We start from the raw sequence: 144,179 nt of genomic DNA, 5'->3' as shown, positions 1-144,179 counted from the left end.
ATGTCAAAAATAAAACTAATAGTAAGTTTCCCAATTGAATTAGAGTATAAAAGAACTTAATTGAAACTAAATTTTAAATGTTGCTTGAAGGGTTATACAAATTGACATTTTAAGAAAGATTTCCAGGAAGAAATTTCTAAATATTTAGATTCCTAATGGATATTTCTAGAGTCTTCTGAATACTTAAAATTGAAACATGCATAAAGACTCCTGTAATCTATATCTAGAATTACGTTTGAGATTCTACCTATCTATCTACCTATCTATCTATCTATTTATCTATCTACTTATCCTTCTATTCATCTATCCATTGGTATGTCATATCCAACTCTATCCATCTATCATATCTACCTATTTAGCCATCATCAATCTATCATCTATCCATCTTCTTATCTGCCTCTCCATCCACACTACCTACACAGACACTCATGAGTAAGTAACATCAAAAGCTGTTCTTTTTACACTTTATCTTTCATAGAGAAGAGCTGTTTTTATATAAAAAGCATGTGTATTCACATTCATAGCTCCTCCTCTTCTTCCCTCCTTTTCAGCAAAAAATTTGGTTTATAAACTTGGTGCATATCTTCTCCAAGAAATCTAAAAATATTACTTTAAGTACAAAGTATTATGTATTTCAAATATAAAGTTTATCAGACAAAAGGTTAATTATCTTTTTGTCAACCATACTCTCCATTTTTCTCCATCACTTCTTTTTTGTGCTGTTTGGTATCTGGGAAAGACATGGGAAGTAATTCACTGTATCATTAAAATATGCTTACATGGTATTTACTACAAAGACAAAAATGCTTACTTTCAAACCTGTAGCATTAAATGTGATTTGATGACGAATTCTTAGCTTGTATTTTCTCTTTGTGACCTCCAGAGGGCAGCATCCATTCTTTCAATACTGCGGAAGGTTAATAATTATCTCTCCCCTTGAGTTTAATATTGTTGTTTTATGGTGGGGACTAGTAGATCTCCACTAACAAAGAAGAGTTATAAGGTAAATAAATATATTCTCTTTCCGAAATATCTTAAAATATTTTCTTTGCATTTCTGAAAGGACAAATGAGGCCGATTAAACAGAATACTTCTGAAACTTTTAATAATGCTAAATATCAAATAAAATGTTTTTGTTTTCATAATAAATATATTTTAATAAGTATTTTAAATAGATGCTGGAAATTATCTACAGAACCAAAAATTTAACTAGAAAATGCATTTTCTGGCTTAGATTTTTAAATAAATTTTCACCAATTAGTTACTTTTTATAAGCTGATGATATTACTCAAAATGTAGAGGGAGAGTGTGATAAGTAATACTAGAGATATGGGGAGATACACTTGTGTTATTTAACTAACAAAATATTTTATCACCACCACACTGTCTCCAAAAGTATTCAATGAAGAGAGCTTCATTTTAATTTGTTGCCTCTTAATTCCATTTTGTGGTTTGTCTTTAATCAAGGAAAAAAGATGGATCAAAATGATCATTTCAAAGAGACAATTTCAGTTAATGGTAGAGGAAAGAGCATCATACTTGATTTTAGCATTGAGAATTTGACACAAACAGGCAAGATTGTGGTTACAAAGAGAACCCTGACAATGAATGAGAAACATAAAGAGGTGAAAATGGCATGTTATTAATTACACATAAAATGACAGTGACTGAATTTCTTCCCACAAATTAAAATAAAACAAAATTGTGACTAATTTTTTTAAATGCAGGAAATGGGGAAATACATTATTTTGATACAATATTTCTGCTCGCTCATATTTGTCTCTGATTATTTTCAGGACCTTTGTCACACAAACTTTCACAACTGCATTTTTTTTCTATACTGTGGTAGCCCAAGTTCCTAAAATCTACTTGCAAGAAATTAAAACTTGGAGGAAAGCACAGCATTATTGAACGATGTCCTTGACAAATCATGACATGTTTCTTTTCACCCTTAACAAGTAGGAATGAAGTTACATCTATCAGATATTCTTTAACATGAGCACTGTAATTTGCATGCAAAATAAATTCAGGTGGAGCTATTTGGGGAGCCTAGGTGTAACAGGATCACCATTTGTCAGAGATTATTACTCTAGGAGTCTCCCTGGGAGAGACATAAATTTGCCCTGAAATAACACACTGCACAATAGCAGCAAGGAGCTTGTCTCTGCACGCCTCACAGGCTGCGCACCTGCTCGGAGGGACCTCCCCACTGAGCCTATCAAGCCAATCTGTTCATTCAGGTGGCAATCCTGGCCCTTAGTGAGGAACTACTGGAGTGATCACAGAACCATCAAATCACCTGGTAGCCCGGAGAGGCTAGATGTCTTTGTTTGAAACCCAAAATATTTTAAGAAGGACAACATGGGTTCATAATGGTAGAGATAGGAGACAGTTAGAAGAGAGCTGACATGTATAATCAGGGACCCAAAGGGCCAATTCCCTAAGACACCACTGGAACAAAATGCCACTCTACTCCAAAACAAGATAGAGGAGCTGGAGACAAAATAGAATGCAGTTAGTTACAGGTGGACCTGTTCAGGTGCAGATTCCGACTCCCCAGCAGTGAGAAGGTATTTGTGAATAAACAACGTATTTGTCAAACCCTGTATGAACTTCCTTAGAATGGCATCAAATATAAGCCACTAGCCAACTCTTTCTAATGGCAACCCTCCTCTGGTTAATCTATGTTATGTGATTTCTTTCTCTTCAATAAACGTTGCTTCTCTGCTCACCCTTCCTTGGCCATGCTTCTCATTCTTTGTGGACATGAGACATGAACCTAAGCAATTAGAATCACAGATTCCTGCAACATCTCTTGGGGGCTTGTCCAGGAGAATTGGAAGAGTGTGTAAAATGGACTGCTTTTGCCTTTTTTTCCAGAGATTCTAAATTCCACCATAGTCTACTACCAATTAAAAACACTGGGCCTCTGTCAGCCAGTTAAAAGCGACTAGTAAGGCTACCCATCCTGAGACTCAGAGGACAGGTTTAATGTGCTGGAGTCGATCAATCCCTCTTCACCTTTTGATGTTGGGAATATTGGTCTTGGCCTATCCCAGTTTCCTTGCACAGAAATTTATCCAGTTTGTCAGATTGGTGTAAGGTCTTGGAGTAATTGAAGATTTTTTTCTGGGGAGGCTTCCCAGTGTTACCCAAAAGTTCCCTGACTAAACCCGGACTCCCACTGCTCATTAGAATATTTGGTTGGATCTGCACTGTTCTCTATCAAGACTCTCTTTTAGATCTATCTTGTACTCTGCTTGCCAACTTTCCCTGGCTTTTCCCAAAAGATTTTGTCACAAATTTCTCCGGGTTATCATGCTGCTCACTTTGGGTTAATTCTACCCAGTTGCTCCCCTTCTCAGTCACTAAGATCTGATCCCAGAAGATTACCTTGCTTCGCCTGTGCCCTGGCTCAATACTTACCAGTGTATGCTGGTACATACCTTTTCCACTTGCACAGTCCAGATCCCTGGAGAGACTTTGTGACATTCTATATTGTAATACTGTGGTTAAACTTGCCTCTGATTTCTTGTATACAAAATCAGACTACAATTGTCCCTCTTTATGGCACATAGTCTAATAGTATCCACTTTTACTGGCATTTTTAGTGAGTTTGATTAATTCATTAATCCTCATATTTTTCCTTATGGATTGGGGGTCATGTCCTCCATCCCTACTTATGGTCCTTGGCCCTTAAAACTCTAATCCAAATGTCTTTTAGGAAGCTCACCTCCAGCTACAAGCATATGGGAGATGGTTGGATCCTAGTTTGACAGAAGGGGGTTAAGATATGGGTCTCAGGGACACATGGAAGGGGTGGAGGCACAGGTAAGAGCCTTTACTCCTGTTCTCTGACCTGTCCGTGCTTTATTCTACAGAACACTGGGCTCCCAGAGCCAAGGAACTTGAGGGATGTTTCAAGTGGTCAGAGGCAGAAACTAAGGGATGTCTTCGTTTCTCATCCTCTCATTTCAGATGGGTAATAAGCCATCTTTGGCACCCAATTCTCAGGCACTTGTATTTGTTTACTCTCCATAACTTGAAGAAAAAAATCATTTAGTCCTTTTCTGCTTTACAACATGGCCAGGATACAAACTGGAGGTTGGAGAAACCTGGTGCCAGGAGAGAAGTATCAGTTAGGGCACTATGCAACAGTTAGACGTGTTCAGTTGCAGAGCCGGAAAATGGCCCATGTTCCCTTATGTCCTGGCATTTTTTTACAAGATAACCCTGAGCTCTGTCAACTGTGCAAGGTAGATCCAGCTCTCTGGACACTGTCATGACCAGAGCTCCCATCACTTCTTCCTCTCCTCCTGCTCCAGAGGCTAAAAACTGCCCCACCCTGAGGTTTCTTCCACCCATCTCCTAATTCCCCTACTTGTCCTCCCTATCCAGTGTCCTGTCTTAGTCAACAAGACACCTGTCATCCAAACTCCATTTTACCCGCCCCCCTCCCCAGGAGGTTTCGGTGGTCTGAATGCTGTCCAGATTCCCTTTTCCCTGCAAGATCTTACCAGATAAAGGGAGATTTAGGATGATTTTCAGATGACCCTATTGAGGCCTTCCAGAATTTGTCCCCGGTCATTGACATCACTTGGAAGGATGAAATGCTACTCCTAAAACAGACCGTAACAGGGATTGAAAACGAAACTGTTTTCCAAGCAGTAGAAAATTTTAGGGATGAACTCTGTATGGCATTCACATTTTTGTCTGATCACAGTGGCCAAGGACCATTATATCCTATAGGAAAACAAGCTGCTCTTCAAGTCATCTTCAAGATGACTCTATAGATAAGTGGAAATAAAAGCATTTTGTTGCTTGTGTCCTAGAAGCATTGAGGAGGACCAGGACCAAGCCCCTAAACTACTCCAAGCTGTCCACAACAGATGAGAATTCCTACACCTTTCTAGAGAGGCCAAGAGAGTCCGTAGCTATCTCTTGATTCTGTATAAGGACAGGCAATCTTAAAGAATACGTTTATTATTCTGTCAGCTCCAGATATTAGATGAAAGTTTCAAAAACAGGCCACAGAGTACCTTAGAGAAGCTCCTGAAGATTTTCATTTTAGTATTTTGTACTTAGGAACAGGAGAAGTTCCAATAATGTGAGAGAAGAGGTAAGAAAAATATTGTGTCTCTGGTAGTGGTTTTATGGTCACATCAACGTGAGAGCCCTCAGGGCACTCTGAAATGGTATGACTCTTGTTAGAGAAAACCCATGGCCCTATGCTGCATAGAATGGGGGTCACTAGAGGGTATACTGCCCCCCAAGACCAAGGCCCTTGGGGTTAGACACCTTTCCAAAGATGAGTCAGCAGACTGAAAGGGTGCAGGGCTTTTCTACAGGTTCCTATCACCCAGACCATTAGCACTTTAGAGTGTCAGGCATCCTAACAACAGAAGGGAAGGAAACGGACTTCCTTTTGCACAAAAGCTGCCTTTTCTGTCCTTCTCTCCAACCCAGGTCTCCCCTCTTCTCTTAGTATGACTGAGAGAGGCATCTCAGGAAAGCCCATAGTCAGATATTCCACCCAGCCCCCAGGCCATAGCTGGGATAACTTATTTTTATACCCGCCTTCCAGATCAAACCAGATAGCACGACTATCCTTCTCGGGAGAGATCTCAGCCCAGATGGGAGCCACCATCTTTATGGTCCAAGGGCATATTCCATGCCTTTCCCTGGTTGAGATGGAAATTACTACAGATGTTTTGGGAAGCCAGAGAAAGATCAGTCAATCTATAGCTGTAATGCCAGTCTACATTCATCCGGACAGGCCTTGTTGAAAGAACTCTTGGAATTCACCCTTTCTTAGGCCATTGTTCTATAATATGTGGATAATATTCTCCTCTGTGGTCCTTTGAGGAGATGCTGCAAGAAGGTTGTAAGGCTCTTCTCAACATCCTAGTGGAGAGAGGCTACAAAATTTCAAAGTCTAAGGTCCAAATATGTCAGCCCTCAGTGAATAATCTAGTGCTGATTGTTTCTGAAGGAAGTAGTAGGTAAGACAGTTGTGTAGGAAGTTATTATTACCATGAGAAAGTATTCTTGGTGATGGAAGACTAAAGAGGATTTTGATGTAAAGAACAGTTTTTGAATAGAAGGAGAAAATGAAGGAATACATATGTTGTATGAGGTTTGTGGAAGTTCAATACTGTGTAAGATGAGGATGGATAATAATAGAAGGATGAGGGGAGAATTGCAGAACCCATGGAGCCTGAAATGCAATAGTCACCTTAGAATGGATCATTGCAAGTTTTCCTCTTCCCCCAGGTACAAGTGCCCAACTGACAGAGCTGATAACTCTGATGAAAGCCCCAAGGCTGAGCAAGGATAAGAGAGCTCACATCTGCAGAGATGTAAGGATGCATGTTTGGCCCTCCATGCAGAGCTGGAGAGCTGTTCCCGTGCCATTCTCACCCCTTGGCGAGGACTTACATCTTGTGAGGGCGCTCTTCAAGCCCTGATCCAGTCACCACAATGGACTTTCCAAAGCACTGGAGACACCCTCCCTGGGATATCTCTGTAAACTGGCCATCTGACTACATAATCTCAACAAGAAAATGAACAGAATCTCCTGGCCCCTATAGAGTGTAGGCTTTCCTTGCTTTCCCCCTCTTAGAACCACTTGCCATCATCTTCGTACTTCTGCTGTTTGCTGTCATAATCAACTGGCTCTTCCATTTTATTTCCTCTCACATACAGACAATTCAGCTGACTCATGGGAAAACGGTTTCTTCTACTGAGCGTGCTTAGACCACTCTGAAGAGGATCTCTCTGCCAAACTCCCTTACAGCCACTTGCCAGCAAGAAGCAACTAGAGCAGCCATTGATCCTGTTTCATAATAACAGTCAGAATTACTTCTTCAGAGTGCGGGTTGATAGAGACAGGAGACATTTGCAGAGACCTGAAGTAGATAGGGACACAAGAGGGTCTATTCCCTCGAGTCTGACGTACAGAGGAACATCCCAAGAGCAAAAATGCCTCACTTCTCCAAAACAAGATAAAGGAACTTGAGACAAAACCGGATGAGATCACAGCTGGACCCATCCAAGCGCAGGTACGGATTCCCCAGCAATAAGAAGGTCACTGGTGACTAAATGACACGCTTGCAAATCTCTCATAGTCCCAGAGAATTTAAACCCATAAACAACTTCCCCTTATCAGCAACTCCTCAAAGGGTCCCCTCCCTTATGTGGGAGCTTTCTCTTGATTCAATTAACTTTGCTTTTCTGCTCACCCTTCCTTGTCCATGCTCTTCATTCTTTGTGATTATGAGATATGAGCCCAAGCAATTAGAACCACAGACTCCTGCAAAAATAGGAAGAAAGTTTGACTGACTGAAGTAGGGAGATCTGTGGCCTCACTTCTATTTTGGGAATAATAAAACTAAATAGTGTTATTCTAAGTATTCTAATTGCTTTAAGCAAAGTGTCTAATGTAATACCTGGTATATAGTACATATAGAATTGTAGACATTACCCGCATATAATGTGAGAGAGAACCCACCAGCAATGTAAACCCATGCTCTGAGCATTACCAGTGTTCACTCTTCTTACATCTCATTGCCCACATTTAAGTAGTTATCAGGGGCTGGGCAGAATACCAGGCAGTTCTTGCCATGAAACTGCAAAGAGCATGTGGCCACCAAAGAAGTTACTCCTGGTGCTCATTCGGCATCAAGTTCTCCAATGTACCTTTCTATCTAGCTAGTTCTTGAGCCACTTCCAGGGAAAATTTTGCCGAGATATCCCTTTGAAGGTTGGCGCTCACTCTGATTATTGAGTGCTGCTTTAGTTAACTGCATTATTAAACCTTTACACCTTCATCCATTTATAGCTCTACTGTCATTTTGTCATTTTGGAAGAGTGATAGAAGGAAGCACACTCATTTACCAAGCCCACACTAATAGTTGGTAAATGTAGTATTGCTAAAACTTAAATGAAAACCTAAACTCAGCAATTTAATCCAAATAATGAGATACCAATTATTTTAAGGATTTTGAGCCCCTTTTGGTTATAAATTGCTGTTTGCAGACAGCAACTAGTCAATCACTTTTACCATAAAGTCTCTTATTATGTAAAATGGCTTTAATCATTAAAATTGTTTGGAGTTTCAGAAATTCAGACAGCATAAAAATACCTAATAGTATATGCTAAACCAGCCATAATGAATTTCAACTTTATCTCATCCTAAAGAGAAAACTGACTGAAGTATTTTTGGTGGATGAGTATCAGTGAGTTTCCACTGAATATATGATTTCCAGTTGGGATATGTATGTGGTGAAGCAGAAAAGGAACTGACTGATTTGAACAAGGAGCAGGCTCTTATCCTACAGGTTAGATAAGACCTGTTCAGGACACCAATATTGCATTTTGGAGTACTTGAGTTTGATACTGGTCTCCAACTCCTGACTTCACATTCCTGCTACTGCAGACCCTAGGAGGCAGCAGGTTAATAGCTCCAGGAACTGAGTTCTTGTTATCCACATGGAAGATCTGGACTGAGTTCTTGGCTCTTGGCTGTGGCATACAAGTCTATGGAAGCAGGAAGACAATGTAGGGGAATCAACACATCAAGAAACTGAAAATCCATTAGTTGAACTGATGACTGATGTGGCTGTGGAGTTACTCAGAATGAGAGCTAGAAAAATGGTCGGGATTCACGCGGTGGGCCAGATTCTAAAGTCTTCAAAGCAAAAGGAGTAATGTCAGGGAAAAATTAGATTATTACCCCAGGATTGAGAAGTACATGAAGTTATATTTCATAGGCCTCCAGGGAGCCAGCTGTTTATATAATGATTTAGAAATAACAATGAGAAGGCCCCATGCAGTCCTTCATACACGGTATATGTGAGAGGAAATTGCTGTCATTTGAGAGGCCTGCCAGAACTACCACATCCCTAGAAAAAAAAGTAGCTGGAAATTGTAGCAAGAACTTTGTCAAGGAGATTGAAGAAATGAGGTGTCTGTTGCAAAGTCTGTACTAGATGAGTTTGAACGTGCCAGCAAGAGGTGATGTAGGAAGAGAAGATCGTGGTAGGCCTAGCATCCTGGAGCTTAGGTAGGCAAAGGGGGAATAGCTAAGCTGCACACAGTTCTTACTGAGTAAAGGCAGACGAAAGGACATGGTGTGATTGTTACACTACTGGAAGTGCACTGTCATTTCTCATGTGCCCTTCCTCCCTTAGAAACGATGGGCTGTAATTTTCTTTTCTTGTCAGCTTTGTCCAGTTTTCATGTCAGAGCAACAAGGGCTAATGGTAACATTGGGACATTTGCACAGGTAGGTGCAGCCTCATCAGAAGCACATAAGCCCTATGGATCTACCTTTTAAACTAGGTTCTGTGAGGACCTCTATGAAACAGATTTGTCAGAGAACTAAGGATCAAAACATATGAACATTTTTAAAAGTATAACCTTTTCTGTAAAAAAGTGTTTCTCTTTAAAAAGCATGCAATACATAAGATAAAACTGGAGAAAAAACCCAAATATCACCATTAAGAAAGTAAGAATCTTAAATAATACATAGTATCTTAAAAATTAGGTCTATGTATATGTAGATAGGAAAAACACTTGATAATGTAAGTTTTGTGATAATTCTTTACAACTTACATTTTAGTTTTTAAGTGCTGAACTCCACTTTATCAAATTTAAAATGAAGGAATCATGAAATAAAACCAAAAAAAGCTAGAGCTTTTGGTAAATGTATTTAATTATTTCCTAGAAGAGTGCACAAAAGTAATGAAGCATGATTGAAGCAAACGTTGCAAAGTTGAACTTACTATTTTTAAGAACATGTTTGAATTTTGGATTTTATTTAACCTCCACCAAGAATAAGGTTTAAATGAAAAGGGCCTACCGATGATGTTATTTTGAATAATTTCACAGCACTGCAGAATATATGGTCCCACCCAGAATCTCTGAGGTCATACAAATCATTGCTTTTATGATATGTTCTACTCATCCTTTTGCCCTGACCAGTCTGGGTTGACCCCCCTGTAAGGTTTTTGATATCTTACTTCTTATGTTGAGGATTGAGAAAATGATCTAGAACATCAGTCTTACTCTTGTTCTCAGTCTTTCCCATAGCATTATATTTCGAAAAGAACTTGCACTCTGGAATGCATGGGTCTGAGTTCAAATGCCAGTTCTTCTGCAATGTACTTAATCTTCCAAAGGCTGGAAGGGTAAAACAGTAATAACAGTAGTCAGTTCAGGAGCTTATTCTGTAAATAAAATGGGTGATGCAGGTAGAACGTTTAGCCCAGTATTTCATCATTAATGTTACTGGCTACTATTATTATCTCATGGATTAAAATAAGTAACACAAAGTGTAGTGAGAACATATCTTTGAAGAACTATGGCAAATGATCACAAAATTTGTTCAATAGACAATTTAGTAGTAAGAGGAAGCCAAACAAACAAGGGAAATGTAAGAGGTATGTAGAAAGGTGGATATACAATGAAAAACAATGTAGGGGAGCAATAACGAAAAAAAGAGATTTTCTAAATTTGATTACTTAGCTCTCTGCTTTTAAACTGAAGAATAAATTGCTTAATCTGCCTAAATCATAAATATTGAGCTCAGTGAAGTTTTTATGTGCTTATACTTTATCACTACCATGAAATTTGGAATGTAAGACATTTACAGCCCTCCGGAAGGGGTGGCCATGCTTCATCTCAGCCAACAACCACCCTCCAAAGACAATCACAGTTTTGCTCCCTATCTTGTACTCTATATAAATAATAGGATACCTAATGCATTCTTTTATGTTTGCTTCTTTCATTCAACATAGCACCTGCGATAATCATTCATGTTTTTATGTGTCTTTTTTTTAAAGCTATAAAGTATTCTGATGAATATCCCACAGGTTTTTTTTTTTTATCGTTATTGTCATGGACTTCTAGATTGCTTCCATTTGGGGGCTGCTATAAAATTTGTGTTCATTTCTTTTAATAGAAATAAATACTTTTTTTTACTATATACTTAGAGGTGGAGTTGCTGTATTATGGAGGGTAGGTATGTTTAGAATTACTTAGATGTCAAAAGTTTTGTATGTAGTTCAAACCATATAAATTTCTACATAGCAATACCAGAGCTCCCATTGTGTTTCCCTATTGCCAGCACTTGATACTGGCCATTGTTTGATTTTAACCCACCTCTTAGAAATTTAGTAATATGTTATAATGCTTTTTTTTTAAAGGTCTTCCTTTTCCATTGGTTCACCCCTCAAATGGCTGCTGCGGCTGGCGTGTTGCGGCTGGTGCACCGCGCCGATCTGAAGCCAGGAGCCAGGTGCTTCCTCCTGGTCTCCCATGCGGGTGCAGGGCCCAAGCACTTGGGCCATCCTCCACTGCTTTCCCAGGCCACAGCAGAGAGCTGGACTGGAAGATGAACAACCGGGACAGAACCGGCGCCCCAACCAGGACTAGAACCCATGGTGCTGGCGCCCCAGGTGGAGGATTAGCCAAGTGAGCCCTGGCGCCAGCCTATAATGCTTTTTAATTTGCGTTTTGGCTTAATGAATTTGCCCACCATTTTATATGCATCCTTACTATTCGGATTTTTGAGACATTTGTGCTCATTTAAAAACTTGGATTATCTATTTATTTGTATATTTATTTGAGTTCTGAATTAACAATCTATCATCCAGCTCTAATTTTGTGTGTGATATATAGGTTAGGATTAAAATTAACATTTCTATAATTTCTAAACAAATTTTATGTATTTATTTCATATAAGGGGAACAAATTTCCTACATTTAATATACACAGATTTAAGAGCATAATAATATAAATGTCCTTTAGATGTACTGTCAGTTAGTGAATTACATTGGTGATTTTGCGTACATCAAGTGTGTAAGTCTGTTTCTAGACTCCTTTTGGTAAGCCACTTGAACACTTTTCTGCTCTTGTGCAATATTTCACTGTCTTTATTTCCATATCTTTTCAAAATTATTTTATTTTTCTTGAAAGGCAGAGTGACAGAGAGATAGAGAGAGAATCTTTCATCTGCTGGTTCACTCCCCATATGGCTGCAATAGCCCGAGCTGGGCCAGGCTGAATCAAGAACCTGGAAATCCATCTGGCTCTCCCACATCAGTGGAAGGGACCCAACTTTTGCCAACTTCCACTGTTTTCCCAGGCACATTAGCAGGGGACGATATTGGAAGCAGAGCAACTGGGACTCACACTAACACTCAAGAATGGGATGCCTGCATTGCAGGAGGGTCACATAACCCACTTCACCACAATACTGACCACTTATTTCCATAATCTCAAAATTTTTCTTCTTCAAGATGACCTTGGGTATTCTAAACCTTTTTGGATTTGGATGCAGGTTTTAGAACCAACCATAAACATTTCCCTAATCATTCTGTCCCCTTGGTCACACTGACAAAAGGTAGTTCATTAAGAAATGTAAGCTATAATACATATTTCCTAGGTTATTTAAGTTCCCTAAAATAGGTTTCGAGCCAATTTTAAAGCCTTATTTTCCAACTACTTCTTTTCATTAACCTCTCAGTGTCCCTGACGTGTATATTTAAATTTCCTACATCTGTCATTTGACAGCTGTTTCCCCAGCTGGAAAGCTCTCAACTCTTCTTGCACACTATGTCTGACTTCTGTTTCTCAAGTTTATGTTTCTGGGTTCAAATTTCACTTCCCCAGATAAGCTTTTTCTTCCCCTTCAGCCCATGCTGAATTCTGCATTCGATCTCCCACCGTAGTCATTTCTGGAACCAAAGTATTTTTGGAATAATCACATTTAGACATATTTTTAGTTATTCTTTCATGGGACAACTTTTGGCAGGAATCTTACTTCAAATCATCTTCACCTTCACATCCCCTTGCTTATTGCTTGTATGTAGAAGGTGCTACTGAATAACCACAGGTTGTTTGGACTGCAAACCTGTTAAATGAGAATAGCAAAGTCATGGAAACACTAGCACCACATTATAAAATTAACATATGTGTAGCCATTTGAGATTTTGACTTTCACTCCTCACTGCCTGCTGGGGCCTGGGATGGACTCTATCTGTCCATCACCATCGTGGTAGAACTTATCTTCTCATGTTAGTGTGGCTGGAAAGAAGTTACATGTAGTACCAGAGAAAAAGACCTTTTACATTATCAACTATTCTAATGTGAAGTAGCACATTCGAACCTTTAAACATTAGAAACATTGTGTGAAAGGGATATATCAGGGATTTTTGTTTAAATGTGCTATAGCTCCTTTTATTTAAAAAAATGGATTGTGAGGCTCGGAAAACTCCCTTGAAAATCAATGAGATTTTTTGAAAAAAGAAATTCTAAGCAGCTTTATTTAAAGAGCTAGAAACACAGTAGAATCATCCTTTATGTATTGCTCGTCCACAGTCCTCATTTTTCACCAGGCTAAATTCTAGCTCTAATATTATCCTTGAATTAATAAGGATTTCTTTAAATTTACTTAAATTAAAACCAAAACATAGAGTTAGTACTATGCATTTGAAACAAATAATATAGCTTTAAAGTAAGCAAAATCTATTGCTCTATGAAGAAACAGAAGATTGAGTAAGCATGATCTGCTATTGCCAAATAATCCAAAATAAATATTTGTATTAAAACTATTATATTCAAATACATAAATAAATCTTTAAAAAGGGTGGAGGCAGCATTGAAGCATAGCTGATAAAGACACTACCTGCAATGCCCATACCCCTTATGGATGCCAGTATCCAGCCTTGTATCTGCAATGCCCATACCCCTTATGGATGCCAGTTTGTGTCATGGCTGATCCACTTCCAGTCCAGCTCCCAGCTAATGGCCTGGAAAGGCAGCAGAGGATTGCCCAAGTGTCTGGCCCCTGCTATACATATGAGAGACCAGGTTAAGCTCCTGGCCCCTGGCTTCAGCCTGTGCCACCCCTGGATGTTGTGGCCATCTGGGTAGTGAACCAGTGGATAGAAGATCTCTCCCTTTCTGTCTCTCCATCCATCTTTGAAACTCTGACTTTCAAATACATAAATAAATAAATAAATATGTGAAAAATAGAATTGTTGTAAAGTTTTGAATCTATGAGTAAGTGATATTCACTAGGATCAAAGAATTATACATGCATTATATTTTTTTTCTTGAATCTGCTTATTGGAAAGAAAACTCCTGAGAAATAGATACATTTTTATTTAAAGTTGCTTTAACTAAAGTCTGGAAATGTATATCTTAATATGACTTTTAACAAAGTAAAAATTTTACAATTAAAAATAAACATCATAATTTTATTCATAAAATCTTGGACAGTGACATGACCTAAGAACTTGCTTAAGAAGAAATCAGTGAGAAAGTAAACCGTACTCCTGAAAACAAAATATTTATACTAAATAAAATATTTCAATAAGAATTTTTTCTAAAACATGAGGAATTGAAAACACATGTAAAAACAAATAACTGAAGAAAGTATGGACTAAGTTTCCTGAGCAAAAATAAGAATACGCAGAATCATTATAGATATTTTATGTGCATAATTAACTCACACGGTCATATATTTATCTATCTATCTATCTATCTATCTAATACTCAAAAAACTTGCAGACATCCTGAGTTTTGCTTTTACTGAAATTATCTCTTCACCATGATTGTTAAAGAACATATTTGATTGCAGCCTCTTATGAAAAAAATTCTCTTCCAACTAAAGGTGTACTCTGATAGTGCAGTTGAATCTCTTCATTTTTTGTAGTCATGCTTCAGGTCAACTGAGGCTTAATATGACTCTAATTCAGAACATTTCTTCTAGTCCTTTATACACAATTTATAGTGTTAGTATGTAAGAGATAAGGGATGATTAAATTTGTTTATTGAACATCTATTGTTTCATATTGTTTCAGGTATTTCAGAGGGTAAAGCACATGAAACTATGCATAATTGAAGAAAATGTGCTGTTGAAGACTAATAGAAGAATAAATTAAAGCATGATATTACACTTAGAATAGGTGCCATAATAGAGAGGCAAGTCCAATGTGAGAGAGCTGAATCAAGAGAGCATCCTGAGTGAAGGAGAGTGAGTGATCAAAGAGAGTTAGGGAAGGGGATACAAAAAGAGTGTTTAATCAGGGTGGGATAAGACTTGGTGCTGGGCAGGAAAGCATACTGTTGCTTTAGATACATGACAATGGGGATTTGACTCTGACTTTTGTGTGCATACACAGTCCAATGCTAGTTAGTATTAATTACTAATGAGAAAATAAAAGTATGCTATGAGGTATTTGACAAAATGATTATTTGATTTTATTTTCCTAACCTACTCATTGATTTTGATGCCAACCTATTTATTGTTCAAGCAAGATAGCTTGGAAGCCTACACCGAGATTTTTGGTCATGTGTTGAGTTCTATGACACATGAGCTATTCAATCTCTACAAAAATTGACAATTGGGGATTTAGATGATCCTTCAATCTCTACAAAAATTGACAATTGGGGATTTAGACGAGCTTGCTGTTTTCTTTCTTTTCATTTTAAAAACATGTCTAGGATAGAGCTAAGGAATTTATGAAAGTGGCATGCCTAGCAAAACTTAATGCCTGCAGTAAACACCTGAGGGGTTCTGAGAATTACTGAAGTCAGGAAGAGATTTTGTTTTACCTTTCTCTTGGCATTATGGATGTTTCTCATTATCAGTAATTACTGCATTTAAGTCAACAAATGTGGATATTTGAAGAGGTGTAGTTGCCATAAATAAATCTGGTAAAGGTTATTTATTTTTATCATAAAGCAAAATTTCTTCTCTAGTGTACATTCTTTTTCTGAAAAGTACTTTTCCTCCCTCATGTGGGTGATGACAAGATTTCTTGCCTTCAATATGATGAATGAAAGGACTAATGAAATACCTACTCTAAGTCAATATTGTTCTGGGCACAATAGATGACAAGTCCTCAAAACAGGCTGTGCTATCTTTTGGTTCACTGTGGCTGTGATTTTATTTCAAGTTTCCTCTAGATTGATTATTGCCCTAATAACTAGAAGGGAACTGTATATTCTGTTATAATATCTTCTGAGGGAAGAGTCCAGGATCCACTCAGCAAAATAATTAGCTATTATGTTTACTGAGTTGTACATATAACACTGTGCTACATAAATAAGATGAGTTTCCTACCACCTTGATATGACCTAAATCAAGACCTGGAGTATTTCACCATGTAATGTAATTTGTTCCCCCTTAATTATGGGCAGTATTAAGTGGATGAGTTGATACAAACAAAGGAAATGGGTTTAACCATCATTCAAGGTGCTCATTTTGGCACATAGAAAAATCTGTTTTGCAGAACAGTTGTAAATGAGCAGTTGTGCATAAAATTGTGAGTTTTAGGTCTATATCTGTCCTACCGAAATAAAGGCCTAACAGCCTTGTATCTGGTCTGGCAAATAGGGTCACAAACAATGATGCCAGGTAAGAAGTATACATTGAATACGTATATTTAAACATAATGTGAAGAGTTCATGGAAATGTAATTAACAAATTTATTTTAATGCAATAAAATATGAACTCCACACACTTAAGAGGAATCAATCCTAGAAAATGTATAATATGAGGAAACTATAGGTGGATTCCAAGACATTTTCCACAAAATAAACACACTTATTGATTTTTGTTTCCTATGAACTTTTTGAGGTACCTTGGTAAATATCATTTTTGCATGCTAATCAAAACTTTTTAAAAATTAAGGAGCTGGAACTACTAACTATTCTTATTTGCTCATTATACATTATAAACGTGTACAGAATTATCTAACTGTACCCCAAAATATGTGTAATAAAATAATAGAAACAAAGAGGAATAAAAAGATCTTGATAGAAATTGAAAGGGCTATGTTTTCAAAATAAATTTTTTATTTTTTATAATCTTCAAGAAAAAAGGTGACAGCCTGCCACTTAGAAAACCTTTCTTTTAATGATTACTTATTTGCATGAAATCTTAACATACTGAATTTTTTAAAGATTTATTTATTTATTTAAAAGTCAGAGTTACACAGAGAGAGGAGAGGCAGAGAGAGAGAGAATTCACTCCCCAGTTGCCTGCAATGGCCAGAGCTGTGCTGATCTGAAGCCATGAGCCATGAGCTTCCTCCAGGTCTCCCATGTGTGTTCAGGAGCTCAGGTCATCCTCTACTGCTTTCCCAGGCCAAACCAGAGAGCTGGATTGGAAGTGGAGAGGCCGGGACTCGTACCAGTGCCCTCATGGGATGCCGGCACTGCAGGCAGCATCTTTACCCACTATGCCACAGTGCTGGCCCCAACATATTGAATTTTATGACTGCTCAACTTTCTCACAAAAATCACCTTACTCCATGTCTGCAAAAATACAATATGCTTATGGTTTTGAAAAAAATACTCTAATAATATCACTAATTACAGACTATTACAATCTTACCTGCCACGATAATGAAGGAAATTGTATCATTTTTAAATTACATATTGGTGAACAATAAATTTCTTTCCTATCAATCATAATTTTCCCAGTGCATTATGTGATTTATGGTTCCATTCATTCCTCTGGTTCATTTTTGCTATCACCAGTATATTAAAATTTGCCGGCAAGAGTTATATAGACTTTGCTAAGTGAGAACAAATAGCTTTCACATATTTAATGTGTGCTGATGGAAAGACGCATTGAGAAAGTCATTATTAGTTTACTTATTGAGCTTCTTGAAGGGCATAAAGAATAAATGTGGTCAGTCAAAAGGATAGGCATTATTTCTGTTTACACACCGAGATCATAATGAAAGATAGTGAGAATATTGAATGAAAACAAAATACAATAAGTAATTCCCATTATGAGAGAATTTCTATAACTCTTTAATTCAGGCAACTAAAGCATGAAGCCATCATGTGGGATAATCTTCTTGGTTCATATTTCATGCCTTGCACAGAGCAGGCAGAGAGAGAGAGAGAATCTTCCCTCTGCTGGTTCACTCCCCAAATGGCAGCAACAGGCAAAGCTGAGCAATCCAAAGCCAGGAGCCAAGAGCTTCCTCCAGGTCTCCCATGTGGACACAGGGGCCCAAGTGCCTGGGCCATCTTCTACTGCTTTCCCAGGTCATACCAGAGTGCTGGATAGGAAGTGGAGCAGCCGGGACTAGAATGGGTGCCCATATGGGATGCTGACACACAGGCGGCAACTTTACCCACTGTGCCACAGTGCCAGCCCCCGAACTTGATTATTAAGAGGTGGGGATCTGATCCTGAGGGACCTTTTAGGTACTGCTTATCACAGAGTATGGAATTCATTCTAGTGGGAATGCCAGTAAAGGCAGGAGCGCTATTCAGCATCCAGATGCAAATACAGGAGTTATAGCAGCAGTGATAATGGCAATTTTACCCAGAGAAATCACATCTATGATATGATTTTGGAGACTTGTAGCCTCCAGAACCGTGAGAGAACACATTTATAGTATTTAGCTACATAATTTGGAGTAACTTTCTTTTACCAAAGCATTGGGGAACTCATGCAGTGTATTGTACACTGAATTATGTCCCCTTCATAATTCACACTTAGTTCCTAACCCTAGTACCTTGGAGGGTAACTATGTTTGGACATAAGACTTTAAAAGAGATAAATAAACTAGAACAAGATCACATGTGTGGGTCCTTATCCAATGTGACTGATGTCTTTATGAGAAGAGTTGAGATCACAAGCGCAGAGGCCAGCGGACAGTCATGTGAGGACACAGTGACAAGGCAGTGATCTGCATGCCCAGGAGGCAGTCCTCAGGAGCACCTAAATCTTCTGTCACCTCCAGAACTGCAAGAAAATAATTTTTAAAAAATATTTTAATGAATTTATTTGAAAGGCAGAGATACAGAGAGTCAGAGAGACAGACAAAGAAGTCTTCCATTTGCTGGCCCATTACTCAATTGGCTGCAGTGGCTGGATCTGGGTCAATCCAAAGCCAGGAGCCAGGAGCATCCACCGGGTCTCCCACATGGGTGCAGGGACCCAAAGACTTGGGGCATCATCTGCTGCTTTCCCAGGCACATTAGCAGGGAGATGGATAAGGAGTGGAGCAGCCAGGACTGGAACCGGTGCACCCATGGGATGCTGGAGCCACAGAGGTGGCTTTATCCTCTACAGCCACGAGAAAATAAATTCTTTTACTGAAACCACCCAATCTGTATTGTGATTTGGAAGAGGTAGCAAAATAGTGCCAAGGGTGCAGTGTGGAGTGAGGAAAAAAGAAAAGATACTTTCACTTTCATCCTTATTGTCACCTTAGCTTGCCTTTACCCTAGCTGTCTACTGCAGGACAGGAAATGAGTGTGCCGAGGAAGCCCCTGAAGGAAGGAGGTTGGGCCTGGAACAGGAGGAGTTCGAAGGGCAGTGAGTAGGAACTGTGCGTTGGCAGCTCTGTGCTGGGACTGGAAGAACTTTGAGAGTGTAGTGCTTGTTGATTTTTTTGTAGGTTTTATGTGACAATCTTTGGACAAAGATCTTTTTTATTTGTCGAGAATGCTTTTTGCATAGGATATAACTGTGATTTTAGAGAGGAAAAAGAGCAGTGATGGAATCAGAGGAAATAAATAATAAAGGACTGATGGTACCTAGTAGTTTAAATGTGGAATTCCATGGCATTCTTCTTTCACAGTCCACTGTAATTTTAAATAAGATAGACATGCTAGAAAAACACTCAGTCTAAGCATAAACAGGGTGCTTTTGATTTATACTTCCTTTGTAATATAACCTGCAAGTATTTGAACCTTACTTATGAAATACAAGATTTAAAGAAGACCAATAACCTGGAATTCCTATCTAAAATGAAGTTATTTTCAATTCAGGCAGTCATTGTAGCAAAGATGTGGAGACAGAAATTATTGCGCAGATTCTGAATACATTTTTTTAGAAAGGGCAACCCAGCCCATAAAGAGAAGATAGTGCTATTAAAGAATATTCCAATTCTTGACATAGTATATATTTTTAAAATTAAATGTGTTGACATTTTTATGATGAAAGAAGCAAGGTTACCACATGATGTTTAAGTTGGGATAAAAGCACATTCCTATTTCAGGCACTACATAACGTCTCCATACTTTTGTACATAGTTGAATTTTATTTGTAACATGAAAAGGATCCAAATTGGAGAAGAAAAGTGACATTTCTCAAAGTTTTCATAATGAGAGACACATATTAGAGTGTCTTTACACAACACCAATTTCATTAAGGAAAAGAAAATTTCAGTTTTGAAGGAAGCACCCAAACATTTTTAATTATTTGAAAAGGAGCACATCCAAATGGAAGAGTTAAACATTTTTAGTGTAGGTAAACTGTTTAGTTATTTGGGTTTTAAAAATTCTTTAGCAGAGCAACGCTTCCATTATTGTTATTTCTCCTAGGTAATGCCTTCCTTCTATGAGGATAAAATCTGAGTAAAGGTAATTTATTGTCCACTAAAATTTTCATCTTCTGTCAGCATCCAAAATATGAGATCATATATATAAGCGCAAATACAAATTATGAAGATTAATTTTATTAAAATGCAGCAACAAGCAGAATTTTCCTCCAATATAATAAATCTTTCAGATGGATCAGAGACCTTGACTTTAAACCTGTGATGTTATGTTGCCCTCTTCAATCTGGTTATAAAAGCTGGTGGACTTCTTCACAGCCCTTCCCACTCCTCCCTTCCAAATCAGAGCATCATGCATTTTCTCCATATTCTCGAGAATTAAATGAGCAAAAATCAACAACTGAGAAAAGCACATGATTAGAAATGACTTACATTTATAAATAAATCTTTGTTTTTCAAATTGTGTTGACAAAATTCTGTATCAGAATTTTCTAAGTAAAATCCTAAAAACCTTAGTTCTAAACAATTAAGTTGGAGATGAAATCATGACCTGCTGTGTCTCTGCATAATCACCATCCTTCAGAGTCTACAACAAAAATTCTGTCCCTGCAGGAGCAATCACTGGGGCAGCTGCTTCCTGTCAGCCTGGACCTTTGTTCTTTCCTCAGAGACAAGACCTTGCAAGTGTCTGTTCACGTCATTATTTCCAGGATGTCTCAGCCATCAGGAGACTTTCAGGGTGCACCAACCACCTGTAAGGGAGGTGTTGTGAGCTAAGCTCTGGTCCTGTTGGGTTTGTGACAGCACACTAATTGCAGGGACCTGAGTTTATTTGCCTTTTAGCCCAGTTAATGTTAAGAATAAATTCTCACGGACTAGACAGCATGAGCTCATTGGTTTCCAACACTGCTTCTTGCAACTGAGATAAAGACTTTCTTTCTTTTGTCTGCCCAAAGTCAGTGCTCACCATTATTTACATTTTTGAATATTTGAGTTTCCTAGAGCTCTACTTTTTATCTTTATTTCTTGATGACCTTTACCCAGTGAACCTCTGAAGACATTTTGAGAGAATTTCAGAGTCACCTCAGTGTTTATGTTACCTATTCAGAAACAAGCTGCTTGACTTTATTGCTGAGTCATCCATTTATAGGAAATACAAGAAATGGTTGAACCATTTCTCATAACAAGCACTACATTTTGGCCATGTTATCTGGCACACTATCTCCAGTTGTTTCAAAGTTCTGAAATGTCTCATGTAATCATAATCAAGTTGTATAAAATAGTCAGGGTGTGGAGCTACCTAGGGATCTAGGTGTGCCTGGAAATGGGTGTGGCTTCAAACTTTTTAGCCATATTTTTTTGCTCTGCAAAATAAGAATATAAATGGTAATGCCTTTCACAAACTGAGACAGAGTTCTACAGAATCTGGTGGTAGCTAATACAGGCGTGCAGCCTTGTCAATCCCTCCAGCAGGAGTCCTGGGACACTGCAGAGACCATGCAGCTTCCCATGCCTTAAGAGCCTCTCGGGCTCCACCCACTTTCTTTTCTCCCACTGACTCCTTGAGGACTCTACAGCATATCAATCAGATGCAACATTTCTTTAACAATTCAATCCCTCCATTGCTTCTTTCTGGGGATCTAGGGAAAAATATAGCACATTAATTATGCTAATAATATTACTTTATTTTCAACATCCCCTCAAATGCCAGAATTCTACCAGGCCCATGGCCATAAATATAAACTGTTTTATAGAAAATGGTATTTCAGCTCTTCCGGGACGGTGCTTAGAGGCAGCCACAGTGGTCCAGCGTTTGACGTACCGCCGGAGGCTCTCCTGCAATACAGCCTCCAACAAAACCAGACTGTCCCAAACTCCTGGTAACGGAATTGTTTACCTTTATACTAAGAAGGTTGGGAAGGCACCAAAATCTGCATGTGGTGTGTGCCCAGGCAGACTTCGTGGGGTTCGTGCTGTGAGACCTAAAGTCCTGATGAGATTGTCTAAAACCAAAAAACACGTCAGCAGGGCTTATGGTGGTTCCATGTGTGCTAAATGTGTCCGTGACAGGATCAAGCGTGCTTTCCTTATCGAGGAGCAGAAAATTGTTGTGAAAGTGTTGAAGGCACAAGCACAGAGTCAGTAAGCTAAATAAAAACATGAAACTTTCAAGTAATTAAAAATCCAAAAAAAAAAAAAAAAAAGAAAAAGAAAAAGAAAATGGTATTTCAGCCGGTGCTGCGGCTCACTAGGCTAATCCTCCGCCTTGCGGCGCTGGCACACCGGATTCTAGTCCCAGTCGGGGCACCGGATTCTGTCCCGGTTGCCCCTCTTCCATGCCAGCTCTCTGCTGTGGCCCGGGAGTGCAGTGGAGGATGGCCCAAGTGCTTGGGTCCTGCATCCGCATGGGAGACCAAGATAAACACTTGGCTCCTGCCTTCGGATCAGCGCGGTGCGCCGGCAGCAGCGGCCATTGGAGGGTGAACCAACGGCAAAGGAAGACCTTTCTCTCTGTCTCTCTCTCTCACTGTCTACTCTGCCTGTCAAAAAAAAAAAAAAAAAAAAGAAAGAAAAAGAAAAAGAAAATGGTATTTCCATATCATGGTGATTGAAATAAAATATAGACCCATATTGGACTGTATGCACAAATTGGAACAGACGTTCTGAGTTAGGCTACATCTCATCCACTGAGAGCTGAGAATAAGATCAGATTTTCATTGGGAAAATGATACACTTTTTCTTCACTTGTGAAACCTTATTTTTATAACCTCTACAGTGATTGCCTCTTTAGTATATGAATAACAAAAATTTAATATTTTATTGGCTTCAGGGTGTAGGTAGAGCTTACCTCTTAATATGTAGAGACTGTATATATTAGCTCTTTATATATATATATACACACTATATATATTATCTCTTAATATATATAGGCTATATATTAACACTCTGACCCAATCCTAAAGTTTCCTTCAGCTTCAGTAGAATTTGGGCAGGTTTTTCTTTCTGAGTAAAAGGCCCTGGCTTCCTTTTTCTTGGAGCGTTTATTTTAGAATAAAGTTGTAATTGTAGATGTTCTCTTTCCCTTTGACATGTAAATCTTCTACAACCCAGAAATGTCTTTCTCAATGACCTGGGAACCATTGTTTTGAAATTTAACCAGCAAGAAAGATAGGGTTTCTAGTTCCCAGTCTCTGTGGGAAGGTAGGAGCCTAACCTAGATAAGTGGCAATTAGCAAACACAGATGGCCCAATCACCCTGACCAACATTGCCACTTATGTCTTCTAGTACTTTTCTACCAGCTCATTTGCAAACTCTCCTGCCTTCAGCTTTGAGTTCACTGCTCTCCTCTATCTAAAAGTCTTGACTTCTGCAGTAGATTTGAATAAAGTTTTTTGCCTGTTTAGTTCCTTCTGGTACAACTTTTCTTTCACACATCAAAAAGAAAATTGTGAAAACACAGGCCCTGAACCTCTAGGCCTGAAGAAACTGGGTGCAGGTGGATAATGTAAAGGCTGCTGGAATATTTATTGCTCCAGAAAGCCCTGTACCTGGGGACTTTCTAAACCGCTATGATAATGCACTATAGGAGCCTTTCTGTCCACGCCCCAACACACCTGATTAGGACCCATCTGGTGCTCTGCACCTCCCCCAACAAGCAGAGTAAGAAGGGACTGCCTGCTGCTCAAATGGAATGAAGCCTGGCCTCAAATCCCCTGCCCTCTCTCTGGACTGGCTCAACTCCCATGCTGTCTCCCCTGTCCCTATTCTGTCCCCTAAAATAAAGTCTCCTCTAATTTAGCTAAATCTTCTCCTTCTTCAAACCCTAACTCCTAAAACCTAAGAAAAATAATATGAGAAGTGGATACCATGGCTTTATTTCTTTCACAGCAGCACATTGTCAGTGGATCAGCACCATGGACAACGACAAGGATGACTGGGTTAGCATAGAGGTGCATATTGAGGAAAGATGAGGCCGAACTAATGGAACTTGTATGGCTTGACAAGTTTGCACTGGATTAAATGAACACTCAGGAAGTCCTCACAGCAATAAGAGTAAATTTTGCAATAAGTCACTGAGCGAAGGAAAACCCAGATGCAATGCAGTGAGTGATTGGCTCGCCTCTGCAGAACTTCCCTCTCCAATAAGAGTGTGCTTAAAGAAGTCATCTTTTGGTGGGGAGAAAGAGGGTTAGGAAAAGATTGCTTTAGGATTGCACATGATTATCTTTACTTATATACAATTTTCACTATCTTTATGTGCATTTGTAAAACTGAATGAAAATACTGTAGATTTGTGATAACATGACCACAAATCTTTGATGATTGAGTTACTTTGAACTCCACTTAGCAAATTGTGGAAGGCTATTTCTGTTTCCCTGTGGGCATTATGTTAGAGTTTCTAGACTTTTATTTGGGACTCGTCTGATGTCATCAGACATATTTATCTAAATAAACCATTTGTAATAGTATATAGGGGCTTTGTACCTTTATAGCAGGATTACCTTTAAACTTCCAGAAACCACAAAGAGAGAAGGATCAAAAATCACGTCTTCACAGGATTGTCAACCTGTTTGTAATACTTCTCTTTGCTCAGAAACACCAGGAAGTGGAGGCACAAAGAGACAGCTAACTTGAGTTCCTTCCTTTAAAAACAATGAAAGTTAAACCTTTTAAAGACAAGTTTTATGTCAAATACTAACTGATATTATCCACGATTATACCAGTGAACTCTTAATTTCATATAAGAGTACTTTAGGGAAGCTTATCTTAGGAACTCTCATTACTGTATTTGTTTTTCTTTAAATATGCAGATGCAGTGTGAGGCCATGCATGGAGTTTATTAGGCCTAGCTAATTTTCTATCAAGTCTAGGGATCCAAGATTAGCCATGTGCACTTCATAGCTGGCATTGCCAAAAGACAAAATTTCACTTACAAAAAGTGAGAAGCACTTTGTTCCTTGGAAATTAAAGTAATATGTGATGTAAAATATCACAGTACAGTTGAGAAAAAAAACTAGCAAAACTTCCAGAACCTACAACCAAAGATAATTGTGTTATTAAGAACCCATTTGACTATGTATGGATGAAAAGTCCTATTTTGTGCAATCTACAATAGATTTAAAATATATCTGAAACATCTAAATTACTTTTATTAATAGATATAAAATGTATAATTTTTGGGAGTATGCTGGATTAATTGCCTAACGAAGTCAGTGAGTCCCATGAGCATGCTATGCAAATCGTTTTATAAAAGGTCATTTTTATTAGCAACTGTAGTCAAATCTAAAATGCAATTTCTGAAATAATGTGGCACATAATGTGCTGATACTTTCAAATACTATGGCTATTAAGCCCAAGAATGCCTATTTTAGGAGCCTAAGTTTAAATTAAATGAATCTGAGTTGTGATTTACTCTGCATTCACTTACTTCACAAATGCTCATTGATGATTTACTGAGTGCTCAGTGCTGGAGAGGCCACAGTCACCTCCCTTGATTATTCTGGCGCAGCCATAGAGTGCTTTATCTGCAGACTATCTAACACTCAGACACACAGGAAGTCTTCAATAAGTAGCTATTACTCCGCTTGAAGAAACTTTTGTGCAACTTGTGCTAGGCACAAGGCATTGCTCTAAGTCTTGAGGATATGATGGGTGACCAAGACAGATTTGCTACACTCATGGAAATCTTCCTTCTGTGAGAAACACAAACCATAAATAAGCAGCCAAAGAAATAAATAGGACCACTTCATTGCTTTAAAGTCCAGTGGAAAAGAATGACCTTTATTTCAGTAGAGTTGAGTTTGGTTTCTCTCTCCTGTTGCAGTAGTCTTGACCTCTATCACAACGCCTTGAATAATGACTTCTTTGCCTATTTGTGGGCGACATATAATATAAGGATCAAGGAAGATTCCTTTGAACTGAAAACTGACCAAGCAGAAAGAGTCAACAAACAAAAATTCAGACAAAGGGCAATAGAGGCAGAAAGACTTGAGGAAAATACCCTGTTCTCTGAGGTCATTTTTAAAAAGTTTATTTATTTATTAATTTTTTTAATGGTAAGTTTTTTTTGTTTTTTGTTTTTTTTATTTTTATTTTTTTTAACTTTTATTTAATGAATATAAATTTCCAAAGTACGGCTTATGGATTACAATGGCTTCCCCCACATATCGTCTCTCCCACCCGCATCCCTCCCCTTTCCCACTCCCTCTCCGCTTCCATTCACATCAAGATTCATTTTCGATTCTCTTTATATACAGAAGATCAGTTTAGCATACATTAAGTAAAGATTTCAACAGTTTGCTTCCACACAAACATAAAGTGAAAAATAATAGATGATTTTTTAAATGATGATGAAATCAGATCAGACCTATTGTCATGTTTAATCCCAGTGAGACTCAAGTTGGGAATTGATAATTTCTTCTTCTTCTTTTTTTTTTTACAGATCAGTTTAGTATACATTAAGTAAAGATTTCAACCGTTTGCACCCCCATAGAAACACAAAGCGAAATATACTGTTTGAGTACTCATTATAGCATTAAGTCTCAATGTACAGCACATTAAGGACAGAGATCCTACATGAGGAGTAAGTGCACAGTGACTCCTGCTGTTGACTTTACAAATTGACACTCCTGTTTATGGCATCAGTAATCTCCCTATGCACCAGTCATGAGTTTCCAAGGCTATGGAAGCCTTTTGAGTTCACCGACTCTTATCTTGTTTAGACACGGTCATAGTCAAAGTGGAGGTTCTCTCCTCCCTTCAGAGAAAGGTACCTCCTTCTTTGAAGACCTGTTCTTTCCACTGGGATCTCACTCACAGAGATCTTTCATTTAGGTTTTTTTTTTTTTTTTTTTTTTTTTTTTTTTTTTTTTTGCCAGAGTGTCTTGGCTTTCCATGCCTGAAATACTCTCATGGGCTTTTCAGCCAGATCGGAATGCCTTTAGGGCTGATTCTGAGGCCAGAGTGCTGTTTAGGACATCCACCATTCTATGAGTCTGCTGAGTATCTCGCTTCCCATGTTGGATCACTCTCCCCTTTATTTATTCTATCAGTTAGTATTAGCATGTATTAGACTTGTTTATGTGCTTCCTTTGACTCTTAGTCCTTTCATTATGATCAATTGTGAACTGAAATTGATAACTTGGACTGGTGAGATGGCATTGGTACATGCCACCTTGATGGGATTAAATTGGAGTCCCCTGGTATGTTTCTAACTCTACCATTTGGGGCAAGTCAGCTTGAGCATGTCCCAAATTGTACATCTCTTCCCTCTCTTATTCCTACTCTTATGTTTAACAGGGATCACATTTCAGTTAAATTTCAACACTTAAGAATAACTGTGTATTAATTACAGAATTAAACCAGTCATATTAAGTAGAACAGACAAAAAAACTACTAAGAGGGATAATGTATTAAGTTGTTCATTAACAGTCAGGGCTATGCTGATCAAGTCACCGTTTCCCATAGTGTCCATTTCACTTCAGGAGGTTTCCTTTTTGGTGTTGAGTCAGTTGTCACCGATCAGGGCGAACATATGGTATTTGTCCCTTTGGGACTGGCTTATTTCACTCAGCATGATGTGTTCCAGATTCCTCCATTTTGTTGCAAATGACTGGATTTCATTGTTTCTTACTGTGGTATAGTATTCTAAAGAGTACATATCCCATAATTTCTTTATCCAGTCTACCGTTGATGGGCATTTAGGTTGGTTCCAGGTCTTAGCTATTGTGAATTGAGCTGCAATAAACATTAGGGTTCAGACCGATTTTTGTTTGCCAATTTAAATTCCTTTGGGTAAATTCCAAGGAGTGGAATGGCTGGGTCGAACGGTAGGGTTATATTCAGGTTTCTGAGGAATCTCCAGACTGACTTCCATAGTGGCTTGACCAGTTTGCATTCCCACCAACAGTGGGTTAGTGTCCCTTTTTCCCCACATCCTCGCCAGCATCTGTTGTTGGCAGATTTCTGGATGTGAGCCATTCTAACCGGGGTGAGGTGAAACCTCGTTGTGGTTTGGATTTGCATTTCCCTGATTGCTAGTGATCTTGAACATTTTTTCATGTGCCTGTTGGCCATTTGGATTTCCTCTTTTGAAAAATGTCTATTGAGGTCCTTGGCCCATCTCTTAAGTGGGTTGTTGGTTTTGTTTTTGTGGAGTTTCTTGATCTCTTTGTAGATTCTGGTTATTAACCCTTTATCTGTTGCATAGTTTGCAAATATTTTTTCCCATTCTGTCGGTTGTCTCTTCACTCTCCTGACTGTTTCTTTTGCAGTACAGAAACTTCTCAATTTGATGCAATCCCAATAGTTGATTTTGGCTTTGACTGCCTGTGCCTCCCAGGTCTTTTCCAGAAATTCTTTGCCTGTGCCAATATCTTGCAGGGTTTCTCCAATGTTCTCTAGTAACTTGATGGTGTCAGGTCGTAGATTTAGGTCTTTAATCCATGTTGAGTGGATTTTTGTGTAAGGTGTAAGGTAGGGGTCTTGCTTCATGCTGCTGCATGTGGAAATCCAGTTTTCCCAGCACCATTTATTGAATAGACTGTCCTTGCTCCAGGAATTAGTTTTAGATCCTTGATCAAATATAAGTTGGCTGTAGATGTTTGGGTTGATTTCTGGTGTTTCAATTCTGTTCCATTGGTCTATCCATCTGTTTCTGTACCAGTACCATGCTGTTTTGATTACAACTGCCCTGTAGTATGTCCTGAAATCTGGTATTGTGATGCCTCCGGCTTTGTTTTTGTTGTACAAGATTGCTTTAGCTATTCGAGGTCTCTTGTGCCTCCATATAAATTTCAGCACCATTTTTTCCAGATCTGAGAAGAAGGTCTTCGGTATCTTGATTGGTATTGCATTGAATCTATAAATTGCTTTTGGGAGAATGGACATTTTGATGATATTGATTCTTCCAATCCATGAGCATGGAAGATTTTTCCATTTCTTGGTATCCTCTTCTATTTCTTTCTTTAAGGTTTTGTAATTCTCATCATAGAGATCTTTAACGTCCTTGGTTAAGTTTATTCCAAGGTATTTGATTGTTTTTGTAGCTATTGTGAATGGGATTGATCTTAGAAGTTCTTCCTCAGCCATGGCATTTATTTATTAATTTTATTAATTGATTTATAAAGCAGAGTGACAGAAAGAATGAGAGACAGAGGGAGAGAGAGAGAGAAAGACACACACACACACACACACACAAACACACTGAGAGAGAGAGAGAGAAAATCTCTTTCATGTGCTGGTTCATTCTCCAAATGACCTCAACAGCAAGAGTTGGGCCAGACTAAAGCCATGAGCCAGGAAGCCAGGTCTTCCAAGTGGGTAGGAGAGACTCAAGTACTTGAACCATTATCTGATGTTTTCCCAGGTTGGATTGGAAGCAACGGCAGGATTCAATCCCAGACAAACCAGTAAGGGAAGAAGGTATTCCAAGAGATAGCTGAACCCTCTGTGCCACAACACTACACCAATTTTTAATATGAGTATTTTTCATAAATAAGAATCTGCAAACCTCCTTTGGTGGCCAGCAGAATGTTTGATTGCTATTTTCTTTTATTGTTCTAGCCCCCCCCCCAAAAAAAAAAAAGTTGTCAGGGTTTGAATTAAAATCTGTATTTCTGATTTCCGCCTGACTTTCCCATAGAACCCAGAAGACATGGAGTCTCAGTTTCAGAAGATCTGAACCTGAACTTCAGCACAGCATTGTCAGCTGGAGGAGGCAGTCTACGCTTCAGGTAACAGGTGAGGTTTGTTATCACTTTTGCTTGTCTTGTCTCTTTCTTCTTTTGTCCCACTGCTGAGGCCAAAGTTCAGTTGCTTTTTCTCTTCATGCTCATGCAACTGTGTTTTTCAATACTTTTATGTAGATCAGAAGGAGGGAAAGAAAGGTTAGGTACCAAGAATAATGTGTTTTAAGATATGTGGGAAAATACATAAACTGTCTTAGTATGAGTTGAATACATTCCAGCCTTTCCTCTATTTATATTTTCTTCCTACTCTTATTAGGCATGTGAGTTTGAGATATTTCAGTTATGGTTTTAAAAATAAACAGGATGCCATGTTAATGAAATTGATTATCACAACTATTTCACAATATATGGATATATCAAGTTATGTTGCACATCTTAGATGTGCATGATTTTAAATGATAAATTATACCTCAATAAACATTTAAAATCAAGAGAAGAATCAAAAAATATTTTTTGGAAAAACAAAATAAAAATAGAATAATTACATGTACTAGACTGCTGCTGTAAGACAAGTTTGGGTATCCAGACTACCTGAATTTGAATCAACATATTAACACAATAAGCCTGTTAAACACTCCTCTTCCTCATCTATAAATCTACTGATTTGTACATATAGTATTCAGACTTTCACATTATTCTAAAAATTAAGAGTTATGCTATGAAAGGACATAGTACATGCTAGACACGCAATAAATGTAAAATTCTCCTAGTTGCATGTACAATTAATTTGTGGTTTGGTACAAAAACAATCAGAATAATTTACAAGTCTGTTAAACAGAAGAAACTAGAGAAATAGGTCAAAAGGGAGGGAAGCAGTGACTTTGTAATGGAGACAGGTGACATCTGAGGCACATATGGGCACAAAACGCTCACAAGATGAGACTCCAGCTTGATGTGCAAGGGGATACACATGGAACAAAACACCTCCACTACTCAAAAATAAGACAGAGAAACTGAAACAAAACAGGATAGTTACAGCTGGACCTATCCAGGTCCAGACACCAACTCCCCAGCAATGAAAATATCGTTGATGACTAACTGACATGCTTGCAAATCCCTGCACATACTGCCTCAAAGCCCACAGGGTTTTAACCCCTAGACATCTTAGCCTCAATGGTATTCCTACTGAGAAAACCTTCCCACTGCGGGAGCTTTGCTCTGCTTCAATACATCCATGCCTCTCAACTCACTCTTCTTTGTCCATGTTCCCTAGTCTTCATGATCACGAGGTACAAACCTGAAAGGCTAGAACCACAGATCCCTGCATCATTTCCTCAACCCACAGTGTGTGCCAGGTTCCTCACACATGTCATAAACAACCTTTGAATAACAGGATAACTGCATTTTACAAACAAGAGCAGGGACAAAGGTGATAGGTAACATGTCAAAGACACACAGGCAAAGAGAAAGACGATTGTATGAAAACCTTTCACAGTACTTATATCACTCCCAGCTAGAAGTGGAGCTACTGTGTAACCTCCTTGAGGTATTGAAATGAGAGCATTTCCAGATTGCTGGTTTTGTCAAATTTTGACATGCATAAGAATCACCTGCAGAACTCATTAAAAATGTCCTGCTCCCAGCAACTCTGATTTACAAGGTGGTCCATCCATTTACATTGAGAAGCATGAATGGATGTCTCTCTCATCTCAGAAATTAATTTTTAAATGAAAAATGGTAGCACACATTGAAGACTTCCAAATGGTATCTGAAGAGGAGGATGCATGAAACTGGATAAAATACAAGCTCCTAATGTCACAGAAATCTTTAAAGTTGTTTCAGGTAGTCTTTTAATTAGGGTAAAATTGAGGGGACACACAAGACTTGACAGTGAAATTTAACTAAAATGATTAAATTTCAGTTAAATTATATGGCTCATGATTTGTTTTATATGCATAGTCAGGAATATTTTAGGTAGTTTGCTCACTCAAATACAGAATATAGGGATATTTAATTGCATACTAAAATATTAATGCTTAGTACCCTTCTTAATTACATCATACAAACAAGCCATGCACATTTAAACACCAGTAATTTCCACTGCATTCCAGCCTGAAGTGGGAGACTTTCCTTCATCCCCTCCAAGTTCTAGGATATGTTTGCTGGTGAAAACCCTGAGAACACTCCTTATAGCAAACAGTAGACACTGCTGGAAATGCCCATCACCAGGATGTAAGTGTGGGCACTACGAATGCAAATGATGTAAAATTAGAACTGTCTTCTTCCTTATTTTTGGTAAAGCAGATCAGATTCTAAGGCCTACATTTTTAAGTGCCATCCTGATATCTTTGAGGTTCACAGGGCCCAAAAAGCCCAACCATGAACTTTCCATATGTTTCCTTCTTCCTACAGGAAAGACTCCAGCCCTACCCAGCTGGTTCCCCTATCAGCTGGAGCAGCCACACCCCATGGTGTTCTCAGCCTTATGTCACTGCTCGTCCTCAGTATCACTCAAACAAGCCAGTTGCATACTCCTATGAAAGTCAGCGAGCACACCAGCTTCCATTTACTGGCACACATGCCTCCCACAGCCTCCATCCCTCTGGTCCTGAGTGTGGACCCGGAGTGGCCCTGTGTGAAATGAGGAGTCCTCCACACCTGGGATGTGAGTATATGTGGTGGATAACTTGCTGCCGATCTCAGATGCGTGGGGCTGGGTGTTGTAAGCTTGACCATCCATCCTACCCATCCGATACTAATTAGGGAAGAGATGCCTCCCTCACCAACAGAATGAATAGGAGGCAATAAAGGTGTAGAATATCTACAAGCCTTTAAGTCTTGAACTATTCACTTCCTGTTTATATTTTTTTCTGTGTGATTACCCTGATGAGAAACCTTATTTTCACCTCATGTAGAATACAGTAAATAAAGACCTCTCTCTGAAGTTAAAAAAGACATGGACTTGAATTTCATCTGCTAGTTTCTCATGCTATGGAAAAGTTACTTAAACTTCCCGAGTGTCAGCTTTCTCGTGTATAAAATGAAAAAAAAAATACTGCTTCCTTCCTAGTGCTGCGGAAAAGATTACAAAGTACACTACACAATAAATATTAAACACACATCCTCCGTTGAAAGGATTAGGAGTGTGTAATAAATACAAGTATCAAACACTTACCACGTAAGCTGTGATCAGTAAGAGGTGGAAATCAGTTTGTGTCTGCTCAAGTCAGATAGGAAAATGTAACCACTAGGAAATGGGAAAATGTGACCACTAAGGAAATGAGTGCCAGTCATTGCACAGCTGTAGCACAGCCCAGACAGGACTGAGCGTTCTTAGGGATCTCTAAAGCTCAGGGCCATGAGACCTGGCAGAGGAATTCACCACCAAGCAGAGGGTCAACACCTAGGAAGGCTTGAGTTTACTCCTAGGAGAGCAGATGGATGGTACTGGTCAGAAAACAAGGGTCCTGCACCAGTTTCAGAAGAGCCCGGTGTCAATCTGTCCAACTAGACCGGAATCCATAGCAGCACAGAACAGTGGGGCGTGGAGTTCCTGTGCAGGGCTATAAGGAGGACACGTCAGATCAACCTCAGCAGATGTACCCAAGATTCCCCAATAATAAACTGACTCACGGGTCCATTGCTGCTGTTCATATTTGATGTATTAAATGTTTTTAAGTATTTTTTCTTCATTTTTGCTCTTGTATAGTTATAAATGAATAAAATATTTTACAGGTGGAGTATCTCTCATCCAAAATGTTTGGGAAAATAAATATTTTGAATTTCATATTTTTGAATTTTTAAATAAATACATATGCATAATTATAATAAGGTATGTTGAGAATGAGACCCAAATTTTCTGTTTCCTAAGATTTATTTTTTTTTATTTATTTGAAATGTAGAGTTGCAGAGAGACGGGGAAAGACAGAGAGAGAGTGACAGAGAGAGAAAGAAGAGAGACCATCCACCTACTGGTTCACTCCCCAAATGGCTGCAATGGTTGGGGAGTTTGGGCCAGACCAAAGCCAGGAATCTGAAACTCCATATGGGTCTCCCATGTGTGTAGCAGGGGTCCAAGCACTAGGGCCATCTGCTGCTGCTTTCTTGGTCACATTAGCAGGGAGCTGAATAAAAAATGGAGCAGCCAAGACTTGAAGGGGCGCTGACATTGGATGCTGGTGTTACAGACAGTGGCTTAACCCAGTACACCACAACTGCTGCCCTGAAACCCAAGTATCTTATATACATAGCCTGACGGTACTTTAACATAATATTTTCAGTGCACCTGCATGACTGAAACCTCTCTCATAAGATCAGATATGGAATTTTCCACTTACAATATCATGTTGGTACTGAAAACTTCAGATTTTGAAGACTTTTTTGATTTTTGGTTTTCATATTAGGAATGCTTACATAAGATAAAATAAAGACCTGGGAGAATATTTTCAATTTTGTACCATGGTGATTGATATTCAACTGTAGCAATTATAAAAGTGTTTGTCTCTATGTTTAGAATAGTTCCTTAAATTCTGAGAAGTACATGACTAGGTCAATAATTAGGAAGGCTTTCAAGTTTTTTAATTTGATTATTTCCATTCACAATTTCTAAGTTTACATTCCCATGACTACTACATCATATTATTTGTTTAATTAAATTTGGAGTGGATTGCTTAATATTAAACATTTTTGTTAATTTTATTCCCTTGGTTTTATTAAGCAGATGAATATTTTTAGGGACTTTGGTATGAATTTCATTCCTCATTTGTGAATTGGCAGTTCATGTTGCTCATTGCTTTATCAGCTGAAGTGGTTGTAATGTTTTGATATCTACAAAACTGGGCAAATTTTATAGTAAAATATATAGTCTCGCCAATCTATTGTTCATCAACTTTTTTCAACTAAAGAGCTTTAATTGTTGATATTTCTATAAATGCCTAGACAAAATGTTTTATGAGATATTTTCCTACATTTTAGATATATGTATATATAAACAGATTTTTTTATTTTTGGGAAAAATAGATTTTATGCAATGCATAGGTACAGTTCCAAGAAGACACCACACTTCCCTCACTCCCCTGCTTTCTCCTAATCTCCTAATCCCCCTCCTCCCTCCACTCTGTTCATCAGTTTCTGCAAAGCCATAAATTTAATCCATTCTATATTCACAGGTTTAGTTTGCCACTAATCAGAATATTCAACAATTAAAATTAGCAGGACCACACAGTTCCACAGGAGTACAAACAAGGGCTAAAAATAACAATCATGGTACCTGCATTGTGGTGTAATCGGTTGAGCTTCCACCTGCAATGCTGACATCCCATATAGTCACTGGTTCTGGTCTCATCTGCCCAATTCCAATCCAACTCCCTGCTAATGTACCTGGGAAAGCAGCAAGGATTGGTTCAAGTAGCTGTGACCCTGCGCTCATGTGGGAGACCCAGAAGAAGTTCTTGACTCTTGGCTTTGGACCTGCACAACTCTGGCCTTTGTGGCCATTTGGGGAGTGAATCAGTAGATGGAAGATTTCTCTCTCTCTCTCTGTTTCTCCCAGTCTTTCTGTAACTCTGCCTTTCAAATAAATAAATACAAAATATTTAAAATAAAACAACAATCATATCTCCAAATGACCATTTCATTACTATACATATTTTGGTATTCTATATTAAGTGTCACATATCAGAGAAAAGATATGATATTTGTCTTTTTGAGATTAGTTTACAAATATTTTCTCCCATTCTATTGGTTACCTCTTCACTTCGTTGAGTGTTTCGTTTGCAGGGCAGAAGTGTCTTAGCTTGATGTAATCCCATTTGTCTCTATTGCCAGTGTTTCTGGGGTCTTTTCCAAGAAGTCTTTGCCTATGTCAATGTTGGCAGAGTTTCCTTGATGTTTACCTATGGTAATTTGATGAGATGAGGTCATAGACTTAGATTCTTGATTCATTGTGAGTTGATTTTTGTATAATTTATAAGTAGGGGTTTTGTTTCACACTTCTGCAATTGTAGGCCCAATTTTTCCAGTTCCATTTGTTGAAGAGACTCTCCTTTCTCCAGGAATTGATTTTAGCTCCTTTGCCAAAGATTAGTTGGTTTTAGATGCATGGATTGGTTTCTGGGGTTTCTGCTCCATTGGTCTATGTGTCTATTTTTGTGTCAGTCCTAGGCTGTTTTGATTATAGCTGTGCTGTGCTATGTCTCCAGCTTTGTTTAAAATTGCTTTAGCTATTTGTTTCCTCTTATGTTTCCATATGAATTTTAGCATCTTTTTTTCTAGATATGAGAAGAATGTCATTGGTATTTTGATTGGGATTGCATTATAATTTGCTTTTGGGGGGCCAGCACTGTGGCTCAGTTGGTTAATCTTCCACCTGTGGCATTGGCATCCCATATGGGTGCCAATTCTAGTCCCGGCTGCTCCTCTTGCAATCCAACTCTCTGCTATGGCCTGGAAAGCAGTGCAAAAGTCCTGCACCCATGTGGGAGACCAGAAGAAGCTCCTGGCTCCTGGCTTCAGAATGGCGTAGCTCCAGAAGTTGCCGCCATTTGGAGAGTGAACCAGTGGATGGAAGACCTTTCTCTCTGTCTCTCGCTCTCGCTGTCTGTAGCTCCACCTCTCAAGTAAATAAGTAAAAACTTTAAAAAAATTGCTTTTGATAGTATGGACATTTTGGTGAAATTAATTCTTCCAATGCACAATATTGTTCATCATTTTAGTTATGTACTTTTTCTTTCTGAGGAAAATTTATACAAAAATTTCAAATGCTTTTAAGTCAAGTTGCTATTTTTTTCTTTGTATATCTGTGATTGTCCTAAAATTGATGAAATCCATGGTCCAGAGATTTAATAAATTTATAATGATACAACATTCAATTTTTCTACAGTTTAATTATTTATCTCTTTAATGTCCCTGAATTCTGTATCTTAGCCTGTTGTGAGGTTGAAGTATCTATTTTCTGGCTTGGTATTTATAAAGGATATTTACCTATAATTCCAAACCATTTCTCTTTTTAATTCCTAGATATTTCACATTCCCCATGGTCAAGAAAAAAAGAAGATAAAGATTGATGTAGATAAGAAAGTTTCCAATTGTTTTCATAATTAGCATGGAGTGAGAATCTGACTTTCTCTGAATGGCTTCACTTTTTGGCTAATAAGTTGACTTTTGCTTGTTTTTATTAAATTAAAGCAGAAGTGAATTAGATTGGCCAAAATATACACAAAATATTCACGATAAGGCACAATGGTAAAAATTTAAGGAGGATAGACACTCTGACCTATGAAAGGTAAATATGGATATGAGAGTTTTAGATTATTACACAAATGAAATAAATATAGTTTAGGAAAACTGTAAGAAAATGGGAAGCGGGAATGTCTCTATCTGGCCAGGTCTTGGGCATTTGTCTGTAGAAGGCAACAGGATCACAGGATGACTTAAGCAGAACTGGAAAGAGCAGGTTTCTGCTGCCACTCTTTGGAGAGTCAACAGGTCTGTTGTTTCAGGTAGAGCAATCCATTAGAGTTAATGAGATAAGACTCATGTGGAAGTGAGAATCCAAAGAGGGAATTAAGGGGATCAGAGAAACTGCCGTAGTCAGGTCCCTGAACTCTTGGTCCAAAGGCTTCTGTTTATATCAAAAGCAAACTGGGACTGAGAGTAGAGAAGCCCAGAATAGAACTGGGGATACCACACAGACAGTTGTACCACTCCAAGTCACTGAAGAAGGGAGGAGAAAGAGGAAGGATGAGATTCGTGTAGGGAGGGAGACTTGCATACCTCCAGTTTTTAACATTTATTTGTTTCTTTGCTTACTTGCTTGTGTGTGTGTGTGTGTGTGTGTGTTTGTCTGCAGTGTTCCAAGTGTATGTTCAGAATCAGAAATAAACATACTTTTGGTTGAATACTGTAATTAATACACAATTCTTCTTAAGTGCTGAAACTTAACTGAAAAGTGATCTCTGTTAAATGTAAGAGTGGGAATAAGAGAGGGAAGAGATGTGCAATTCGGGACATGCTCAAGCTGACTTACCTCAAACGGCAGAGTTAGAAACATACCAGGGGATTCAAATTCAATCCCATCAAGGTGGCACGTACCAATGCCATCTCACTAGTCCAAGTGATCAGTTTCTGTTCACAATTGATCATAATGATAGGACTAAGAACCAAAGGGATCACATAAACAAGACTAGTGTCTGCAAATACTAGCTGATAGAATCAAAAAGGGAGAGAATGATCCAACATGGGAAGTGAGATACACAGCAGACCCACAGAATGGCAGATGTCCTAAATAGCACTCTGGCCTCAGAATCAGCCCTAAAGGCATGCGGATCCAGCTGAAAAGCCCATGAGAGTATTTCAGGCATGGAAATCCAAGACACTCTGGGAAAAAAAGAAAAACAAAAAACCTAAATGAAAGATTTCTGCGAGTGAGATCCCAACGGAAAGAATGGGTCATCAAGAAGGAGGTACCTTTCTCTGAAGGGAGGAGAGAACTTCCACTTTGACCATGGCCTTGTCTATATATGGTCAGAGTCGGTGAACTCAGGGGGCTTCCATAGCCTTGGCAGCTCATGACAAGAGCCTAGGGTGATTACTGATGCCATAAACAAGAGTGTCAATTTGTTAAGTCAACAACAGGAGTCACTGTGCACTTACTCCTCATGTAGGATCTTTGTCCTTAGTGTACTGTACATTGAGATTTAATGCTATAACTAGTACTCAAACAGTATTTTTCACTTTATGTTTCTGTGTGGGAGCAAACTGTTGAAATCTTTACTTAATGTATGCTAAACTGATCTTCTGTATATAAAGAGAAATGAAAATGAATCTTGATGTGAATGGAATGTGAATGGAAGGGGAGAAGGAGTGGGAAAGGGGAGGGTTGTGGGTGGGAGGGACGTTATGGGGGGGAAGCCATTGTAATCCATAAGCTGTACTTTGGAAATTTATATTCATTAAATAAAAGTTTAAAAAAAAAAAGAATCAGAGATAAACAAGCCCAGCCACATCAATTACCTAATGTTCTCTGAAGGTCTACCTGGGCCATCCTCCTTTTTGGGAGTTTGAGGAGCAAACAGAAACAACAGACAAGTCCTTTCCCTGTAGAAACTGTACATGTCTTTTCCTTCCAGACATGAAGCATAGGTGCCAGCTTGTGGCTCAGGAGTATAAGTTGCCTCTCGTGACAACAGCATCCTCTGTCAGAGCACAGGTTCAAGTCTTGGTTGCTCCACTTCTGTTTTTTTAGACACTAAGAGAGAGAGAGAAAGAGTTATAGATAGTGAGAGAGAGAGAGAGAGACAGAGAGAAAGGTCTTTCTTCCGTTGGTTCACTCCCCAAATGGCCACTACGGCTGGTGCGCTGTGCCGATCCGAAGGCAGGAGCCAGGTACTTCCTCCTGGTCTCCGATGTGAGTGCAGGGCCCAAGAACTTGGGCCACCCTCCACTGCCTTCCTGGGCCACAGCAGAGAGCTGGACTGGAAGAGGAGCAACCAGGACAGAATCTGGCGCCCGAACCAGGGCTAGAACCCAGGGTGCCGGCGCCTCAGGTGGAGGATTAGCCTAGTGAGCTGTGGCACCAGCCATGTTGCTCCACTTCTGACCCAGCTTCTGGCTAATGTGCCTGGGAAGACAGAATATGGTCCAAGTGCTGTGCCCCTGACATGCATGTAGGAGACCTGGAGTTTCTGCTCCTGGCTTCCACTTGGCCCAGCCCAGGCTCTTGCAGCCATTTAGGAAGTAAGCCAATGGATGGAAGATTTCTCTCCCTTTGTCTCTCCCTCTCTCTGTCTTTCTTCCTTCCAAATGAAATAAATAACTCTTCTGTAAAAAGAAATATAAATAATAATTCATATTCTTGTATCCTTTCCAGATTTAACATTTGGCATATTTGTGTTAAAACTTTTATTTAAAGAAATAAAATCTTACAGCTATAATTAAACCTCCTTTAATTTTTCTCTAATTCCATGCCCCTTTCTTTCTTGAGAAAAGTAATTCATTGTTCTCAAGTTAGCATCTCTCCAATTCAAAAAAGAATTACCATACATGCATTCATTCATGAAAATTTTTTTAGTATAATTTGAAGATTTTGAAATGACATTTTATAAATGAAATGATAATTTGTTTTATAGCTCATATCAAGTTTTAGAGATGATTCATTCACATTTATTGAATATTTTCATGCCCCAAGCACTATTTCAAGTGCTAGAACAAAATATCGAATAAAACAATCTGACTTTTCTACCTTCACAAAGCTTATATTCTCTTAAGTGAACAGGAAATAAACAACAAAATGTGAAATATTCTGTGTCAGGAACTGTTAGTGATGGAGTTTTCTCCCCCTTAAATTCATATGTTTCTGTTCTGACCCCCAGTGTGACAGAATTGGGGTAGAGCCTTTAAGGAGGTAACCAGGATTAAGTGACATCACAAGGGTGGGGCCCTGGTCCCTCAGGACGCTGCCAAGATGGGGGCTGTCTACAGGCTGGGAAGAAAGCCCTCACCAGGACCCGGATCTGTGGGCACCAGAACCTGGGACTTCCAGTCCTTAGAAGTGCAAGGAAATAGTTTCTGTTGTCTAAGCCAGGCAGTCTGTGGTAGCCCAAGCTGACTGATGCAACTGCTATATAATTGACAATTGCTGACAGGAGAAATAAAATAGGGAAAAGAGAGATGAAGTGATGGGGGCTGGATTTGCAGTTGAGATGGAGTTTCCAGAGAAGCCTTACCCAGGTAGATACTCCTTAGGAAAACTCTGAAGATCATGAAGGAGCTGGTAATTCGAAAGCCCTAGGAAACACAGACCTGCAAGTCTGAAGACGGAAGCAGAAGCTCACCAAGTGTGTCCTGGGAGCAGTGAGGAGGTCACCATGACAGCAATGGAGGGAGCACAGGGGTGGGAGGAGCCTGGGGCCAAGAGCAACAGAGAAACCACAGGAGGGTGGAAGCATGGAAGGACAGGATCCAACAAATGGTCAGATAAATCAATAGTGAAGCATGAAGATCAAGACCATTCATTTATTTCCTGTGTCATTTTTATAACTTGAATACAGCTATTTTTATTTTACACATTCTTCTTATGACACAATTTTGGTCATTTATGATGTTTCACTTTTATCAGTAATGTAGCCATGACTATCTGTGTCCATGAATGATAGTTGCTTTATATATCCATCAGCTCCGTAAGTTTTTTTTTTTAAGATATATTTATTTATTTGAAAGGCAGAGTTACACACAGAGAGGGAGAGACAGAGAAATAGAGATCTTCCATCCACTTGTTCCCTCCCCAAATGGTCACAATGGCCAGGACTGGGCCAGGCCCAAGCCAGGTGCCAGGAGCTTCTTCTGGTCTCCCACATGGGTAGCAGGAACCAAAACACTTTGGCCATACTGCATTGCTTTTCCCAGGCCATTAGCAGAGAGCTGGATTGGAAGTGGATCAGCTGGGACAGGAACTGGCGCTCATAAGGCATACTGGTGTTGCAGGAGACACCACCACCCACTGTGTCACAGTGTGGGCCCCAGCTTCCAATTTTGTTGAATTCCTTTGTTTTTGTCTTTGACGTGTGTCTGCCAGGGGGAACAATGATCAGAGCACATATGAGCTCTACTGCCACCTTAGCACACCTTTTGGTGTACAAAATAGTATTGTTGGGGCCGGTGCTACGGCATAGTGGGTAAAGCCACCATCTGCAGTGCTGGCATCCCATATGGCCGCCAGTTCTAGCCCTGGCTGCTCCGCTTCTGATCTAGCTCTCTGATATTGCCTGGGAAAGCAGTAGAAGATGGCCCAAGTCCTTGGGCCCCTGCACCCATGTGGGAGACCCGAAAGAAGCCCCTGGCTCTTGGCTTCAGATCGGTGCAGCTCCAGCCATTAAGGCCAACTGGGTGGTGAACCAGTGGATGGAAGACCTCACTCTCTTTCTCCCCCCACCCCCGCCCCCACCACCTCTCCTTCTCTCTGTGTGTAACTCTGACTTTCAAATAAATAAATAATTTTTTAAAAAAAAAACAGTATTGTTAACGCAAATTGAAAGATTTGTAGATAATTTTTAAATTTGATGGTAGGAAGTAAAATAATCTCCACCTTATAAGCTCTTCTATGAGCAAGTCAGTCAATTCACTTGTACAAATAATCAACCCATCAAAGAGCAAGCCAAGCAGCCATATTTTGAAAGTAGAAATCTAGCTGCATTGTTCCCCTGTGAAGAGAGAAAAAAAAAAACAAACAAAAAAACAAACAAACAAACAAGAACACCTAGGAAAACTGAAGGAATTCTGAGCAACACTGAGAAAGTATCTGAGGCAGTGGAATATGACTTTATAGTGGCATTTATAGGATTTTCTCAAGTTAGGCTCAGCATCCCAGTTGAAAAGGCGAACATATCACACACTGAGATATCTTTCCAGTCTTGAGGTTTCTCTAAGAGTTTCTGAAAAACAGAGGCCCCAAAAGAACAAGCGAATACATGTGATGGTGGAGGAAGCACAGTGTGGAAGTAGCATAATACAGCCAGGAGGCTGCTGCTCCCATCAAACTGAACCACAGCCTGGGAGCTCCCGGCCCTTCCGCCCCAGCTCACACACAGGTCCTATGTCAGAGCCCTGACGGTGTTTGGAGATAAGGACTACAAGGACAGAATCAAGGTTACATCAGGTCATAAGATGCTATGCCCCCATTATGATAAGATTAGTGTCCTCATAAGAAAAATCAGATGAAGTAACAGGGACCACTTCTCCCTTAAATACCCCTGCCACCCAAGAAGAGAGCCCTCACAGATAACGATTCTGCTTGCACTTTGGTCTTAGAGTTCCACTCTCCAAAAATGTGAGAAAACAAAACTGTTATTCAGACCATGTGGTGTTTTTGTTTGTTCGTTCGTTTTAATGATGGCTTGAGTAGACTAAAATGCAAGGAAAGGGAATAAAATGAGCCACCTCTGTCTAAGGGGCCTCATGAGAATGCTCTATCAAAAAGAGCAAAGTCTCTATAAAGGTCAAGACAGGGACTTTCTGTAAGAAGCTGAAGGTGTAGGTGAGCTTTCCTCACAGGAGAGCGAAACTCAAGGGGACATAATTTCCTTTTCTTCACAAGGATGTTCCATGACTACTGTTGATATTTTTCCTTGGATAAGGGGATTTCATATAATTAAAATAGAAACTTTAATATTTAGAGCAGTAATAATAAAAATATCATGTTAGAAATTTTTGTATTATAAAATCTCATTTATTTGTTCTGCACAGGTTTATTACTATGACTTCTTGTTACATTTTTAATGACTAAATGCAACACTTGCTGGCTGCTATTTTCAAACATGTACCATATGTGGATATAGGGTTTTTTTTTTTCCCAATAAATGAAAAGCCTAACCCAATAAAAATTTACCATATTTTATTTCTGCCACCAATTTTTGACATATAAGATGCCTCTTTTAGTGTGTTATGTAGTGATTTCAATATGGCCAATATCTCTTAGGGATTGGAAAATGAATCTATGAAGAAGAAAATTTGCAGGTTGATTCTTTAACTCATATCTCAGAATAAGTCTTTCTTGTCTGCTTTTTAAAACCAATTATTATGTATGCATAAATGCAATACAACAACTAATAGAATCAAACTAAAGTTCAAAATCATCACACACACCATAATAGCTGTCAAATGTTCTAAAAGATGATAGACTCAGTTATGAAAACATGCTTCTGGGGCCGGTGCTGTGGCGCAGTGGGTTAAAGCCCCAGGCTAAAGCGCCGGCATCCCATATGGGCGCTGGTTCTAGTCCTGGCTGCTCCTCTTCCCATCCAGCTCTCTGCTATGGTCTAGGAAAGCGGTAGAAGGTGGTCTAGGTCATTGGGCCCCTGCACCCACATGGGAGTCCCATAAGAAGCTCCTGGCTCCTGGCTTCAGATTGGCGCAGCTCCGGCCGTTGCAGCCATCTGGGGAGTGAACCAGTGGATGGAAGACCACTCTTTCTGTCTCTACCTCTCTCTGTATCTCTTTCAAATAAATAAATAAATCTTTAAAAAGAAAGCATGCTTCTGCTCTGACATATACTCACCTCCAAGAATGCAGTCATTACATATTCACTGCTACTACATTTTATTTTGTTTTACTTATTTGAGAGACACAGAGAACTCCCACCTTATGCTTCACTCCTCCAAATTCCCACAACAGCTGAGGCTGGGCCAGGTTGAAGCTGAGAGCCAGGAATGCAATCCAGGTCTCCCGTGTGGGTGGTGGGAACTCAGCTATCTGAGCCATCAGCACTGACTCAGTAAGTGTGCATTTGCAGGGAGGTGGAGTGGAGAGCCAGAGCCAAGCATGCAACCTAGGACCTCTGATGAGCAACGCAGGCATTTTAACCACTAGGTTAAGCATCCACTCCTTTCATTACATTTAAAAAATGAAACAACTGTGTGCACTAATTGTTATCAAAAAATAAATGGAAGCAGGTAACATCATTATCTTAATGTCAAGTCAATTGGCTGAGGTCATACACCAGCCTTATTCAAATATCCACTAATTTAAATTTTCATCAGCACTCCTCTGATCTGACCTAGACACATAGTCTCCGTATGTTTTTAGGAGTTGGATTCTTAGCGCTTCCTTTTCCTGTAGCCATGCTATCCCTGCAGTGCTGTTCATCTCTTCATTGTTCTCACCGCCAGTGGACTGTCACAGTCTGAAAATGGCGTTTATGACCTCTCAGTGGACTCTGCACACAGCTCCTGAGTGAGTGTGTCACGAACATTTCATTTTTCTAGTGGTTTTAGAATAAGAAATTCTCTGTGTCACATTATGCTGCAGTAGCCACTATTGAGCTCAATAACAACAAAAGTATACATTCTAATAATTTCATGGAGAGAAGTTTTAATCATTTAGGCTTTTGGCTTTTACCAGCAATCAAAATGTAAACACATCCTCTATGATAAATCCAGCTGCTCTTGAAGAGTTTTGATATTTATCTATCTGCCCTATAAATATCTTATCAAAATCAGGGACAGGATGATGATCTTGGCAATAAATTTATTTTAATATGTTATTTTGCCATATTATATAAAACTTGGAGCCCTTTAAACACCAACCAAGTAAAGATTAAATAGAATCACTTAGGACAAAGTGAGAAAGAATAGCAGTTTAAACTAATCCCATGTGGAATGTGCAACACTGCATTGAAAAACTTTGGATGTTTTTCAAAATTTTTAATGTATTTTTATAAAAATGTAAAAATGTAAAAAGGATAGCTGCAATATTAATTGGCTTGTGTATCCATGAGGAGCCTCCAGTGAATAGCAAACAATTCACTTTCCTTTTCAGTATTTTCTTCCTCCTGTCCTCACTTGGGGCCTTTTTCTTGTTCTCTTTCAATAGATAGTAGTGATGGAATTAGCACCCATGGCTCTTTGTCAGAAACACAAACTTCTTTTTCTCCTTTTTGTTCATGGTGCATTTGGAAGGCTTTTTGGCTCCTTTTTAAAGGCCTGTCAGAAGCTAGGAGGGCAAAAGACAATGTGGAGATTACAAGTGGGAGACCAGGGCCAAGTTTGCTAATGGAGTATTTGTGTCTGGCTTGGATTACTGCTGTTGGGGTTGAATGTAGCCAGTGAACCTTGGGTCTACGGAGCAGCTGTTCCCTCTCCAGAGAATTAAAATGCCTCCTACAGCTCAGAAATTGAATATGGGGATGTCAGAAGATAAGCTAAACAATATCTCATATTTCTTCCACTGCCTTTAACCACATCTTAAATACATTGGATGGCCCAAAAGACGTGCTCTTTTATTTCACCACAAAACTGAGATAAATCTGGTTAGATGAAACTAACTTTAATATTGGAGTTCATTTATTTACTTCACTCAGGAATTAGAACTTGGAGGGCAATCCTTTGAGTTAAAAGAGACCAAACATTAACCTAAAGTTTGAAGTTGACAATGATCTCTCAATTCATATCATTTTCAGATGTAAAACCTGGGCTGGCATTGTGGTGTAGCAGGTAAATCTGCCGCCTGCAGCACCGGCGTTCCACAAGGATGCTGGTTTGTGTCCCAGCTGCTCCACTTGCTATGCAGCTCCCTGCTAATGGCCAGGAAAAGGCAGCAGACGATGGCCCATCTGCTTGGGCCCCTGCTACCCACATGGAGTCTCAGGTGAAGCTCCTGGTTCCAGGTTTCAGGCTGGCCCAATGCTGGCCTTTGCAGCCATCTGGGGAGTGAACCAGCAGATGAAAAATTACTCTCTCTCTCCCTCTCTGTGTAACTCTTTCAAACTAAATAAATATGTCTTTAAAAAAATAGTACAAGGATATATATTTGTAGTGCTCAGCTAGACATAAAGTGCTTAGGTAATAAGGGTGCTTGAGTGATAAGCATTTTAATACCCCTAAAAGGGAGTGTTTTCCTTGCTACGTTAACTTTCTAATGGTTTTTACACCATCATTGGGACATTTCCAAAACTTTCCAGTCCAAAAGAAAATATTCTATCCTTTTTATGCAATGAAAGAGAATTTCATCCCATGTTTTTGATAAACACTTTCCTGCAGTTCCTCATTCTGAAGGGAAAGTCCCATATTTTTAATGATCCCAAGTGAAATTTTAAAAATGCCTAATTTAAAGTGTGATGTTCCCCCCATTTTGTAGCTGTCTCATTTTCATGAGGAGACAATATTATATTATTGCTATTTTTTTTTTAATTTGACAGGTGGAGTTAGACAGTGAGAGAGAGACAGAGAGAAAGTTCTTCTTTCCATTGGCTCACTCTCAAATGGCTGCTGCGGCCGGCACTGCGCCAATCCAAAGCCAGGAGCCGGGTGCTTCCTCTTGGTCTCCCACATGGGTGCATGGCCTAAGCCATCCTCCACTGCCTTCCCAGGCCACAGCAGAGAGCTGGACTGGAAGAGGAGCAGCAGGGACTAGAACCAGGTGCCAATTTGGGATGTTGCCACAGGAAAGGATTAACCAAGTGAGCCATGGTGCCGGCCCCTACCATATCATTTGAAGGAAATATATTGTAGGCATTTGTTGTGATCTGTCAAGGCTAGGAACGAAAGGACAGTGGTTTAGCTTTCCAGGGCTCATTCCTCTGAGGGTCTTGGTCAATGCATAAAAACCGTCTCATTCATGAGCAAACACACTCATTAACTCCTCCAGAGAAGGGTGCCATCCAAGAACAAGCACTGGGAGGAGGACTGGAGCCATTGTCAGCTTCTTTGCCCTGGAATTTTCCTGAAGAATTACCATACAGCAAAATCACACAGTCACTCAAATCTGATGACTGCATTCCATTTATGGTATGGCGATTTTTAAAAATAAGAAATTAATAAACACAGCTAGAAAAATCACCCAAAATTTGTTCCGTGTGACTCCAAATGTTTATTTTTCTCTAATTGTGTTCTTAAACATGTCATTTCCTGTATTAAAGACAAAGTTGTTAAGTTTGTGACTATAAAGTAAATTGAAAGTATGTCACTGTAAAAATTGAAAAAAAAAAAAGAAAGGAAGGAGGAGGGGGGAAGGACCATTAAAACTGTACACACAAAGTATATGAAATTTGTTTCCTTTTTATAGATTTTTAAATTATATTTATTTATGTATATATCAAAAGAAAGAAAACACAAAAATAAATTTTTAAAAGAAAAAGTTGGGCTCATATGGAAAAACTTTAAAATTGATTCTGACAAACTTTTTTGTATTTTATGCTAAATCTAAGTGTAATCTCCAAAACATACTATTTTACAGTCATTTAGCAGCTGCAGGTGAAAACTGTGTTTACGTTTCCCAGCTTAGCTTTTCACAAGTTCTAAGATTACGGACCTGGCCAGCGCATGGAAGGTGACTCCAGCTACGGCCAGGAACGTGGAGCTCTGTTCACTTTCTTCAGGTCACCATCTTTCAGTTCAGCCTTGCGACAGAACACGCGGGCTTTACGTCCCTGTTGGCGCCACCAAACTTCTCCCCTTCAGAAACTCGAGCTCTCTGCAGAGCAGAAAACAAGGACTGGATCTCATGCCTCGCATGTAAAGCTAATTCCACACCCATTAGCACCTCCCCCGTGCCTTCCGGTGCAGAGTGAAACTTCGTTTTTGAAGACGTACGAAATAATGTAGTGAGCTTTTGGAGGTGCTAGGAATAGGGGACACTCTGAGAAGGCCCCCTTGACTGGCATTTTTTCTCCTCTTGTTCAGAATAAAGAGATTTGCAAAGTGGGGACTGCCAACCTCAACATAGCCCAGTACAGTTTACACTGGAAAAATCCTTACGGATGTTAAAAATTGAACCCTCTTAGTTCATTTGCGCTTATTAACTGAACGTCTGGACAAACTCTTGCTAACGATTTCCATCTAGTACTAAAAGGCCTAGAGGATGAGATTAAAGGCAAAACACATGCTTCGTCCATTGGCAAACACTGAGTCTTGACAAAGAATTTATCTGAGGGTTACACACTAAACAAACACAAAATAGTAACAAGAATAGCAGCAGAGGCATCTCTGTAACAAAATAATAGAAAAAGATTGGAAATCATCATCCTAAAAGTTGAAGAGATAGCAGCAGGAAGCAGAAATAACAATAATGAAAGGAAATCACAATAGGTTTTTGAACTCATCATAGGATGCAAAAAATACAGAGACTCTGTGGTGCAGCATGAAAGGTGACTATAACCAGAGACTAATGTGGATATAAAACAGGACGAGATGAAATAGGAGATGCATGAGAAGACAAATTAGCGGAAGAACTTAGGCACAATAGAAATATTAAGGTCATATTAGAAAAACTATTCAGTAAAATTGCTTAAAAATTCACATCAGTAATATAACAAAATCCTCAATTATTTCTGCAGAATGCAACAAAAATGGCCAAAAGATTAAAAAGGCAAGGACACAAAGGAAGGGAAAAAGATGGAAGATGTGGAGTAAAAATTATGGAAGAAGAATAATTTTATGTCTCAAGGCAAAATAGACAAATAAAATCCAAAACAATAAGCAAACAAAATAATCACTAAAAAGTTATATTACACATCAGATAAAGAATCCAATATTTAGACATCCTTGGCAAAATTTTGAATTTAAGCATAAAGAAAATATTGAAATAATACCTCCAAAACTGAATAACTTAGTATTTTTTGTATTATTTATATTATTACCTATATTATCTATAATGTTTTTAAAGGAAAAGGCTATTAGTTGAGTCTCTCAACTAGCTAAATTCATTTGTAAAGAAAACAAATAGACATTCTTTCATAAACAACATTGCAAAATATACTAATTACCTCCTTATTTAGTTTATGAACAACATAAAATATTTCAGAAAAAGATAAAAATCATAATTAGGAATTTAAGAAAGTATAAGTAGTGGTAGAGATAGTAGAGGTCAATTTGAATTTACTTTTCTCTCCTAAGAAATATGAAAAGTGGAATTTTTCTGAGATGTAGGCAAATATTTAAGCATAAGAAAGTAGTACCATGGGGCTGGCACTGTGGCATAGCAGGTGGAGCTGCGGCCTGCAGTGCCGGCATCCCATATGGGCGCCGGTTCTAGTCCTGGCTGCTCCACTTCAGATCCAGCTCTCTGCTATGGACTGGGAAAGCAGTAGAAGATGGCCCAAGTGCTTGGGCCCCTGCACCCACATGGGAGACCCATAAGAAGCTCCTGGCTCCTGGTTTCTGATAGGCTCAGCTCCAGCTGTTGCAGCCATCTGGGGAGTGAACCAGTGGATGGAAGACCACTCTTTCTGTCTCTACCTCTCTCTGTAACTCTTTCAAATAAATAAATAAATCTTTAAAAAGAAAGCATGCTTCTGCTCTGACATATACTCACCTCCAAGAATGCAGTCATTACATAGTCACTGCTACTACATTTTATTTTGCTTTACTTATTTGAGAGACACAGAGAACTCCCACCTTATGCTTCACTCCTCCAAATTCCCACAACAGCTGAGGCTGGGCCAGGTTGAAGCTGAGAGCCAGGAATGCAATCCAGGTCTCCCGTGTGGGTGGCGGGAACTCAGCTATCTGAGCCATCAGCACTGACTCAGTAAGTGTGCATTTGCAGGGAGGTGGAGTGGAGAGCCAGAGCCAAGCATGCAACCTAGGACCTCTGATGAGCAACGCAGGCATTTTAACCACTAGGTTAAGCATCCACTCCTTTCATTACATTTAAAAAATGAAACAACTGTGTGCACTAATTGTTATCAAAAAGTAAATGGAAGCAGGTAATATCATTATCTTAATGTCAAGTCAACACAAGAGTGATATGCAGCAAGTTGTGTTTATGATGTTTTTAGTTTCATAAGAGCATTTCATGATACACTATTTAGCAAGGGGGCTGTAGTTGGCCTAGTGGTTAAGACACTGCTTGGAACACCTACCTTTCAAATTAGAGTCCCTGTTTTCAAGCCTTGGCTTTGTTCTCCATTCTAGTTTCCTGCTAATGCACACTATGGAGTTGGCAGGTGACAGCTCAAGTATTTAGGTCCTGCTGCCCACATGAGAGACCTGGACCAAAGACCTTGCTCCTGACTTTGGCCTGCCTGGCTATGGTGGATGTTTGGGGATTGAACCAGTAGATGGATGATCTCTCTCTCTCTCTCTCTCTCTCGCACACACACACACACACACACACATGCACACACAAACAAAGAAAGTGGGTGGGGAGAGAGAGAGAAAGAGAAAGAGAGAAAGGAAGAAGGAAAGAGCTTTTCAAGAAATTATGACACACATTAATTCAGTGAAACTGAATCTCCCAAGCTATCAATTTTCTCATCCATAAAACAAAAGGGTTAACAATTTCTACTCCTGTAGCTGTCATGATAACAAGGTAATAAGATGCTTTGAAGTAATATGTCTCCATAAGAAGAATGTTTTTCTAATGAATGGAGTTTTTGGAAGGGAGTTGGCTCTTCATGCAAATTGATTGGCTTGGTTTGTAGGTCAGAGGCAGAACAATTGTACTTTCAGTTATAGGTAGAGTTAACTTGCTGAATGCAACTCTCTTTAACAAGGTATACTGCCTATTTTCCTGGAAAGACAGGGTAAAACAGCACCAATGGCATTCTGTGACTTTGGCATGGTAAGGAGAGCAATAGGGGCAGATGCAGAAATTTTGCAAGAGGAAGAAACCCTTGTTTTACTCACTGAGACCTAACAGCATCAAGTACAGGCATATCAGTAAGGAAGTCGGCAGTGAGATGTTCTGACTCATCTGGGCAAGTGAGTGATCGGATCCAGGTAGGAAACAACTACCGAATCAGCTGCCTTGGCTCCTCTTCCCTCTCTAAACAGAGCCTGACTATGTTTCCCACTCATTGTTGTAGTGGAATTCACCCCTGGGACTCAGTTCTGGCTTTTAGACTAAAGGTAGAAGTGATGTGCACTTCAAAATAACGTGTCCAAATATGAAACCCTCCCAAGCACAATCCTTCACCCTCTTCCTCTACACTGGCTTCATGCATATATCCAGGGCAACCCTTGGTGGCACATGTTGAATAGAAAAGAGCCACTAAATACATAGAATCTGGGCTCTAATTATTGCAGAGACAAGGGATTCCATCCAACCAGGAACACTGTTTGGGTTTTTCATGAACATAAAATAAACTTTCATGTTGCAGTGGATACCATCACTCCAACTAAACAAGGTCCTCACAAACAAGGAAACAGCAAGGCGAGGAAGCGGAAATTGAGGACCAAAAACCTGAAAGTAAAAAGGTAGTTATCTGGAGCTGGCACTGTGGTGTAGCAAGTAAAGCCGCCTCCTGCAGTGCTGGCATCCCATAAGGGTGCCAGTTTGAGTTCTGGCTGCTTCATTTCTGACCCAGCTCTCTGCTATGGCCTGGGAAAGCAGTAGAGGATGGCCCAAGTCCTTGGGCTCCTGAACCCGCATGGGAGACTCGTAAGAAGCTCCTGGCTCCTGGCTTCAGATGGTGCAGCTCCGGCCATTGCAGCCATCTAGGGAATGAACCAGTGGATGGAAGACCCCTCCCTCCATCCCTCTGTCCCTCTCTCCCTCTCATTCTCCCTCTCTCTCTCTCCCTCCCTCTGCCTCTCTGTAAGTCTGCCTTTCAAATAAATCAATAAATCTTTAAAAAGAAAGCTAGAAATCAAACATAATGGGAACCTGCATAACGGGCTTCAGAGACAGAGGAATTTTTGAATCAGCAAAGTGTAAGTGAGGCCTTGGTGCACAGCAGGCATGGAGCAAAGAATTTTTTGACTTAATTGCCATGCATTGTTCTTAGGTCCTGAAGATGACATACCCCTTGGTTCTACTTTACTGAGTAAAGAGATACATAAAATGTAAGGGATTAATAATCTGGAAGAGAAAAAAAAATCAACCTGGTTTGAGATTTGTTTAAATCCAAGTGTGAATGCAGCATGCATTTCTGAGCTTAAAAAAGGCACGTGGGTGTTTGAGCATTCGCAGTCATCGGTGAAGTCATTGCTGAATCTCTGCCAACTTGCTTACCTTACAAAGACAAGTGTTTTGGTTTGGTGTGGTTTGATTGGTTTGTTTACCTGGTACGAGTGTTTATAGGGGAGAAAGAGAAGGCGGTGGCTATAAATTCTCTGTCTCATAAAAAGAAATCAGTATCTTTCACTAACAAAATTTGTAGTAGAATGGTGGACTTAAATTTAGGATTCTGGAGAAAAAAAGTTTCAATCACAGCTACTTTCGGAGCTTTGAATGAGAGAGTTCCCGAAGTCCCAGACAGCATGTGAAATCTCTCCCCAGAGCCGCGGAGTACAATACAGGACACGGATCTAATGTCTTGGTCCATCTTACACCAGGTCTCCTGCTGAGAGTAACAGCATGCCTCTGGGAGCCGCAGAACTATCTCTGTAGAAGAAACCAGGGATTCATTCTGAGTGTCAAGGCCAGTAAGTGCATCGGAACCATTGCGGGACACGGTAGGAAATGATTGCAAGTTGATGGAGAGTGTCCCTTTCCAGGCATTTGAAGGGTTTTAGTACTGCAGGTGTAATTACCACTTAGCAAAGAATCAGCACCCTCTTCCTGAAATTAGAGCACAAAATGAGTAAGGCGGGTGGACAAATTGTGGTACATGGCCCTGCTGTGTTAGTGACCTATATTCACTTTCCAAACCTAGTATGAAGCTCTATTTCTGGAACTCACCATCTAATGGAAGGTGGCAGGGAAGATAATGCATTCAAAGGAGGAACACAGGGCTTCTAGCCTTATGTTATCTCTTCAGATATCAAAAAGTGAACTTGGGAGAGGCTGCAATCAACCTCTGTCTTCTGATCGGAGAGCCCTGGGGGAAGTCAAGTACGCAAGGTTGTGGGTGAGGAACTGGAGCCCTTGGTATGATGACAGGAAGGGCAGAGCAGAACACATGGGCTCGTGTATCGTTAAAACCAGGTGAGTAGAACATGGAAATGTATAACGTAGAAATAGACAAAGGAGCTAAATTCAGTCCCTAGAGCAAGGGCAGTCTCTTGATCAAATGGTACTGGGAAAACTGGATCTCCACATGCAGAAGTGTGAAGCAAAAATCCACTCAAAATGGATCAAAGAACTAAATCTACAAACCGATTCCATCAAATTATTAGAGAACTTTGGGGAAACCCTAAAAGACAATGGCACAGGCAAAGAATTCTTGGAAAAGACCCCAGAGGCACAGGCAATGAAAGCCAAAATTGACAAATGGGATTACATAAAATTGAGAAGCTTCTGCACTGCAAAAGAAATGCTTAGCAAAGAGGAAACCTACAGAATGGGAGAAATTATTTGCAAACTATGTAACTGATAAATGATTAATATCCAGAATCTATAAACAGCTCAATAAACTCAACAACAAAACAAACAACCCAATTAAGAAAGGGGCAAAGGACTTAAACAGGCATTTTTCAAAAGAGGAAATTCAAGTGGCCAACAGACACATGAAAAAAATGCTCAGGCTCACTAGCCATCAGGAAAATGGAAATCAAAACCACAAAGAGGTTTCATCTCACTCCCTTTAGAATGGCTTTCATTCAGAAATCAACAAACAACAAATGCTGCAAGGACGTGGTAAAAAAGGTACCCTAATCCACTGTAAGGACATGGTAAAAAAGGTACCCTAATCCACTGTTGGTGGGAATGTAAACTAGTCCAGCCACTGTGGAAGACAGGATGGCGATACATCAGAAATCTGAATATAGACCTACCCATATGACCCACCCATCCTACTCCTGGGAATTTATCCAAAGAAAATGAAATCAGCATATGAAAGGGCTATCTGTAACCCTATGTTCATTGCAGCTCAATTCACAACAGCTAAGAAATGAATCAACCCAGATGCCTATAAACTGAAGATTGGATAACAAAATTATGGGATAGGTACACCATGGAATGCTACACAGTGTTAAAAAATGAAATCCTGTTGATTGCAACAAAATGAATACAACTGGAAATCACTATTCATAGTTAAATAATCCAGTCCCAAAAAGACAAATCCCACATGTTCTCCCTGATCAGTGGTAACTAATAGAATCCCTAAAAGGTAATCAACAGAAGTGAAACTGACTTTGTGATGTAATAACTTTGAATAGCTCTTGTCTTTACTGTTGAACAGTTTTTTTTCCCCATATTATTTGTTGAACTCTGTATTTTTAGTGTAGGGTTAATCTCATGTGCATAAAGTCAATTGAAAATAGGTATTAGTAAAACATGAGAATAGGATAAGAAAGAGAAAGAAGGGTGGGAGTGCAAGTGGATGGGAGGGTAGGGTGGGAAGAATCACTATTTTCCTAAATTTGTATTTATGAAATGCATGAAGGGTGTATACCTTAAATAAAAGTTTCTGGGAGAAAAATAAAACATAAATTTAATCATGAAAAAAGAGGAAAAAATAACAATGAAAATGAATGAAAAGTCATAATACCCTGGAATAGCCGGGGGTGGGGGCGCAGTACCGTCAAGATCGTGGACAGAAACATCCAGGTTGTCTTGGGTGGGAGAGTTCTTCCTCTGCCTGCAGGGAGAGGGTGAGCTTTCCTCTGACTGGGGGTCAGCCTGCCCCTCTTCCTGGGCAAGAGTGGAGATTGGCAGGAGCCCCAAAGCAAAGGCAGATAGCACATACATGGGAGATTCAGGCCAGAGAAGAGTGAGTGGATGAGACGCCTTCATTGCCTGATGATTTGAATTCCCTTCTAAAGTAAGGGGCAGGCATGGTGAAACTGAATTTCCAGTTCTGAACTTGAATAAGGGATCAGTTTTGTTCTAACTTAGAGGCAACCTAGCAGAGTTTAGGGAGGGAAGCTCATTGGCTCAGTGATAGATTGTTTTCATTATGGCTTACAGCCCTGTTTTGCCTTCCTCTTTGGTACATTTCCTAAACTTCATTTCAAACTTAGAATATCTTTCATGCTCCCTTTATGTTTTTCATAGCATGAATCAGCACTTTAATTTGAAAATACATATTTGTGTGTTAATTTTTACCAAAAGATGTTCATGATACAGGAGTAAAGGGAAGAAACCAACATTTGTTGACTAAGTAAGAGGCATGAAATTCTGAATTAAATCAAAATGAAAAAATATAATGACAAAATTCATTATCTTGTTGAAGGATAGTTTGGCTTTTTGTTGTTGTTGTTGTTAAAGATTTATTTATTTGAAAGTCAGAGTTACACAGAGAGAGGAGAGGCAGAGAGAGAGAGAGAGAGAGGTCTTTCATCCGCTGGTTCACTCCCCAAGTTGGTCACAAATGTCACAATGGCTAGAGCTGCACCGATATAAAGCCAGGAGCAAGAGCTTCCTCTGAGTTTCCCACACAGGTGCAGGGGTCCAAGGATCCGGGCCACCCTCCACTGCTCTCCCAGGTCATAGCAAAGAGCTGGATCAGAAGTGGGGCAGCCGGGACCCGAACTGGCACCCACATGGGATGCCGGTGCTTCAGGCCAGGGTGTTAACCCGCTGTTCCACAGCGGCTGCTCCTAGTTTGGCTTTTAAAAAAATAGTATATTTTCATAAATAGAAATGGATTTCATAAGTATAAATTATTCAAGCAACTCAAAGTCAAAAATATTTTACTGTTATAAAATCTCATTTGTCAATAAATTTAACTTGCTAAGTAATAGTTCTCAAAATTTAAATTGTTCATACACAGTAACACCATTTGACTAACTACATTAATTTTGTGATTTACATAAAATTATACTTCTGTTTAAAATAATCTCAAATAGTGGTTTTCTAAAACCTTTATTGTTAAGCAAAAATTCCTATTTTTCTAGAATAGCAAGTACATCTTGAGGTATGTTAGGAACCTTTTTTGACTTTAAACAACTCAAATATTTATTCCTAGAAAACATTGAGAAAGAAAATTATCTGTTATGCTTACACAATAAATAACTAGAGATACTGATACAGGCTACATAGTTTTCTCAAGGTTGTGTAATTAAGCATAGATAAAAACGTGTAATCTTTCATGAGTCTCAGCCTTTTATTGATCCAGTCATCTCATGCTTCTCTCTTTCATAATTAGTTAAAACCCAAGCAGCTCTTTCTGCCTCAAGGAAACGTCTCTTGAAGGATTTTGTGATGGTGTCAACCACTTCACTGGCTCATCGTCTAACTGAAATAGATCATCTTACATAAGTGGTGTTATTCTACAATTGTGATGTGGAGGAAACAGGGGCCAGGTGTGGGGACAGAAAGGAAGTTGGAAAATCATGATAGCAGATGCTCTCGAAATTAATGAGCATCTTTTTTTTTTTTTGTCTCAAATTTACACTGAACCTTTAAAACATATTTAAGTGAAATCTGCTGCTGTAAAGAAAGTTTTCATAGACTCATTTAAAAAGTACAGGCAATTTTCACCTCAGAAGTGGAACTGGTGTTTTTTCAAAGACTACAGCTCTAAAAATTGAGGCCAGGTGACTGCTGACACCATCAACATTAAGAGGCAATTGTATGTGGATAAGTGACATTTGACCACATTCTTGTGGATTGGACTCACGGAGTTGTGGTAACAAAGTACCACAAATGGAGCTGCACCACAACAGCAGTGTCTTGTCCTGCAGTTCTGGGGTTCATAAGTCTGAGACTCAGCTGTTGGCCAGGCAGGCTGTATCTTGGAATCTATTCCAGTGCTCTCTCTCTCTCCTTGGCTTGTAAATGAGCATCTTCACTTAATGGCTCTTTACATCACTTTCTTTCGTGTGTGTCACTGTGTCCAATTTCCCCTTTTTATAAATTAACAAATATATACAATTAGGGTCCAACTGAATATATATATTTTTTGACAGGCAGAGTGGACAGTGAGAGAGAGAGACAGAGAGAAAGGTCTTCCTTTACCGTTAGTTCACCCTCCAATGGCCGCCACGGCTGGCGCACCGCGCTGTTCCGATGGTAGGAGCCAGGTACTTATCCTGGTCTCCCATGGGGTGCATGGCCCAAGGACTTGGGCCATCCTCCACTGCACTCCCTGGCCACAGCAGAGAGCTGGCCTGGAAGAGGGGCAACCGGGACAGAATCCGGCGCCCTGACTGGGACTAGTACCTGGTGTGCCGGCGCCTCAGGCGGAGGATTAGCCTAGTGAGCCGCGGCGCCGGCCCAGCTGAATATTTTTTAAGCATCATATTTATTTATTTGAGAGAGAGAGTTACAGACACACACAGAGAGAGGTCTTCCATCTGCTGGTTCACTCCCCAAATGGCCACAACAGTTGGAGCTGAGCTGATCCAAAGTCAAAAGCAAAGAGCTTTTTCCAGGGCTCTCTTGAGAGTACAGGGGCCCAGGCACTTGAGCCATCTTCAGCACTTTCCAAGGCCATAGCAGAGAGCTGGATACGAAGAGGAGCAGCTGGGACATGAACTGTCAATCATATGGGATGCTGGTGCCGAAGGTGGAGGCTTAGCCTATGATGCCACAATGCTAGCCCCCACCTGAATATTTTTATTACTTTGTTAAAACCTTATCTTCAAGCTAGGTCACATTCTGAAGTTATGAATTCAACATATGATTTTAAAGAATGAAATATACAATTAAACTCATAACAATTTGGCAGTTTAAAAGGCTGGCTGATGTCTGCATCTTGTTATCAAAGCAGTGTTAAAGAAGAAAAAAATGTTGATATAGTGAAAAAGGAAATTTAGGTGACAGATAATATGTATATACAGAGGAAGAAAGTGAGAGAGAAAGAGAGAGAAGGAGGGAAGGAGGGAAGGAAGGAAGGAGGGAGGGAAGGAAGGAAGGATTGAAATGATGGGGAAGATTTTGAGATTAATTCATATTTATTGATCTATTATAAGGTACGTGCAAAAGAAGAAAAATCAAACGACAACACAAGTACCTTATTTAAAAAGGTAAAGGAGGGGCTGGGGCTGCAGTCACTAGGCTAATCCTCCGCCTGTGGCGCCGGCACACCAGGTTCTAGTCCCGGTTGGGGCGCCGGATTCTGTCCTGGTTGCCCCTCTTCCAGGCCAGCTCTCTGCTGTGGCCAGGGAGTGCAGTGGAGGATGGCCCAAGTCCTTGAGCCCTGCATCCACATGGAAGACCAGGAAGAAGCACCTGGCTCCTGGCTTCAGATCAGCACAGTGAGCTGGGCGCAGTGCACCGGGCGCAGCTTGAGGGGTGAACCAACGAAAAAAGGAAGACCTTCCTCTTTGTCTCTCTCTATCACTGTCTAACTCTGCCTGTCAAAAAAAAAAAAAAAAAAAAAAGGCAAAGGAGGCCAAAAGACAAAAGAAGAACTAAACCAGACTTGAGATAAATTATTTTCTTCATAGATTTTGTTGAATTCTTTTACTTTTTAAACCCAAAGTGAGGCATTTGTTTTGTGCTCACATTTAGTTCAGGAAATTAAATCAAAGTTTGAAACTCTAGATGATTTTGAGATCAACTGGCAAACATAAGAACATAAGAATACTCCGGTAATATCAACTCAGATGATTTCACCTGATACAAATTTGTATCATGTCCCAAAGCAGGCAGTTAACAATGAATGGTTAAGGAGGGGACTTTGTAGGACCAAGGAAAACAGCTTCTTTCTTTTTGACAAAAGTATTTTGTCAATAATGGGAAAGTATTTGAGACAGAGTATGAAACGGAAAATATAGTCTTAGGATTAGTGGATAGAGATTAAGACTGGGAATATCCTAGATGTTTTAGTTTCTTTTTCAGAAACATCATTCACTTGTTTTTGATTTTGAACAAAACAGTTAACTTTTGTATCTCATTGCAAGAAACAGTACTGTCTATACAATGGGAGACATATTTCTACTTCATTTGATTATGGTATTTTCTCAACCCTTTTATTGTTAAATAGCTTTCTTATTATTTATGTGTGTGTATATATATATGTGTGTGTGTGTGTGTGTGTGTGTGTGTATATATATAATACAAGGGTATTTCAGAAAGCTTGTATGTGATACTAAATTTTTGGCCCTAAAATAAACATCTTCTGATTCCATCTTTTGAAAATTTTCTGAAGTTCCCTCATACTTATCTTACTATTAGATATAAAGAAAATGGTTATTCCTATACTGCAATAAATTCCCCTTCAAAGACCTTGTAAAGATCAGACAAACTTGCCCTATTTCTACTCTACACTCCAAGAATCCTATTTCCAAATTGTGGATTAAAGGTGACAAAAAGCAATCTATTGATTCTGAATATGGAAGTGTTACTTAGGGAACAATTTCCAGTCACCCACTTCTAACTGCTAATGAGTGGTAAAAAGTTCCATGTTGACTATGAAGAAAAACAAATAAGCAAACAAATGTGCCTATAACCACTAAGACTCTACAAAACGTATTCCTGCGGAGAACCCCAAAATTGAATTTGTGGAGGCTGTTTTCAAGTTTTAATGAACCACCTGCTCCAGCTATAAACCCCAAAGAGAAAAGAGAGGAAATATGTTGAACAAGCAATTTCTAGTATTAGAGCATTGTCTTGCTAGTGAAGGAATATTTTGTATGATTGGCTTTTCAGGAAACATAAAGCAATAGCTGATATTTGATCATTATTTTAAGTGTTGTCATTTACTCTTCTGTGCATCTTCAGCATGGTGCAAATTTGGTTTTTGTGAAACAGTCATTAAAATATTTATTAAATGATAGTCACCATGGTAGGTGCTATGGACCCAAGAGAAAGAGGTCAGAGCAGTCCAGATGATTTCCTACACAGCAAATCATCATTATGGATCTTGAAGGAAAACAAAACAGGTCTTGAAATACATCATCTACGTAATGGACATATGCATGGAGATTTCACTTTGTCTTGCTGTACCTAGGACCAAATTGCCATGAGTCCTTTTTTCCCCCAAAAGATTTATTTATTTATTTAAAAGGCAGAGTAAAGAGAGAGAGAGAGAGAGAGAGAGAGAGAGAGAGAGAGAGAAAGAGAGAGAGAGATCTTCCATTCACCAGTTTACTCTTGAAATGACTGCAATGGCCAGAGCTGGGTCAGTTTGAAGTCAGGAGCCAGAAGCTTCTTCTGGGTCTCCTGCACGGGTGCAGGGGCCCAAGCACTGGGGCCATCTTACTCTGCTTTCCCTGTTGCATTAACAGGGAGCAGCCTGGATAGGAAGTGGAGCAGCCAGGATTTAGACAGTAGCCAAAACAGGATCCTGGTGCTGTAGGCAGTGGCCCTACCAGTTAATCCACAGTATCAGTCCCAACCGTGGGTGCTTTAGAAAGAGGAAAACAGAAAGCAGAAAAATATCTTCACTAGAAAAATAAACTCATTTTGATTTCTGGGTAAGGGCTACATTGCCTTTTGCTTCTTCGATGTCATTTTAGTATTACTTTTTTTCATGTCTCTCATTTATAAGGGGAGACATCTTTCAATTAAAAGCTATGTAGATAAATCTCATTATTTCTGGGTACATAAGAACAGAAGGTGAAACTGACATTTTAGGACCTCGTGATAAAGGTGACTTATTCATTATTTCATGGGGTCCAAAAGTACCCACAGTGATCCTGAAAACCCTCACACCACCTGAAGTAGTAAAATCTCAGGATTTTTTTTTTTTTGCTATTGTTTGTTTTTAAAAACAGAGTGATATACTTGATGATATTCTTTGGAAGGTAAATCTGGTAATGCACGAAAAAAGGAACATTGAAATTCATAGGTAATTAGCTACTCAGGACATCTAAGCTACATAAGTGATCACGATTTTTTAGACAATGTAGAATGATTGGCAGTTAAGGTAATAAGTGGAATGGAAAGGTTATTATCCTTGAATCTAGGCAGTAAAAGGTAAAATCACTAGACAAATATAGTACCCTCCTTAAGAAAAGATAGTCATTATTGTATGGTAATAGACACATACCAAGGAACTTCAAAATATGTTTGGAAAATGGAATGAAAAGATAACTTTGGCACAAAATATTCTGAGATCTGTGCATAGTTTTTTATAATATACATTTTCCATTAAGGTTTTGAAGTTCCCTCATATGCGAGGATTTCTATGTTTGTGCACAAAAATGAATGTATCTTTCAATTCCACTTCCTGTGGACTTTTAAATACCCCCATATGTGAAATAATAAACACACAGAGGAGAGTCAATCCTGATTCCAACTATGGTACATGACAGTAACAGGCCTCTGTGTTTTTCAAAGTATTTACGGCTCTGGCTCTTCTATCTCATCAAATCTCCCTGCTTGGTGTCGCTCCCCCTCTTCGTGGAGGAGCAACACTAAGCCCTGCCTAGGCTTCATATCCGAGTCACGGCACCATTATGTCGCTCCCCCTCTTCGTGGAGGAACGACACAGGACCCTGCGCTGTTCTTTCGTCTGCTCGGCCCTCCCCGGGTTTGCTGCTGGTTCTTCCCGGGTTGGCTACTATCCCTTCCACCTCCGTGGAAGGGCAGTTCCCCCTGGCCACATTCCCCACTTCCGCAGGGGAGCGGCACACCGCCGGCTGGCTTTCTCGGGGGCTGCACAGGTGTTCCCCTTAGATGTTCCTCTTAGATGTTCCTGGTGCATGCCGTCTCTCTCCTCCTTTATAGTCCTGCTCCGCCAATCCTAACTCGGCTGCCCACACGCCGAGTACGCTGCTCTCCACCAATCAGGAGCAAGTCCTACAGTTTATTGGTTGAACTGGAGGCAGCTGTGCGGAAGCTGTTTACTTCTCTCCCAGCGCCATATTGTGGGAGAGCAGATGCATAGAATAAGTCTTAATTCCAGTAACTCAGTCCAGTCCGGGCTGCTCCCCACACTTGGTCTCTCCTGTTCTGCTTTTCAGGCTTCCATAACAAAGTGTGCATTTTTTTTTATTATACATTTGGAATTTTTTTTAACTTTTATTTAAGGAATATAAATTTCCAAAGTACAGCTTATGGATTACAATGGCTTCCCCCCCATAATGTCCCTCCCACCCACAACCCTCCCCTTTCCCACTCCCTCTCCCCTTCCATTCACATCAAGATTCATTTTCGATTCTCTTTATATACAGAAGATCAGTTTAGCATACATTAAGTAAAGATTTCAACAGTTTGCTCCCACACAGAAACATAAAGTGAAAAATACTGTTTGAGTACTCGTTATAGCATTAAATCTCAATGTACAGCACACTAAGGACAGAGATCCTACATGAGGAGTAAGTGTACAGTGACTCCTGTTGTTGACTTAACAAATTGACACTCTTGTTTATGGCATCAGTAATCACCCTAGGCTCTTGTCATGAGCTGCCAAGGCTATGGAAGCCCCCTGAGTTCACCAACTCTGATCATATATAGACAAGGTCATAGTCAAAGTGGAAGTTCTCTCCTCCCTTCAGAGAAAGGTACCTCCTTCTTTTATGGCCCTGTTCTTTCCACTGGAATCTCACTCGCAGAGATCTTTCATTTAGGTTTTTTTTTTTTTTTTTTTTCCCCAGAGTGTCTTGGCTTTCCATGCCTGAAATACTCTCATGGGCTTTTCAGCCAGATCCGCATGTCTTAAGGGCTGATTCTGAGGCCAGAGTGCTGTTTAGGACATCTGCCATTCTATGGGTCTGCTGTGTATCTCACTTCCCATGTTGGATCCTTCTCTCCCTTTTTGATTCTATCAGCTAGTATTTGCAGACACTATTCTTGTTTATGTGATCCCTTTGGTTCTTAGTCCTATCATTATGATCAATTGTGAACAGAAATTGATCACTGGGACTAGTGAGATGGCATTGGTACATGCCACCTTGATGGGATTGAATTGGAATCCCCTGGTATGTTTCTAACTCTACCGTTTGAGGTAAGTCAGCTTGAGCATGTCCCGAATTGTGCATCTCTTCCCTCTCTTATTCCCACTCTTATATTTAACAGTGATCACTTTTCAGTTAAGTTTCAGCACTTAAGAATAATTGTGTATTGATTACAGTATTCAACCAAAAGTATTAAGTAGAACAAACAAACAAAAAAAGAATTAGAATCATACCATGCAGCTTCTCAGACCATAAAGGAATGAAGTTGGAAATTAGCAACTCAGTAATCCCTAGAGCATATGCAAACACATGGAGATTGAACAACGTGCTCCTGAATGAACAATGGGTCATAGAAGACATTAAAAGAGAAATCAAAAATTTTCTGGAAGTAAATGAGGATAACAGTACAACATACCAAAACTTATGGGATGCAGCAAAAGCAGTGTTAAGAGAAAAGTTTATATCGATAGGTGCCTACATCAAGAAATTGGAAAGGCACCAAATGGATGAGCTTTCAATTCACCTCAAGGATCTAGAAAATCTACAGCAAACGAGACCCAAATCTAGTAGGAGAAGAGAAATAATTAAAATCAGAGAAGAAATCAACAGGATTGAATCCAAAAAAATTACAAAAAATCAGCCAAACGAGGAGCTGGTTTTTTGAAAAAATAAACAAAATTGACACCCCATTGGCCCAACTAACTAAAAAAAGAAGAGAAAAGACCCAAATCAATAAAATCAGAGATGAACAAGGAAACGTAACAACAGACACCACAGAAATAAAAAGAATCATCAGAAATTACTACAAGGAATTGTATGCCTGCAAACAGGGAAACCTATCAGAAATGGATAGATTCCTGGACACATGCAACCTACCTAAATTGAACCTGGAAGACATAGAAAACCTAAACAGACCCATAACTGAGACAGAAATTGAAACAGTAATAAAGGCCCTCCCAACAAAGAAAAGCCCAGGACCAGATGGATTCACTGCTGAATTCTACCAGACATTTAAAGAAGAACTGACTCCAATTCTTCTCAAACTATTCAGAACAATCAAAAAAGAGGGAGTCCTCCCAAATTCTTTCTATGAAGCCAGCATCACCTTAATTCCTAAGCCAGAGAAAGATGCAGCAGAGAAAGAGAATTACAGACCAATATCCCTGATGAACATAGATGCAAAAATCCTCAATAAAATTCTGGCCAATAGAATGCAACAACACATCAGAAAGATCATCCACCCAGACCAAGTGGGATTTATCCCTGGTATGCAGGGATGGTTTAATGTGCGCAAACAATCAATGTGATACACCACATTAACAGACTGCAGAAGAAAAACCATATGATTATCTCAATAGAGGCCGAGAAAGCTTTTGATAAAATACAACACCCTTTCATGATGAAAACTCTAAGCAAACTGGGTATGGAAGGAACATTCCTGAATACAATCAAAGCAATCTATGAAAGACCCATGGCCAACATCCTATTGAATGGAGAAAAGTTGGAAGCATTTCCACTGAGATCTGGCACCAGACAGGGATGTCCACTCTCACCACTGCTATTCAATATAGTTCTGGAAGTTCTAGCCAGAGCTATTAGGCAAGAAAAAGAAATTAAAGAGATACAAATTGGGAAGGAAGAACTCAAACTATCCCTCTTTGCAGATATGATTCTTTATTTAGGGGACCCAAAGAACTCTCCTAAGAGACTATTGGAACTCATAGAAGATTTTGTCAAAGTAGCAGGGTATAAAATCAATGCAGAAAAATCAACAGCCTTTGTTCTACTTTTGGAATTAACCTCATTGATTCAATTGCCTTTGGAGTGCCTAGTCCAGGGACATGCATAATGTGTATTGAATGAATGAAAAAAGGGGCATAGGATGAAAGGCTGTGGCATCTCATTCTTTGCAAAAACGAAATCAAGATCATAAGAATCTCAGAATATCAGAGGGCGAGAGTTGAGAGACTGCGTAGACATTTACTTCCTACCTGCTGACATGTTTTTGTAGCTGAAGTCCCAGTGGCTTGCCAAAGTCACCAAGTCTGTTAATGTCAAAGCAGGTTGCCATGGTGTTTGTGTGTGTATGTGTGTGTGTGTACTTTGGGGCGACTTTACGGTTCATTTGCAAGCAGTGGAAGGTCTGAAACAATGGTGGATATAGTAGTTACAGGGAAAAACTTTCAAATGGAATTTTTTTAGAAAATCCAAATACTCTTCTTTCAATGCTCCAAGATTTTTGGTTTTAAGCCCACTCCTATTTCAATTGAACTTCAGTCCTCAAGAGTAACAATACTCATATAATCAAAGCAGTACTCATTTCTGCAAGATTTAGAGTCCTGTTCCACCATAAGAATCCTAAGTTGTGTAGAAAAAGCCTAGTGGAAAGCCTAACAATATTTGTAAAACAAAGGATAACATCTATGCTTCCCTTCTCACACCTTCTGTATGCTTTCCTTGGGTATAAGAACACTCGCTTAAGATGGGATCATCCTCTCCAAGGCAAGTTGCAAATTTGCAAATGGAGGAAGAAAGTTTGGGGCAGAATAGGAGCAGCAGGGACAACCAGGCCCCTAGAGCACAGGATGCATTTTTAGGGGAAGGACCTGGCTAATGAAGAATATGACAGTGGAATGCCAGAAATGTCTTAAATAGAAAACATCTAAAATCCATTCTAATTTTAACTTTCTATATAAAGCCTTCAAAATTTTCCATAACCTATTAAAATATCATAATGAATATCATATTGAGATGGAAGGAGGCCATTACATTGCATGGAGAATTTGCATTAATAGCTAGAAATGTATTGGTGTCTTGCTCCTTAGCAACTGAGTGCTTTCTTCTCATTTTTTTTTGTAGTTTTAAAATGACCTTGTTCTTTTCCTTCCTAATTCATACCACTAATAGGAGACTAGTCCATAAAAAGTAGTTATGAAATATGCTAGTTTTTCTATATATGAAATATATGAAACTTGGATAACAAATAATTTTAAAAAATTTTAAAAATATTCTAGTTTTATGAATGTGCTTCTTGTCAAAGACACAGAAAGACAAATACCACATGTTCTGTTTTGTATGTGGACGATAAAAATGTCTGAATATGGAGGAGTGATTACAAGAGATTCAGCAGGGAGGGTGTGGAATATAAAGGGGTGTGGGGTAATGGCACACAGCTTGGATACACTGTATACAGCATGAATGTACCATCTAGAGTGTGGAAACACTGTGTACAGCATGGTTACACTAAGTATGGTCTTGGTAACTTCATACCCATGGATACATTGTACAAAGGATGGATACACTCTACATAGTGTGTGTACACTATACACAATGTGGATATGCTGAACAGAGGGCTGATTCATTCCCGAGAATGACAGAGCCTGAGAGTGTGAGAATTCACCATGCCACTCAGAACAGAAGGCAATGTAAAACTTACTAATTGTGCATTTCTGGAATTTTCCACACAACATTTTCTGGTATAGTTGACTTTGTATAACTGAAAGTGTGGAACATGGAACCACAGTTAATGGAGGACTTCTGTATTTCAAAGCTCCACTTTATAGCTGGAGATGCTAAGAACAATTCTGAAGCTAATGTATTGAAGAACGAATACTAATACAGATAACCACAAGTTATACTGAAGTCTCCTCGTTGTTTTCTACCATCTTCCTTGGACTTTACAGCCCTGCAAAAGAGTGCTCTCCACATTCATCTGTTATATGTTTGAAAAAATCATTTGTGCTGATACAGATAAATTCAATAAATGTTAGGTGCATATACCAAACACTGGATTAACGGATCATATACACAATTTCTGATTTGTTATCATTATTATCCCTATTTAATGGATGAGAAATATTTATCTTAAGTTAAATATTCCCAAATAGTTTCTGGCCTAGTTTAATGCAGAGACTGACCTTTCTAATTATAATCAACCTGCTGCAATGATGGTGGCGCTGGCTGATGAGATCCCTATTTAAAACTGAAGGTCTTTCTCTCCTAACTTCTGCCCTGATAATGGCTTAAGCTTAAAATGGCTTCTTCATGGAAGGCCATACCCTTTTCCCCCAAGGGCTATCCACAGTAGGTGCTAGCTTCTAAAAAATTATTCATTATTATTTATTTATTTATTTGAAAGATAGAATTACAGAGAGAGGGAGAGGCAGAGAGAGAGGTCTTCCATCCGCTGGTTCACTCCGCAGATGGCTGCAATGGCTAGAGCTGGGCAGAGCTGAAACCAGGAGCCAGGAGCTTCTGCCAGGTCTCCCATGTGGGCACAAGGGCCCAAGGACTTGGGCCATCTTCCACTGCTTTGCCAGGCCACAGTAGAGAGCTGGATTGGATGTGGAGCAGCAGGAATCAAACTGACACCCATATGGGATGCTGGCACTGCAGGCAGTGGCTTTACCCACTATGCCCAGCGCCAGCCCCAGGTGCTACCTTTTACAGGTCATCTCAGTCTCTGAGGTCCCTGGGGATCAGGAGATTAACTGAGACCATGCTGTGTGTATGACAACCTAGCTTCTCCATTTGCCAATCCTGGTCTTTTTCATTTTCCTTTACAGATGTGAATTTACAGGACTGTATCCCAAAGATCCTCACCAGCAAACTTTCTCATTTGCATTTCAGACTCCACTTTTAGGGGAACAGGACATATGACATTTCACTATGTGTTTCATTATGATTATGTAACTCTTATCAAGGTATAAGAATAGCTATAAGAGCAGTAAACATAAAACCGTATATAATAACATAAAACCGTATATAATATAAAAATGTATGAACTAGAGAGAAACCATCACTTCTTTCTCACCCCCCCCCTCTCTGTCTCTGGATTTAATGCTCACACTAAATCCAAGGTGATCTCATGTTGATAGTCTTAAATTAACAATGGGACAATTTTCAAATAAGATCATATTTGGTTCTAAGTAGGCATGAACTTGAGGGATGCTATTTCACCCATTACGTAAATAAGTAAGTTCTTCACTACAGCCACCGCTCTTCCTAGAACCAGAATCCTTTTCCATAATCCCCGCCTCCTCCACCACTCTTCCCTTTGCTCTTGTTGACAGCATGGCCAGTGTCCACAAGATCTTCTTTTCTAGTAATGTAACATTAGAATCTGAGATTCATTTTTCATTAGTACAAGTACTGCTAAAATTCAGTTTCACTTAGGGTTCTATCAGAGCAACAGAAACAACAGGATAATAAGCGGAGTAGAAAGATGTGTATTTCAAGGAACTGGCTTACACCATTGTGGGAACTCCAAGTCCAAGGTTTGCAGGGCAGATCAGAAGGCTGGAAAACCCTGGGTTAGGATCTTGTGCCATTTTGCTCTTAACGACTTTAACTAATTAGAAGAGGCCCACCCACATTGTCAAAATCAATCTTCTTTCCTTAAAGTCAACTAATTATAGGTTTTAACCACATGTATACAATACCTTACACAAATGCATAAATTAGTGTTTAATTGAACAGCCATGTAATATAACCATGCCATGTTGATTTATAAAACTAAGCACCACAGGAGGGGTACTCCATAACAGATTTAACTACTTTATCTGACCTGCAAGGCCCTTTGCGGACAACATTAAAAATCAATTGGTTTCCCTTTTAGGTTATTACAGTCCTAATAAACATTTATTTACCTGTCATAAATTTTTTAAAAAGTAAAAATGCATGTCAACTGAACTCAGAAATTATGATCTTTTGTAGAGCATACGAACATAAAAATATTCTAGAGAAGACATAGAATATTTCTAGAATTTATGAATTCCATTTTTCTTTTATTCTATATCAAGAACAGATATGCACAAAGAAATATATTCCTCATTTGATATTACCCAAGATTCCAGACTGATGAACAAGCAAGCTTGGATTTGAACACACATCTGCCTGATGGCAGAGTTTACTCTTTCTTATGTTCTCTAGGCTGATAAGTAGAAAATCTAGGGATACAACTCTGTAAATACACTGAAAACCATTGAATTGTACACTTTAAATGTGAGGGTGTGCTATGGTATGTAAATAATATTTCAATAAAGCTGTTTTGTGGCCGGCGCCATGGTTCACTTGGTTAATCCTCCACCTGCAGCGCCCAGCATCCCATATGGGAGCCGGGTTCTAGTTCCAGCTGCTCCTCTTCCAGTCCAGCTCTCTGCTGTGGCCCGGGGAGGCAATGGAGGATGGCCCAAGTGCTTGGGCCCCTGTACCCACATGGGAGACCAGGAAGAAGCACCTGGCTCCTGGCTTTGGACTGGCACAGCACCAGCCATGGCAGCCATTTGGGGAATGAACCAACGGAAGGAAACCTTTCTTTCTGTCTCTCTCTTTCATTGTCTATAACTCTGTCAAAAAAAAAAAAAAGTAAAAAAAAAAAACTGTTTCATAAAAAAAAAAAAAGAAAATCTAGTGTTAAATCACAGAGTTGGGGGCAGAGCCAAGATGGCGGAATAGTGAGGGCATGCACCGATAGTGCGGGAAAATTTAGTTTAATAAAAGTGGAGTTACGATAGCCTCAGAAAAAGGATCAGGAAAAAAGTGCAGAGGAAACTCTTCCGGATCTAGTGGCTGTGACTCAGAGGACCTACTGGGAGAGCAGGGTTGTCCACCGCGCGGAAGCCGAACCGCGGGAGCCACAGAGTCTGTGTGCCAGTGCGGGAAGGGGAGTGGATGTGGCACAGACACCAGCGGAGAGAGCAGGGACACCCAGGGCTCCGAGTCCACACATCGGCGCTGGAAGGGGAGTTGAGCTCAGTAACTGGAGACATTGGCGGGGAAACGGTGGACAGAATCTAGAGGGAAGTGGGCTTTGAAGCGGGAAAGTTCACCAGACTGACTACAGGAGAGAAGGAAAAAAAAAAAAAGGTGGAGAGGTACTGGTACAGACAAGTTTCTCTCTCCGCCAACCTTGTAAAGGTGAGCAAGAGACAAAGAGCAAGCCCCACTTGGGATATACATAATAAAAGGGGAGAGTTAAGGCTACAATTCAGTAGCCTAGGCAACCCAGTGGGAGTCCGCAGGAGAAACCAAGCCTGCACAGACTCTTTGGATAGAAGCCAGAGATCGGAAGCTAAATACCATCAATTCTGCTCAGCCTTGCAGTATTACTTACCTCCTGAATAAAAAATAAAATAAAATAAATAAATGAATAAATAAATAAATAAATAAAAAGAGATTTACCACGCATAACCTGAGGGTGTCACCTTTGCACACCCATAACCTGGAAGAACCAAGCAGAGCTCTCAGGCCACACCCATCTCAAGCCTCCAAGGCTCCTCCAACAGCAGGCAGTCCACTTAACACAGACATAGTATAAAAAAAAAAAACACCTCACAGTGAGGGAAAAAGAATTAACCATGCCAAGCAATAAACACAGAAATTGAGGGAACAAGATCAATGATGACACTATGACACCTCCAAATAAACAAAACACCCCAAGCCAAGATTATGAAGAGGATGAGATAGAAGAAATGCAAGATACGGATTTCAAAAAATTTATGATAAGAACATTTAGAAGTTTTCAAAAGCAAATCCTTGAACTACAGAAATCCTTATTGGACAGGATTGAAAATCTCTCTCGTGAAAATGAAATTTTAAGGAAGAATCAAAATGAAACGCAGAAACTAGTAGAGCAGGAAAGTGTGATAGTGAAGAGAAATCAAAATGAAATGAAGAGCTCAATAGATCAAATGACAAACACATTAGAGAGCCTTAAAAACAGAATGGGTGAAGTAGAAGAGAGAATATCAGACTTAGAAGACAGAGCACAGGAAATCATGCAGTCAAACCAAAGAAAAGAAGAGGAAATTAGAAATCTAAAAAATATTGTTGGGAATCTACAGGATACTATTAAAAAAACCAACATTCGGGTTCTAGGAGTTCCTGAAGGCATGGAGAGAGAGAAAGGATTAGAAGGCCTTTTTAGTGAGATACTAGCAGAGAACTTTCCAGGTTTGGAGAAGGACAGAGACATCCTAGTAGAGGAAGCTCATAGAACCCCCAATAAACATGACCAAAAGAGATCCTCACCACGACACGTGGTAATTAAACTCACCACAGTGAAACATAAAGAAAATATCCTAAAATGTGCAAGAGAGAAACGTCAGATTACTCTCAGAGGATCTCCAATCAGACTCACAGCAGACTTCTCATCAGAAACACTACAGGCTAGGAGAGAATGGTGAGACATAGCACAGGTGCTAAGAGAGAAAAACTGCCAGCCCAGAATATTATATCCTGCCAAGCTCTCATTTGTGAATGAAGGTGAAATAAAGACCTTTCATAGCAAACAGAAATTGAAAGACTTTGTGGCCACTCGTCCGACCCTGCAAAAGATACTTAAAGATGTGCTACACTCAGAAACACAGAAACACGGCCATCAATATGAAAGAAGGTAAAGGAAGAACACCTACCAGTAAAAGAGCATGGGAAGCTCAAAGCATATACTAGAAAATATCCCCGGGAAAATGGCAGGGCAAAGTCACTATGTATCAGTAGTCACAAAACAAACAACCCACTTAAGAGATGGGTCAAGGACCTCAATAGACATTTTTCAAAAGAGGAAATCCAAATGGCCAACAGGCACATGAAAAAATGTTCAAGGACACTAGCAATCAGGGAAATGCAAAGCAAAACCACAATGAGGTTTCACCTCACCCCGGTTAGAATGGCTCACATTCAGAAATCTACCAACAACAGATGCTGGCGAGGATGTGCGGAAAAAGGGACACTAACACACTGTTGGTGGAATGCAAGCTGGTCAAGCCACTATGGAAGTCAGTCTGGAAATTCCTCAGAAACCTGAATATAACCCTACCATACAACCCAGCCATCCCACTCCTTGGAATTTACCTAAAGGAAATTAAATTGGCAAACAAAAAAGTGGTCTGCACCCTAATGTTTATTGCAGCTCAATTCACAATAGCCAAGACCTGGAACCAACCTAAATGCCCATCAACGGTAGACTGGATAAAGAAATTATGGGATATGTACTCTTTAGAGTACTATACCGCAGTAAGAAACAATGAAATCCAGTCATTTGCAACAAAATGGAGGAATCTGGAACACATCATGCTGAGTGAAATAAGCCAGTCCCAAAGGGACAAATACCATATGTGCTCCCTGATCGGTGACAACTGACTGAACACCAAAAAGGAAACCTCCTGAAGTGAAATGGACACTATGAGAAATGGTGACTTGATCAGCATAGCCCTGACTGTTAATGAACAACTTAATACATTATCCCTCTTAGTAGGTTTTTTTTTTGTCTGTTCTACTTAATATGACTGGTTTAATTCTGTAATTAATACACAGTTATTCTTAAGTGTTGAAATTTACCTGAAATGTGATCCCTGTTAAACATAAGAGTGGGAATAAGAGAGGGAAGAGATGTACAATTTGGGACATGCTCAAGCTGACTTGCCCCAAATGGTAGAGTTAGAAACATACCAGGGGATTCCAATTCAATCCCATCAAGGTGGCATGTACCAATGCCATCTCACTAGTCCCAGTGATCAATTTCTGTTCACAATTGATCATAATGAAAGGACTAAGAGTCAAAGGGAGCACATAAACAAGTCTAATACATGCTAATACTAACTGATAGAATAAATAAAGGGGAGAGTGATCCAACATGGGAAGCGAGATACTCAGCAGACTCATAGAATGGCAGATGTCCTAAACAGCACTCTGGCCTCAGAATCAGTTCTAAAGGCATTTGGATCTGGCTGAAAAGCCCATGAGAGTATTTCAGGCATGGAAAGCCAAGACACTCTTGCAAAAAAAAAAAAAAAAAAAGCCTAAATGAAAGATCTCTGCGTGTGAGATCCCAGTGGAAAGAACAGGTCTTCAAAGAAGGAGGTACCTTTCTCTGAAGGGAGGAGAGAAACTCCACTTTGACTATGACCTTCTCTAAACAAGATAAGAGTCAGAGAACTCAAGGGGCTTCCATAGCCTTGGAAACTCATGACTGGTGCATAGGGAGATTACTGATGTCATAAACAGGAGTGTCAATTTGTAAAGTCAACAACAGGAGTCACTGTGCACTTACTCCTCATGTAGGATCTCTGTCTTTAATGTGCTGTACATTCAGACTTAATGCTATAACGAGTACTCAAACAGTATATTTCACTTTGTGTTTCTATGGGGGTGCAAACTGTTGAAATCTTTACTTAATGTATACTAAACTGATCCTCTGTAAAAAAAAAAAAAAAAGAAGAAATTATCAATTCCCAACTTGACTCTCACTGGGATTAAACATGACAATAGGTCTGATCTGATTTCATCATCATTTAGAAAATCATCTATTATTTTTCACTTTATGTTTCTGTGTGGGAGCAAACTGTTGAAATCTTTACTTAATGTATGCTAAACTGATCTTCTGTATATTAAGATAATCGAAAATGAATCTTGATGTGAATGGAAGGGGAGAGGGAGTGGGAAAGGGGAGGGTTGCGGGTGGGAGGGACGTTATGGGGGGGAAGCCATTGTAACCCATGAATCGTACTTTGGAAATTTATATTCATTAAATAAAAGTTAAAAAAAATCACAGAGTCCCCATTTGTCTAGTATTAGTTTTCTTCCATCACATTGGTGGTTTTATCATCATGAGGGAAAGGCCAAACTGGACGGAGGAGGGGCAATGCAACCTCAAGCTTATTTTTAATTGACAAATGCTACTTCTCATTCCAAGCCTTGCATCTTCAAATCTAGACCAAACCAGTTCTATACAGGTTTGTGTAGGCTGCTGGTGTTGTGTAGTAATCCATGATAGCAGGAGAAAGGAATCACTTTCTACATAAAAATCTGTTTATATCCTCAGTTTTCATGAAATAAATATTAGTCTTATTATGTTTGGTAAATATTTACAAGAATATTTAAATATAAGAAGTTCTTTTACAGGAAAACAACTCTCTTTTCAAAGAGATTGTATTACTAAGGGATTTCCACAGAGACAGAACCAGTATGGTACATAGACAGATGATAGACAGACAGATGACAGATGGATAGATAGGTAGACAGATAGTCAAGAGGGATTTATTAGGGGAATAGGCTGACAATTGTAGTGACTGGAGGGCTGAAATCCTGGATGGCTGCTGGTAGAAGACCAATGAACCTGGAGTTCTCATGCCCAAGAGCAGGAGAAGGTGGTGGTACCAGAGCTGGTAGAGAAAGAATAATTTCCCTTTCTTTTGCCTTTAGAGTCTACCTGAGCCTTCAGTCAACTGGATGACATCTGCCCGTGTCTGGTGGGGGTGGGTATTCCTTATGCAGTTCACTTTTTCCAAATGCCACTCTCTTCCTAAAAGATCCTCATAGACATAACCAGATACATGTTTTACCAGCTATCAGGTATACCTTAATTCAGACAGTTGACACTTAAAATTAAGCATCACAAGTGTAAAATTATATTAGAAACAAAAATACTGGAGCATCATGACTCAGGTCGTCAATATTTCTAAATGTATATACTGTTTCACTTCACATTAAAAAAAAAAACCTGAAATACTTCAGTAGGCTTACACCAAAAAACCGTATTAAGAAATTTCAGGCTGCTGTAATGTATCTTTCATGGTCAGGCAGCTTTGTGAAGCAAATTAAAGTCGACTCTTGTCAGCTTGGACATATTTTCATAATTCTTATTTTGTGCCCATTGTTGCTTGTTAATCTCCACAGTTCTAAAGTTTGACACAGTTACCTGAGTAATCATGTTAATTATCATCACAAGGAGTATTGCTTACAATTTCATGTAATTGCTCAGCAACTAAGATTCTCAATGAAGGCAAAGGGATTTAAAATGGTAAGCAGGAATGGATTGCAGAATGTAGAAGTTCTCCCAGATTTCCTTCTGTTCATGTCTAGTTTGCATGAACTTAACGCTAATTTTCATATTTGAAATTGGTCTCCAGTGGTAAACAGTCATGTATGTCAGAATATTCAACAGCATTTGCCTTCCTGGTACACTTCAGCATTCCACTCAGTCCTGTTTTGTCCTAGAGGCTCATAACCCTTCTTTGCAAAGTGCTGATTTCAGCTGTGCTACCATAAGAGGGCAATTTTGAATAGGAATGGATATGCACAAGATAATCTGGTATGACAAATTCAGAGGCAAAGCACAGAGCTCATCGAGTGAATAGCACCAGCAAGGACAATGCATATTTTCCATAGTTTTCATTTGAATAATAAAGGATTCAGTACAGTTGTTATGGACTGAACAGAATCCTGCCAAATTCATGTGTTGAAACCCTCACCCTCAGTGTGACTATATTTAGAGACAGGGCTGGTCAAGAGCTGAAAGTGATTAAAAGAGGTCATAAGAGGGGGGCCCTCATCCTATAGTACCAGCATCCCTGCACAAAGAGGAAGAGACACCAGCCATAGGCATGTGGAGAGAAAAGGCCATGTGAGGACACAGTAAGAAGGCAACAATCTGAGTGCCAAGAAGAGAGCCTCAGAAACAATCAACCCTGCCAACAACTTGATCTTATATTTCCAGCCTCCAGAAATGTGAAAAACAACACAGATTTCTGTTGTTTAAGCCACCTAGCCTGTGCTATTTTCTACGGAAACCCGTAAACATCGTGTATAGTTATTTGAACATTTGTGTGTGTGCACTTGACTGAGAAGGGGGGGGGGGGGGTTGTGGTATGATTTAATATAACTCCACCATGTGATTAAATCATAAAAGCTGGCATGTCTGTAACCTCCTTTGCATTTCCACGCATACCTTGGAATTGAGCCAAATATCTATCAGACTATTAAATGACATCTAAGGAATGATTTACTCTTTCTTTCAGTTTTGATTTCTGAGTAAGGGTTGCTGGTACTCCCTCCAAAATAGCCATAAAGATGTTACCCAAGAGGAAGCAAATATGTGGTTGCTACCACCATTGTACAACTTGTATCTTACCAGTGCAGATACCTGACCTAACACCAGTGATTCACATGTGCTGACATTAGGTCTATTCCTGAGCAAAGCACACACATTTCTTTATCACCTCTAGCATTCTTGCACATATGAAATCAAGATAAATTTAACAGGATTCATTTTTGGATGAACTTTTGAAATTTTTGAAGATTTGGATTTTCAGAAGGTGTTCTAGCCACATGTGCAGGAGATTAAGCTCTTGACTACGTCACAATTTGACCTATCAGGCATGTTTTATTGTTCTCTTTCTATTCTGTCTCATTTCTCTGTATCGTTACTTGAGTTCCCCAGGATTCCCTTCTAATAAACTGCTTACACCTGAGCTTTGCCTTAGAGTCATATTCTAAGACAAGACACTTAGGATTGCTGTAAGGGTTAAATGAAGTACTATATAAAAGGTATCTATGTCATGTCTGATGCCTGATGCATAATGATAGCACCTCAATAGGTGTTGGTTATTATCACGATAGAGCCCTACTGAGCTGACTTGAACTCTTTTTGTTCTTCTAGCCTAAATTCTATTCTAAATTAAACAGTTATTGTGCACCTCCTTTTCCCTTGGCTATATCTTAATGACAGCCTTCAACAGGTCACAATCAGAGACAGCATTTTAACAAAGCAGGTAAAGACCTTTCCTGGAAAACCCATGTCCCATACGGGCACTGGTTTGTGTCCTGGTTGCTCTATTTCTCATCCAGCTCTCTGCCAATGGCCTAGGAAAAGCAGCAGGAGATGACCCAAGTGTTTGGATCACTGCCAGCCATGTGGAGGACCTGGATGAAATTCCTGTACCCTGGCTTTGGCCTGGCTCTGCCCGGGCAGTTGTAGCAACTTGGGGAGTGAACAAGCAGATGGAAGGTCTATCCCTCTCTCTGTCTCTCCTTCCATCTCTGTACCTCCGATTTTCAAATAAATAAATAAAGCTTTGAAAAAAAAAAAAAGAATTCACAGTTGTAACTATAGCTAAGCTACAAAGATGAACCAAGGAGCAGAACCATGTGGAAGGACCCACTGTGCTTCCCTACAGTGGCTGGAACCCAATTTGGCTGCATGGACCATGCTGGGCTTGTTCTGTAGCCAAATAGTGGTTTCAGTTCATGAGCTTGGTAGGCTCAGTAAGCTTGCACTTCTAGTTCCTGGGGGGCAGCAGCACGCCATATCAGAAGAAATTGTGATCATGCACGATAATTTAAAGGTGCAGATTACTGATGTTGCAGAAAGAGGACAGCTTTGATTTCAGACCTAGGTTTTAGTCCTGGCTTCTGTGACAAATTGTGTTTATCTTGGGTGAGTCACTGAATTTTCTTTGAGTCTCAGATTATTCATGGGAAGATAATGGGTGAATTATGTTTTCTCAAAGCTCCAGAAACCTATGATTTATTTAACTCAGTGGATGAATTTTTGTGACACAGTACATATGTAGGAATAAGTAAAAAGAGTTGCCCAGAATCAAAGTGTGAGACAACTATGAAACTGAAGTGCCAGCTGAAAAATTTAAAATATGTTTATAAAGTACAATCAGGAGCTAAACATAAAATCTTCCAGATCATGGAACTAATTGCTTGAAATAGTAATTTGAACAATGTGGTAGCGCAGATCAGAGGTCTCGCCTGAGCCATCTGCTTGAACAGTGAATCAATCACAAAGAGCCCTAAGAGCTACAGAAACAGTGCAATATGCAGTGGTGCAAACTGTGATGTGTTGTATGGATTATTTGACCAAAAAATCAATAAACTGCTCTTTTTTAGTGATTGTGCATGAAAACAAAAAAGTGAAGCTGACTTGAAATCAAAATCAGACAGACTTACCTACTTCTGTCAATGTAGATAATTAAAGAACAGAATTAACCCAAGGGCATATACGATGAGAAGTAAATGGGTTTTTAAAGATTTTTTTTTTCAATATTTGAAAACACAATGTGTCTTTTCTTATGCCCTCTGCTCAGCAAGGAAAAAATTGCTAATTGCTGTTTCTATCACCCAAACTAGAAGCCACAGAACTGGCTGTGCCACCTCCTAGGTCTTCCGTGAATACTTGCAGGTAAGCCAAAGAATGGGGCCACTTATCAAAAGCAGAGAGCACACATCCTCCCAGCACCAGCAACTGAAACGTGGCACATTTCACCCACAGCTGGTACTGTGTTCTCTGCCTTAGCACACTCTGTTCACTCTTACAACCTTTCCTTCCAGATTTAGTCACCAAAGCTGGATGCTTTTTAGTCCCCATCTCTCTCTCTCTCTCTCTCTCTCTCTCTCTCTCTCTCTCTCTCTCATCATCATCCTTCTCCTTCTGTTTCCTATCAATCACCTTCATTAAACCCAAGTCTCTCAGGCATCCACAATGTTCTCAAATGTGGAGTTTATTTTTATAATCTCCCTTCTTTGTTTGATCCAAGGATGTGTCACCAGATTAATGTTTCGCCTTCCATTACAGGTTTCTGCTCAAAATGTGTGCTGAAGTTTCCCTTGTCCAGTGGGTTGTGTGCAGACTTGTAACTGGAGTATCAAACTCAAGGAAGGAAATGGCTTTGTAACCCCTCCATACAGTGAACCCCTCCAACCACCTAAACTCATTCTTCCTCTGGAAATACTGAGTTTATCATTGTTACGGTTTGGATTACATCACTGTGTTCTGTTTACAATGCTTCTGAGTTCTTCCATTTCACTTATTTAACTCTTGCCAGCCTCCAACCTGTTGAAAAATCTTCTTCCAATAAGTCTTCAATTTTTAGTGAATGATGCCTCATGTAAGATTCTGTGTTGTAAAGTACCTTTCACCATAGTATTTATTAATGACAATGATAATAATAAATAGTAAAAAGCTGTGACATTAATTGATCCAGTGAATGATCTTTTTGTATGTATCTTGTATCCTTGTTTCTGTATTACATTATGGTCTCTGGGAATAGATTCCATTTATTTTCAGGTTATTGAAAAACTCTCACTGTGAACTTTGAAAAATCTACCTAAAATTTGACTAAATCTTCTTGTACTAGTAGGCGCACCTTATAAATTTGTGCTGATGAGACTCATATAGTTATCAGAAATTCAAAATTGACTATCTTGTAATTCATTTGTTTAGTATATATATTATTATTTAGAGATTAATAAAATTATCCTTATTGAATAAATAGGAATGAAATGCAGAGTCAGTAGTTTTTATAATAAATAAAACTATTATTTTGGGTGATGGGAATGTTTTAAAATTTGTTGTAGCAATGGTTGTACAATTCTGAAAATTCACTAAAAATACTTGCTGCAGGTGAATTTTATGGCATCTAAAGTGTAGCACAAGAAAGATGTTTAAAGCTGTATTGCCATGCCTATAATCTGACTGTTTCCTGAAGACAGGTATTTAACTGTAAAACAATGCATCAGCCAACCCTGACCATTCACCTGACTTTCAGCTTATCACCACCCTCTTGAAATGCTTGTCTGAAATACAGAGTAAATCTTACTAGACTAACATTATTTTCTTTCCCTTCCACTTTCTCAATGTTCTTAAAATGCATATATGATTTCTGTAGACTCCCCAAATCACTATTTTTCACATTCTCTGTCATGACCACACTGCAAGGAACTGTGAAGAAAATTAGACTAAACTCATACTATATATGCCTACATGAACACATGTGCACGCAATTTACCAATAAGGTTTCATTTGCTAAACTCAGTTTTCATTTTAATCTCCTGCAAGGAGATTATGGCAATTCCAAAAAGAGCAAGGACAAATGTAAGCCAAGGTCCACCTTTAACAAATGGGTGTATGACACAGTACTTGCATTCAGAATGCCACCCTGTGGGGAACAATCCGGACTAGACTGAGTTACTGGAATTAAGACTTATTCTATGCATCTGCTCTCCCACAATATGGCGCTGGGAGAGAAGAAAACAGCTTCTACACAGGTGCCTCCAGTTCAACCAATAAACTGTAGGACTCGCTCCTGATTGGAGGAGAGCAGCGTACTCGGCGTGTGGGCAGCCGAGTTGGGATTGGCGGAGGAGGACTATAAAGGAGGAGAGAGACGGCATGCACCAGGAACATCTAAGGGGAACATCTGTGCAGCCCCCGAGAAAGCCGGCCGGCGGTGTGCCGCTCCCCTGCGGAAGTGGGGAAAGTGGCCAGGGGGAACTGCCCTTCCACGGAGGTGGAAGGGATAGTAGCCAACCCGGGAAGAACCAGCAGCAAACCCGGGGAGGGCCGAGCAGATGAAAGAACAGCGCAGGGTCCTGTGTCGTTCCTCCACGAAGAGGGGGAGCGACACCACCCAATTAACACTGAATATTTCCCTCATTAACATAATCATTTCAAAGGGAACTTTCTATGTTCCAATATTGGAACATTAGGAATTATTATCGCTCTTCTACTGAATGGTCCTGGTGCAGGGCTATTCAGAACACGACCCCCACATTTTTCCTACACCCAAAGAGTAGTGTTACTGACAGTGTCACTCAGAGTGTCTCCTACACCTTAGAACATGCCAATGTATTCAAAAATAGCACACCATATCTTATGGATATTAGGATAATTTACTGAAACTGTACCTACCAATTTAACTAAATGAAAGAAACATACCTGTGCAGTTTTCATTGATACTTTACATGACTGGAATCTGATTTCTTCGGGCATGAGGTTTCCCTGGTCTCAGAAACCTTTTACACCCTTTGGTGCTTACAACTTAGACTTTTTACATGTCTCTTACTCCATTTAAAGCTTTCTTCCCTCTTCAAAACACTTTAGGCTTCAGTGCCTGAATGAGGGTGATGCAAAGAAAATGCAAAAGATGGTTTTAAAAGTTGGATTTTTCTTCTCTAATAACACAAACACGCAACCTCAGATTTCGGACTGTTGGCTCTTCTCTGTCTTTACCTCTGCAGTGCTGCCTTTGCCTGTATCCCTTCTACCATGGGCTAATAGACCACCCTGGAATAAACTGACCAGGGTGCAGCTGGTCTATTGGGAATAGTGGAAATAATAAAAAATGGAAAGGAGAAAACCTATCCATCCTCATTTTCACTTGGTTTTTCTCTCATCGTCTGACATTCAAGTTCCACCTGGAAGTAGCAAGGAAATACTTATTCTAGTTTAATAGTGGTCTGAAGATCTCCTCAAAGGTATACCTACTATACCTTAGAACTAGTGTTTCCCAAAATTACAGCATCAACCAGAGGTGATTTATGCTTTGGAGAATTTTATTACAGATGTTTGACTATACCTTAGATAGGAAATGGTGCTCAATGTTTTAAATTCATGACCACTGCTAATGAAGTGATACAATTTCTTTTTTTTTAACTTTTATTTAGTAAATATAAATTTCCAAAGTAGAGTTTATGGATTACAATGGCTTTCTCCCCCATAACTTCCCTCCCACTCCCACCCCTCCCATCTCCCGCTCTCTCTCCCATTCCATTCATATCAAGATTCATTTTCGCTGGCGCTGCGGCTCAATAGGCTAATCCTCTGCCTTGCGGTGCTGGCACACCAGGTTCTAGTCCTGGTGGGGGCTCTGGATTCTGTCCCGGTTGCCCCTCTTCCAGGCCAGCTCTCTGCTATGGCCCAGGAGTGCAGTGGAGGATGGCCCAAGTGCTTGGGCCCTGCACCCCATGGGAGACCAGGAGAAGCATCTGGCTCCTGCCATCGGATCAGCGTGGTGCGCATGCCGCAGCGCACCGGCTGCGGCGGCCATTGGAGGGTGAACCAATGGCAAAGGAAGACCTCCCTCTGTGTCTCTCTCACTGTCTAATCTGCCTGTTAAAAAATAAAAAGATTCATTTTCAATTATCTTTATATACAGAAGATCGATTTAGTATATATTAAGTAAAGATTTCATCAGTTTGTACCCACACAGAAACACAAAGTGTAAAATACTGTTTCAGTACTAGTTATAGCATTACTTTACATTGGACAACACACTAAGGACAGATTCCACATAAGGAGTAAGTACACAGTGACTCCTGTTGTTGACTTAGCAATTTGACACTCTTGTTTATGGCATCAGTAATCTTCCTAGGCTCTTGTCATGAGTTGCCAAGGCTATGGAAGCCTTTGGAGTTCGCTGACTTTGATCTTATTCAGACAGGGTCACAGTTAAAGTGGAAGTTCTCTCCTCCCTTCAGAGAAAGGTACCTCCTTCTTTGATGGCCCCATTCTTTCCATTGGAATCTCACTTGCAGAGATCTTTCATTTAGGTCTTCTTTTTTTTTTTTCTTCCCCAGAGTGTCTTGGATTTCCATGCCTGAAATACTCTCATGGGCTCTTCAGCCAGATCCGAATGCCTTTAGGGCTGATTCTGAGGCCAGAGTGCTATCTAGGACATCTGCCATTCTATGAGTCTGCTGTGTATCCCCCTTCCCATGTTGGATCATTCTCTCCCTTTTTGATTCTATCAGTTAGTATTAGCAGACACTAGTCTTGTTTGTGTGATCACTTTGATTCTTAGACCTATCAGTGTGATCAATTGTGAACTGAAATTGATCACTTGGACTAGTGAGATTGGAATTGGTACATGCCACCTTGATGGGATTTTATTGGAATCCCTGGCACGTTTCTAACTCCACCATTTGGGGCAAGTCCGATTGAGCATGTCCCAAATTGTAATTTCCTCCCTCTCTTATTCCCACTCTTATATTTAATAGGGATCACTTTTCAGTTAAGTTTCAACACCTAAGAATAATTGTGTATTAATTACAGAGTTCAACCAGTAGTACTAAAACAAAAAAAAAATACTAAAATGGATAAAGTATTACATTGTACATCAACAGTCAGGGCAAGGGCTGATCAAGTCATTATTTCTCATAGTGTCCATTTCACTTCAAAAGGTTTCCCCTTTGGTGCTCAGTTAGTTGTCGCCGACCAGGGAGAACATATGATATTTGTCCCATTGGGACTGGCTTAATTCACTCAGCATAATGTTTTCCAGATTCCTCCACTTTGTTGCAAATGACCGGATTTCATTGTTTTTGACTGCTGTATAGTATAGTATTCTACAGAGTACTTGTCCCATAATTTCTTTATCCAGTCTACTGTTGATGGGCATTTGGGTTGGTTCCAGGTCTTAGCTATTGTGAATTGAGCTGCAATAAACATTAAGGTGCAAACAGCTTTTTTGTTTTCCAATTTAATCTCCTTTGGGTAAATTCCAAGGAGTGGTATGGCTGGGTTGTATGGTAGGGTTATATTCAGGTTTCTGAGGAATTTCCGGACTGACTTCCATAGAGGCTTGACCAGTTTGCATTCCCACCAACAGTGGGTTAGTGTCCCTTTTCCCCATATGCTCTCCAGCATCTATTGTTGGTAGATTTATGAATGTGATACTCTATCAAAAGAAGTGATAGTATGCTGATAAAAATAGACAAGTGGTGTAACTTGCTAATGATACCTGTAACATAGGAGTAGTATTATGTGACCTAGAATAGAAAGCTTTGGACATATGATATATCATTTTCCAAATTACAAGATATGTTAATTAAACAAGCTAAATATATTTTTAAAATAATTATGATATATTGAAGATTTTCTCTTAAGTTATAAAACACATAATAAAGAATGGATTGTTCCACCTTTATAATAGGGGGCAAATATTTTGTACTGCTGTGCTGTTTTAAAAGAATAACAATCTACAAATTTCAATCCATTCACATAGAAGAATCACTGAAAATTGCACAGTTTGATTATCTAAAGAAATCAAGTACAAACAATAAAATGAATATATTTGTGTTTAATTGGAGTATTGTGAAGGTTAATGAAATCAAACAACCTTGAAGGAATGTAGGTGATAGTTAATATACCACACTGAATTTTTGGATTAATATTAAAAGAAAATGACCTGATTCATTTCTGTTTATTCCAATATTCAAACCAAGTGAAACTTCTGGGAGTTATTAGAGAGACAAATTAAAACAACAGATGGACTTACAGTTGCCTGCATATGAATGTCTATTCACAAAACCTCCTGACAGTTTCAGGGATTCTAAGGTAGTCTATTTAATTTCAAATAAAGAACACTACATTTTTTTCCTCTTTCCAGGCTGTCAATCTCTGATGGCCCCAAGAAAATTATTTGAAAACATCATGAAAGTATGTTCCTGGGCATTTTATAAGACATGTCTTGCAAGACAGGTAGAAGATTGACTATTTTTTCATAATAATTGAAGGAAAATATGTAAGCAATTTCTATCTCCTGAAGTATAAATCTTCATTTTGAGTGTTTTGAGAACGATTGTTTCTATGGAAGGCAATTTTATTATGGATTTTAAAGAAAAAACAATTATTTTCCTACTACATCTTTATCCCATATAATTAAAATATTTTGTTCCTGCTTTATGGATCACTGAATTAAATCAGTCATTCAAAGAGTGGCTGTGTTAGCACCTGGCTCTGTATAGATTTTTCCCCATTGAGTCTTAGGTCTACAGATGCATTCTGCATGATTGTCGAGAATGTTCTGGATAAATAAATACTTTGGTTACTCACTAATACAACCCTTAAAAGTACATCTCCTCTATTTATTTGCTAGAAGACTTATACAGTTATCCAATGTTTATAATGAGGGAAAATGTCTAATTTCAAAGCATTTAATTGAACTGATAGTATTGAAGACCCATGAAAAGAAGACCACATGTAATACAAGTAAAAGTGGGCTATAGAGATTTCTACATTTTTAATCTCCCTGAGAGAAGACAAGATGTAAAAATGGTTGTACTAACATTCATCATCATAACTTTCTAAGTCATTCACTGATTCCAAAGAAGTGATAGACTTTGAGAAGCTGAGCAGAACACCTGGCAATGTTATGTGATTGGGCACAGTCAAAACTTGGGGTTAAGGCACAGAGGGGTGTCTGACAGAGTCTAGACTCTGAGTTAGAACTGATAGGGGATGATATCCTGGAGTATGGTAAACCCTGGGTCAGGAATCACACTTTAAGAACACCTGTGTGAGGCCAGTATTGTGTAGAGGATTAAGTCATGGCTTATGATGCTAGCATCCCACATGAACGCTGGTGTGAGTCCCAGCTGCCCAACCTCTGATCCAGCTCCCTGCAAATGTGCCTGAGAAAGCAGCAGAAGTTGATTCAAGTGCTCACACTCCTGTCATCTATATGGGAGATTCAGATGGAATTCTGGGCTCTACACTTTGGCCTGGCCCAGCCCTGGCCATATAAGGCATTTGAAAGTGACCCAACAGGAAGACCTCTCTCTTTTCCTCTCTCTGTCTCCCCTTCTCTTTTTTTGTCACTCTGTCTTTCAAATAAGTAAATAATTTTTTAAGAAAGCTGCTTGAGATACTGTGATGAGATAAATGGAAAATTTCAGGCAGGGACAAATCATGAAGTGAGTGATTAGTAAGTAAAAAGAGATCCAGTGCTTACTGAGCAGCTTTTTGTTTTGTTTTGTTTTGTTTTGTTTTGTTTTGTTTTTTTCAAGAGCTACGATCGATGCTTTGCATCAGTCACTTTAACTTCCACAACAGTCATTTTTGATAGGTACTATTGCCTTCCAGTTTTATACATGAGGAAATGGAGGATAAAATAGGCTAGCCATTTTACCCAAGGCCATATTGTTGGAACCATTTTAACCCAATTAATCTGACTCAAACAAAGGAGTCTCAGATCTATGTTTGTATGATTCTCAATTATTCGTGTGCAAAAAGGATTCATTTAAAGAGCTTTATAAAGATTCATATTCCTGGGTCCCGTGATGAGAGATTCTGACTTGGTATCTTTAAAATGAAGCTCAGTAATATGCATTTCTAACTAGCAATACATTTTTTTGGCACTGAAGTAAATTGCAAAATAGTCTAGTCCCAGAGCAGGCAGACCAGGTAAGAAGTCAAATCTATTTCATTATGGTGTAGAATAAAGAGTTTTTTTTACTGATGTAGAGTGGTAAATACATTAAGAATTTTTTAGTGTACTGTTTAACCATCAATTCAATTATCACCAAAATTTTAGAATATGGGCGACTTGCATCACCTTACATGACTTTCTCACAGTTTCTACTCTGCGTCCCTTGCCCGTACTAGCTTAGCAGAGGTTCCTCAATGCTGCAGTGTGTTGGAGTACCACAAGGGTTCTGTGTGAGGCTGTTGTTTCTTTTAATGAGCTTTGGAGTTCTAATTCAATAGGACTGGAGTAAGGACTTAGTGGCTATATGCATCAAAACAATTTAGATACAAAGCAGCAGCCAGGTAGGAAAACCACATAATGATGCCCCCAATCAATTCACATTAGTTATTTCTAATTTTGAAGGGCTGAGCTGCAGAGAGCACATTGCAGCTTTTGTTCAGCTGCTCTGAGTATGTATTCTGCTTCAGTCCTTTCACCACGCTGCCTCAGGGAGTCACAGATGGTGGTCCAGTTCTCAGCTCTGCACAGCCAGACTCATTGAGGGCTAGCAGGAGGGGCCTGAGCAGCAGAGCAGAGCTCACACTTCTGACCCTGATTCTGATGCTCAGTTGAAAAAGTCACAATTTATTCTTTCACTGATTTTCATAGACAGTCAAATAATTTCAACTAGAAAATCCACCCAACTGTTTTGTATAAGTAGCTGTGGGAAGAGTGTGAAGACAGTTGCTGATACTAAAAGAGACCATTCAATCATTTACCTCACAGGTGCTGCACAACCCCTAAGTACCAGGCACTGTCCCCATTGTTGCTGACCTGAAGGAAACCAGAAGACAAAGAGTGATTAGGGACACTTAGTATGTAAGAAATGCATGAGCATGACTGCAATCAATGATAAGCGTTATCTAGGAAATAATGCAATAATCTGGAAGTAGTGACTGGGTTGAGATGGTGCTGCCTAATAAGTGATGACAGGAAAACACTTGAGTGAGGTGTCATTTCAGCAAAGTAGTAAAGGAATAAAAGAAATTAACCACATTCAGAAACCAGAAAAGAGCACGTGCAATGGGGCATCACAGGATGAAAAGGAACAATAGATACCATAGAAGAAAAGGAAAGACAAGCAGTTAAAAGAAGGGAGAGGAAGAGGTGGGGATTGAACAGGAATGATAGACTAGACTGTGAAGGTTTTATAATTGATGAGCAGTCACACACATATATGAAATATTTAATAAATATAAAAAATCCTATTCCTAAACAAATAGACTATAAAGTAGAGCGGTACAAAACAGCCTCCAAGGAAATAAAAAGAAACTTTTATAACTTTGGATTTACAAAATGCTTATGGAAAATTAAAAGCAAAACATTAAAAAGAAGTGAGTCTTCTATATTTTAAAATATAAAGGCTCAATACTTTGAAAAGTATGGTACTGAAATGTGAATCACTTTCCATCTCTCATATTGAGATATCGATGGAACAGAACAAGAAGTCAAAAATAGATGCAAATGGATAGTGAGCTTTAGAGTATGATAAAGATGGCATTTCAAATCAGGAGGGAGCAGATGTATATCAGCAACTTGTGATGGGGCAACTGGATAACCATCTGTAAAGCAAAACTTGGATGTGTACCTCATCCACAGGCTGGGGTGAAACAACTTCAAATGGGAAAATGTATGTTATATGTTAATATGGAAATGTAAAATGGTACAGCTATTTTAGAAAACAGTTTGGCAGTCTCTTATAAAGATAAACATACAGTTAGCATATGACCAAACTATTTCATTCCTTTTCTCAAGGCAAATGGAAACATATGTCCATACAAAAAACATGAGTTTCTATATTGGTTTTATTTATATTCACCAAAAGCTGGAAACAGCCAAACTGTCCTTTAACTGGCAAGTGCATAAACAAACTGTAGTGTGACCATACTAAGAAGCCCTACACAACAACAAAAAAAGACAAATTACTCTTAACATGTTTCAAAATGGATTGTTTTTCAATGCATTGTACCAAAGGAAAAGTCAAGTTCACAAGACTACATGTATGATTCCATCTGTATGATAGCCTGGACAATATTTCTATTTCAGTAATAGAAAATAGGTCAAGGTTTGCCAATGGCTTGGGGTGGGTAAAGTGAATTGATCACAGCTTCTTTATTTGCAAAAAATTCATAGAAAAACACACAAAAACATGAACAATTTAATGGCATGTAAAATATACTTCAATGAATCTGACATTAGAATGTTACTATGGTTTACTAAACAATGAATATCTAGAGGAAAACTTTGAAGAATTATTTTATGGTCTCTAAGTGTGAAGACTATTCTAATAATGATGCAAAAATAAGGGTTCTCAAAAAAGGTAATGACAAACTTCACTAACCAAAATAGCAACAACAACAAAAACTCATGCAGAAGTCTCATTGGAAGTTCTAAAGTCTTCTACATTTGGGGGCTGGCGCTACAGTGCAGAGGGTTAATGCCCTGGCCTGAAGTGTCGGCCTCCAATATGGGCACTGGTTCGAGACCCGGCTGCTCCACTTCCAATCCAGCTCTCTGCTGTGGCCTGGGAAAGCAGTAGAAGAGGTCCCAAGGCCTTGGGCCCCTGCACCCACGTGGGAGACCCAGAGGAGGTTCCTGGATCCTGGCTTCGGATCTGTTCAGCTCTGGCCATTGCAGCCGATTGGGAAGTGAATCATTGATAGAAGACCTCTCTCTCTCTCTCTGTCTCTCCTCTCTCTGTGTAACTCTGACTTTCAAATAAATAAATAAATCTTTAAAAAAAGACTTCTACATTTGAAAATATGTTTTCAAGTAATATAGAAAAATGTTGTAGAACAAATTCTATAAATTGCTAAGCAGTGCTATAGAAAATTTGTAAGCTTCATTTAAACTATAAACAAATACTTCACAGAAAATGAATTAAAATTAAACAATTGAAAAGATGCTTCTGGGGCTGGACTGTGGCATAGCAGGTAAAGCCATTGTCTGTAGCCCCAGCATCCCATATGGGCACTGGTTTGTATCATGGCTGCTCTACTTCCAATCCAGCTCTCTGCTATGGCCTGGGAAAGCAGTAGAAGATGGCCCAAGGCCTTGGGCCCCTGTACTCATAGGGGATACCCGGAAGAAGCTCCTGGCTTCTGGCTTCGGATTGGCTGTTGTAGCCAATTGAAGAATGAACCAGTGGATGGAAGACCTCTCTCTCTCTCTCTCTCTCTCTCTCTCTCCTCTGACTCTCCTTCACTCTCTGTGTAACTCTGACTTTCATATAAATAAATAAATCTTAAAAAAATAAAAGGTACTTCTATTTGAGACAAAATAAGATTAATGCAAAGTAAAACTTCACACTGATTGAAATATTCACCTACAGTATTGTCAAACATACAAAACATAACCTGCAAAGTCACACTATGAAGAAACACATGCTCAAGGCTTTCATGTATAAGAGTGGTTTGGCACAACTCTATGGAGGGTTATTTTTAAGATGTCAGAATTAAAAATCAATATCCAGAAACTCTAACACTAGGCAACCTAACTTACCTTCTAGGATTTTTTTTACACCAGTATGCGTGTGTGAAATGAAATTTATGCAAGATTAGGAATTGAGACATTGTCTATAATTGTGCCTAACATTTGTTTGAGAGTTATTATGTGGCATTTCTATCCTAAATACTTGACTGGTGTCAATTTATTTACTTCTTGTAATTTCTCTATCAGGTAAATGCTATTATTGTGTTTTACAAATGAGAAAACAGACTCAGAAAATTCAACTCATTGTAGATTGAGTCAGTAAATGGTTGGTTAGGATTAACAAACAGATGATCGGATTCCAATGACCATTGTTTTAACACAAAACACTATGGTGCTGGCGCCGCGGCTCACTAGGCTAATTCTCCGCCTTGCGGCACCGGCACACCAGGTTCTAGTCCTGGTCGGGGCGCTGGATTCTGTCCCGGTTGCCCCTCTTCCAGGCCAGCTCTCTGCTATGGCCCGGGAGTGCAGTGGAGGATGGCCCAAGTGCTTGGGCCCTGCACCCCATGGGAGACCAGGATAACACCTGGCTGCTGCCTTCGGATAGGCGCGGTGCGCCGGCTGCAGCGCACCGGCTGTGGCGGCCATTGGAGGGTGAACCAAGGGCAAAGGAAGACCTTTCTCTTTGTCTCTCTCTCTCACTGTCCACTCTGCCTGTAAAAAAAAGAAAAAAAAAAACCAAACAACAACAACAAAAAACTATGGAGCCACTGGAACTAACATCATGAGGAGGAAAAGATTAGCTAGTTAGTGATGGCACACTTACAAAGCATAAACACCTGTAAGGAGATCAGAGGTATACTTTGTATGAGGATAGAAATACATTAAAATATACTTGAGTGTGAAAATGGAGATGTACCTGACTAGGTGAGATGCTTCCACCGAGAGAAAGTGAAGAATATCTCTACATTTCCTCCATATGCTCTCAACTATCTCTCAAAGGATAGCTCTCTCCCTTTGGGGATGAGATGGAGGAAAGGTGAATAATTAAATAGGCTTCTGGGGCCTGGAGCCTAGCTCCAGAGGACAGAGTTTTGTTATGTACTTTTGAGTGTTTGTGACATTGAGGTAAATAATGTGCATGCAATAGATATCATTATAATTAAATAAATGAAAATTAAATTAATTAGTATTTATCATCAGACACTGTGAAAATTGTAACAGTAGATATTTGCATCTCCTATAATCAATAATGGATACTTTTCCAGGATATATAAAGAAATGCTTTAATTCTAGGAGGAAATGATTCTGCCATCCTTTAGAAGCATGAAAAGGCATTTCACAGAGGTAACATGAAAAAAATCAAACAGGAAGAATGTCTTGACTCTTATGGTAATTAGACAAATGCCATTAAAAACAAATAATGTATCCAAATAGGTTATTTCAAAAACTAAGAAAGGAAGGAAGATAGGTATGAAGGAAGGAAGGAGAGAAAAGGAGGAGGGAAAGAAGGAAGAAGAAAAGGGAGAGGGGAGAGAGGAAAGGAGGGAGGGAAGGAGAGAATTCAGATTCTTGGAATTGTATCTATGAACTACATTGACTATGTTCTCTTGGTGTTAATATCACATTAACATAAAGATAAGTTGTCTCAGTGTATTAAGTGGTAAACAAACAACAACAAAAAAGGCCTGACAGTCAAAAATGTTGGTGAGGACGTCAAAAAATAGGGAATAATACGTCTGTTGGCAGGAGTCTAAAAAGGCATGACACTTTTTAAAAGAGATTTGGAAATCTCTAGCAGGGTCAAAGAGATGGATTCCTTTACTGGGTGCCAACCTAAGAATACTCTTATATAAGTAAACAAGAATGGACAGAGGAGGATTGTGTGTAACCATGAAAAATATAAATGCCCATCAATAGGAAAATAGATGAATAAATTGTGGTATATACAACCAATAGGCTGTTAAACGACTGTGGGGAAAAATGAGTCACAAGTGCCAAAATGTGTGAATCACACATATGTAATATTGAGCAAGAAAAACTAATGGTGGCAGAGTGTATTGTTTACACCTGGTGTAAACAATATCTACAAATATTAAATTATGGATATCAATATTTAAAGATACATAAATTTGCATAGATGCCTAAAGAGGTGCATGGGCCTGATGAACATAGAGGCCAGATTGGTAGATGTCTGTGATGGCCAAGGAAAAGAGTGGAATTAGGGTAAGGTTCCAAGGGAGCGGTTATTGTATTAGAAATTGTGTAAGTTTGGGGGTGAGTAAACCCTAATTTTGTAATATTATCCTTTGTTTCTTCTTACATATCTGAAATAATGTACAAATACAAATAAAAGAAAAATAAAATGATTTCTCTTTTGCTTTAGAGGGATTGTTATTGTTTTTATAAAAGGAATAATGATCATATATGCAGCAGAGAAATAACTTGGGAATTATATTCACTAACAACTTAATGTTTCTAGAGTGAGGCCCAGTACATTATAAATGTAATAAGTATACCAACATTGTACATGCTCAAAAATGGCAACCATATTATTTCTTTATTAATAATTATTGCCCAAATAAAGGTCATAGGAAAAAAGTTTCTGAACTTAGCAGATTGATTGCTCTAAGAGATGAGGAAAAAGTAGGTCATGTGCAGTTTTGAAAAGTTTGGTTCTCAAAATGTTAGTAAGCAAAGATGCAATTAAGAAAACAAAGGGATGGAGGCATTGCTGTGCACTGGATTAGCTACCACTTGGAATGCTGCTATTCTGAGTTCCAGCTGCTGTGCTTCTGATCCAGCTTCCAGCTGATGCAGCCTGAGAGGCAGTAGATGATGGCTGAAGTATTTGGGTCCTTTCCACTCACTTGGGAAACCTAGACTGAGTTCCAGGATCCTAGCTTCTGCCTGATCTAGCTGTGGCTATTGTACGTATTTGGCAAGAGAACTAGTGAACAGAAGGTCTCTCTTTCTCTCTCTTTCTCTCTCCCTCCCTCCCTCCAGTCCCTTTTTCAGATAAAGCTAAATAAATACACCTTAAAAATAGGAATATGCTATAGTAACTGTTGCTATTTGACTAGTTGAACAACCAAAATACCTTCCTCTGATAAGTGACTCTCTATGATGAGACCCTTGGCTGAATCTTATCTCCTTGGAAGGAAAAAATAATCGTAAACATTCTTCACATCTTGGCACCTATGGTGATGGTGTGGCCCAAGCAGAACCAATTGGAAGCTTCCACTTCAGACTTTGAAACTTGAGTGAACGAAAGAAAGGAAAAACAGGACCCAGAAATACCGGAGACTGATACCTATTCGTTAAAAAATAATGGAAGTTTTACATCAATTTCAGAATATGGCCCGACAACTACAATTGCTTATTGGTAGACTCATTTGTTTATCATGTAAATATGAAGAATCAGATTCATTAGATAGATCAATTAGGTAGATATCCTACAATAAATAAATTAAAAGTCTAGGAAGAAAGTCATATAAACCTAGGAGCAATGGTAGCAGCAACCACCATCACAATTATAGCACCGTGTAAGAAGTGTTGTAATGGAGGCATATATTACAGTTGCACAGAAGCATAAAGAAGAAAATTGAGTCCATCTGGCTGCCAGCAAGAGCAGGGAGAAGAGAAGTCTTCAAGAGAGCACTGGAGATTGGGCAGGAATTCACCACACAGTCAAAAAGGAGAAAGTCATTACAAGAAGAAGAATATTAGATGCAGACGCATGTAGCTATGAAGAAAGTTAGCATATTTAGGAAAATATGAGTAGTTTTCCCCAGCAGTCAGTACAGCACCTTTACATGGAAGTTATTTAAATGTTAAGTTAATATATTATTGAGTGAACACATGCATTTATAAAGCTAAGCTTTGGGCAAGTTATTAGTAATAGTGTAAGTCAATAATTTACCACCTGATTTGTTAGCATTTGAGCTTGAATGAATTTAATACACTTATCAGCTTAGTTTTCTGAGAGTCCATAACTAATTTTTTAGTTGTCTAAGACATCTTTTAATAACACTCTTATGTTTCACTACCAATTAAAATATAAGCCCATAATTTAAAATTTTAAAAGTATTTTTAAAATGAATAGAAAATAAGTAGTTTAGATGTCAAAAATATGAGAGTAATTTATTTGACAGTATCATTTTAAGACCTGGATATTTATAAATGTAATATTCAACATGACATTACATTAAATAATAATCAACACTATAAAATCAAAAAGATTTCTCTCTTATATTAATGAGAAATATTAAGATATGTCTTTTCATATACTTTTGGCAAATTTTGCTTAGAATACACAGGGGAAAACGCCAGAGTTTTCAAAATGCCCTAAAAGTTTTCATTTGATTATAAAACAAGCATCTTTACAATGTAAATGTGGGCCAGCGCCACTGCTCAGTAGGCTAATCCTCCACCTTGCAGTGCCAGCACACCGGGTTCTAGTCCCGGATGGGGCACCAGATTCGGTCCTGGTTGCCCCTCTTCCAGGCCAGCTCTCTGCTGTGGCCAGGGAGTGCAGTGGAGGATGGCCCAAGTGCTTGGGCCCTGCACCCCATGGGAGACCAGGATAAGACCTGGCTCCTGCCTTTGGATAGGCGCGGTGTGCTGGCTGCAGCGCGGCGGCTGCGGTGACCATTGGAGGGTGAACCAAGGGCAAAGGAAGACCTTTCTCTCTGTCTCTCTCACTGTCCACTCTGCTTGTCAAAAAAAATGTAAATGTGTATTGAATTTGTAGAATAATAAAATTAAAATATAACACCTTACATTATTTCTTTTTTTTTAAACTTTTATTTAATGAATATAAATTTCCAAAGTACGGCTATGGATTACAATGGCTTCCACCCCATAACGTCCCTCCCACCCGCAACCCTCCCCTTTCCCACTCCCTCTCCCCTTCCATTCACATCAAGATTCACTTTCAATTCTCTTTATATACAGAAGATCAGTTTAGTATACATTAAGTAAAGATTTCAACAGTTTGCACCCCCATAGAAACACAAAGTGAAATATACTGTTTGAGTACTTGTTATAGCATTAAATCTCAATGTACAGCACATTAAGGACAGATATCCTACATGAGGAGTAAGCGCACAGTGACTCCTATTGTTGACTTTACAAATTGACACTCCTGTTTATGGCATCAGTAATTTCCCTATGCTCCAGTCATGAGTTTCCATAGCTATGGAAGCCCCTTGAGTTCTCTGACTCTTATCTTGTTTAGACAAGGTCATAGTCAAAGTGGAGGTTCTCTCCTCCCTTCAGAGAAAGGTACCTCCTTCTTTGATGGCCCTGTTCTTTCCATCAGAATCTCACACGCAGAGATCTTTCATTTAGGTGGTTTTTTTTTTTTTTTTTTTTTTTTTTTTTTTTTTTTTTTTTTTTTGCCAGAGTGTCTTGGCTTTCCATGCCTGAAATACTCTCATGGGCTTTTCAGCCAGATCCGAATGCCTTTAGGGCTGATTCTGAGGCCAGAGTGCTGTTTAGGACATCTGCCATTCTATGAGTCTACTGTGTATCTCGCTTCAAATATTGGATCACTCTCCCCTTTATTTATTCTATCGGTTAGTATTAGCAGGTACTAGACTCATTTATGTACTCCCTTTGACTCTTAGTCCTTTCATTATGATCAATTGTGAACTGAAATTGATCACTTGGACTAGTGAGATGGCATTGGTACATGCCACCTTGATGGGATTGAATTGGAGTCCCCTGGTATGTTTCTAACTCTACCATTTGGGGCAAGTCAGCCTGAGCATGTCCCAAATTGTACATCTCTTCCCTCTCTTATTCCCACTCTTATGTTTAACAGGGATCACATTTCAGGTAAATTTCAACACTTAAGAATAACTGTGTATTAATTACTGAATTAAACCAGTCATATTAAGTAGAACAGACAAAAAAACTACTAAGAGGGATAATGTATTAAGTTGTTCATTAACAGTCAGGGCTATGCTGATCAAGTCACCGTTTCTCCTAGTGTCCATTTCACTTCAACAGGTTTCCTTTTTGGTGTTCAGTCAGTTGTCACCGATCAGGGAGCACATATGGTATTTGTCCCTTTGGGACTGGCTTATTTCACTCAGCATGATGTGTTCCAGATTCCTCCATTTTGTTGCAAATGACTGGATTTCGTTGTTTCTTACTGCGGTATAGTTTCTAAAGAGTACATATCCCATAATTTCTTTATCCAGTCTACCGTTGATGGGCATTTAGGTTGGTTCCAGGTCTTAGCTATTGTGAATTGAGCTGCAATAAACATTAGGCTGCAGACCGCTTTTTTGTTTGCCAATTTAAATTCCTTTGGGTAAATTCCAAGGAGTGGGATGGCTGGGTCGAACGGCAGGGTTATATTCAGGTTTCTGAGGAATCTCCAGACTGACTTCCATAGTGGCTTGGCCAGTTTGCATTCCCACCAACAGTGGGTTAGTGTCCTTTTTTCCGCACATCCTCACCATCATCTGTTGTTGGTAGATTTCTGTATGTGAGCCATTCTAACCGGGGTGAGGTGAAACCTCATTGTGGTTTTGATTTGCATTTCCCTGATTGCTAGCGACCTTGAGCATTTTTTCATGTGCCTGTTGGCCATTTGGATTTCCTCTTTCGAAAAATGTCTATTGAGGTCCTTGGCCCATCTCTTAAGTGGGTTGTTGGTTTTGTTTTTGTGGAGTTTCTTGATCTCTTTGTAGATTCTGGTTATTAACCCTTTATCTGTTGCATAGTTTGCAAATATTTTTTCCCATTCTGTCGGTTGTCTCTTCACTCTCCTGACTGTTTCTTTTGCAGTACAGAAACTTCTCAATTTGATGCAATCCCAAGTTGATTTTGGCTTTGACTGCCTGTGCTTCCCGGGTCTTTTCCAGAAACTCTTTGCATGTGCCAATATCTTGAAGGGTTTCTCCAATGTTCTCTAGTAACTTGATGGTGTCAGGTTGTAGATTTAGGTCTTTAATCCATGTTGAGTGGATTTTTGTGTAAGGTGTAAGGTAGGGGTCTTGCTTCATGCTTCTGCACGTGGAAATCCAGTTTTCCCAGCACCATTTATTGAATAGACTGTCCTTGCTCCAGGAATTGGTTTTAGATCCTTGATCAAATATAAGTTGGCTGTAGATGTTTGGGTTGATTTCTGGTGTTTCAATTCTGTTCCATTGGTCTATCCATCTGTTTCTGTACCAGTACCATGCTGTTTTGATTACAACTGCCCTGTAGTATGTCCTGAAATGTGATATTGTGATGCCTCCAGCTTTGTTTTTGTTGTACAAGATTGCTTTAGCTATTCGAGGTCTCTTTTGCCTCCATATGAATTTCAGCATCATTTTTTCTAGATCTGAGTAGAATTTCTTTGGTATCCTGATTGGGATTGCATTGAATCTCTAAATTGCTTCTGGGAGAATGGACATTTTGATGATGTTGATTCTTCCAATCCATGAGCATGGAAGATTTTCCGTTTTTTGGTATCCTCTTCTATTTCTTTCTTTAAAATTTTGTAATTCTTATAGTAGAGATCTTTAACATCCATGGTTAAGTTTATTCCAAGGTATTTGATTGTTTTTGTAGCTATTGTGAATGGGATTGATCTTAGCAGTTCTTTCTCAGCTGTGGCATTGCCTGTGTATACAAAGGCTATTGGTTTTTTTGCATTGATTTTATATCCTGCCACTTTGCCAAACTCCTCTATGAGTTCCAATAGTCTCTTAGTAGAGTTCTTTAGATCCTCTAAGTAAAGAATCATATCGTCTGCAAACAGGGATAGTTTGAGTTCTTCCTTCCCAATTTGTATCCCTTTAATTTCTTTTTCTTGTCTGATGGCTCTGGCTAAAACTTCCAGAACTATGTTAAATAGCAGTGGTGAGAGTGGGCGTCACTGTCTGGTGCCAGATCTCAGTGGAAATGCTTCCAACTTTTCCTCATTCAATAGGATGCTGGCCGTGGGTTTTTCATAGATTGCTTTGATTATATTGAGGAATGTTCCTTCTATACCCAATTTGCTTAGAGTTTTCATCATGAAAGGTTGTTCAATTTTATCGAATGCTTTCTCTGCATCTATTAAGATAATCATATGGTTTTTCTTCTGCAGTCTGTTAATGTGGGGAATCACATTGATTGATTTGCACACATTAAACCATCCCTGCATACCAGGGATAAATCCCACTTGGTCTGGGTGGATGATTTTCCTGATGTGTTGTTGTATTCTATTGGCGAGAATTTTATTGAGGATTTTTGTGTCTATGTTCATCAGGGATATTGGTCTATAATTTTCTTTCAGTGCTTCATCTTTCTCTGGCTTAGGAATTAAGGTGATGCTGGCTTCATAGAAAGAATTTGGGAGGATTCCTCTTTTTTGATTGTTCTGAATAGTTTGAGAAGAATTGGAGTCAGTTCTTCTTTAAATGTCTGGTAGAATTCAGCAGTGAATCCATCTGGTCCTGGGCTTTTCTTTGTTGGGAGGGCCTTTATTACTGTTTCAATTTCTGTCTCAGTTATGGGTCTATTTAGGTTTTCGATGTCTTCCTGGTTCAATTTAGGTAGATTGCATGTGTCCAGGAATCTATCCATTTCTGATAGATTTTCTTGTTTGCTGGCATACAAGTCCTTGTAGTAATTTCTGATGATTCTTTTTATTTCTGTGGTGTCTGTTGTTATGTTTCCTTTTTCATCTCTGATTTTATTGATTCGGGTGTTTTCTCTTCTTTTTTAGTTAGTTGGGCCAATAGGGTGTCAATTTTGTTTATTTTTTCAAAAAACCAGCTCCTCCTTTGGCTGATTTTTTGTAATTTTTTTTGGATTCAATCCTGTTAATTTCTTCTCTGATTTTAATCATTTCTCTTCTCCTACTAGATTTGGGTCTGGTTTGCTGCAGTTTTTCTAGGTCCTTGATATGCGCTGAAAGCTGATTTATTTGGTGTCTTTCCAATTTCTTGATATAGTCCCCTATTGATATAAACTTGCCTCTCAATACTGCTTTTGCCTTATCCCATAAGTTTTGATATGTTGTGTTGTTATCCTCATTTACTTCCAGAAAGTTTCTGATTTCTCTTTTGATTTTTTGAATGACCCAGTGTTCATTCAGGAGCATGTTGTTCAATCTCCATGTGTTTGCATACTTTCTGGGGTTTCCTGAGCTGCTCATTTCCAGCTTCATTCCACTGTGGTCTGAGAAGCTGCATGGTATGATTCTAATTCTTTTGAATTTGCTGAGACTTGTTTTATGACCTAGTATGTGATCAATCCTAGAGAAGGTTCCATGCACTGCTGAGAAAAATGTAAAGTCTTTAGATGTAGGATTGAAAGTTCTATAGATAACTGTTAGATCCATTTGGGCAATAGTGTCGATTAAATCTGCTGTTTCCTTGTTGATCTTCTGTCCAGATGATCTGTCTATTTCTGAGAGTGGAGTATTGAAGTCCCCCAGTACTATTGTATTGGAATCTAAGTCTCCCTTTAAGTCCCTTAACATATCTTTTAAATAGACCGGTGCCCTGATAATAGTTACATCTTCCTTTTGAATTGAACGCTTAGTCATTATATAGTGCCCCTCTTTGTTTCTCTTAACAGTTTTTGTATTAAAGTTTATTTTGTCTGATATTAATATGGCTACACCTGCTTTTTTTTGTTTTTGTTGGCATGGAATATCTTTTTCCAACCTTTCACTTTCAGTCTGCATGCATCTTTGTTAGAGAGATGTGTTTTTTGTAGGCAACAAATAGTTGGGTGTTGTTCCTTAAGCCAGTCAGCCAATCGGTGTCTTTTAACTGAAGAGTTAAGACCATTAATATTTAATGTGACTATTGATACATAGTGACTTTGCCCTGCCATTTTCCCGGAGATATTTTCTAGTATATGCTTTGAGCTTCCCATGCTCTTTTACTGGTAGGTGTTCTTCCTTTACTTTCTTTCATATTGATGGCCGTGTTTCTGTGTTTCTGAGTGTAGCACATCTTTAAGTATGTTTTGCAGGGTTGGACGAGTGGCCACAAAGTCTTTCAATTTCTGTTTGCTATGAAAGGTCTTTATTTCACCTTCATTCACAAATGAGAGCTTGGCAGGGTATAATATTCTGGGCTGGCAATTTTTCTGTCTTAGCACCTGTGCTATGTCTCGCCATTCCCTCCTAGCCTGTAGTGTTTCTGATGAGAAGTCTGCTGTGAGTCTGATTGGAGATCCTCTGAGAGTAATCTGACGTTTCTCTCGTAGAGCGTGCGTCCCTGGCGCTTGAGTGCGTAGACCACGTCCATGGCCGTGACCGTCTTGCGCTTGGCGTGCTCCGTGTAGGTGATGGCGTCGCGGATGACGTTCTCCAGGAAGACCTTGAGCACGCCATGGATCTCCTCGTAGATGAGCCCCTAGATGCACTTGACGCCGCCGGGCCGGGCCAGGCAGCCTATGGCGGGCTTGGTGATGCCTTGGATGTTGTCACGCAGCACCTTGAGGTGGCGCTTGGCACCGCCCTTGCCCAGGCCCTTCCCGCCCTTGCCACGTCCAGACATGGCTGCCACTCCAGTCACCTTACATTATTTCTAACATGCCCTAAAATATCAAAAAGCTAAGATCAGCTGCCTCATTGAATATTTTCACATAGGCAGTTGGAACACTTCGGCTCCATTGGAACTACTAATGTCAACATTTAAAATACATTATATTGATTTTTACATTTAAAACAAATCACTAAAGCATCTTTTATTTTTCTATTAGTAGGTTATTGTTAAACTTTAGTGATTGTATTTATTTTGGTTCTTTAACATTGATCTCCCATTTTCAAAATGAAGAAAACCCAATGATGTGCTCTGACTAAACATAGCATGGTAGTACAATAGTTTTAAAACATGTTCACATGTATTTATACAGTCACCATCATGCAATGAGGCAAGTATTATCTAACTTCACCTACCATACACACAGCTGAATTCCCAGACTTTCCCTTACAACTGAAACCTTTCCTTCTATCTGAGAAATATCATACCTCCCCCATCTCCCCACCTCCTCAATTTCAGAGTAGAGGCAAGTGCCTTTCAATGTAATCTGTCTTGTGGACATACAGTTTATTTTCTTACTGGCCCATACTTTCACTGATTAGCCTTTTGAGGGTCTTGATTTTATACCTGCAGATAATATTTATAACACCATTTTATTAGAACAAAGATCTATCTCCACTATCAACATGGACAGTGGATGTTACACCATCCCTTTCAATCATCAGCCTCCATTTGCCCCTTGTGGTAGCCACAGTGAACCTATACCTCCTAGGTTTTTCACTCCAAGCTCAAAAATACTTAAAAATGGAAGAGTGTGATATTTTATCCTGAATATTAAGTTTTATTTATTTATGATCTTTTTCAAAAGAAATATCTGGTTTCCCAGTCTGCTATTTGCCATATTTTCTACATTCTGGAATAAATGGTCTTTCTCTGTTCTGATGTTACAGCAAAACACACACTCACAAGAATAAATGCTGAATGTGACAGTTCTGTCATTTGCTGACCATTCCAGTATTAAATATTTAAACCTAAATGAAGCTTTGAGGTTCAGATGATATATCCCAAAGTTGGCCCCGTTTACAACAACACTTTATATTTATGGGCATTTTTAATCTAATGGCTTAAGCTATTACAGTAGATTTCTCAGCGCTGGATAGTAGCAAAGCTAATTGAAGTTACAGAGCTAATGCACTGACCCATTCACAGGATGATTAGGCAAGATTTATAGTTGTCACAGAACAGCAAAACCATGCTGATTTACTGAAGAAATTTCTATCACATGGAAATGTGAAGTGGTTCAATAGGAGACCATTACTGCTGTCTTAATTTCTTGCCTCTTTGCGTGGCAGTATACGAAACTGATCAATGCACATTTTCTCATCTACTTTTTAAATAAGTAACAGCTTTCAAATTCTTGTTAACGATGCACTCTCTAGTTTCCTTTTCATTCCTTAATACTCCATAAAATTATAGAATTGAAAGACAGATTGTTATTTATTTTCCAAGTTTGATTCTTTTAGTTATTCTATATAGAATATTCATATTCAAGTTAGATGAAAGTAAGTAAAATTGCTATTAAATTCATAGAGTCTAATGTAATAACAAATTACTAGCAGAGAACATCAAGCTGCAAATTAAGGCAAAGTTTTATTGCATTGCAACCCCACAGTTGATATGTGAACTAATTCCTTGATTGCAAACTAAGTTATACTATTTCTTAAAGCTCTAGTAAATATATGTCCAATAGCATATGTGAAATTGTTTTGATCACTATAGGAGAAATAATTATTTAAATGAGTTGTGTTCTTAATGTTTTTAAAGATGTTTTATTTACTTGAAAGGCAAAGCTACAGCAACAAACACAGAGACAGAGATCTTCCATCTTCTGGTGCACACTTCAAATGGCTGCGAGAGCCAGGACCGGGTAAAACGGAAGCCAAGAGCCTGGAATTCTGTCTGGGTCTCCCACAATGGTGGCAGGGACCTAAGCACTTGGGCCATGTCCTGCTGATTTCCAAGGCATGTTAGCAGGGAGGTGGATTGGAAGTGGAGCATCCAGGACTCTAATCAGTGCTCATATGTAATGCTGGCATAATAGGTGGTAATAGCCCATCGTCTCTATAGTCTTAATTTTTGATGAGCATGAACTATATTATCAATGTAAAGTGTAGATATGTAATTTGCACAGTAGATAATTTAAATCACATATATATTATATTTGATCACTATACACACCAATTCTCTGATAATGTGTTTATTATGTGTCAAAGCCAGATCTGAGAGGAATAGAGCTAGAGAAGCTGCAGAAGCAAGAGAAGTGAGGCTCGGCCGGCACCACGGCTCACTAGGCTAATCCTCCGCCTTGCAGTGCCAGCACACCGGGTTCTAGTCCCAGTCGGGGCACTGGATTTTGTCCCGGTTGCCCCTCTTCCAGGCCAGCTCTCTGCTGTGGCCAGGGAATGCAGTGGAGGATGGCCCAAGTGCTTGGGCCCTGCACCCCATGGGAGACCAGGATAAGCACCTGACTCCTGCCTTTGGATAGGTGCGGTGTGCCGACCGCAGCGCGCTGTCCGCGTGGCCATTGGAGGGAGAACCAACGGCAAAGGAAGACCTTTCTCTCTGTCTCTCTCTCTCACTGTCCACTCTGCCTGTCAAAAAAAAAAAAAAAGAGAGAGAGAGAGAAGTGAGGCTCTTACACTGGTCTAGTGGTCAAAAGGACAAACAACCCAGAAAATTCACAGAAACAGAGGATGTGGTAACATCTCATCTCCTGGCATGTGTGAGAAATTCTATGACCTACTATATTCAGGGTGACTCTAAGAGAATTAACTCGTTGGGTGTGTATAATCAGAGTTGGTCTGAGCAAGCAAAGAGCTAGTGATGGAAATGAAGTTCTTTTATCTCTCTAACCTAATGACAGAAATTGCATTGCTAAATAAAGCCTAGGAAAACGATGTTCCAAGATTGTAGACTTCAAGAGTTCTTGGGCTGCTGCTTTTGTGATGAACTCGGCTTTTATATCAATTACCAATGCTTGGGCTACCAACCTCAAAAATAATTAAAGTGAAAATCAGACTTTGATCCTACACCATTTAGTGCTGTATCCACAACCTAAATTTCAGGCATTAGTGTTAAACTGAAGTGTATTGTTAATTGCATTCATATTACTTGGTTAAAAGGGATCACTGTTGAATTTTTACTTTAATCATTGAAGGCCTGTTTGACACTGAGATGAAAGAGAGGTAACTATTCTCCAGGGTGAATTTACAACCAATTCTAAAAGCTTCACCATTTGAACACTCAATACACAAGTACTTTCTGCCTGGTTGCATTTTTTGGTCTACTCTCAATTTTAATTCCCATATTTAATCACATGTTGTAAGAGTTTGCCTGGTTCAGTTTTTACTAATATAAGTTGAAGTAAAAGTGATGCTCTTCAAGGTGCTGGCACTTAGTCTAGTGGCTAAAGTCCAGGTTAAGACATCTGAGTCTCACATTGGAGTGCCTAGGTCTCATTCTTGGTTCTGGCTCCTGAATCCAGCTTCTTGCAAATGCAGACTCTGGGAAGCAGTAAGTGATGGCTCACATAGTTGGGCCCCTACTACCCATGAGAGAGACCTCAACCGAATTCCTGGTCACAGCTTCAGTCTGGTCCATTCTTGGCTTTTGCAATCACTGAGGTATGAACCACCAGATGGGCCAGATGGGAGCTCTCCCTCTGTCTATTTGCCTCTTAAATAAATAAATATATTTTTAAAACTATGTTCTTTCTAGAGTTTAAACTCAAGAAATATATTTTTTTTCAAAGGGAGCACATAAACAAGTCCAGTACCTGCTAATACTAACCGATAGAATAAATAAAGGGGAGAGTGATCCAACATGGGAAGTGAGATACTCAGCAGACTCATAGAATGGCAGATGTCCTAAATAGCACTCTGGCCTCAGAATCAGCCCTAAAGGCATTCGGATCTGGCTGAAAAGCCCATGAGAGTATTTCAGGCATGGAAAGCCAAGATACTCTGGCAAAAGATCTCTGTGAGTGAGATCCCAGTGGAAAGAACAGGTCATCAAAGAAGGAGGTACCTTTCTCTGAAGGGAGGAGAGAACCTCCACTTTGACTATGACCTTGTCTAAACAAGATAAGAGTCGGAGAACTCAAAGGGCTTCCATAGCCTTGGAAACTCATGACTGGAGCATAGGGAGATTACTGATGCCATAGACAGGAGTGTCAATTGGTAAAGTCAACAACAGGAGTCACTGTGCACTTACTCCTCATGTAGGATCTCTGTCCTTAATGTGCTGTGCATTGAGATTTAATGCTATAACGAGTACTCAAACAATATATTTCACTTTGTGTTTCTATGGGGGTGCAAACTGTTGAAATCTTTACTTAATGTATACTAAACTGATCTTCTGTAAAAAAAAAAAAGAAGAAGAAATTATCAATTCCCAACTTGACTCTCACTGGGATTAAACATGACAATAGGTCTGATCTGATTTCATCATCATTTAAAAAAAATCATCTATTATTTTTCACTTTATGTTTCTGTGTGGGAGCAAACTGTTGAAATCCTTACTTAATGTATACTAAGCTGATCTTCTGTATATTAAGAGAATCGAAAATGAATCTTGATGTGAATGGAAGGGGAGAGGGAGTGGGAAAGGGGAGGGTTGCGGGTGGGAGGGACGTTATGGGGGGGAAGCCATTGTAATCCATAAGTCGTACTTTGGAAATTTATATTCATTAAATAAAAGTTAAAAAAAAGAATTATAATTTTTTTGTATAAATTTTGCTTTAAATAAAACATTGAGTTTGAGTATAATGAATTATAAGAGCTATAGAAAGCATGTTAATATAATTCTGTAAAAAAAATTCCCAGGGTAGAATTTCAGATCTATTTGATTCAAATGTGGAGAGAAAAGGCACTGGATCATTGCTAAGCAAATGTCATAAACATGCACATGTGTATGTGTGTGCCCCTGATCATCACATGCTTATGTGTGTGCTTACGTGTCGCTGTATGCAAGCATGTTCTTGATTTTTGAAGTAATATTAAAAGGTAATATGGGCTTATTTCAATTAGATATAAGCATATGCACAGACTGGGTTATTTAACCTGAAAAAGTTACCTGAAAAGGAAAACTTCACGTCAATGAGTATATTTAACCAAGGAATTGTCAGGGAGAGAAAGAACTGGCCATCTAAATTTAATAGATTTAATTCAGACAGATATACTTTAAGAAGAATATATCAACTTTATATTCTTACTATTAAAAGTAGACTCCAGGCCGGCGCCGCGGCTCACTAGGCTAATCCTCCACCTTGCGGCGCCGGCACACAGGGTTCTAGTCCCGGTCGGGGCGCCGGATTCTGTCCCGGTTGCCCCTCTTCCAAGCCAGCTCCCTGCTGTGGCCAGGGAGTGCAGTGGAGGATGGCCCAAGTGCTTGGGCCCTGCACCCCATGGGAGACCAGGATAAGTACCTGGCTCCTGCCATCGGATCAGCGTGGTGTACCGGCCGCAGGGCGCCGGCCGCGGCGGCCATTGGAGGGTGAACCAATGGCAAAGGAAGACCTTTCTCTCTGTCTCTCTCTCACTGTCCACTCTGCCTGTCAAAAAAAAAAAAAATAGTAGACTCCAAAACCTATGTGATCCATCTTATGTCAATTTTGTTTTTATGTGTTTGCTAAACAAAGAAGTCAACTTGTAGTATATTAAGCTTAAGACTGCAGAGCGCTTCATCTCTGTTAGCTAATCTAGTTTGTCATGCACTCTTTTTCTTTGCTGCCTAATCATGGGAACTTCATACACAGCAAAGCCATAAAATCCAGGTGTGAATTCGAATTTATTAAGCAGGAACTTAAAGATTGTTACATATTCTTAAAATTGACATCTGATTTGCATTCCCTTGACAGCTAGTGACACAGTTTTTTTTCATATATTTGTTAGCCATTTGTATTCCTTATTTTCATAACTGCATATTTAGCTCCTTTGCCCATCCTGAACTCTTAACTATTCACAATTTTGTTTTGTAAACTTAAAACCATTCTGAAATTAAAAGCTTGTTTAAACATATTGACATCTGAATAGTTTACATCCTCAATTGTTTATATTTAGAATTATTGTTATACTTGTCTATGTAATTTGAAAATATTTTAAAAAGAAAAAATATGTATTTTCTCTCACATATTAATATATGAAAGATTGACAGAAATTGAATAAATTCTTTACATGATTTATAAATTAATAGACCCTTGTAATCTGATCCAGTTGCACATGGCAGCACATTTCTCAGCAGATAGTAAGTGTTCAGTAAACAATGTTGAATGAATAATTATAGGATACATTAATAATGCCATGGTGTCAAACAGACACGGCCCCTTGATTTTAGCTACAGAACTTTAGGCAAATGAAGCAACCTTTGTGAGGTTAAATATACCCTATATATATATATATACATATATATAAATATATATATATTTTTTTTGACAGGCAGAGTGGACAGTGAGAGAGAGAGACAGAGGGTCTTCCTTTGCCGTTGGTTCACCCTCCAATGGCCATCGTGGCTGATTCGAAGGCAGGAGCCAGGTGCTTCTCCTGGTCTCCCATGGGGTGCAGGGCCCAAGCACTTGGGCCATCCTCCACTGCACTCCCTGGCCACAGCAGAGAGCTGGCATGGAAGAGAGGCAACCGGGACAGAATCCAGAGCCCCGACCAGGACTAGAACCTAGTGTGCCGGCGCTGCAAGGCGGAGGATTAACCTATTGAGCCACGACGCGGCCAAATGTACCCTATATTAATAATATGTACTGATAGAAATGCTGCAAATCTGAAATCAGACAATATAAATAAAACACATAGGAATTACCTCAACATAGTAAGGGTTCAGTAAATATTAATTCTTTTATCGGACATTTACTCAATGCTGCAATACAAGTAACGGAACAGCTGGTATCTCAGTTGGAATGATATTTCTAGAATGGTTTGAATTAATTTATTTAATAAATACATACATGTATTATAAAAATAACCATTGTGTAGCATTACAATTAAAAATAATAGGCTTCCATATAATGAAAAAAGGCACTGAACCATCACTACTGTGAACTTGCTTGGTCCAGAATTGAAATAAGAAGTGAGGAGGCTTTAGACTTGAGTTGTTACTCATTTGAGGTAAATGTTTTATTCATAACTGGAAACAGGGAGCAATTGGTCATAAGCAGCAGAACCAACTCAAGGTGTTAACGAGTGACTATATGAAAATACTGCTGCATACTTCAAGGACCATACATGGGAGCTTTAGGTGAGACACCAGGGATCTAGACCTCTTAGCAAAAGGCCACTCAAGCTCATCCTCCTTACTTAGCCTCTTCTATACTCATGCTGTACTTGGCAACCAAAATCCCCCCTCATCCTTTGACCTATGCATTTCTCAAGCATGGGTCCTGCAACCCCAACATTCCAGGGCTCACTACGCTTTTCAAGGAACCAACAGTGAAATACTGGCATGGCCAGGTTTCAATTCAAGATCTGGGGACATGCAATTTGACTGGCTTACCAGCATCCAATCCAAAGCTCTCTCTAGGTCAGCAGATCATCCAGGCCTATAAGAGAGTGATTGTCAGAAAGCTGTAAAGGTATGGATTAAAATCAAATTTGGGGTTGACCATGAAGACAAATTTAAGAGTGAAACCCTGAGTTGGTCTAATTACAACAATAATTATTTGTAAGACATATAGTCTTCATTCTAGACTGTATCTTGTGAACTAGTGGTTATTCACTTTTTTTTTTTGACAGGCAGAGTGGACAGTGAGAGAGAGAGACAGAGAGAAAGGTCTTCCTTTTGCCCTTGGTTCACCCCCCCACAATGGCCACTGCGGCCTGCGCACCGCACTGATCTGAAGGCAGGAGCCAGGTGCTTCTCCTGGTCTCCCATGGGGAGCAGGGCCCAAGCACTTGGGCCATCCTCCACTGCACTCCCGGGCCACAGCAGAGAGCTGGCTTGGAAAAGGGGCAACCAGGACAGAATCCAGCACCCCGACTGGGATTAGAACCCCGTGTGCCGGCACCGCAGGAAGAAGATTAGCCTATTGAGCCAGGGCGCCGGCCCTCGTTATTCACTTTTGTAGCAATACTGTGGGAGAGCTAGTGCTGTTATCTTTGTTTCAGATGATTTATTTGAAGCCATGAGATACTAAGAAATGTTTCCAAAACCACACAGCCAACAAGTGGCAGAACTGGGACTGTAACACTAACAGCTTAGCTTCTGATCTCTGCTTCCCACGTCCATGTTATTTGGCCTTTTCATGAAATTACTTTTCCCTGTTTGATTCTAGGGCTCTGGGCACAGTAAGAAAAGCAAAATTTCAAGTATTTTCTAGCACAGGATTCCAAGGATTGAATATTGCTTTCCTGAGAGCCCAAATCCCTGTTGGTATCCACCTGTGCTGTGTGTTTCTGGTTGGAATGAGATCCAGCCTGCCCATCACCATCCATTTAGGTACGAATAGACCCTTTCAGTCATTCATTCAATAGTAAGTTTGTCTCATAGAAAGCTGTTTTCTATGAGAATCATACATAAAGAAAGCCACAGTTTTTCCTGCAAAGCTATAAGAGGTCCCACTTATGTAAACTGTATTCGTACAAAGAGTAGAAAAGGAATATTGGGCATCCATCTTATGAAAATCATGAATCACTTATACAATGCTAGCATGAAAGTGTGTGCTGAGGTGTCGTGTGGCTTGGCATAACATGGTTGGTATTGTTCGTGTAGTGGTGATGCTGAATGTCATTAGGTGAGTCTTCAGTTTGATCACCTTTTTTTTTCTTTTTTACTGATGCTACTTAAACTAGTACTTTAAAGAAGGAAATGTCTCCATAACATGCAAACACCAAAGCCATTTTCTTATGATTTAAAATGTAAGTTTTAGTGTTTTGGGCAAGTAACTTAGAAGACCATAATTAGAATAAGCCACAGTGCAAAAAGGAGTTGGATGTTTATACCTGCTAACGATTTTTTTCCATGAGTCTTGTGTGACAAAATATTTTTAAAAGACACAGTTAAAAACGTATCCTAGCTGATTTGAGAGGCATATTACAAACCTCCCATCTAACAGATGTGTCTTTGACAGTAAAAGAAAAATAAACTTCCAAATATTCATGGACATGTTTGCCCACCTTCCAAACCAAGTGTGCAATTGCTTATGCTAGAAAATCAAGCACCTGCAAAGTGGAATAATTGATTGACTGTGACTAAGCACTGTGCCAAAGTTTTTGAAGCCTTCTTGAGGCTCCCTAACAAAACACATATAACAATGGTTGGTCACAAAGCTAACATTGACAATTAAGTTTCATGAACTAACTGAGATTTGCAACCTTCTGGTTTCAATTTTACAGTTCGGTTCTGCCAGATGGAGTAGGGAGAAAATAATACGCATAATTAAAATCAATGAAGTTATATCAGCCCTAAACACCAAGAAATAAAGGTAGAAAGTAAGCAAAAACAATAATAAAAAACCCTCCCAATCATGCATTTCCTCACATCTGTACCCAAAGTTAAAAATCTACAAGTCAGAACTTGGAAGCCTTTAAGAATAAATCTTAGCTGCGATGCAAGAAGCTTAAAATACATCACTTAGACCAGGACAATAAATAAGAATATAGAGAGTGATCTATTATGGAAAGGATCATATGTTATCTGAATAAAGAAATAACCAAACTAGTCATGTTTCCATATGAGACAATGATAAGAAGAATGTGCAATGATGAACTTGAAATAAATAGAAGTATGCTGCCAGGGCAAGAATAGACATGCTGGCCATCAAGAAGAGAGTAGCACAGTAACCGGTGCATAGTGGGCTCTTAATTATGAGTAGGTAATGATTCTGTAGAAGAACCTATTAGTGTGAGCATTTCTCTGACAATGCATCAGAACCAATGAGTGATTAACAACTAGATAGCTATTGGCGGGTGAGAGAAATAAAGATATAACATTATCCTGGACTTCCGTTAGATAATAAATTAAGCTCAAGGAGAAGGAAGTAGTCATATGAATGTGCACAAATGTTACCTCTAAGTGGAGTGGAATTTGGTATTTTTTTTAAGTTGAAGAGGGAGAACACATACCATGTTAACCCTGCTGATTGCATGCACTGTTTTTATGCCTTTGTGGAAGTTACAGAGCAAACATGTTTTTAAAAACTCTAGCAATCAAGAAGTGTCAGTGGCTGAGGAAAATGAGAAGGAATTTATGCAAAACGCAGAACTAAAAGGAAATGGTGACCTGACAACCGTGTTAAGGAAATCTCCAACTGACAACCAAAAAATGAGTATGTAACCAATGACCCAGGAATAATCTTGAGTAAAGAGAACAGGTTATATTTTTTTGCAAACATTGCAGAAACCAAGCATTGAGGACAAGTTGAGTGTTGGAAAAAGAAATTAAAACTAAAACAAAATGAAATGAAACATCACAAATTGTAACTCTAAAATCAGCTGAAGTATCAGTAAGGGTAAGCAAGGTTGTGTGGCAATAACAGTGAAAAGACTTTAGAGACCTAACACAGCAGTTTAGTTTCTGCTCACATGATATGTCCAAAGCAAATTAGTTCTAAGTGTGGGGTGTGCTGTCTCCATCGAACTCAGTGGCTCAGGCTGACAGACACTTCACGTCGGTAGGTATGTGAACATTCACTGCAAATGTTGGCAGGCAAAATGGCTCTTGAAGATTTCACCTAAAAGTGGAATACAGCATTTCCACTCACAGTTCACTGACCCAAGCAACCCCACTACCATTACTGGCTTTTAAGCATCCGGGAAGGTATAATCTTACTATGTACTTAAGGTTTCCTGTATTTGGTTACTTAAACATCTGGTGAACACATACTTCTATCATTCTTCCTTCAGTACCTTCTACCTAAGGGAGACAACCTAAAAAATTGCATCCTGTCATGATGTCAAACTCAAGGTCTAGAATTCTAGGTAATGCATACTGGATTATTTACTGGGGATGTTATTCAGTGATATTCATATCTATTGGAAAACCTAGTGTATCTGACACACAGATGTGTTTGTAACACAGTTACTCTACAGGATAAAACTATTTGCCGGAGTTCTTAAGGGGTCCGAGCTTGCAGCTTTGGCATCCCATATGGGTACCAGTTTGAATCCTGGCTGCTCTACTTCCTATCCAGCTCCTTGCTAATGTGCCTGGGAAAGCAGCTGAAGATGACCCAAGTGCTTGGACCCTGGCACCTATGAGGGAGACTTGGAAAAAGCTCCTGGCTCCTGGCTTCCAATTGGCTCAGCTCTGGCATTGCAGCCATTTGGGGAGTGAACCAGTGGATGGAAGATTCTCATTCATTTACATTTTCTCTCTCTCTCTCTCTCTCTCTTTCTCTTTAACTCTACATTTCAAATAAATAAATAATTCTAAAAGAAGTTATTAGGAAATAATAGAAAGTAATCTGAATTTTCTTTATTAATTCTTTAGTTTTAAGGGAGTTAACAATTTCAAATGGAGACATTTCAGTTGTAAAGATACTATTCAAATTCAGTGAAATATATCACATACTATTTTGATTTAAAATTTGCACCTATAAGAGCAAATTTGATATTGAACATTTTGCAGTGTTTCACTGTATTAACTTTTAAACAACAAATGGTTGCTTAGAATGACAGAATTGAAGTAAGTATGTTGCTTTAGCTTTACAATCCCTATACTATAAGAATTTATTTTTCACCTACTAGATATGTGTAGTACATGTCAGACAATGGAATATCACAGAGATAAGAGACAAAAATTATACTTAAAGAGAGTTTGATGAAAAATCAAACTGTTACAAATTCTCTAAAGAAATTCAAGCAACTGAGTCACTATATCTATGTGTGTGTGTACTAAGGAAATGGAAATGTGTATTATGACAAAAAAAATGCTTGGATTCCGAGTGTTTTTGCACCAAAATAAACTTATCTTTTAGAGGTATTGTCACATGGAGCAAACTAGTATAAATCTAAAATTCTCCCATTTGCTTGCATGCAAGATACAATGTTTATTAAATAATAACTAATAAAATTATAGTAATTGAATGCTCATAAATATAATATGAAAGTGCACCCATAATTGAAGTAATTGGTTAGAAATTAGATCAATACAATGCTTTTTGGAGGAAGAGTATTTTTATCACTGGATGATGTTGTCATTAACTCATAGTGATAATAAAAAAGATGAATTTTTTAGGGCCGAGTACGGAAGAGGTGGTATCACCTCTTGTAATGATCTTTTTTTTTTTTTTCTGTAATTAGAGGAGAGCTAGAAACTAAGTGGAGGTGTAGGCAATGCAAACACAACTAGAATAGTTGTGGATTTATTCGTGTATAAGTTGAATTGCAATTAGATACAAAAAGTCTTTACATGAAGCAAAGAGGGATTTTTCATTTTCATGAAAGACACACACCACTAAAAGCACATAATATACAGGAACGTTTAAGCATCTAATTGTACATCTTTAGGATCCACAAGTCAAAGAGACAGAAAAAAAAGGATTTCTCTTTGATTGATCTCCCTCTTGTTAATGCTATATCCAGATACTTCTGAAAGCATCTTTATTTTCTGACAACACAGTGTGTCAAGCTTATCTAAATTCTTCCCGAACCATGTGTGTCATCTGTCACTTTCCAATGAGCCCTGATTCTTAGCAGTGGAAACTAACAGACAAAAAAAAAAAAAAAGTTAGCTGCTAATGACATTCAGCTGTTCAATCCAAATCATTTAGGTCATGATACAAACACAACAAAGTTGTTTCCATCAAACATCATGAGTTTATTCCTATATTTCCAAATTAATTGAGCATCTCTTTTTCTAATAAACAATTTTTCACTTCCTACTAGCTACATTGTCCTAACCCTAATATGTCCAAATTATAATGAAGGCTCTGATTGCTTTCCTTTTGAAATTTTAGCATGGACACCATGAAACTGGATTCAAAATATGCAGATCCCAGCGACTCCTATCCACATCCAGTGCATCTGTTAGTATTGCTACAGTGCCACCTGACTACAAAGCAGAGAGAAGAGAGGGCAGGAGAGAGAATATCATTTCCCCATTAAGGGTACTGCAGCCATAAAGCATGTATGTGGACTCACATATAATAAATATACATTAAAAATAGATGAAGGGCCGGCACTGTGGCTCAATAGGCTAATCCTCCGCCTTGCTGCACCGGCACACCAGGTTCTAATCCCGGTCGGGGCACCGGATTCTGTCCCGGTTACCCCTCTTCCAGGCCAGCTCTCTGCTGTGGCCAGGGAGTGCAGTGGAGGATGGCCCAAGTGCTTGGGCCCTGCACCCCATGGGAGACCAGGAGAAGCACCTGGCTCCTGCCTTTGGAGCCGTGCGCCGGCCGCCGTGCGCCGGCAGCAGTGTGCCGGCCGCGGTGGCCATTGGAGGGTGAACCAGCGGCAAAGGAAGACCTTTCTCTCTGTTTCTCTCTCTCACTGTCCACTCTGCCTGTCAAAAATAAAAATAGATGAAGAAAGCAAAACAGATATAAATCACTGATATTTTGCTAAAACACTCCTTGGATACTTGCTTTTCTTGATAAAGGTATCATTGTTATATAAAAAGTAGGTTTAAGATTAAATTACAATGTTTTAATGGCATTTGAATAAATTCATGTATTTATTAATTATTTTTGCATCAGATATACTTTTAAAAAACAAATGAAAATGTCAGCAAATATAATAAAGCAAATATAAAATATTAAATTCTAGCAAAAACTCCACTGAAATAGTCTCTTCACATCCAAATTTTACAGTGTTATCTACATTTCACAATGACTAACTCAAAAAGAAGCAAATGTATTTGGATTTTAATATATTCCATCTGTAATTTTAGATTAACATTACCTTTAGATATTTTCCTAACCCTTTATAAGAGAAAACCCCAGGCAATTTTACCTCTACCCATAGAGAGTTTCATTTTTATAAAAACAAACATGAATCAAAACATAGAATATTTGATAAAGCACAGCTATGGAAAGTTTCCATGAAAGTACAAATAATTACTTGGATTAGAACACACTCCAAACCCCATGGAGCTTTTTCAGATGTATACACGCCGACCTGGTTCTGAGCAATTACTCCCTTAGAGCCTCAAAAAGTCTGAGGATAGATACTGGACTTCTTCTGAACACAGGTATCCTGACCACTTGTGTTTCCTGCTTGGACCAGGGAGACACAGAGGACCCCACATCAATCTTCTGACCAAGTATCATTTTGGATCTGGAGAGAGATTCTCACTTTGTGGGTGCAGTAGAGCCTACGTTCTTAGGTAAGGATTATTGCCTGAAGGCATTACAGAGCTCCATCTAAGGTCGCCTTTTAAAGAATAAACAAACTAGCTTGATAATAAAAACCAGTTATTTCCCAATATACAAAAATGTCATAATCAACATCCTCTTGGTAATCACTACAGCTTACGAAACAAAGACCAAACAGTTGAAAGTGCATTGCACATCTTCCTCTCACTACTGCCTTACTCTCATTGCCTAAGAAAGCTACCACTTTGAAATCATATTTATTTTTGCCATGCATTTTTGTAACTTATTTTATATTTTAATCTTCAGATAATTAGTTTTATTGTTTTGTTACTGTTTTGCATATTTTTAAACTTTATATAAATGATAAACTTAATATATTATTCTCCATTTTTACATAAAACATGTCTTTGCAGTATTTGTGTTGATGTGAAGTTCACTTGCTTTCATTGTTTTGTAGTATTAATGTAGTGCATTTTATATATAATTTCTTATTGGTAGACATAGGCTTTTCATACTTTATGCAGTTATTATAAATATTGTTGCTGTTGTTACATATTTAAGAGCCCCTTTGGGATATAAGCAAAGTTGAAGCTATCATAGTTTCAGTTTATTAGTAAATAATAATTATTTTCCAAATTGATTTACACTCACTCAAGCAGTACACTAAAGATTCAGATGCTCCATATCTTGCACACTCTTTAAATACTCAGATTGATTTTTTTAAACTTTTATTTAATGAATATAAATTTCCAAAGTACGACTTATGGGTTACAATGGCTTCCCCCCCATACCGTCCCTCCCACCCACAACCCTCCCCTTTCCCACTCCCTCTCCCCTTCCATTCACATCAAGATTCATTTTCGATTCTCTTAATATACAGAAGATCAGCTTAGTATACATTAAGTAAGGATTTCAACAGTTTGCTCCCACACAGAAACATAAAGTGAAAAATAATAGATGATTTTTTTTAAATGATGATGAAATCAGATCAGACCTATTGTCATGTTTAATCCCAGTGAGATTGATTTTTTTTTTTAATTTGAACATTAGTTTATTTTTTCCTATTAGGGTTCTGTATTGTATGGACAACCATATTTATTTTATTCTTTGCATTTTCTTTAATGTCCTTGAATATAGGTTTGTTATTTTTCTTTACATATATTTGTAGCTAAATCATAGTGTTAAGCAGTTTTTGAAAATATTCAGGCCTGCAAAAAAGTTGAAAAAATAATACAATGTACTATTTTTCATAGAAATTGATTACTTTAAACTATATTGTCACATGTTCCTTCTCTGATTTTTAAAATGTTTATTCATTTTTTTATTTGAAAGGCAGGATTGATGAAAAAGAGAATCTTCCATCTTCTGGTTCACTACCCAAATGGCCACACAGCCAGGGCTGGGCCTGGCAGACTCCCACATGAGTGGCAGAAAATGAAGGAATTGAATCATGATTTTTCTCCTCCCAAGACGTACATTAGTTGAAGTTGGGCTTAAACCAGGCATTCTGGTAAGGGATGCAGGCATCCCAAGTAGTAGATGTGCTGCAAGACCCACCCCTGTAGTCATCTCATTTTATTTTCTGTCTACGTACCTACCTGTCCATCTTTTTGTTTACCTGTGTATTGATTCTCTGTCTAGACTTTCAGTGAAAGTAAGATTCAGACATTTGGAAATTTTATTTGTAAATATCTCACTATTATTTCCAGGTCTCTCTTCCTTATAGCAATGATATCAAAAGAAAATGAACAGTACTCAAAATTATAAAGTAAACAAAGATAAAAATATATAATAAGTCACTTTCCAACAGAAATCTCAAAGAAAGATAACAGTTAAAGGAAGATTTGTATATAATATATGAAATCCTTATGCAACTTTTCCCCATTTTTCCTAGTTTAGAATCCAGATATTTGAAGAAGGACCACATAATCACCATCTTGTATCTTTAATCACATTGAACCATTTTGTGTTCCTGACACTGACATTTTTAAATAGTCAAAGTCAATAGTTTTGAGAAATGTCCCACTGCCACATCTGTCTGGTTTTTCCCTCATTAGCCTCAGGCCATATGCTTTTGGCAAAGGTTTGCACCACAAACAAGAGGATGTTAATATCAGGTTGTCCTAATATGGGAAGTGCTACATTTGATGGTGTGCTTACAGTGGTGAGCCCCACATATCTACATGGCTCAGGGACCTTTCCCTTTGTAATTAATAAGTAATCTGCATGCTGACAATTTTAGACTGTGGGAAAATCTTGCTTCCCAATAATATTTTTGCCAAAGGTTTTAATAATTGTTGAAGATCCCTTGCTGAATCAAGTATTAGGATGAATATTTGCAAATCATCATCTTATAATTTTCATTCATTCCATGTTTATTATTTGAAATATTTCCGTAAAGACATTTCCTTTCTTCTTTACTATTAGTATGAATTATAATTTATAAAAAGACATTGTCAAAAAGCTATTACAGTCATCATTATTTTGATGATAATCAAACCAGCCAGAAATTGGATTCTGTCATTTGACATACATTTGTCATTTTCTTCAATTATAGTGCAAAAAAACATTACACACTCACCTTATAGTTTTTTGACTGAATATGGAAACAAGTGTTTCTCTATGCAGTGAATGGTAGTAAGATAATATTTAGTAAGATAATATAATTTTGTAAGGTAGCATATTTATATTAGTAAAATAATATATTTAGAAACCATAATTTTGGAGTAAACCTGCATGTTGTTACATGCATGTTATATGGATGCTTCTAGGTTTTTTCAGTAGTCATACTTATGTATAAAGAATTTCATTCAAACACTTCCAATTCAAATCCAACACCATAGGTTTCTTACCTTCCCTCATTTCATAATTTCATCTTTCCCTAAAATATTTGTATTATTTTCATATATACAAACGTATTTGTGTATATTTATCAAAATAAATTGAGGTTTACTGTCAATGCCACTAAAAGTAATAATCATTCTCAGTGAAGTTGATTATTTCTTTGCATGATTTATTATTATTGTTTATTGTTATTTCTACTATAGCCTCATTTTAGGGTGTTTAGTCTGAGTGCTGTGTTCAAATGACAATTGGCACAGTCATTTGGGGGGCTGGCATTGTGGGGTTAAACATGGCACTTATTCAAGTCCTGGCTGCTCCTCTTCTGATCCAGGTCCCAGCTAATGTGCCTGGGAAAGCAGCAGAAGATGACCCAAGTCCTTAGGCCCCTGTTCCCATGTAGAAGACCAGGAGGAAGCTCCTGGCTCCTGGCTTCGGCCTGGCCCAGGAGTACAACAGTGAGTGGAGGATCTCTCTCTCTCTCTCTCTCTCTCTCTCTCTAACTCTGCCTTTCAAATAAATAAAATAAATCTTTTTTAAAAAATAATCATTTTTTTCTGTGTGATAACATAAATTATTTTTATGCATATTTCCTTTTCTGCTAGTTATAAGGAAGTAGCCCTTTTTCTGTGGGAATCATAGAGAGGTACTTCCTCACAAAGACTATAACATTCTGAAACTTCCTGACATACAGCTCTCTCCTCCTCGTCAGATTCTCCCAGTCTGCAAAGAAGCTTTGGTTCTTTGGGGTTTTCTCAAGGACAGTCTCATTGCTAGATCTAAGCTAGAGCTAATCAGTTCAGTGAAAACCAAGGAAAGAGCCAGGTGGAGACTAAAATGATGGGTTTTTCTGAACCTCAGGAAGACAAGCAGAAATCTGCAGTAGTATTTCAGATTTCATTAGATTGGTTCAGTACCAGACTACAGATTTATATCTAATGTGTGTAATTGTCATTTCCTCAGATGAGAAAAGTTATTCAAAAGTAACAAGATAAGAAGGAGAGAGGACTTAAATAACTCAGCTGTATAAAAACAATTGCCATGAGAAGGTAGCGGAAATAATAATTTACCACATATAAAATAGCTGAAGACTCTTTTTCAAAAGAAAATGGACAATACTCAAAATTATAAAGTAAATAAAGATAAAAATATATATTAAGTCACATTCCAACAGTAATCTCAAATAAAGATAATAGTTAAAGGAAGATTTATCATCTCTATTTATAAATGGGTTTAAAACAGAATTAAGAGGTGACTTGAAGTTGAAATAGAAAATAACCAATTAGAAAATATCCAATATGTGACAGGCGTTTCCTAAGAGCCTTAAAACTTCAACAATTAGCTGGAACTAATACAATCGAATACTCTCTAGAACAAATAACCAAAAGCCTCTCTTTGTAGGAATACCTGTAGATAGTGCAATGAGAAACCACTGGAGAAACAAAAAATCCCATAGAGGGTAAGAAATTTCCCAAAATCCATCATATACCACTTAGAGGATGACACAAGTACTTCAGGATATCCTGTCCTTTCTTTCTGCCCAAATACAAAAGTATAAAGGGACAACACTACCGGTTAATTAACTCCATGGTTGTCAAGATACCTACCATGAAGCTTCGAGTAGTATAGATCATCAGTCCTAGCACAGCAACACTTTAAGTACCTGAAAAACAAGGAAGGAAGGAAAATTGATTGGAATTAAAGCATGCAAAAATAGAGCAAGAAAGAGTGTATGGGAATAAAATTGTGTCCTTATAGAGAAATGACTGTGCCAGATTGTAAAAAACACTGAAAACAATGTGCTTTATGGTGCATGGTTATAAGAAGGGACTTTGGCTGGCGCCGCGGCTCAGTAGGCTAATCCTCTGCCTTGCGGCGCTGGCACACCAGGTTCTAGTCCCGGTCAGGGCGCCGGATTCTGTCCCGGTTGCCCCTCTTCCAGGCCAGCTCTCTGCTGTGGCCCAGGAAGGCAGTGGAGGATGGCCCAAGTGCTTGGGCCCTGCACCCACATGGGAGACCAGGATAAGCACCTGGCTCCTGCCTTTGGATAGGCGCGGTGTGCCGGCTGCGGTGTGCCGGCTGCAGCGCGCCGGCCGCGGCGGCCATTGGAGGGTGAACCAAGGGCAAAGGAAGACCTTTCTCTGTCTCTCTCTCTCACTGTCCACTCTGCCTGTCAAAAAAAAAAGGGGGGGGGGGACTTAATCTGCTGTGTTTGTTAGAACTATTAAGCAATAGCAATTTCTAATTTCACAAATTCTTTTCCAAATCTCAATCTGAATCTTTTATTTTATAATCCACATTATAGACCATGACACAATTTTTACAGATATAATAGCTAGGAATTACACTACAGTTGGCAGTCACAGAAAAGACATACTACAGAAAGATTGTAGGGGCTGGTGCTGTGGCGTAGCGGGTAAACTTCCACCTGCATTGCTGGAATCCCATATGAATGCTGGTTCAAGTCCCGGCTGCTCCATTTCCAATCCAGCTCTCTATTATGGCCTGGGGAAGAGGTGGAAGACGGCCCAAGGCCTTGGGTCCCTGCAGTTGCGTGGGAGACCTGGAGGAAGCTCCTGGCTTGAATGGCACAGCTCCAGCCATTGCAGTCATTTGGGAATTGAACCAGCAGGTGAAAGACCTCTCTCTCATTCTGCCTCTCTCTAACTCTGACTTTCAAATCAATAAATAAACCTTTAAAAAAAAGATTGTGGAAGTTTTTATCATTTTTCCTACACACATCTAGGGTAAACCTGGTATAGATCTTTGAGTACTTGAACTATTTATGAGTGAACAAACCATCAAAGAATCCGCTATGATCACACTATCTTTGTGGACAGATCTGTAAATACAGGCAGTTCAATTGTAGCAGCGTCATTGATAATTCCTGCATAAACTTTGCAGTGGTTGTACAGCATCCCTCCAAACGTCATGTGTACCCATAATGTCAGATCATGACCTTACTTAGATATAAGGTATTTGCAGATGTAATGAGTTGATGTGAGGTCACGTAAAATTCAGATAGCCCTTAAACACAGTGATGAGTAGGAGGGGACATAGAGATGCAGAGAGGGAAACACCACCTAACAAGAGAGAGCACTGAAGGGTGGTGGCACAGCTACAAGCCATGGAAGCAAAGGATTCCAGGAACACCAACAGCTGGGCAGAAGGCATGCGATTTCCATCGGTGCCTCTAGAAAGAACACTTGGATTTTGGACTTCTACCTTCCAGAATAAATTGATTTTTTTAAACTTCTACATCTGTGGTAATTTGCTGCAACAGCTCTAAGAAATTAATACAATCATAAATCTTTCTTTTTTTAATTGTATAAAAATGTAAGGTATGTTCAATGACAGGCCAAGGCTGAGACTCAGTCTCAGAGCAATTACAGGCCTCAAATAAATTAGTCAGACTATCTTCGGATCTTGCACACGGATCATTAAATCTCATGTTGTTACACAGAATGAATACCTAGTGCTAAAAGAAACCACCACCATTTTTCTACCAGTTGATTAGCTTATTATGAGTTATTGTTATATTATCCTTCTCATATCACCATCCACTTGTGTAACTCTTAAAATCCCATAACTTTACTCAATATAGGAGAGTCCTCTGTGTTCAGTTTGTGCCAATTCTGGGTATGGCCATGATCTGCTACTTTTGACACTCTCATAACAGATCCTGACTTAATACATTTTTTCCCTCTGGAAAAAGAGGGTGGTGTTTAACTAAGAAACTAAGACACTAGTTAAAATGCTTACAACCTGGGGCCAGCACTGTGGCATAGTGGGTAAAGCTGCTGCCTGCAGTGCCAGCATCCCATATGGATGCCGGTTTGAGTCCCGGCTGCCCCATTTCCAGTCCAACTCTCTGCTATGCACTGGGAAATCAGTAGAAGATGGCCCAAGTCATTGGGCTCCTACACCTGTGTAGGAGACCCAGAAGAAACTCCAGGCTCCTGGCTTCAGATCAGCGCAGCTCCGGCCATTGTGGCCAATGGCGGAGTGAACCAGAGGGTGGAAGACCTCTCTCTCTGTCCTCTCTCTCTCTCTCCTTCTCTCTCTGTGTAACTCTGACTTTCAAATAAAATAAATAAACCTTTTTAAAAAATGTTTACACCTATATCTGAGCACCTGTTTTGACATCTTGCTCCAGCTCCTGACTTCCATTTCTTGTTAACACAGATGGCAAGGAGGAAACAGAGATGGCATTTGACTTTTTAAAAACTATTATTCATGGCCAGTACTGTGGTGCAGTGGGTTAAACTTCCTTCTGCATTGGTACCAGTTCAAGTCCCAGCTGCTCTGCTTCCAATCCTGCTAAAGGCCTGAGAAAGCAGCAGAAGATGGCGCTAGTCTTGGGCTCTTGCAGCCACGTGGGAGACCTGGGAGAAACTCAGGTTTCATCTAGAAAATAAAATTTTCTCTATGAATATATAAAACTGGATTTGTCAAATTGAAATGTGAGGTTTGTGATGAGAATGTCTACAAGAAAGTAGCAGGAAAAACAACTGACCAAATAAAACGACTCTCAAATGTGAACTTGCCCAAATTTTCCATGAAGCAAAACATGACAAGAGAGACAAATTGGCTGTGATATTAAATAAAGACTGGAAGAACTTTTCCTGACTAGAAAAGGGTGGGAAACTCCCGCCTCTTCTCTGACTAATATAATTACAATAAAACAATGAAGGAGGGACATGGACAGAAATTCCCTCCTTGAGGATACTCTGAGCATCTCTAATGGATTTTGCAAAATTGACTCTTTCTGTGGATTATAAATATGCAATAGGAATAGTATGCATATCTTACAGATGGTGTGAAGCATTTTCCTTTCAAAAAATTCATAGCAGTCACAGAGTTTTAAAAAAATGGAGCTTGTATTTCCTACCTAGCATGTTGCAACTTCTCTATCCAATCACATAGGAGTGTTTGCAACTTGAATAGCTATTCTTGGATTATGCAAGTTTTTGCCACTCTTCAGAAATCTCACTCATCTAATGATTCTCCAACTTTTAGACAGAAGGAATCTTGGTGGAACTGGAAAGTATGATTTATTTCTTTATTTGAAAGATAGAGTTATAGAGGGAGAAGGAGACACAGAGGGAGAGACAGAGGGAGAGAGAGAGAGAGAGAGAGAGAGATCTTCCACCCTCTGGGTCACTCCCTAAATCTCTGCAATGACCAGGGCTGGACAAGGCCAAAGCCAGGAGCCAGGAGCTTCATTCAGGTCTCCTACATGAGTGCAGGGGCCCAAGGACTTGGCCCATCTTCTGCTGCTTTCACAAGCACATTAGCAGAGAGATGGATTGGAAGTGGAGCAGCCAGGACTCAAACCAGCACCCATACAAGATGCCAGCGCAGCAGCCCACTGCTTAACCCACTGTACCACAGCACCAGCCTTTGATAAGTTATATTTTAGGAAAGATTTTAAATTGAGGTTCTCTGGAGAACACCAAGATGCAAGATAATCCACTAAATTTGGCAGCTAACACAAGGGTCTCAGAACAATCCAATAGCAACACAAAGGGGAGAGATTCTGTTCAAAACCACCAAAATAAGAGTGTCCCTGGGGTCATGCTGTGTTAACAGTGTCCCAGATGTCATACTTTCCATTGCATTCTATTGTGTATTTTTTCTACCATACTTTTCCTTTTTAATGGAAATTAATTAAGTGTGGGCACTTCTGTCTTAGTCTATTACACTCTGTTTATCAACAAAAATGATTCGTAGGCATTTAGCTTAAGGGTTAAGTTGCCTGCATTCTTGTTGGAGTACTTGGGTTTGATACCAGCTGAGGCTCCTGACCCCAGTTTCCTCTGATGCAGGCCCTAGGAGGCAGCACTGATGGCTCAAGTAGTTGGGTTCATACCAGCCACATGGAGACCTGGACTGAGTTCTTGACAGCTTTGGCTGAGCCAAGTCTGGCCATTGTGAACGTTTAGAGAGTAAACCAATGAATGGGAATCTTTCTCTCTCTCTTTCTCCCATAAATAATTTTTAATTAAAATATGATTTGCCTAAGTTTTAGCAAAGCTTTCATCACTCTGATTTTATCAACTCTCCCAGTGAATTTTTATTGCAACCAATTAAAATAATGACATGAAGATTTGATACACTCACCTTTCCAATCTAGACAATATGTAAATAAGAAAAAAGATGTTGCTTGAGAAATGCAAAATGACTATCCCAATAGCACCTAGAGACAACACAGAAGCCTGAAATATGGAGACTTTTCTACTTTTCTCCCTTCACTCCATGTGGGGTCACACTTCTCAATGCCAAACCTAAATGAATGTTATTCTATAGGGCTATTAATTACATTGTCCCAAGATATAACACTCTCTCAGTATCTGCTCAGTGAATCTTCCTCCATTTAGAGAGTCAATAAAATAAAATAATAAAATTCTTGTTGAAGTAAGAAATAGCACCTGGTAAAATAGAATCCCAAGAGTATCAATGCCACTAACATACCTAAAGAAATGAAGGTGCTATTCAAAAAGCTGAATTTCAATTTGGCTGGCACAGAAAATAATATAACCCGGCCCAGTGGGCACAACCAACTGGTTACGTATTCACAGCTCAAGTGGTGTGGGTAGCAGAATACTGTTCTATTATGTTTGGGCCATAAATATATACTGTGCACAATTTCTAACACTTCTTATGGACCTGGATTAGAATCATGAGGGGGACAGAATGTGTGGCTGTTTGACAGGCTGGTAGAGATTTCAATGGCAACTAAAAAAATCTTAGACATTTGTTAGAAATGAACAATGGTTAAAAACTGAATAGGCTAAGAGATGAACACAAGAATCAAAAGATGAGAAAAACATTAAAGGAAAATTATGAAAATAAATGTAATATTAAATAAAAACTTTAGTCTACTTTGAATATACTCTATAAATCAGTCAGTGATGGATTCAAGCACTTAATTAAAATTAGCTTTGTTTTTATTCTATCAATTTTTTTATTCGTCCAATTGTTCTGCTTTCTGCAGATTCTTTTGAATGGATAGGAGATCAAACTTTATTGTATCAGCAAAAATCAAAAGGAATAGATAAAAGGAAGCATATTAAAGAAGAGAAAATAAAACTATAAAAATAAGAATCACACGAAGGGTTTTTTGATGTCTTGCCAATTCTTAGTTCTTACAGTCTTAGCAGTATGCTTTGCTCTGCAGGAGCGCATTATTCCAAATGCTAGCTAAATAGAAAAATGAATGAATTGTGATTATATTGTAGTGGTTAATGGGAGGAACTGGCATACACTAACCACAGAGTTACTGGGGAGAACAACTCTTCTCTAATATAGTGTGCAACTAAGACTAGAGTTGTGTTCAGGTACCTAGACTATTGGGTCCCCAGAACATGTTTTCTCCTGTAAGAGGTTGTTGCACTGAGAATCACTTAGAATAAAAATACCTCTACATTATTTAAAACTGATCATTTGAAAATGTGAATCAGATGGAGTGGGCTTTTAAAAAAAAAGTTTTTTTTTTTTTTTTAATTTAAGAGATAAGGTTACAGACAGAGAGAGGGAGAGACAATGAGAAAGATCTTCCATCCACTGATCCACTGATTCACGCCCAAATGGCCACAACTGTCAGAGCTGGGCTGACTCGAAGCCAGGACCCAGGAGCTTCCTCTGGGTCTCCCACATGAGTGCAGGGGCCCAAGGACTTGGGCCACCTTCCACTGCTTTCCCAGGCCACAGCAGAGAGCTGGATTGGAAGAGGAGCAGCTGGGACACAAGCCAGCTTCCCTATGGGATGCCAGTGTCACAAGAGAACTAGCCCACTACGCCACAGTGCTGGCTCCTGGAGTGGACTTTTGACAGTGGTTAACCTGCCGCTTTTGATGCCTGCATGCTCTATCAGAGCCCCTGGCTTGAGTCCCACTTCTGCTTCCAGTTCCAGTTTCCTGCTAATGCACACCTGGAAAGGCAACAAATGATTCCCCAATCACTTAGGTCCCTGCCACCCACACAGGAGACCCAGTCTGTGTTTCTGACTCCAGGCTCTGGCCTGGCCCAGCCTTAGGTGCCGTGGGCATTTGGAAAGTGAACCAGCGCATAGAATCAATCTCTCTCTCTCTCTCTCTCTCTCTCTCTCTCTCTCTCTTCCCTGCTTCTCTCTAGTTAGTGAAGAAACCTTGGAAAACTAGAGAATTCCAGATTAACGTTGGGTTTTAGCAGTGCTAAATTAGGGAGGCTCCACCGCAGCTTCTCCACTTCTTGGTACTAGGCACGCAAGGGCCATGATGGGCTGTAGGAGGTTTGAAAATGTCGATGCCATCAAGGGTGTTTAGAAACAAGTGTCTGATGCTGGCTGAAGTTTGTCAACTTTTCAAATTTTCCTTTTGCTCTTAGAAAACTTTATAGGGAACCATGGTTCTTCAAACCTAATGATCACTTTTTAGGGTTTATACCCACAAAGCAGGCTACAGTTAAAGAAAATTATTTTCTAATAAAAACAGAAATTATTACTTTACAGAGAAACTAAAGTGCAGTTCCTGGGTGTGTGGTCAGTGTAGTGCTTAAGACGACTCTTGGGCTGTCAGTACCCCATGTCAGAATGCATAGGTTCATGTCCACTCCTGATTCAGGCTTCCTGCTTGTGCACATCCTGGAAAGGCAGAGGTGATGATGGTTCAGGTGTTTGGGCCTCTGCCGCCCATGTTCAGCTTGGCCCAGCCATGACTATTGCATCATCTGGGGAGTGAACCAGGCAGGGGCTGGAAAAGTTTCTGCCTGTTTGTGTCTCTGCCTTTCAAATAAATAAATAAACAAAAATAAATTGCCTTTTAAAAAAATAAATAAATAGTTAAATATTCACATCTTAATTGAGAAGTAAAAGCCAACTTAAAACCTACTGGAAAGAATCCAAAATTAGTAATGAGAGACATATTAGGAATAGGTAGGAAACCTTGGACAACTCTTTTTGGAAAATGTTCAGGGAGCTGCATTAGAAAATATCTCTGCCAAACTAGGTTAAAAAGAGTAGCAGTGAGGTGTTGATTCAGCTTACTCAGCAAACTCATGAATTTTGGAAAGTGCAGTTCTTTAATTCTGAAAAACTTCAATAAAGAACTCAATAGACATAGATCAATCTACTCCAGAACTGGTGCTTCAGGAAGATGGCCTGGATGTCACTGGTGAGAATCATGACAAGGTACTTGAAACACAATAGTTTACTGGGATTTATTTTAAAAAAAATAGTGAAGATGAGTAAGAATTACTGTTTCAATATGAAAAATAAATCCTTGTCAGCCAAAGCATGGCAACAGTATGAGTTTTAAAAATCCATCTTAAGTATGTAATTTGCCACCCAGAATATGACAGATGGTTAGACTTAAATAAATGATTGCACTACGTAAGATAATAGTTGGAATGTGATTTCTCCTGGTGCAGCTCCACATATCAAAGTGCTTCACCTTCGGAGGACATAAGGATGAACTGACGAACAGTCATTATGTTTCCAAGATATACACAATACTGCTGAAGACTTTATACGAATGCATAAAACCATTAAGATGAAGGTTTATGCTAGTCATAGAGGGAGACATTTCTAGGTCAAGCCTAAATTTCCATTGTCAAGCCTCCACGTGTTCTGGATGAAGCTATAAGAAATACGATGCATACAGAGAAAAGGGAAGGTCGGAGATTTTAGTCCCTTCTTTTTTCTTCTTCAAGTTTGTTTTCTTATCAGCTTGTGAGAAGCTGCTGGAAAGAAACAGAGATTTGCTGCCAGGTCTGAACTGCAGGGGTGGAATTGGCAGTAGTAAAACCAAAAAGATTGAGCAAATAAAAGATAATATAGATGGTCTCCTGTTGTGCATGTTTTCAAATTACTGTGTTTAAATGAAGTTCTTTTTCAGCAAACTGTCTCAGACTCTCTCTTCCAGGCCTCCAGTGACCTTTCACAGGCGCTTCATCTCCTTGGTGTCTCAAAGCTTCTGAAACTTTGATCTTTTTTCTCAAACGCTTCATGTGAATAAGTAAAACAGAGGGCTTCTTGGATGAGCAGCTTGGTCAGGATTTATGAGCTCTGTGGGCAACAAAGTATAATTTTACATTATTCCCTGACTTGATGCCTTATTAAAAATAAAAACAATTAAGAGAAAGCGGGATTACAGGGGGAACTGTAAATCTAGTGCGCTTCACCTCTGTGGAGGTGTGATAATTCTAGACTAAGATTGGTATCTCATGCGGTCTTTAACATCAGCTAGCTAGAATCATGTGTGATAGTAATAGGATTTCCCTCACCTTTGTTTGACATAAGGAGCTCTGTGCCTTCACTTGAAGAGAACACCAGTGCTTAGGAAAGAGGAGAAGTTCAACCAAAGTCAAACAATATGGAATTGTTAATATTTGCCATTTTGAGCAACTAGAAGTGGTTAGTTTTTTCATATGATTTGATCTAATAGATGTCTATGGGAAAAATATCCAAACCAGACAAATCTACACCTCCTACCCTTAATAGGTTCTATTTCCTACTATGATTCAGCCTACTCTTTAACTGGATTGTCAATATAAGACCTCTATCAATCATCAAGTCTCACCATTGAATAATTCCAGTAACTTTTGAGGCCCCTGTATTAGGAACTTGTCTTTCAGCATGCACTTCCTGATTCATTTCATAAATACTTCTGCATATGAAACATTTCAAACAGACAATGCAGATCATTGTCAATAGTAACAATCAGCAATTTATTGTTTTCCACCTTATTTTAAGATACAGGAGCCAATTTTGTGGAATAGAAGGTCAAGCTGCCACTTGAGATTCCGGTGGCCAGTGCAAAGTGCCAGTTGGAGTCCTGGCTGCTGTGCTTCTGATCCAGCCTCTTGGTAACATAGCTGGGAAAGCAGCAGGTGATTGCTCAACTGCATGGGTCTCTGTCCATGGGACCCATGTAGGAGACCTGGATGGAGTTCCTGGATCTGGGTTTTGGCTTTCCCAGCCCTGGCTGTTGCTGGCATTTTGGGAGTGAACCAGTGGATGGATGATTCCTCTTTCTCTGTCACTCTTTCTTTTTAATAAACAAATCTTAAAAACAGATACGAAAATAAATAAATTTAAAACCAGATATAAAATATTACATATATATTTAAGCTTTCTTCATATCCCTCCTCACTCTCTTTAACCTTCATTCCACTTATCAACTACCAACATGAACCTAACCTATCTTTTCCAACCATTATCTAATATTTTTTCACATTTACAAAAGTATATTTTCTATTTTGATAGCATACATGAATGGTATTCTGCTTGTGCCCTGTTATGATTCACTAATGATATTAAGAAATCAGGATGGACATTTGACCTAGTGATTCAGTTAGGGCACCTGCAACAAACACTGTGGGTACCTGGGTTTGATTCCTGGCTCCAATTCCTGATTCCAGATTCCTGCTAATGTGGCCCTGGGAGGCAGCAATGATGATTCAAATAGTTGGCCTCTGCCATATGGGAGACCAGCGGTTGAGTTCCTGGCATCCACATGGGAGACCTGGATTAAGGAACCAGCCTGGGCTATTGCAGACATGCAGTCATTTGAGAAGTGAATCAGTGAATAGCAGATGATAAAGAAAAAAAGAGAGAGAGAGAGAAAGAGAGAGAGAGAAAGAGAGGAAGAGAGGAAGAGAGGAAGAGAGGAAGAAAAAGAGAAAGGGAAGAAATGCCCATGTATAAGTGTCCATGATTCCTCTGCTGTCAATGCGATCACTTTAGAACCCGTGGCCTCTATAGGATTTGGAAAAATAGCCATGTGATTGCAGAATTAATTCTCCAATCTCCTTTCTTACCACTCTGTTTACTCTCAAGGCTTCAACCATGCCATCCATTGGCTTTTGTATTTTTCACTCCCTTCTCTGGAATACATTTCTAAAATAAATTTATTGTGTGTATTTAAGGTATAAAGCATGCTGTAATGGGATATATAAACATAGTAATATGATTACTAAAATGGAGCAAATTAATATATCCATCATCTCACATAATTATTCCTTCTTTTCTTTTATCTTTTTCTCTTTTTTTGCAGTAAGAACAGCTAAAATCCACCTAAAGTGATTTTAAAACAGATTTACAGCACTTTTAAGTACCAACTTAATTTTGACTTGATTGGTTGATTGCATTCCCCACCAGAATCTAAGCCCAAGAAGAATGGATCTTTCTTGGGTTCACTGCTGTATATGTAATATCTACAGTAATGCCTACATGGCTCAATAAAATTGAATGAATATAAGACATACAAGTTTAGTTCACTTATTTCAGCTCTGTAATATTCCATTAAATGAAGTCATATTTTGAACATACAAATAAATGTAATGTATTTATTATTGGTTAGTGTACTATTGGATACTATATTACTAAATTTTTGTTACAAAGTAGACTACAGTGAACATATATGTCCTTTTGCATATATGAAAAGCTATACAAGATATGGGACTAAAAACAGCTATTTTATCTTATGAATGAAATATGATCAGCTTTGTAAAGTCTTAGATAAGAATCATTTTATTTTTTTAAAAATAACAGCCAATTGTTTTACCAGCATTTACTAAATAAATAATCCCTGACCCTCTAATTTGTTCCCATAAATGTGTGTTTTCTGAGCTTTCTGTGTTTCAGCATTTGTTGATTTTTTTTTAAAGATTTATTTATTTGAAAGTCAGAGTTACACAGAGACAGGAGAGGCAGAGAGAGAGAGAGCGGTCTTCCGTCCGATGGTTCACTACCCAGATGGCCGCTCTCCAGATGGCCGCAACTGCTGGAGCTGTGCCAATCCCAAGCCAGGAGCCAGGAGCTTCTTCCAGGTCTACCATGTGGGTGCAGAGGTCCAATGACCTGGACCATCTTCTACTGCTTTCCCAGGCCAAAGCAGAAAGCTGGATTGGAAGAGGAGCAGCCGGGACTAGAACCGGCACCCATAAGGGATGCCAGCGCTTCAGGCCAGGGCATTAACCCGCTGCGCCACAGCACCGGCCCCAGGTTGATTTCTTTATCCCTGAACAAAGTTAATACTTTTTAAATAACTTTGGCTTAGCATTTGGTAAGGTAAGATTCCCCCACCCCAGCCCTAATGCTTTCTAAGGTTATTAATTTTGCTATTTTTATCTTTCCTGGATTGTTTATGACAACCATGTCACACTGATGGAATAATTTTAGGAGAATTGACATGTCTATGGTACTGAGTCATTACATTAAAAAGAGGATATGTCACTCCATCCATTTAACTCAATTATGATTTTTCATAACTAAGCAATTTTTCTCTATACAGATGGCACTAGTTTCTTGTGGCTATCATAATAGAATACCACACCACCTACGGCACAAAATGAGAGAAATTTGCCCTGTTGCAGCTGTGGATAGAGGTCAGAAGTGCAAAAGCAAGTGTTTGCAAGGCTGCACTGTCTCCTGAGGTTCTGCGAGAATCCACTGAGCTTCTTTGACTGCAAGCTACAGGTAACATAAGGAATTCCTGATCTGTGGCCCTGTGGATGCATTAATTCAATCCCTGCCTCCATGGTCACCACCTTCATCTGTGTGTGTTTGTTCTGCTCTGTGTATCTCTTATTATGACACATCAATGGATTTATTGTCTAATGGAATAACACAGCATGATTTTTTCATGTCAAGAGCCTCAATTATAACTACAAGTATGCTTTTTCCAAATAACATTAATTGATTCTACAGATTTAACCTAGATACTTTGGATGGAAAAGAGGGAGCATTTTTTCGCTTATTATAGAAGGAATAAACATATTTATTAGATTTTATTCTTCATCCCACTGTATCTTTATTTTTACTGTGAATGATACCTTTTTCTACTCTTTTTTTGTTGATGGTAGCTATTGGCATAGAGCAATAAAATTTTTAATCTAGCAATTTTGCTAAGCTTTTGTGTATGTGTAAAATATTCATAATACATTTGTAGCTTTCTGAAAAACCTTTGTATCCATAGATTTCAATATTTTTAGCATCAAAATGAACCTATCTTTTAATTCCATTTTCCACAAACTTTTTGAAATATGCACATATATAAAAGTGAATGTGCATTCTTTACAGTGTTTAAATATTTTATTTATGTTTATCTTTTCACATTAAATAGGAAATATAATATACACAAAATAGAATTAGTAATAGTGGAGGAGCAGATGTTTTGGCGTGGCAGGTAGCTATGACACCAGCATCCCATATGGAGCCAGTTCGTGTTCTGGCTGCTGCACTTCCAATTCAGCTTCCTATCAATGGCCCAGGAAAATTAACAGAAGACAGCCCACATGTTTGGACCTCAGCTACCCAAATGGGATACCTGGGTGAAGCTCCTGGATCCTGGTTTCAGCCTGGCCTACTTCTGGCTGCTATAACCATCTGGGGAGTGAACCACCAGATGGAAGATCTCTCTCTCTATCTGTCTCTCCCTCTCTCTCTGTAACTCTGACTTTCAAACAAGGAAGTAAAATCTTTAAAAAAAAACTAGAGTACCAATAGTTGGTATCTTTGCTTAAGCCAGTAACAAAAGGAACAGCATAGCTTTGACTAGATGCATGGAGTGAAGTATATGCATGTGTGGTGGTGTGTGTGTGTTTGTATGCATATATATTTGGTATACACACTCATTTAGTACTCATATAATAATCTGAAGTACCATTGTAACACATATTTAAAAGAGAAGAAAATTTGAAACGCATAACAATCTTCTTCAGGTTAATCCTTACCTAATTTTTGGCTTAATAAAGGAAGTTTGCTTCAATATAGCTTCATTTCCCCCTTTTGCTATTTCTGTTATTGTAATAGTTATCATCATCACATCTATGCATGCTTTAAATCCAACTAGATAGTGTTATAATTATCCCTTTTAACAACTTCGTGGTTTTTTGAGAGATGTGGATACACATATAGTTTTATCTCTGCTCATATTTCCTATCTCTACTAATATTCTGTTTTCATCCCATGGCTCACTGTGAACGCTCACAGGGGCTAGGAGAGGACCAAGTCAAAACTGGGAGCTGAGAACTCAGTTCAGGTCTCTCCAATGGGTGGGTGTTAGGAACCCAGCCTCTTGAACCATCATTGCTGCCTCTATGGATTCCCATTACTAGGAAGATGGAGTTATAAGTGGAAGCTGGGTATGGCAAGTAGGTGCTTTGATATGAAATACAGGCGTCTTACTCTGTATCTTAGCTGCAAGGCTAAACATTTACCCAGAGTTAACCGTTTTGCTTCAGCAGTTTGAGATTGTCATTCTATTGCCTTCTACCCACCATTATTTTCAGATGAGAAGCCAGCTAAATTTTTATTTTTGTTCTCCTATGTATGACGAGTCAAGCTTCTCTTGTTTTGTTTGCAATTATCTGTTTCTCGTTGACTTTCATGGATTTGATTATGTTGAACGTAATTATGGGCCTCTTTGTATTTAGCATACTCGAGATTTCTTCCTACCTAAATTAATATTTTTCATGAAAATGTGGAAGTTTTGGACATTATTTCAATTTTGCCCCCCCTCTCCCTTATATCTTTTTGTTACTAAGATTTTATACGCATTGCTAAGTATGGCAATACTCTACAAGTATTAAGATCTGTTAACTTGACTTCAATTTGTTTTCTTATTTTTCAAATTGTATGACTTCTATTATTTATTTTTAAATTCACTGATGGATTTTTCTACAATTTCAAATCTGTTATTGGACCCTTCTTTTGAATTTTTCATTTTGATTATTTTGTTTTGAATTCTAATATTTAATTTTGTTCTTTCTTTATAGTTTCTATTTTCTATTGAGATTCAATATTTGCTCATTGTCATTTTTTCCCATAATTCTTAGAATGTAGTTTCCTTTGTTTCTAGAATATATTTAAAACAACTATTTTGAAATCTTTTATTGTTAAGACCAACATCTAGGCCGGCGCCGCGGCTCACTAGGCTAATCCTCCGCCTAGCGGCGCCGGCACACCGGGTTCTAGTCCCGGTCGGGGCACCGGATTCTGTCCCGGTTGCCCCTCTTCCAAGCCAGCCCTCTGCTGTGGCCAGGGAGTGCAGTGGAGGATGGCCCAGGTGCTTGGGCCCTGCACCCCATGGGAGACCAGGAAAAGCACCTGGCTCCTGGCTCCTGCCATCGGATCAGCGCGGTGCGCCGGCCGCAGCGCACCGGCCGCGGCGGCCATTGGAGGGTGAACCAACGGCAAAGGAAGACCTTTCTCTCTGTCTCTCTCTCTCACTGTCCACTCTGCCTGTCAAGAAAAAAAAAAAAAAAGACCAACATCTGTGCTTATTCAAAATTTATTAATTTATGTTGACTGCCATTCCTTCTGAGTATGGATTGCATACTTGCTTATTTCTTTGCATGTTACAATGTTACATCATTTCTGCATCAATACTGAATGTCTTAAATAAAATATTTTAGAAATTCTAGATTCTAAAAAAAAAAAAAAAGAAATTCTAGATTCTGATGTAGTTTTCTAAGTTTGCTGTTGTTTGTATCTTGTGCACATTCACATTTCGGCATCAAGGATGGGCATTTGGCCAGCGGTTAAGGCACTGGTTGGGACATCCACATACCATAATAGAGAACTTCAGCTTAAAGCCTGTCTCTAGCTTTGACTCCAGTCTCCAGTCAGTGTGAACCTTGATGGGGGGCAGGGCACAGTAGTGGCTCAATTAACTGGTTTCCTACTGTCCATGTGGGAAGCACAGATTGGGTTCCTGTCTCCTGGCTTTAGCTTTGGACCACCTATAGTGAGGATTTGGGAAGTGAAATAGTGGATGAGTTCTCTCTGTTTCTCAAAAATAAACTAATTAATTAAATTTGAAAAACTTTGATAACCCATGCCTTATGTTGTGCTTGTCTCCTGATATCTCTGCTCTTTGTTGGATTCTTATTTTCAGTTCTGGACTGGCACCTGTGTAGTTCTGTGTTCGCATACTTTCATAGCTAACCAATGATTTGGGCAGAGGTTATATTCAGATGCCTTGAGCTATTATGGCTTTCACCCACTGTTCTGTATGAGCCATGGAAGGAAAATCCATTCAAAAATTAGCCATTTCCCAAATTTCTCTTGGTTTTAATTTTCTGCCAGACTCAGTTTCTGTAGTTCGCTATACAGGCAAGAATATGTGGACAATAAATTTAGCTCATCTATGATGCCCTCATTTCCAAAGTCACTCAAACTTCCTGACAGTCTTACACATGCCTAACTGAGATCATAGCATTAGGTTAAGAAAGCTTCAAGTTTCTCCTATTTATTTCTTGTTTAGCTGATGCTAAATCATTTTCCTCCTCCATCCCAAATTAAATCTACCCTCCATTTGAGGAAGGCTGCTGTTTTTTGCATCCAGACACAAGTTGGTGAAACCGTAATTCCTACCAACGGTGCTACAGGCTGGAGAGATGGAAAGAAGTCCATAGATTTCCCTTGTTCTTATCCAAATATCTAATTTTTAAAAAATAAACATATATTTTCTGCTTCTCAATTGGTCAGTCTCCAGGGCCCTTAGATGATTGTTTTAGTTTTACCAATTTTATATTTTTGGAGGAATCAATTTCCTGTTTCACACATTATATCTAAAAGTGATAATCAACATTATGATTAGAAATTATTTCCCAGGGCCGGTGCCATGGCTCACTTGGCTAATCCTCCACCTGCGGCACCGACATCCCATATGGGTACTGGGTTCTAGCCCCGGTTGCTCCTCTTCCAGGCCAGCTCTCTGCTGTGGCCCGGGAGGGCAGTGGAGGATGGCCCAGGTGCTTGGGCCCCTGTACCCGCTTGGGAGACCAGGAAGAAGCTCCTGGCTCCTGGCTTCAGATTGGCGCAGCACAGGCTGTAACAGCCATTTGGGGAGTGAACCAACAGAAGGAAGACCTTTCTCTCTCTCTCACTGTCTATAACTTCACCTGTGAAAGAAAGAAAGAAAGAAAGAAAGAAAGAAAGAAAGAAAGAAAGAAAGAAAGAAAGAAAGAAAGAAAGAAATTATTTCCCATACTCAATTCTAAAAACTAACACATATATACAGATGTGCATATATATTTGCATTATCACTAATTAATATATGAGAAAACCGAGGTCTGAAAAAAGTATGCATTATATTTGACAAAGTTGATTAAGGGATGGAGCCAAATATTTAGTCATATTTTCTGAATCCAAATACTATGATTTTTGCTTTGGTATAACATGCCCTTTCAATTACAATGCCAATTAGAGACATACCTGAGACTAGGATAAATTGGTAATGGTCATGCAATGGACTGGATGAAGTTTTGCAACCAGCAGACAAAAATCTTACATCTTATATTGTCATGTTGTTTAATATGATTTAAGGACAAATGTAGAAACATGTCTTGAAATATATTACCAGTCTTTTGTTTTCTTGACATCAACTTCCATATCCATAACCACAACACTTTCTCTGTCCTTTCCTGTTACTCTCTTGTACCTGTGAGAAATCAGAGTTGGATGTAAATCAAGAACTAGATATTCTTGAGGAGAAGATTCAGAGCTAAGTCAGGATGAAGGAAAATGTAGTACAAAGAAACTTGAGCCAATGGCTTTACTGAAAATTACTAAACATGAATATAAATTTGCCAATAGATTCCAGGGTTCAGCCAAAATAGAACACTGGATAGATGATAGACAGATACAGATGAAGCAACCATACCACATGCTAGATACCATGTTATACATGATCAGAACTGTAGAGAATGACACTTGCTGTCTGTTTTGATGGAATTTGGCCAGCTAGAATTATTGGAAATGTGGGACAGTAGACTAATCATTTATCTTATATTATTTTGGTAGTAAATATTTTTTGGATGATAATTCAGCCATCTTCATTTTCAGAGGGATATAAAGAAACAGCAATTGGAAATGATTCCAAGTCAGTAAAGGAGTAAAAGGGCAAGACCACAAAATTTGTTCTTGCTATTCTGTATCCTTCTCATCTATTTCATGAAATATCTTGATATTTTAAGGTTATGGGAGATGTGAGTATAAAATAATTATGTACACATTTTTGCTCAATACTAAATATAAAGACTTTCACAATTACATATTACTTGAACATAAAATCATCCAACAAGAAGAAGAGAGATAAAACATTTATACAAATATGTAATCTTAAAACAGGGTATGAATTCAGCCAGTAAAACACTGAACTAAACATTTATGTTTATTTTGGTATATTTGAAAGTCATTCTCTTGTTAGAGTGAACTGTCACTCTTTCTGGATTTTTTTCAAGTACCTATTGCCATAACAACTTAAAAATGAGGAGACATGTGTCTTTTGACTTACCAGCAATGTTGCAGAAGGAATGTTTTATTCACCATTAGTGTGCATGATAAAAGCACTGAGAAGAGAAATGTCATATGGATTTACAGATTGGGAGAGAACAAAGATGATCTGGCCAAAGCTCAGCTCCTTGGCTCAGCCTTACACTGAAAGACCCATAAAGTCATCCCACTCCACCCCTTGATGAGTTGCTTATACACATCCAGCACTGCACTAATTTAACTTGACTCTGAGCACCTGTCCCTGACAATGGAGTAATGTAGGCAGCTTTGCAGACATCATCTCTCTAATTTCCCATCCAGTATACAAGCTTATGTGTGAAGTTCTGATGTCACATTAGTGGTGGACTGGGTTATTAATATGCGTATCCCGATGTTTACATCTTTTTATCTAGAGTAATAAAACCAGAGATTCTTTAAAAAAGCTTTGTTGAGTATAACTGAGTACCCGAAAGTCTGCATAATTAACGTATACAATTTGATGAGTTTGCACATCACCCCAACCATTGTAATATACACGTGTCACCTCCAAAAGTTTCTTTGTGTCCCCTTTTATTGTTAAGAGCTCTCAACATGAAGCTTAACCTCTTAACAAAGTTTTAAGCACATAATATAGTATCGATAACAACAAGCACTGTATTTTTCAGTAGATCTCTAAAACTTACTCATCTAAATTAACTGAAACTTCATACCAACATAACAACAATACCTATTTTTCTCTACCCCCAGTACCTGGTAATCACTGTCATATTCAAGACAGAGGTATTTTCAATTGTGTTGTTGCAAATTGTGACAAAAGTAAGTTATGAAACCATGTTGGATTTCAAGTCACTGAGCCCCATAGAGAACATACTGTGCTAATATAGAACATACCTGAAATACATACTGAACATTGCCCCAGACACTTTCCACCCTATATAATTGCTAGCTGCTATTCTTACCACTGATAACTCATTTTAGGCTGTAAATTTCCTTCAAGTGCTGCCCACTGTAAAACTTACATAAAAAATATTACTGCACTTGGACTGCTCCACATCACCAATCTCTACTGTTATTGGAAGATAAACACCTTGGTGCTGCCTCTCACAGAGTGAGGTGTAGAAAAACTCATGTCCCTTTTTAACTCCCATGACAGGTACTATAAGCTTGACTTTTCTCTGAAAATTCAAATCATTTAAATTACAGTAGAGTTGACTTAAAATTTAGTCTACAAGCTATCTTTTAGTTGGTAATATAATTCTTAATCTAATCTTTTAGTTGGTAAATATAATTCTTAGCATGAGTTTTGTCTCTCATTTGCATTAGGAATATTTTTGAAGATTTTATCAACAAAATTTCCAAATTTTATCAGAACACTATCAGAATTTCTTGAGTTTATATAGACAACTATGTTTATACATATGTATATAGTACAACATGATACATAATGTAATCAATAGTATATATTAGGGAGATAGAGGACTTTGAGCTTTTTCAGCTTGATAATAACATCAATTGTACTCAACTTGAGAATGATATTGGGGTTTTCATCTTTTTACCTTAGGAAAATTAGGACAGTTCCTGCACAAAGTTGACATCCAATAAACACTTATTTAGATAACAATGAATAAATGCAATATTGAAAACTATCTACTATGATGTATTTAAAACTACTTTGAAATAGCCCTCAGGTAATTATCAAATTACTTCACTTTTATTCATAGATAGATATAAATGTGATAGAATCATTGTGGTAGAAGCAGAACTAGACCTTCTCAATATCCATTTTGATGTAAAGGATTTCTGATCACCTCAGGAAAACCTGACTTGCACACATCCCTCAGCTATAGGTGGAGTTGGAATCCCTTTCAAAGCATGACATTAATTCCCGTGACCATATTCCTTGGATAAGAATGTGGCAGTTTGTTCTTCTTACTTCTTGCTTTCATTCATTTTGTTAATTTATTCCACTAGACATTAGCTGTCTAATTATTTATTTAACAGTATTTATTGAGGTCCTACTGTCATCAGCATTAAAGATTAGTAGAGTACCTGCCCTCAAAGATCCCACAGTCAGGTAAGTATATTTACAGATGCACAATTATATCTCCAAATGGAAATGCAATAGCATTTGAAAACATTTCATGTTTTCAAACCAAGACAGAGACCAAATCAGCTTTGGAAGTAAAGAGATGACAGTGAGTGGTCAAGGAAGCCTTTCTTGAAATTATTCCATTTGACAAGAAGGAAAAACTAACTCTGCAAAACTGAAGAGACCACTTACCTTCTCTAAATTCCAGTTTTTAGGGCAGTGGTAAGTCATTCAGACACGACCTCCAGGAGCAGGACCACCCTGCTGTGCTGCACCACCCTTCCTGCCTGGTGCAGGACACTGCTAGGGCTGAGGTGATGGGGTCGCTGTTGCTGCTTGTCTGTCTGGGTTTGCGAAGCTGGCATCCTTTTGGCTGGTGTGGTGAAAAAAATGTGTGGGTTCTCAGGGATGAGAATAAGTAGATTTCTTGGGCTGTATGGATTCCAACAGCTACTCCCTTCCTCAATATGGCACCATAGCGCTGCAGTCACTGCTGAGGTGTTGCTGGGGTACAGTGTGAGTTCCTTCTCTGAAGTTGAGCTTCCATGTGTTCTCCAGGTAACATCCTTTCTTGGGCCTCAAGGTTGTGATGTCCAGTATCTCTAGAGGTGGGGTCCTCTGGAGCTCTTCCCTTTACCCTTCTGCAGTCATGGGGGTCTTCTCTCCCATTTTACCTTGTTCCACTCCTTACACTGCCATCACAGTTGCTGTGGCTCTTGAATCTGCCTTGCTGAGTTTCAGTGTTCTCCTTTGGGAACTCATCTGGAAATGCAGTTATTTATGTGTTTTAGTTCTTCTCCGCAAAGCAGAAGACAAATGTTGCATACCTCTGTTCTGCCATCTTGTAGCCTATTTCTGAATTTTCTTCTATTACAGCATGCTATCATTGTAGAACAAGAAGCAGAAATGATCCTATCACTCATCCATTCTGACAGTTTTCAAGTTGTTACAGAAAGTTTTACAGGCATTGGTGGTTGGAGAATTCTTGCACCAAATATTGAGTCTCCAAGGTATTTAAGGAATTTTAAAGAAGAAGCACACTCTTTACACACATACATGCACACACACACACACTTGTACATTAATTTTGGCATGTGCATTCAAATTCAAATGAGGGAGACTGATGATAATCAAAATTTATGCAGAGGGAATCCCTGCATGGAGGGAAAAGGTTATCCTGTCATCTAGATTGGATATCATGGTGTAACTGAATGAACTGAGCTAACAATCTGCAGGTGCACACTGTTGGAACCCTTGGGAGTGAAATCAGGAGGAGGTGTGAAGACAGCTCTTAATCAGTGTGAGACTCACCCTGGAACATCCTTATCCATCTGGTGGGATTTTCATTAGTGCTTTCTCAGAGCATGGCTTTTTCACACTCTCCAAGAGCCACTGTAGGAGAACCAACAATGGAAAGGGAATTCAGAGACAATGTAACCAACACATACACTTCTTGAATTGAAATCTCAAATCTTTTCTCTTATTAACAACACTGATTCAGTATATGTGTAAGCAATTAAATATTCATATGCATGTGTTATCTAGCTATCTAACTTTGTATACTGTCTACCTAGCTATCATCTATTAACCTTAAATAAGATTGGAAAATTAAATGATTTTTCAAGAGCAGATTAATTTTTGAAGCTTCCTTTTTATCCATGATGATTTTAAATATATTCCCTTTGCACTGTACAAAAATAATTTTATTTGGCTCCAAATCAGGTGACAAAATTACCAAATTTAATAGTTCTATAACTAAGCTAATTTTGAGTGCACAATGAATCAGAGTGATGTCACATAGCTCATTTCAATAAAGCAACTCAGGGCAAGTTAGGGTGCCATGAATCACAGAAGTATGTGTTTTAGTTCATCAACACTTGCACTTTCTGGAATTCTAAGGATAGCTACAAGAAACATTTTTTTTCACATTAGAATCATCATCATTTAAAATAGGGTTGGAGAGAAATTAGAGTTGGCAGAGCTGTCATGGCAAAAGTCTTTATTTGTGATGTATAAATCCTATAGAGATATGGTGATTATGCAACCTACTTTATTTTTTTGTTTATTTGCATGCATTTCATAATTACAACTTTAGGAACATAGTAATTCTTCCCACCATACATGTCCTCCTACCCACATTCCCACCCCTTTTCCTCCTCCTTCTCCTATTCCCAGTCTTATTTTTTCCTATGATCCACTTTCAATTAATTTTATACACTGAATATTAACTCTATTCTAGGTAAAGAGTTTAGCACTTTGTATGATAAAAAAAGAAAAAGATAAGAAAACAAACAAACAAAGCCAAAAACTTTCTCAATAATTCAGACAAGGGCTGTTCAAAGTCATTGCATCTCAAAGCTAATTTCGCTTAACTTCCCATGCAGTACCTCTGTCCTCAAAGAGTTGCATTATGAGAGTTAATAGTAACACTTGTTCTCAAAGAATTACTTTGTTTTAGTGTATTAAGTGGAGGTTATTCTTATGTCTCATAAGTTACAGTTATGTCTAAATGCTTGCAAATGATGTATCATTCTTGGGTTTTTCTTTAAAGATAATTAAGTTTCTAAAAAAGGGAGAGAGGGAGAAAAAAAAGAGAAAAAAGGAACCTAATTTAAAAAATAAAAGCAAAGACATGTTAATAGACAAAATGCAGTGTTGCTTTTGCTGCCTGTGTTAAATAAAATAAAACAATGACACTTACTGGTAGAAATCCAGTTTCTGCTCTGTGGTGATAATGATATAATGTATATATTTTAAAATCTTTAAATTCTACTATTGTTCATTCCTTTGTTTGTTCATTGAAGTATAATAGTTAGGGCTTGCCTTGAATCATCAAGCACTCAAACATAAAGAACAAATTCTTGTTTCCAGGACCTTATCATCTAATGGAGCAAACCGACACATTTTCAGAAATTGCATTATAATGTGATTAAGTGCTAAAATGGAGATATGTATAAGTTGCATTATAAGAAAGAAAATGGGGCCCCTTAGATTGTGTTATGGGGGGTGAACAAGAAAAACTCACAGGTTGTGTCACTTGGATTAACACTTCAGAGGCGATGTTTCCAGTCGGCTGACCTTCAGAAATGGAGCTCACAGACCTGATAGAGGGAGCTGCACGTGCAAAGGGAGGCAGAATGTGAGTACAGGTCAAAATCAGACATTCAAATTGTTTTATATAAAGGAAAGAGAGAAAGGAGAACAAAACTGATAAAATAGAAAGGACACAAACTGAACAAACAGTGTGTCTTTCTGAAGAGTTTACATTTATATTATAGAATACAATAAGATATTGGATATTTTTTTAAAGATTTTATTTTTTTAAGAGGCAGAGTTAGAGAGAGAGAGAGAGAGAGAGGTCTTCCATCCACTGGTTCACTTCCTAAATGACTACAACAGCCAGAGATAGACTGATCTAAGAGCCAGGAGCTTCTTCCAGGTCTCCCATGTGGGAGCAAGGGCCCGAGCTCTTGCACCATCCTCCACTGCTTTTCCAGGCCACAGCAGAGAGCTGGATCAGAAGAGCAGCCTCCAGACACAAACTGGTTCCCATATGGGGTGCCAGCCCACAGGCAGAAGCTTAGCATACTACAGCCAGAACTTGAACCAGTGCCTTAATGAGATATTGGCACCACAGGCCATGGCTTTAACCCACTGTGCTACAGTGCTGGCCCCATCACAAAACTTAATTGCTGCTTTCTGTAGTAAAACATTTAAAATATTTTTTTCAATTTTCAAAATTTACATAAGGTGAACAAATTTCATATATTTTATAAATACAGATTTATGAACATCGTGACACTTCCCACCCTACAATCCCTCCACCTCCATTTCTTATTCTTTCTTTAATTTTTACAATGACATGCCTTCAGTTTATTTTATAATCATAAACTTATTCCTCTACTAAGTAAAGAATTCAACTAATATTAAGAAGAAAAAAACGTTGTTCCTCAACAGTGGAGACAAGGGCTGTAAATGATCATTGAATTTCAAAATGTCAATTTTGCTCATATACATGACATTTTTTGTACTTTATTAGTTACTACAGATCATGGAAAACATGTGATATTTGTTTCAAAGGGACTGGCTTATTTCAAATAGTATAATGGTTTCTAGTTGCATCCGTTTTGTTCTGAAAGATAGGATTTCATTCTTTTTTATGGCTGAGCAGTATTCCATGGTGTGTATATATACCACATTTTCTTTATCCAGGCATCAGTTGATTTCTCTTTTTTGATGACATGGAATAGGTGCACTTCACCCTCTGCACACCACTCAAGAAGAGTTTTCTAACATTCTGCTGTGTTTGTGTACTTATACCTAGCTTCTGTATCAAAACACTTAAACATTTCTCTTTCTTGAAAATGTAGAGCATGTCTGCATTTAAATATTTAAGATGATTTACTTATGAAGGTTAGTTATCTTTTGTAAGTACAACTAAGATAAACAAGAAAGATCTTTTATGAGTTTCAATACGTTTCAAGTATTTTCCAGTCAACAACAGCTTACTATTTTACCAAGTGTGGAAAATATGCATAGACCACATAGTTTTGGTTAAAGAAAATACTACAAAGAAAATGGAAAGTTATTCTACTTCACAATAACTTACAATCTTAATAAAGGACTATGAAGAATCTTTGATGTGATTAATTCTAACCTTACCTATGGAATGCAAGTAATAGTGAAATAAGATTCAGAAAAGACTACTTACCTTACTGTAGAGTTGACTAATGTCATGGACATACCACATGATTCTCTATTTAGCAAATATTTGTTGAGTATTTGTGTAATCAAAAAACCAAGAATATTTCGAGTATTACCATATTCAATACGTCTCGTATATTGTTGGATTCTAGGATTGATCATTTCACTATTATTTTGTGATATGACCTATGTTTTTGAAGGCCTCCCATTTACTCCTTCTTTCCATTGTCAGTATGCTCTAATTGGAGATCTAATTCATGTATTTATTTAAATTTATATATATTTTCATGGTAAATTTTCTGTTTCAACTTGACTGGGCAATGGGCTGACCAAATTTTTATTTGTGGATCAATGTGATATTTCTGGAAGACATAGCATCTGACTCAGTAGACTGAGAAGAGACAACATTCTGAGATGCAGGCGGGTATCATCCAATCCATTGAGAACCAGAGAACAGAAAGGAGAAGAGTGAATTTGCTTGTTTGAGCTGGGAAATCCATTTTCTCTTCTCTTTGCCATCATTACAGCTGAATCCTGGACTTTTGTGCTGAACTTGAATTACTCCAACGGCATCCCTGGTTCTCTGGCTTGCATAAAGAAAATTGTGCAACTTCTTGGCCTCCATAATCACATGGACATAATCCTATTTTTTTTAAATCTATATTAATTCTATTGGCTTCTCAGAAGAACACTAGCTAAGACATACACCTAGAACCATAGTACATTAGTCTGTCTGTTCTGCAATATTGTTGAGTAAACAAAATCCCCAGAAATTAACTTTTCTTTCCTTGCTCATGCGACTGTAGTTGAACTAGAAGAGCTCCATTTTGTGCCGCACATTGTTCAAAAGGGACTTTCCTTCAATCATTCTTCAATCAGTGGCTACTCAGGATGTATTTTTTCTCCTGATAGAGGAAGCCTAGGAAATCAAGTCAAAATATGCAAGTATTTGTGAAATCTTTGCTTTTGTCATGGCCTCTCATATCCTATCAGCCAAAGTAAATCAAGTGGTCATGCATAAAATCACTGGGATGGGAAAGTATATTCCACCAATTTTAGGCAGTAGCCCAATATTGCAGAGAAGTGACAGCCGGAAACAATCCAAAACTTGTAGACATC

General features: G+C 38.9%; 2 pseudogenes; one reads left to right on the top strand and one right to left on the bottom strand.

Moving 5' to 3' along the window:
• The first annotated feature begins 22,047 nt into the window (after nt 1–22,047).
• LOC100356111 (large ribosomal subunit protein eL34-like) lies at nt 22,048–22,542 on the top strand (annotated as a pseudogene).
• Nucleotides 22,543–33,489: 10,947 nt separating this feature from the next.
• On the bottom strand, nt 33,490–99,860 carry LOC138844006 (histone H4-like; annotated as a pseudogene).
• Between the last annotated feature and the right edge of the window lie 44,319 nt (nt 99,861–144,179).

This window comes from Oryctolagus cuniculus, chromosome 10, assembly GCF_964237555.1.
Source record: "Oryctolagus cuniculus chromosome 10, mOryCun1.1, whole genome shotgun sequence".
In the NCBI taxonomy this organism is placed as follows: domain Eukaryota; kingdom Metazoa; phylum Chordata; class Mammalia; order Lagomorpha; family Leporidae; genus Oryctolagus; species Oryctolagus cuniculus.
This window is presented reverse-complemented; position numbering and strand designations above follow the sequence as displayed.